The sequence below is a fragment of the Leptinotarsa decemlineata genome, unplaced genomic scaffold, assembly GCF_025532065.1.
Source record: "Leptinotarsa decemlineata unplaced genomic scaffold, Ldec_3_MD MMD2_P_RNA_scaffold_5, whole genome shotgun sequence".
NCBI lineage: Eukaryota > Metazoa > Arthropoda > Insecta > Coleoptera > Chrysomelidae > Leptinotarsa > Leptinotarsa decemlineata.
Window position 1 is genome coordinate 12,346,418 of NW_027412532.1, and position 144,179 is coordinate 12,490,596.

General features: G+C 34.0%; 1 long non-coding RNA gene across 1 annotated transcript; it reads left to right on the forward strand.

Moving 5' to 3' along the window:
• The first annotated feature begins 5,274 nt into the window (after window positions 1–5,274).
• LOC141479968 (uncharacterized) lies at window positions 5,275–66,117 on the forward strand. Its single transcript, XR_012464087.1, has 2 exons — window positions 5,275–5,610; window positions 65,606–66,117. It is a non-coding gene; the product is annotated as an uncharacterized lncRNA (long non-coding RNA).
• The last annotated feature ends 78,062 nt before the right edge of the window (window positions 66,118–144,179 follow it).

Genomic DNA, 144,179 nt, shown 5'->3' on the forward strand with positions numbered 1-144,179 from the left:
GTGATGGGTCAGTCACACCAGAGTCCTCAAATCTTCGTCATGGATGACTGTAGGTCGACCAGTTCGGGGCTAATCTTCGAGAATAAAGTCATCGGAACGAAATTTCAAATATCTATAATATTCAAACAAAAAAAATCAAAAATGAAAAGAAATGATGATGGAAAATAAAATGATGATAAAGAAAATGATTTTTTCTCATTTTTTGTTATAATTTCGATCATTTAACTTGAAGTTTTGGGTCCTAGTATTTTTATTATTTCATTGCATTATAGTCCCTATTAACATATGGTTTGATATTATACGACAACTCAGCTCATTTTGATAAAATATTTTTTTGCCGAAAAATTCATTAGATACATGGTAGGAGCCCTAACGAGGACTTCATTTAAAGGTTTATTTTCACAATTACAAATTCTTACATTGCCTTCACTGTAATTATGCAAATTACTGTAAATATAAAGAATAAATAATTCGACTCACAAATATTCAACTAAAAAGCGTGAAAATGTACATCAATCTTTCTCCAGACTAACGATTGGGCAAAACTGTCATATTGATCAAGGTATAAGGTGTTTCAGTCGTTGTAAGCAACTGTTTGGTCCAACCCACAAATTGAATATTACTGGAGTTTTTTTCCAGCACCAAGACGTTATTTTAACACCCCGACACGTGTTTCGATCACCAAGTGATCAACTTCAAGAAGAAGATCAAGTTTGATCTTCCTCTTGAAGTTAAAATAACGGTTTGGTGTTCGGAAAAAACTCCAGAATATTCATTACTAAACCAAAGGTTCCAAACAGTGCATCACAAGTACAATTTACAAATTGTCAAATCTAAACTGCTTCAAGAACGCTCTTCCCAAATACTTGGAAACAAACGTATTTTATTTTCCAGATAAATTTTTGATGTAAGTGTATGTATCATAAACGTACGTTAACCTGTTATGACTTGTCCAATAAGTATATATGATGTGTCTTTTATAAATTTGTATGGACTTCGGTGATGACTAATTTGATATGATTCAATTTGACTGTTCTATTCTCATAGATTTCAAATCTGATACCACATTTTTGGAAGTCTATACCTCCAAACATTGTTAACTAGACTGAACATACAAGACTCACTCATGAATATCTCATAGCTGGCCGTGATGAACCATTGTGCGAAATATGCGATAAAAGACTCTCTATTGAACAAATAATGGTTGAATATCCAATCGTTGAAACACTCAATCATGACATGCCAGACCAATTCAAACACATCCTAAAAAAATTTGCAATGTGAAATCTTGTGATGCACTGTTTGCAACCTTTAGTGGAGTATTGAATATTACTGGAGTTTTGTTCCAACACCAAACCGTTGTTTTAAAACCTCGACACGTGTTTCGATCACCAAGTGATGTTACAATGTTATTCTTATTTATACCATATTTATATCTTCTAGGTACTTGTGTCTTGAGTGTCTTAAATTAATTTCGCAATTTCACTAGTTCGGACTTCCATTGTCTATATAAAAATGATTTGAAATCCCTGAAACAACTAAAAAAGAAGATTTGAAATAACTGTAAATAACAATTATCAAATTATCTAAGGACAATTCGTTCAGACCAGTCTCAACTCCCTACACAGCAGGACTGACACCTATCAGAAAACAACTATTCCCCTGGCTAATACCACGAAGGGCATTGGATTATATCCGACAGGTGTCAGTGCAGGAATCTTCACAGAAGTTATTCCTGCATATGCTGTTGGCGATACAACTGCCGCAATAGATTTTCAATTATTGGAACACACTTGCAGACCGGTTTCGGGCTCGTCATAACAATTATATTAAGCAAAAAAACCTGAAATGAAATAATAGTGAAATAAAATACAAGTAAAAATAAAACAATTGAACAAAAATTATAAATAAAGAAATACAAACTGAAAATGAAGATAAAAATAAAAAAGTTAAGAGATACCAAGCCACGTTAGTTCACGACGTTTCGATTGTTAGTATCCACAATCGTCTTCGGGTGATGACTGGACTGATTCCTACAAGAGATGACTATTTATGGGTCGTTCGAGTACTTTCACTTATCCACGCTTTCAATTTTTTTCCGCTGCACTGGTTCAATGGGAGATGACCGTTTGGCGAGAGTTGGCCATTTTTCGCTTGATAATGGGTTTTCATATGTTGCGTATTTCTACCCTGGCTTGGCTGAATACGTTGTTGGACAACATGTGTGCGGCTTCCTTGAATTATCTCCTAAACCAATGTTCCTCTCTGTGTAAGATCTCAGCTTGGGCTCGATGTTGTGTTGATGGATCCAAACATGGTCTGCTATTCCTGATTTCCTGGTTTCCCCTCGCTGTGTGTGTTTTTTGTGCTCGATGATGCGAACATTCATTGGCCTCTTAGTTTCACCAATATAGGATTTTCCGCACTCACAGGGTATCCGGTAAATGCAATTCTTGGAATCGCAGTCCGCGTGAGTTTTCGTGAGGCTGCTACGGATAGTGTTACCGGATCTGAAGCAGATTCTGATATTGTACTTGAAACCAATTCTGATTATCCTCTCCGCTAAACCTCTGATGTAGGGAAATGCGAGCACTGGTTGTGACGGCTTCTCTTCCTTGCTAGGCTCTTGCTGTCTTTCAGCCAAAATTTTTTCTACCATCGCTTTGGAGTAGCCATTCCGTTGAAGATCATTTTAGATGATGTCTAGTTCCTTCTCGAGACCTTCTTTCGTGTTACAGAGCCCGAAAACATGGTCTAATAGAGTCTTGATGATTGTCGGTGGTTAGATTCGTGGTTCAGATACTGTCCCGTCTGAGTGGATTTTCGGTATACAGATGTTTCACACTTAGTATCGGTCCTCTTCACCAAAACGCCTAAGAAGGGCAATTGGTTGTGGATTTCCTTCTCCATTGTGAAAGTGATGGAAGGTCTCACGCTGTTGATGTGTTTCAGGAAGGCGTCTAGTTCAGTATTCTCATGGTTCCATATTATGAAGGTGTCAACATATCTCAATCAGACTCGAGGTTTCTTGTGAGCTTCTTCAATGGCCAGGGTTTCACAGAATTTCACAATATTGCCTTATCTACTAGTCTTAAATTAATTTTATAATGTGTCCTTATGTCATAGTCAGGTAAATCTAACAATTGAAATATTATAAACTATTTGAAATTAATTTCACATATTGCCTTATTTACTTGTCACTGAAGTCTATGGAATGGTTTTTTTGCAAAATATGATGGGCGACTGCTGATTTTTCAGGTCTACCATATTTTAAGTGTGCTAAGTGTTCCTTATATCTTATTTCAATAGATATTTTTGTCTGTCCATAATATTTTGAATCGCAATCTTAACATTTAATTTCGTAAAGTCTAGACCTTGTCTCGACAAAATCGAGAAATCGAAATTTCACTTTGTCTCGACTAAGTCGATAATTCGGAAAAGTCTGGAATTTACGAAATTAAATGTAAGGACTGCGATGCAAAATATTATGGACAGACAAAAAGATCTATTAAAACAAGATATAAGGAACACTAAGCACAATTGAAATATGGAAGACCTGAAAATTCAGAAATCGCCCATCATATTTTGCAACAGATCCATACCATAGACTTCAGTTCATTAAGATTAGTTAGACAAGTTAACAACAACAGGCATCTAGATGCTTATGAGAGTGTAGAAATAAGTAAACATAATAATATTACGAATAACGATGGTGGAACAATGCCTAATAGTATACTATATAACTTGTTGAAATAATATTTTAATAATTAGATTTACATAAGGACCCAGGTACCTAGAGCAGGTATCTATGGTACAAATAAGAATAGCTTTGTAAGTATGATTAGTTTGATCTTCCTCTTGAAGATGATCCCTTGGTAATCGGAACAAGTGTCGAGGTGTTAAAATAACGGTTTGGTGTTGGGAAAAAACTCCAGTAATATTCATATGAAATCTCTCATATCAGTTCGCACTAATATAAACGTAATACAGACAATATAAATTAGTGAAAAATGTGTTTGTGATGCGTCAACCTTCAGGTGTCAACATATCTCAATCAGACTCGAGGTTTCTTGTGAGCTTCTTCAATGGCCAGGGTTTCACAGAATTTCACAATATTGCCTTATCTACTAGTCTTAAATTAATTTTATAATGTGTCCTTATGTCATAGTCAGGTGAATCTAACAATTGAAATATTATAAACTATTTGAAATTAATTTCACATATTGCCTTATTTACTAGTCAGTGAAGTCTATGGAATGGTTTTTTTGCAAAATATGATGGGCGACTGCTGATTTTTCAGGTCTACCATATTTTAAGTGTGCTAAGTGTTCCTTATATCTTATTTCAATAGATATTTTTGTCTGTCCATAATATTTTGAATCGCAATCTTAACATTTAATTTCGTAAAGTCTAGACCTTGTCTCGACAAAATCGAGAAATCGAAATTTCACTTTGTCTCGACTAAGTCGAGAATTCGGAAAAGTCTGGAATTTACGAAATTAAATGTAAGGACTGCGATGCAAAATATTATGGACAGACAAAAAGATCTATTAAAACAAGATATAAGGAACACTAAGCACAATTGAAATATGGAAGACCTGAAAATTCAGAAATCGCCCATCATATTTTGCAACAGATCCATACCATAGACTTCAGTTCATTAAGATTAGTTAGACAAGTTAACAACAACAGGCATCTAGATGCTTATGAGAGTGTAGAAATAAGTAAACATAATAATATTACGAATAACGATGGTGGAACAATGCCTAATAGTATACTATATAACTTGTTGAAATAATATTTTAATAATTAGATTTACATAAGGACCCAGGTACCTAGAGCAGGTATCTATGGTACAAATAAGGATAGCTTTGTAAGTATGATTAGTTTGATCTTCCTCTTGAAGATGATCCCTTGGTAATCGGAACAAGTGTCGAGGTGTTAAAATAACGTTGGTGTTGGGAAAAAACTCCAGTAATATTCATATGAAATCTCTCATATCAGTTCGCACTAATATAAACGTAATACAGACAATATAAATTAGTGAAAAATGTGTTTGTGATGCGTCAACCGCTAAGTACCCGGGATGTTGCTGCGATTTTACTCTTTTGTAATTCAAAAAACAATAAATAAAATCATAATTTTTAGAAAATTTCCAGAAACGACGCGGTAACAAACGCTGGCCTAATTTATTTCCGATACGCCACTGTCTGTCAACACACATCACAGCATCCAGGTGGATATTATCCTTTAGTACACACAGTTGGCCAAGTATTCAGTAATGCTAAATGTGCGTGTGTGAATTCACATAAAAGAGTTCATAAGAAAGCATAATAGTATTTATTGAGAACGGATTTTTCGTTTTTGGAATGGTTTGTTGTTTTGCGGTTCAAAGAATTGTCTGAGGTATGAAACATTTTCGGTGGGTATCGCTTTTTTGCAGCAACAAAAAATTTGTCCAATTTAATACTCAGTCTGAAACATAAAATAGCAGTTTCATGCACAAAGTACGTCACGCAGAGAAATATATAATTTGAGAAAGAAGTTCGGTACATTCAGGAATCAGAACTTCCGATTCAGTTTTTAACAGTGCATGTGTAAAAAAATAAGGTATGCAATTCTTACGTATTCCTATTTATAACTTGATGAAACTTTTCCTAATGTTCCCGAATTTATTTTAGTACCTCTATCTGTAATTTTTGTAATCAACAACTACCGAAGATATATCGTTTTATATTTTCAAAATTTCATTATTTTTATTTATTTTATTGAACATTTTTTATACTCCTGTGTGTGACACAGTTCGACGGAACATTTGAGATCTCTAGAGAAGAAACGTTAGAGCTTTTGATAGAAAACCACTTTCCTGGAAGATAGACCTTCACTTTTTGAAAGCGCCAAACGCCAAAAAAAGAGCGATTGGAAAGTCGTTAAAAAGGTTATCACAGTACCGGCAGCTGAATGGGCCATCAAGTCGTTTCAGCCCTTCAAATCTCCTGGAGAGGGTGGTAAATTTCCAGCTCTTCTTCAAAACGGACTGGAAATAATTTTACCCATTCTCATAAAAATGTGTATAGCTAGTCTAGCATGGAACTATATACCACTTGGTTGGTTGGCAGCAAGGGTGGTACATATACCTGAAGTGGGACGGAAGGACCCACACCCCAAATCGGTGCCACCAATCAGCCTTACATCCTTCCTGTTGAAAGGACTTGAGAGGATACTGGACGGACACATCAGGAAGGTGACTGAATAACCACCAGTATGCATATCAAATCGGCAAATCGACAGATTCAGCATTAAACAATCTTGTAGAGAAAATTTCCCAATCTCTTGACAACAAGGAGATTGCGGTTGGTGTATTTCTCGATATTGGAGGAGCATTTGACAATGAATGAATCTATAAGATCAGCTCTGGATGGAAAAGGTATAGAATCGACCATAACGAGATGGATCCATGCCATGCTGGTAAACATAACTGCAACTACGACTCTTCAAGATGAAGCCATTAGGTCCAGGGTCACCGGGGGCTGCCCTCAAGGTGGGGTCCTATCTTCTCTTCTGTCGTCGCTCCTGATGGATAGTCAGCTGGACGCCTTCGTTAGAAGAGAAGTAGATCTCCAAACTCATGCAGATGACCTTGTCATCTTGGCAAGATCCACGTCGGAGAGGGTTGCTTGTAATATCATCCAAAGAACGTTGGACGTTGTTCACAGTCGGTGCCAGAGGGGGCAGATGTCTGTCAACCCCAGAAGGAGAAAGTTGAACGATTTAACGCCACTTTCCCTCAAGGGTGATGTCATTCCATTTGGAACGGAGGTGAAATATCTTGGCATTGTCTCCAAAAAAACTCACCAGGAACGCTCACTTGGAAAAAGTTTTACAAAATTCCAGACTGTCCCTATGGACATGTCGAAGGATTTGTGGTGAAACTTAGGATTTAGGTCCCAAACAAATCCATTGACATACTGCCTCCAACTGTCAACTACAATAACAATTGTATTCAAAAAACCCTGAAAAGGAATTACAATGAAATGAAAATTAGGCAAAAAATTGAAAAGTGAATAATTGAAAATGAAATAAAAATTGAAAATTAAAATATTTCAATCCAAGTTGCTTCACGACCTTTCAATTGCTAGTATCCACAATAACAGGTTTAGCGAGAGATGACCGTTTGGTGGGAGTTGACCTTTTTCCGCTTTATTATGGGATTCCATATGTTGCGTGTCTCTATGCCAGCTTGGCTGAATGTGTCGTTGGACAACATGTATGCAGCTTCTTTGAATTTTGTCCAAAACCAGTGTTCCTCCCAGTAGATGCTATTATTGGGAGCCGCGTGAGAGCTGACGCTTAGTCTTTCTGCCGTCACACAAACCGTTTGTGATAGGTCAGTCTCCCCCTGGGTTCTCAAAAACTCGTTCTGAATTACTGTTGGTGTATCACGATGGGGATCATCTTGAGACTAAAATCTCTTGGAAAAAAATGCGAATCAACGTCGAGGGTTGCCTTTTATATTTCGGGATTAGCGAACATAAACAAATAATAATCATCGAAAATCACTTTATTTTTTCTCAAAATATTCCCCATGAAAATCTATACACTTTTACATGCGTTTGAAGCAATTGTCGAAGCACTTTTGCTACTCTGATTGAGGTATCTTCAAATCATGCATTCTGAATGCAGCAACCGCTTCTTCAGGTGTCGAAAAACGTTGACCTCTCAGTTTGTTTTTTACATGCGGGAATAAAAAGAAGTCATTCGGTGCCAAGTCAGGACTATACGGCGGATGACTCATCAAATCGATGTTTTGTGTGCTCAAAAACGCAGTTGTTTGAGCCGATGTGTGAGAGCTCGCATTGTCGTGGTGAAGCGGTTGGTTTTCCTGATTTCTTGGAAGACAACTGGTAAATAAATGAATATGTACCACTCAGAATTGACTGTTTTGCGTTGTTCTAGTGGTACGGTTGCGATATGTCCAGTTTTTCCGAAAAAAACAGGCGATCATTTGCTTGGAAGTACTTCGTGCGCGAACAACTTTTCTTGGATTTGGCTCCATCTTGAAACACCCATACAGTCGACTGCTGTTTACTTTCGGGCTCATACGCATAAATCCACGATTCATCACCTGTCACGATGTCATGGACGTGTTTCGAAGCACCGTGATCGTATTTTTTGAGCATTTCCTTCGACCGAAAGACACGAGCCTTTTTTTTTGAGCGATTGACAAATTGTGTGGGATCCAACGCGAACACATTTTTTCGACAGTCAAATTTTTATGCAATATTGAATATATGCTGGTCCCACTACTGCCTAAGGTTGCCTTAATCTCACGATAGGTCACATGACGATTTTACAATATCAGTTCGCGCACAGCATCAATGGTTTTCGTAACAACAACTAATTTTGGACGACCTTCACGAAATTCGTCTTGGAGTGAATTATGACCATACCATCGATAAACACTGGTTCTTGATGGAGCGTCATCGCCAAAAATTGAATTAAGTTCATCCATGCACTGAGTAAATCCATGTCGAAAGTTGTAAAAAACTTTCACGATTTAATTCCATTTTTGGGCCGAGATAAATCTTTTAAGTTACTGTGAACAACACAAATAGCGTATGTCATAATGTTCTGAGTACGTATAAGCTCAAAAATATCCAACTTCACGATAGAGCTGTTAATTGCCAGATTGCAACTCTAGGGTTGCCAAATCCCGAAACATAAAAGGCAACCCACTACAGTAGAATACATATGTATTGATATATGGAGCTACAAAAAACATGCAACATTGAAACAGTCTACTATAAATAGGGTATCTATGCTAGAAAAAAAAGGGGATTGGAACCCACTGAAGTGATGTGCGTTTCGCTAACCAAGTTAGCATCATCAGGAGATGACTAAAATAATGACTCAATTTCAATCATCTCCTTCATCTTCAAAAAATACCGCATCAACTTCGCATGAACTAATTGTATTTTATCAACAATATGGATTATTTGTAGGAAATCGAAAATACTGCAAAAATTATCGATATCTAAGCTCTGAGTCAGCTGGATGAAGAATGTCTTTCTATTTGATATATAGGACATCCACATGTTTAACAATAAAATTAGCTGCAATAAATTACAGCAAATATCTCAAATGAAAAGAATCTCGCCACAGTCGTCAAATTTTGAAAATTGAAAACAATTGTTACCTTCAGACAATAACAATTTTCAATTGATTGTGACTTGAGGTGAAAAAAATGTGAGGACAAGTCTTCCCCAACGATAAGAAATATGAAACTAAAATGAATTGAAGAAAAAATCGAATTTCCTATTCAAAAACCAATACTCCGAAGAATTCTTCCCCCATATTTGATAACGATCGTCAGATAAAAAATAGGAAGAGAAGCGATCAAGTAAGAAGTATAATAAGAATGCCTCCATTGGGCACATATGGAATTACAGACCATTGTTAGGCAGAGACAACAGAACTCCAGGTGGGTCCTATCTATGTGCGATTCACTCTTGGTTGAGTCTCTATACAACGCAAATAAGAATACGGCAAACATTACTGAAGTTCCCATGCTTCGTCTCTTCAGATTGCAGCGCAGGTTTGGGGTGGAGACAGTACCAGGGCCGGACAAAACTTGTTCGTTTATCGGCCACTTCTTTCTGAATGTACAAGTGATCAAATAGTCGCTGGTACACGCAAGTTTTTAATATTTGGCTACTCAGAAAATTTATTTTAATCAATAACGTCCTATCTTTATAAATTACAATAACTTTTACAGAAAATTTGATACTCTATCTTCTTCCATTAGTAACATTAATACTAAAGTATTGACATCGTTTGTATTTAAGCTTTGTGTGACTCATCTAGAGATGAATTCCATTATATAAGATGATATAAAATGATTTGAAAATCCTGAAAAAATCAATAGAATCAAAAAGAATACTTATCTGAAAATAACAATTATATCGAACTTACAATAAAATTAAATACAAGCAACAATTGAAGATTGAACAATCAAAAAGAAGAAATGAAAATTAACAGATTTCAAACCAAGTTACTTCACGACGTTTCGATTGTTAGTATCCACAATCGTCTCTCGGTGATGACTTGACTCATTCCTCCAAAAAATGACTATTTATAGGTCATTCGAGTGCTTTCACCTATCCTTTTTTCCTCTTTCCGCATCACCGGTTCAGCAGGAGCTTACCGTTTGGCGGGAGTTCTAACAACTTGGCGGGAATTTACCGTTTTACACTTGATTATGAGTTTCCATATGTTGCGTATCTCTACACTAGCTTGGCTGAATGCGTTGTTGCACAACATTTATGCGGCTTCTTTGAATTTTCTCCTAAACCAATGTTCCTTCTTGAGGATGATTTCAGCTTGGGACCAATTGATGGTATGTTGATGAGTCCAAAACATGCTCTGCTATTCCCGATTTGCTGGTTTCTCCACACTGTGTGTGTTCCCTCTGCTCGGCAGTGTGGACTTTCAATGGCCTCTTAGTTTCACCGATGTAGGATTTTCCGCACTCGCCTGATTTTTGTGAGGCTGCTACAGATAGTGTTTCTGTATCTGAAGCAGGTTCTGATGTTATACTTGGACTCAATTCTTCTTATCCTTTCCGTCAATCCTCTAATGTAGGGAAGTGCAAGTACTGGTTGTGACGGCTTCTCTTCCTTGTGAGGCTTTTGCAGTCTTTTAGACAAGTCTATTCCACCTTCACTTTGGAGATCATTTTTGATGATGCCTAGTTCCTTCTCGAGACCTTCCTTCGTGTTACAAAGCCCGAAAGCACAATCTACTAGCTCTACTACCTCTACTATCTCTTTTAGTCGATTGATGGTGGTTGGATCCGTGGTTCAGATACTGTCCCATGTGAGTAGGTTTACGGTATAAAGATGTTTCCCATTTAGTGTCAGTCCTCTCCACCAATACGTCTTAGAACGGGAAAGCGGAAAGAGGGGATAGGTAAAAGCACACGAATGACCTATATATAGTCATCTCTTAATAGTCCATTCAATTTTATTGATTCTGTCAAGGATTTCAAATCATATCATCTTAGACAATGGAAGTCCGGACTAATGAAACTCACCATAAAACATTGTGAACCACCTTCAAATCATCTGAAGATGTTCAACAGAAGTACATTTCCACTTCGTTAGTATTCAATTTTGAAACATCTGTTTTCAATTCTAACTAGAAACACTGAACTAGCAAACATTCTGATTACAGTGAGTGATATAGTCCAAAAAAGGTGGAGTCAATTATTCATTTTCACTGCTCAAATTTCGTGATGGAATCGCTGATTACTTCATGATTCACAATAGGAATGAAAAGAAAAGTAAATGAGTCACCAACGCTATTTTACAAAGTTAATCATTTTGACAATAAGTACAGTCATCAAGGAGTTTGAAAACCGGTCCCTATTGCCAGATCACTGACATTGATAAACGTCATTATCTCAAGACAACAATTAATGACGTTTTTGATACTCGTACTCAAATCTAGATACCTAAGTATAACATTCTTGACTCATTGGCAATACTATCAAGTACTAAAAACAATCTTTACTATCAGTAATCCGACCTTATGATATTGAAATTACAGCTCATCTTTTCAATGCAAGGAATCCAGATTAAATGTTCCGATATCTGCAAAAAGGTCTAGGTTTCGAAATGGAAATTATGAACACATTTTATAAGTATCACTCTTTATATTGTCAAATAATGATTTCTTTGAATACCCGGCGGAACTGGGATCGTGAACTACAGGAGATACTCCATGTTCCTTTACCATATCTTTACATCAATACTATAACGATGTATCTATGGAAGGTAAGAACAAAATTGTCCCAACACTTTTGCGATACCATGAAGAGTTAGCATTAGTGTTTATAAAAGATCACCATCGATACAGTATCACACAAGTATTAGCAAACATTTTCGCTAAATTTGTGAAAACGGAGAAAATTGGTCATCGTTTATGGTGTAATACTTTTATTTGAAAGACCTCAGCCCAAACAATATAAAAACTGAACTGGATTCTACTCTGGGTGGGTTAGAACGAGGACGTAGGAGCTGCCAAGAGGATCATCACAGTGGTTGACCAAATGAGCTGACGACTCCAGAAACGGTGAAGAAAATCCACCAAGCGGTACTAAATGATCCTGGACTGAAAGTGCGCGATCTAGCAGACTCAGTGGGCATTTCAAAAAGTGTGGTACACCGTATATTATCTGAAAATTTGGACATGAGGAAGCTGTATAGAGTGTTTAGCGTGTTTAGAGTGTTCAGCGAAGCTTCTCAGCAACAAAGCAGAATCATGGATGAAACATGGGTCCTTTACTTCACAGCCGAGACAAAAGAACAATCAAAATGTGGACTGAAAAGAGGGAACTGGCTCTAAAAGAGGCGAAGACCGTTTCATATGCAGGCAAGGTCTATATGAGTAGTACTTTAGCTTGAATTTCACATATTGCTGAAGTCATTATTACTGATTGAAGTTTGAATAAGTTTTTGGAAAGTTCCTGAGATCAAAATATAGAATTTGGAAAAGACGCTATTGATATAACGACGAAATATTTTATTGAAATAGCAAAGTTTTCCATTAACCAGTTCCATTACGAACCACAAAGCTTAGAAATCGAAAACTACATGAATAAGGATAAACAAGGTATTACCTTCGAACATGCGATTCTCACAGTTGGAATCGAACCAACGTTTACATAGCGGCTATCTTGTGACCGTTGTTCAGGATAACGATTCTAGAAATACTGAGCGCGGGTACTTGTAACCAGTAGGCCCCTTCAAAAAACATGGATCCGATCCTGAACACAACAGATGAATTGACTATCGCTGGTGAATAAATAGGAGAAAATCAGGCATTCTTTCGTTTGGCCGAGTGGGAGGTACAGTGGCAGGGTTAAAAAGTCAGTACGTAAGGGGAGTAAACGTCACACTACGTCACACTACCGGGCGGATCGTCAACCTTACGAAACAAGACTTGTCCACTTTGGATATTGTCCACAATCGAGGGACATGATTTTTTCCTAGGAAAAATAATGCATTAAATGAGGAGGAAATATAAATTCAGTACCTCTGACAGAGGTGAAATTTTTTATTCGGGGTTTCAATATAAATTCAATATTCACTTCATGGATCGAAATGCTTAGTGCAAGGCGAATGATGATGGCGAAAACCTTTATTTTTGTTGGAGGTAAATGTATCCGTTAATTTAATTTTTTTTACTAACCATTGTTTGGTTAACTGAAACGGTTCCACTTGAAGATTGCAAAGTAATTTTACGAATTTTATATTTATTATCCGTAGTTTAAATTTTTCTTGATCAAAAATATATCTCATCTTAAAAACTTACACAAATTTATAATAAATCCTGATAAGTTTCTCATAATTTTTGTTTGTTTGTTTGCTTAGTATAAACAGTATAAAATGCACAGTGAATGATAAAGAATGGAAATGTGGCAATTGATAGAAATGCCAGGGTTTATAACGTTCACAAGAAGCTTCCGATTGGCAGAAAAGTAAGGTGAAATATCTGATTTATTTTATTTTAATTTCGATTACATATGAACGACGCCATAGAAAGGCCTTAGAAGGTTTAAGAAATAAAATTCACTGAATGCTAAGTTTCGAATCAGAATTTTATGAAATTGTAGGTTTCAATTCGAAATTCAACAAAGTTTTTTAAATTCGCATTTTGAACACGACTTTGCATTTGAAATTTCACTGAATTTCCATTCGGAATTGTATTGAACTCCAACGTTGTTGAACTCTGATTTTGAACTCGAAATTTTATTAAATTTCGACTGACTTTTAATTCGGAATTTTATTGGACTCCAATTTTTAATTTAGAATTGTTTTACATTACAACTTTATTAAACTCTAACTTTAAACACATAATTTTATAAAATTCCGATACTGAACACGGTAGTCTGTTAAATTCCGGGATTCAACTCGGAATTTTTTTAACTTCTGTCTCTGAATTCGGAATTTCATTAAATTTCGACTTCGACCTTGTAATTTTATCAAATTCAGACTTTCCCAAACTCCGACTCAGAACTCAGAATTTTGTTAAATTAAAATTAAATAAAATTTCATTGAATTTCATTTTTGAATTTAGATTCCAATTTTGTTGAACTCTGACTTTGAACTCGAAATTATATGAAATTCCTACACTGAACTCGGTATTTTGTTAAATTACGGATCTAAAATCGGGATTTTTTTTAATTCTGTCTCAGAATTCAGAATTTCACTAAATTCCGACTTTGAACTATAAATTTCATTAAATTCAGACACTGTTAAATTCTGACTTTGAATTTGAAATTTCATTACATTGAATTACAATTTTGAAATTTGAATTTTATTAAATTTCGATTTTGTTGAACTCTGAACTTCGAATTTGATAAAATTCCGACCTTGAACTCGGTATTTTGTTAAATTTCGAAATTTAACTAGGGATTTTTTAAAACTCTGACTCTGAATTCGGAATTTCATTAAACTCCTACTTCGAAATTGAAATTTTATCAAATTCCTGCTTTATCAAACTGTGACTCAGAACTAGGAATTTTGTTGAATTCCGACTTTGAATTCGAAAACTAATCAAATTTCGACTCTGTCAAACTCTGACTTTGAAGTTCGAATTTCATAAAATTCCAACACTAAACACGGTACTTTATTAAATTCCGGAATTCAACTCGGAATTTTTTCAACTCTTGTTTCTGAATTCGGAGTTTCATAAATTTCGACTTTGAATTTGTAATTTTATCAAATTCAGACTTTCTTCAACTATGACTCAGAACTCGGAACTTTGTTAAATTTCAACTTTGAATTTGAAATTTTATTGAATTCCAATTTTGAATGTAGAATTTTATTAAATTCCGATTTTATTAAACTCTGACTCTGAACTTGGAATTATATGAAAATCCTACATTGAACTCGATACTTTGTTAAATTAAAAAATCTGTTTCAAATCTGTTTTTCCGTTAATCAGCTGCCGCCCCCATACGAACGACAACTCTCAGAGGTTGAGAAACTTGTGCGAGCTAAGGACTAACGAGGTCTTACCTTTTAACGTGTGATTCCTAACACGATTACTGTGATTACTGAATTGAAATCAGGATTTGTTTTCAATTCTGTCTTTGAATTCAGAATTTCACCAAATTCTGACTTTGAACTATAAATTTCATCAAATGCAGACTTTGTTAAGTTCCGACTTTGAATTCGAAATTTCATTGAATTACAATTTTTTAATTGGAATTTCATTAAATTTCGATTTTGGTAAACTCTGACTTTGAACTTAGAATTTTTTAAATTCCAACATTGAACTCGGCATTTTGTTAAATTCCGGAATTGAACTAGGGATTTTTTTAAATTTTGACTCTGAATTCGAAATTTCATTAAATCCCGACTATGAACTTGAAATTTTATCAAACTCATGCTTCATCAAACTGTGACTTGTAACTCGGAACTGAAACTAATCAAATTCCGAGTTTGTCAAACTCTGACTTTGTACTTCAAATTTCATAAAATTCCAACATTGAACTCGGCATTTTGTTAAATTCCGGAATTGAGCTAGGAATTTTTTTAAATTCGGAATTTTATTGAATTCCGACTTTGAATTCGGAAACCAATCAAATTCCCACTCAGTCAAACTTTGACTTTGAACTCCGACTATCAATTTGGAATTTAATTAGATTCCGAAAATGAAATATGAGTTATAAATCGGAATTTAGTGTCTCTTTAATTCATCTGTGGCTCTTTTACGTCTTCGTCCATATGTGCTGGAATGTTGGAATATATGTGGTCTGATTGAAAATATCCAAATCCTCTCTTGATGTGTGTATCGATCTTTATTGTCAGAACATTACGAGGCACATAATGTACACAATACTCTTCTCACCTCACCTTTGTCGATTTTGATTAAATCCCCATTTATCTCGCATCTACCCCAGATAATCTTTTAATTAAGATTTTTTTAATTACCTTTCCTGCACTTCCGCACTGTGCACCAACTATAAGGATGTTCCTCTGTCGAGATGCAGCTGCTTCTGTTTACAGACATCAGAGAGTCGATCGCTAGCTACCCTTTTGCTTTCCCACGATCCAACCCTTGAAAAATATTTGTGCGTTGCCCCATTTTTACCAGAATCCTTCCGCAAGTATCTCCTCTCTTCCGCGTCTTACACCTTTCTCTGTCTCATTGTTCGACGGATTCCATACTTATTTACGAGTGAAAAGGGATTATGTTGCGAACACATGAACTGTAACAATTTCAATCGGGTTATTTGAGGGTTTTTCACGGAATCAGATGATTGATTTGACTATGTGTGAGAGAGTCATGGGAATGTTGGTAGATTGTTTTTTTAACGGCTTGGATCTCGCGTTCGATAGGACGGTTAAAATTTCTCACCTGAGAAAAGAAATCAATCGGTGATTTACGTGAATATACAGAATTACAAATTTTGGTTGACCATTTCGATTTTCAAAAAAAATTTACCCGAAAAAGCAAGCAATGACATAGTATCAAATTGGTAAAAATGAATCACTTTAGTTCTAAAATAAACCTTGACGGAAAAAAAGCAAAATGGTTAACAATGAATTAGGGAAGAAGCAACGTACACCAAAAATAATATCTCATTCAAACAAAATCATGAACTCATCTCAAATTCAGGTAAAGTTTCAGAATTGTTTACTGCACATTTCTCAAACTTCGCAAAAACTTCTAGATAGTTGGCCGAATTGGACACTTTTAAAAGGGAAATGTGCATTTTCGAAAAGTTACTGTAACTTTTTTCCTGTCGAAAATTTCTTATTTCTATGAAAACATTTTCAAAGCACTTTTTCACGTAGAAATCCAATGATGTAAAAAACTTATTTTTTCAAATGAAATATCAATAGACTGATGGAAAACTATTTTTATGAACACCCTGTATATTCCTGCATGTTTCAATAGAGCTTAAAATTACCTTTCCAAAATTGTAGCACACTTGACGTTTTGCTAGTCATCTTTGAAGTACAGAGCTTATAGTTTTTTTTATGTAGACTTTGAAATGCACACTTTGGTCAAGTATGTAGGTTTTGGACGATGCGGCGATAAAACAGCAAATTTCTAACAGGAAAAAAGGTACAGCAACTTTTGGAACCATATTCACAATAAAATTGAAAACAGATATGCCATTTCCATGTTTTGTGATCTCACTGAAGCCTTTGACTCTATATGCTCAGTGATCTTCTGATTTAACATTCAATTTTGGGGTTCCCTAGATTGGTTGAATAAAAGAAGCAGGTAGTTAAGTAATATACATATTATGGATACAGGTACGGACAAGAGATTCCGTGGACAAACAAAGCAACATATCTCGGGGTCATCCTAGACAAGAAGCTAACATTCCAGGAACACGTACAACAGAGAATTGGAATGGCCAAACAGGCCAGAAGACGCCTGGCGCCGATCATAGGAAGAAGTAGTAACATGGCACTGAAAGTCAAGCTACTGATGATCAGAACGATCCTAATGCCGATAATACTGTATGCATGCACTGCCTGGGGCCAGTGCGCGCAGACATACAGAAAGAAGATCCAAGCATTTATGAACACGAGCGTAAGGGCCGCCGTAAATGCACCGTATTACATCTCAAACAGATTCATATACAGAGATCTAGGACTGGACACGCAGTATGTGGACGTGTATATGAGAGAACACGCAGAAAGCACGTTCGATAGAATCAGATCGCACTTAAATCCAGCGTTTCGCGATCTACACGATGCGTTGAACATGGATGACCCCAGGTTCCGAGAAAGGGACAAACATCCAAGGCCGACCAAGCAAAATCAGAGACCGCCCCCACGAGTCGCCGTCAGGCGGCTCCGGCAAGTATAATATTTGAAATGTATTAACCATATATTCTCTTTCAGGAAAACCGCGATTCAATTTCAAAGTCACATTTCTCAGCTTCACTGGGAAACGCCCGACTATCACAACTCTGGCCGCCGTTAGTTTTGGGGGCCCCCATGCAAAAATTCAATTAGGAACACCGCGACAAACAAGAGCCAAATAAAATTTAAATCGAGAAGCTAGATAGGGAAATAAAAGCACCTAAAGGCTGGTTTCCAACCAAAAGAGGTTAGATATCAATCTTGCTGAAGTGCCAGCAGCTGGATTGAGGACCGTTTCCTTAAGAAACGGGGGTGGAAGGAAAGGGTCGCCAGGTCCAAACCTGCGGAAGCAATTCCGTAAGGAGGGAGCTTGCGACCTGGGCACACAACCCGGGAGGGGCATGGGGGGGGTGGATACAGGAGTAACGGCAGCAATGTGTATTTGTGTATCTTGGGATTCCCAGGGGTAAGTTTTCGAACCAATACTCTTCAAAGTATATGTTGAGGAATCTCCTTTTCGTATGGTAGAGGGGTGTATAACAATGTTTGCGAATGGCACCACCGTAACTATAGATGCCTAAAATGCATAGCAATTAGCCAGTGTCTTGAGTTCAGAGTTAAGTGCCTGGAGCCAAAGAAACAAGTCAATTCTATAATAAATGTATCTGAATCAGTTTCTGTAAGTTCTCAATTCGAAAAAATTATGCCAATTTGAACTATGGACAATTGACGAAAAACATTCCTTAAATATAGATGAATTGCTGAAAATATATTTCATGTATACATATATATGTACTTAGGCTTCTTACAGGGTACTCTGAATATTCCTAAATATTCATACAGATACCACAGTATCTGTGGTATCTGTATGAATATTTCCTAATTCAAATTGAATTGGCACACAATGTTTTAATCATTCCTAATGAATGGTTCCAACTCATTAGTATATAAAAGAAGCAATACTGTCTGACTGTAATTCAGTCAACAGACTGAATTACATTCTCTACAAATACTGTTACTATTTTTGGGAAAAAGCTTTTTTGTTTTCTATTTTCCCATGTTTACACAAAAATGTGAAAAACTTTTGAAGAAGGAAAGAGAACAATTGAGTTCAAAATAAACTTTTTACGAAGATTAGCAGATCATACATAGAAATTTGTGTCAAACACACCGCTAAGAGCGGTGCCTGTGCGAAATTTGTGATTCACATTGGATTTGAAACGCTAGAGATTGAATTTATTTGGAAAAACGTTCTCAGAAACTTCATTTCACCTAAATGCAGTCCTCCAAATGAAAGAGTTCTTGAAAAGTGAAGTTCGAGGTGTACAGAGTTGAACCTTTGAACGATGAGCGGCCACTTCCCGTGAAAGTATCTATGCAAGAGGGACAAATCTCTCTCTCTCTCTCTTCGATGTTCCAGACTATCAAGGTTGCAAATGATGTTCGCGTCTCCAATCAGGAGGATGACTTCTCTATGGATGGAATCCAGCAGCTTCAAGGTATGCTTAGGGGCCATACATGAGAACAATACTCCAAAGAAGATCTGATCTGAGCTTCATAAAGCATCAAAAGTTGCTGAGGTGCCAAGACATATTGGTGTCCATTTAACCCCCAACAAACTGACCTGTCATTATCATATACGGTTCGGAGACATTTATTTCTTCGAAGAAAACTGGTGCCTGGGTTTTTGTGGCATTGAACTGAACCTGGTTACTTTCACCCCAATTCGAAAATACTTCTAGATACTTATCAAGATATTCCACCTCCTGCTGCCGGTGAAATGTGCATCCACCGCCGATGTCCTGGGATCCAAATGAATTGACAAAACAAGAGTGCTGTCGTCAGCAAAGCAATATATTGGGTTCTTGTTTTCTTGCCAATAAGTCGTTGATATACAATAGAAAGAGAATTGGAGATAATATAATTCCCTGGGGAACACCAGCGTTGATAGTAAGAGTATTCGAGAGATATCCGTTGACCGCCATTTGCAGATATCATTCACAAGAACGCTCCACAAAGTAATACGTGAAAGAGTGCCTGCTCTCCCAAAAATTATTTTACCCAAAAATATTCCACTATCAATTCAAACTCTTACTGTTGTAATGGATTGATACAGCTCGTTGTTTATCTTTCAAAAAAGGCGAATACCAAAACAATATAATTTTGAAAATACAAAACGTAAGACCTCGTTAGTCCTTAGCTCGTACAAGTTTCGACTTCTGAGGGTTGTCGTTCGTACGTGTGCGACAGCTGGTTAACGCAAAAAACATATTTTTACACATATCTGAAACAAACATATATTTTACACAAAAATGCAATCTCCTATGAAAAACATAACTGAAGCAACTCTTTTTAATACGAACTTGAATGTCTTTCAGTGCCATTTCACAGGAATAAAAAAAGGATTGAACCTGTTTCGCACACCGCTTTATTAAAGGTTTTTAAATCAGAACACAGGAAATCCCTTCAAGGGAACTCAAAATTGCACCATTCACTCAGAACCGGTGTACGATTTCATTTCCTCTGAAAAAAAAAGCTTTTACGGAATGATGACGAAATGTTGGTTAGTGTTCGGTTTGCGTGGTGTAGATGGGAATGAAGCGGAGTGGGCGTTATAGATTCCCAGATACTTTTTATGCATGTGGAAATCGGGGTTGGTAATATATAATTTGAAAATATCTGTAAGGGGTGCCGTATCCTGTTCTAATGTGATTTGTATCACATTCTTGTCTCCCGAGTTCACGCCTTTAATATTATATTTCAAATGTCCACTGTTTTTGTTCAACATCAAAAGTCTCCAATCTTTCGAATAATATAATTACCAAGTCACGGTAAAGTGACAGTGAAGAATTCAGTATTTCTTGTTCTTCCGGAATTTTTGAAGAGTTGATGATTTTATAAAAAAAACTGACATGTGACATAATGCTCCTATAGGATGAATTATAATACGGAATAACCATATATGAGAAATTCAGAATTGAAAATCTTACGGGAATGTTGCTGAAGCAAAAAAAAACAGCTTTGAATTTTTGATAATCGTAAATAACAAACAATTTGTTATATTCATTCAAAGTTCATTGAACTGAAAATATACCCTATTTCAATTTAAACAACATTGCTATGGCTGGGATTTGATCAATGTCATTATGTCAATGTCATCGGATGCCCACCAGTGAGGATGACAGTGTTCCATGTAAGTTAAATTTTACCTCTTTCTTTCACTATACTGTATAGCAATCCTGTTAATGATATCCGATTAGATTCCATGAGGAACGTTTGGAATACAAACACACAAAAAGAAAAGTATTTTTCGTATATGGAGGTAGTTGTTTCGAGGGGGTTATTTCCAGTTTGTGTCCAGTTACTTCTTTGCACTTGTAGAGGGTTAATGTTTTGAAATTGATTTCTTTATTTCCCAAACAAATGCTTTCAAAAACAAAATAGTTGGTCAATAACAAAATAGGAATCTTGAGTTTTAACTTTCAATCGTGCTATTATATAATGAATGCGTCAATAACATGTCTATAACATGTAGGTATGTCAATAAGTATTCAACTGAAATAAAAAACATAGGAGGGAATTACCAACTTAAAACACCCAATTTGTTACATTCATTCAAAGTTCGTTAAATTCGGTGATTTTGTTGATAGAATTATAACAAATAACTGCTGAGAAAATTGGAAAGTTCATTATTTTTATGAAAAAAATATTGAAAAACTTTGCACATTAGTCGGTACATTTTTGTTTTTCAAAATTTTGTTATGGCCACGCATATTTTGCCGGTTTCTTCTATAAATATAAAACTGCAATTGAAAATTTTTAGATTTATAAAGAACATTTTGCATATTCATTTCAAATTTTTTAATTCTTTATATTTGGGTCTTGATTTTGCAAATATTTTAATAAGTACAACAGAAAATTTGTGATTTCCTTTTGGTTCATTGTTAGGTGTTATAAATGATATATTTTGAAATTAACGTCAGATTTGTCATAATTTTGACAATAGTAACCGCTTTTAGTAGTTCTACCATTATAGAATACTCCTAGTTTCTTTGGAGAAAGTGTTTTAGAATCAACGGATAATAATGTTTGATTAACCCTGTCTGCATATCTGTCTGTTCGACCGCCTCTCGATAAGTCTATCTTTCTCACTATTTTATGAGCTGTAATTTATTAATTTATTCAGTAATAAACAGGTAAACACCATACACCTGATTACATATTGCTCATATAACTAACTACAACTATGTACAGGTATTTAGTTATATAAGTAAATATATGTAATAAAAAGTGGAATTTTTATTTGAATCTGCCCAGTATTTTTCTACTCGAATTTTTGACTGACTCCACCTCTATCAAGTTTATTATATTGATGCTGATTAACGGAAAAACATATTTTAAACAGACAGACAGACAGACAGATTGAGGTGAAAAGTCAATTTACTGTCCGCAACTTTAAAATATATCGAATAAATCAAATTACAATTCCGCTTTCTGCTTCGATAAGTTTGCAGTGGATTAAAATGAACACCAATAAGTCTTGGCACAATCATGTCGCTGGAATTGCACAGGCTGCTTCTCAAAAGCTTGGAACACTGTTCCGAACCAGAAAACTGTGCACAACTCAGCAACTTTTGCTTTATAAAGCTCAGATCATACCTTCTTTGGAGTACTGTTCTCATGTATAGAGCTCTGCCCCCAAGCATACCCTGAAGTTGCTGGATTCCATCTAGAAAAGAGCCATTCGCCTGATTGGAGACGCGAACATCACGTGCAACCTTGATAGCTGGAACATCGAAGAAAGGTTGGAGATTGGTCCCTCTTCTATAGATACTTTCACGGGAAGTGTTCAAGTGACTTGGCATATTTGATTCCACTAAGAGCAGTACATGTTAGGAATACGTGACGTATTGTGGCTGCTCATCGTTTTGAGGTTCAACTCGGTACACTTCGAACATCACTGTTTGAGAACTCTTTCATCTGGAGAACTGCGTTGATGTGGAATGAACTTCCTGGGAAGGTTTTTCCAAATGGATTTAATCTCCAGCGATTCAAATCCATTATGAATCGATACTTTCGCACAGGCACAGCTCTGAGAGCGCCTTAAGGATTTTCCTGTAGTGCTTGTGTTTTGTCCGTAAAAAAACATTCTTTGGTTACGGTGAATGCATTAAGAAGAGATAATTGTTCCATTAATGTTTTATTGGAAGTTTATAAAAATTTCTGGAAAAGGAAGGTTTTGGCTTTCTGCTTCTTCATCTTTGTATAAAGATAGAGAGGAGGAAAGCGAAAAGCTTCCGTTCCCAAAAATTATTCTCTCTGGAAAATATACCCCTTTCAGGTTATCAAACATATTTTTCAAATCTATTTGTTTGAGCTATGACAAAGAGCTCTTATAAAGCTTTTTAGGTAGAATATTATCAATTTCTCCACCAATTTTTTTTCATTTGATGTGAATTTGTACAGATTAGCAAGCTAACTTAAGATAAATATTGTTCTCAATTTTTTAATTTCTCGGGGGATATTTCCGTTTTCAAGAATATATTATTTAGTATTAGTACCCTCTGCACGCCTCAATGTTACAGTGAATGCTAGTAACGCCACTGGTTCGCCTATGTTATAATTTCCTAAACGCTTATTCCAAATCCGCGCAAATACTACTGTCAGGAGATAGATATTCAGTCACAGGTATTTTATTGGATACAGATTGTGATAATGAGTTTTTTGTACAACTGTCATTAAAAGTGTCATTTTTAATGGTTGTCAAGAGTATTAAAAGATGATGTTTACAAAGTAGCGTGTTAAAAATATTCACTAGTGTTAAAAGTATTTCTAACACGATTAAATAGCAATAAACAAAACATATTTATTCAATTTTCTAGGAAGTTTTATTATGAATGATACATATAGATACAATTAATTCCTGTTACAAATGTATTATATACATTAATTACATTATTATTATTTATGAACATTACTATGATAAGTACAAATAGAGCAACTGCTAATATTAATACCTTGCGATGGTAAAAAGCCTTGTAATATATTTGAACTATCTAATGTTGACAATTTCATTGGCATTAACATTTAATTCTTGAAGTGAAGAGGACGATGCTGTTACGCTAGAGCTAGCAGTTGAGATCATCAATCAGCAATAGCCTTTTTATTAGAAATATATTGATCGATGTAATCCTCAGCTACTGTTGTAGACTTTCATTCTCTGTGCTCTCTAATATCCGTTATATTTGCTCCTGATTCTGCTAGCAAAGAAGCGGAAGACCTTCTGAAACAGTGACTTGTATATTCCTTTGGTTCCGGGAGGTTCAGAAACTCCGCAATGGTAGAGGGCATTTTCCCAAACGTGTTTTTATACCAACTGGGTTGGCATTGCATTTATAATTTGAGTATTTCAGAAAAAAACGTTGATGATTGAAAACAGATGGGCGTAATGCAACAATGCAAAAAGAACGACCCATTTTCTTTTTTGTATTTGGATTTGAACAACAATGATTTATATATTAATTTAATGGTGAATGGCACAGCTTTTCACCTGGCAGGCTCCATATATTCTGAAAATGGTAGCAACTTTCATCATCAAATATTTTTCATCTGGCGCCTCATTTATAAACCTCTGGACTTGTTCAAACGCAAGAGTTTTTAATTTTTTGGGATAATAACTTTCATTTTTTGGTTTTAAGATTGATATTACCTTGAAATATTTGATTGTATTAACACCATTTTTAACGAGCGCACTCGACTTTGTCATTGAAAACTTGCTGTACAAAGTTGACGAGTTCCATATTTTTGATTTCTCTTCTAGATAGGATAAGAAGACGGTTTCGCTGAAATTTCCTTCGATGTTTTTAAATCTACACCATCTAAGAAAATTAGAATATGCGATGTCGTACTTCTCAGCCGATTTTTTTGGTAACAATTCAAATGAAGCTCTTTCTGCTGCCTCTTCAATATCGTAAGGAATACACAATTCCTCACTATTATTCTTCATTATGCAAGACAAACACCAGCAAGAACTTTGAATGTGTGACTTTAAAGAAAACGCGAGAGCTCTAAACAATATTGTTTGTTGGTGATTCGGCGTCACCTGACATGGCCACTTCACAGCAAATGTGATAACATGAAAATGGTTAACTGACAAAAGCTGTCGAAATGTGTTTTTATAGAAATATTAAATTCATCTATTTTATTATGAAAACAGGAGAGTTGTACAAAAAACTTTGTATGATATTTCTGTTAAAAGTAAGTTTTATTTTGTTCGTAAAATTGCTCAACTCGCTACGCTCATTACGCAGCGTTTTATGAAATTGTTCGAAATCCATCTAGAACTTTTTCATACTTATATGTGACAAATTGAAAGGCAAAATCGAATGTCTTACAATTTGTAATATGCCTTAAGATTTCTCAAATATCGATCTTCAGTCATCTTGCTTCATCAACAAAAGTTAAACGAAGCAATGACGTATTTTCTCTCTAACATAAAAATTATCCATCGAACACGACCTGATTTTCATTTTTTCACACATTTGATTCATTTTTCACACAGCCACTTTCAGCCATTTTCTAAACTATCACTAATTCTATGATATACAAAATTCAACTGTATTTTGATGCCAAATTTGAGGAGCGCCATATAATGGTCGTTTATAGAAATGTAAAAGGTAACCGTCATCCCCTGATGACGACAACTTGGTTCATCAAACAGGATTATAGTTCTGATAAGGAAGAAATGTTTTTGTTGGATTTATCCCACTCTAGAGATTCCAATTGTACACATCAGAAGTAGATTTTTCAATGAAAGAGCAGGGATAAATTTTCAGAAACCCCATCTTCAAAGTAAAATTCTAAAAAGTTTATTGGACAGAAATGTTCCAAGTCCCATCTGACCCCAACATGTTAATTTACCTTGCGTTGTACATGCCGTCAAAAATAAAAACGACCACATCATCTCGATCAACACCATTTCGCGATATCATCAATAAAACGAAACCCCAACCTGACGTGTTCAACACGTAAATTGAATAAACGCATAAAAATTATCGTTGACAATCGCATTACAAGCCTTACTTCCCGTTCGAGCTACAAAATCTGATTTTATTATGCACCCCTGCTATTATACGGAATAACACCCAGTTTCCTGGAAATTGCACACTTAGGAGGGCTATTTATAGCCCCCGATATTCACAAGGGCGGCGCATCAATTAAAAGTGTGACAGGAAAGTTGAAAGAATTGCTCACTATGCCAATTGAAATAAATATTGTAATCCTAAAAACTAACTCCTTTTTCACTTTTTAACAATCCTCAACTTATAGCCTATAGTCAGTTCTAACATCGTTTACAGATAATTTTTATTATTTTTCTGCAATGGTACCTAATCTAATGTTTCAAAAGACTTGTTTCTCATTTTTCAGTTGTCTCCTTTGTCCTGGACCAAAATCTAGTGATGAAATATCTGGAGAACGTGTAGGCTACAGCTGGAAAAAACTGTTTTTGCTTATTCAGTATGAGCACCAAATTGTGAAAAAATGTGTAGTCTTACGGATGGTACACATTACATCCCTAGAAGAGAACTAACTTAACTAAAATCCACCACAAATACTGAATGTGATTTGACTCATTTGAAATTAGTCAGAATTCAAAACAGAAGATGAATCTGAAAAAGAACTAATTATATATCTGTTTAACTCACAACAACATTGACGAAAATCTTTGAAAATGTAGTGGAAGTCAGATCAATTTAAAAAAATACAGAATACCATCAGAGAAGCAATTTGGAAGTCGCCAAGGAAAATCAACCTCGGATGCGATTGTTAGTCTCACTAATAAAATGTATATTGCTATGAAAGCAGCAATTTGCATACTCAATCCAAGGCTTTTGACACACCAATGAATTATTATTGGAAACCTTGGGAAATGTTGGAATTCGAGAAGTAGCACTCAAAGTATTCATCAGCTATCTCACTGGCAGAAAACAATATGTAACAATTGAAGAAAGCAACGGCACCGATGCTAAAATTACATAGGGTTTACCACAAGGTACCGTCTTGGGACCACTACTCTCCAGCATATATTCAAATGATTTTTTCAATGTAGGATCCTTCGGTGCAATCAGCAATTTTGCAGATGATACAGTTTTATTTTATGAAGGAGATCGCTGAATAGAACACAAACAAAAGATCGAGGCCAATTTGGAAAATATCCGGAAATGGTTTCATAATAAATTTTTCACTGTCAATGTAGGAAAATCAAAATATATGCCCTTCGCCACATACAAAAAATCAAACACTTACGCATCAATAGAGATGCAGATATGTCAAGTTTTTTGACAGTTGTACAAAATAGTTTTTCTCGTGAAACGTTGATATCATCCAAACCGTTCATGTAAAACATTTGAGATGGCAACAAAATAATTTTTGGAAAAATCGCTCGGGAAAAAAGTGTTACATTTCGACCATCTTTTGTTTACGATTGTCATTGTCCATGCTGTTTTCATTGCCTAGAAACGGCGCTACTCAAAGACTGTGTTAATGGTTTATATATTTCGACTATCATAACATTCATCTTAACAAATAATCCCCGTCATATAATAATAACAATCTCAAGCAAACACCAAAAATTCCAGCCTACAATTTGGCACCAAACGGCTCATAATAATAAAATAAACATTTGCGGCTCTAAAACTAAAATCGAAAACTGAGTCTAATGGTCATTGCAGCCGGTACGTTTGAAGTCGAAGCAGAATTTCCGTTTATTGAGACGACTAAAGGGCTATAAGTGCCCCTAACTGAAAGTGTATATGCACTGCGATGAAAGCATAATTTTATTACTCTATAGAAATCCGGTATTTATAAAATCCCTAGCAATTACGAGATTATCTGGCTTTCTGGGAAAAATTATATGTCTTAAAACGTAAAAGAGACAATGGTCAAGCTTTTTACAAGCATACCAGTAAAAATCCAATATTTTCACCTTTTTATTTAGTTGTATTTGAACAATAAAAATGTAAAAAAGCTTTAGATTATATTTTTAATTTTCAGTAGAATATATATATTGAAGGCAGGATTAGCTCTACTGGCTAAGTGAAGTAATAAAGCAGGGAGTAAAATCGGATGTAGCAGTCAGAGGCAGAAACATTGTTAAATTCTTTTTATTTTTGTTCAAGCTTTCGAGGCGTTTATTGTCTCTTCATCAGGAACTCTACAATAATTATTGAATAAACAAAGGTATGGACAACTTGTTCATACTTACGAAAGTGAGGTTGAAAATGAAGTTTGCAAAAAAGTAACAAACAGCATCCTCATATTTGTATGTCAAAATTAAAATTGGTTGAAACATATAACTTTACGTATTACAACTATAAAATGATCCGTTTTATCTCTCAATTTAGATACTACAAAAAATCAAATGCGATTTATAATATTCCTTGTAACAATTGTAACTTGGATTATATTGGAACAACATCTAGAATTCTCAATAACTTCACATGAAAGTGATATAAAGCTTAATAAGAACTCATATGCATTAGCACAACATTCTATAGAAATAGGACATAAACAAAATTACTCTAATATCAAAGTTTTACATAAAGAAAGAAATATTTCCAAACGCCTTGAAATGTTTGAAATTAATAAGTCTTCTGATTGTATGAAAAGAAAACTGACATTGATAATCTCAGCAGTACCTATATACAGTAACTTACTGGAACTACACCAAAAACATAAAAATAATGAAAATGGTATCAACCTACTTTCTCTTTAGAGTCAAAGATTATTAAATCATCATGCCCATTGAAAAATGACATTTATGTGAAGGTATAACATTGTCAAATCAAAAATGTTATACAATGGCGAAAAAATCTGCAACTAAATAATTTATAGGCCCTGAAGAAGCTTCCCATTAGAAGCGAAAGCTTGGCAAAGTAAAGCAGAGTTTCGATTTTTTGACTGAGAGACCCCGTTATATCATTTTAATGTATACAGCGTGACTCACGGTCGATGGTAGGTTAGACGTTTCTGGAAAACGCAAAGCATGATTTTTCTGAAAATTTCACCTCTAACATTTCCTTACCTGTTCTATTGATCTAAAATATTTTCAGCATTACGGCGTTGCCACTTCTATCAAAAAGACCTAGCAATTATATTTTTTTAAATGGAACACCCCGTATATTAATACATTTTTGGAATCGCTCTAGTATTTAAATACTTTTTTGTTAATAATGTCCTATACCTATCTCTATCTGTTTTCGAGATAAAAATAAATTGTGCTAAATATGGTCCAAAACATAGCCTTAATTGAAATCAAGTACATCAGTAATCTCAATTCTTGAAAAGTTGATATTTTGATGATAGTTTGGACAAACTCGAAATATTCAAATAACACCAAGAAATCGACTCCATATTATACAGGGCGTGCTAAAATTACTATTATTTCCATTGTGCATAAAAGTAGTCGAAAGTTCATTTTTTCAAATAAAACCCCCTGTATATTACTCGATAAATTGAAAGATGGTGAAAAATGCTTCAAGATGATATACATGTCCCTATGCCTAAATCGTCAAGTTTTCTTAATAAAGCCGTTTTTGTGGAAAAATAGTTATTCACGTTTTACCTACAAGTGTTGAAAGTGGCATTTTATTTTGTGAGTGGGGATTATTGCAAAACGAGCGTCAGAAAGTGGAGCAAACTAAAATAGCAGAATAAAATCACTTTTAACAAATGTATCATACAAACTTTTTTGTATAACGTTACTGCTGATAATAAAAAAAATTATAGGGTCCATGGGATTTGAACACACGATCTTTGGATTACAAGGCATATGTTACAACTACATACGCCAACTCACGTTATTTTATGGAGGACTGAATACTACTTCGTCATCGTCAGTAACTTCACAGGGATTTAATATTACCAATAGCACGAACTGCATGTGTGAACTTTTCTAAATGATTTTTTGGTAGGTAAACTGATTGAAGTGTTTCTATCAAAGAGATTTTCAATAACAGTTGAACAAAAAATAATTTTTAAAGAATTTGATTTCTAGGTAGCCGTGGAAATATCAAGCTTATGACAGTTTGGTGACTTTTATAAGTAATTGATAAATGGTTATTGACGGTGTTTCAAAAAATCTCCAAAATTGAATGCAAATATTGATTATTCAAACGAAGTTCTTATGAAATTATTTATTATACACGGACAGTGTGATCAAATCATTGCCAGAACGTGTAGAACATTCAACCAAATGTATCCTGAATTAACACCAATGAACGAGAGGAAGTTTGTAAGATTACAAAATAATTTCCTTAAGTATGGCTCTATGTTAAAAGCGCCTTCAACATTACCGAAACCTGTTACTTCAAATGAGGACAATACTGTTAACGTTTTGGCATATTTTTATGCATATCCAGAAGCTTCCATTCGCAGTGCAGAAAAAGATTCAGGTGTATCACATGCTTCAGTACACCGAACTTTGAAAAATCACGGAATGCATCCGTATAAATTTACCAAAGTTCAAGTTCTGAAAGCAGAAGACTTCGAACGTAGAATGCATTTTTGTGAATCCCTTTTGATTCATACACAGGAAGATTGGGAATTTTTGTCAAAAATAATTTGGAGCGACGAATCAAAATTTACGAGGGATGGTATTTTCAATAGAAGGAATAAACATTTTTGGGCTGATCATAATCCTCATGTTACAAAAGAAATGGGTTTTCAAGAAAAATTTGACCTGAATATTTGCTGTATTCTGAAGAACAATAAAATTAGCTTTTTTATTTATGAAGACACACTGAATGCAGAGAAATATCTCCAAATATTAACTGTAACCGACTGTAACCGATTTTCTTGAAAATTTGCCTTTAGAGGAATATAGGAATTCGTGGTTTCAACTGGACGGAGCGCCAGCTTATTCCTCCCAGGAAGTTTCCAGGAAACTTGAAGAAATCCTCGACGATCGTTGGTTTAGGCGTTTAGGGCTGTGGGATTGGCCACCAAGATCACCTGATCTCACGCCACTTGACTTTTTTTATGGGGTGTTATAAAAGAAAGGGTATATAGTACTCCAGTACTCCAGCCTACCAAAGAAGAATTGCGACGGCGAATAGTGCGGAGTATTGAAGATCTGGATCCCCAGGAAATTGAAAAAGCAACCACAAGTCGCGTACAAAAAAACATTTTAAAGTGTTCAGAATGTAATGGACAATATTTTCAGCATTCATTGTGAAAATGTGATATTTTATTTACAATTTTGTTGTTTTGAATCATCCTATTCTGTTATTGTCTGTACTTTCACATGTTTTAGCCCACAAAACCTTACTTTTTACATAGAAATGACTGATTTTTGGTACAGTTGTTATCTGGAAAGTTTGAGCCATAGTTAAGGAAATTATTTTGTAACCTTACAAACTTATTCCTCTCGTTCATTGGTGTTAATTCGTGATACATTTGGTTGAATTTTTTACACGTTCTGACAATGATTTGATCACTTTGTTCATGTGTATATTAAATAATTTCATAAGAACTTCGTTTGAATAATCGATATTTGCATTCATTTTGGAAGATGATTCGAAATACCGTCGATAACTCTTTGTAAATTACTTATAAAAGTAACCGAACTGCTCTAAGCTCGATAATTCCACTGTAACCTAAATCCAAATTCTAAAAAAAGATAATGTTTCTAGAAGAAGCGACTTTATTGAGAAAACTTGACGATTTAGGTATAGGGACATGATATATCATCTTGAAGCATTTTTCACCATCTTTCAATTTATCGAGTAATATACAGGGGGTTTTATTTGAAAAAATGAACTTTTGACTACTTTTATGTACAATGGAAATAATAGTAATTTTAGCACGCTCTGTATGATATGGAGTCGATTTCTTGGTGTTATTTGAATATTTCGAGTTTGTCCAAACTATCATCAAAATATCAACTTTTCATGAATTGAGAGTACTGATGTACTTGATTTCAATTAAGGCTATGTTTTGGACCATATTTAGCACAATTTATTTTTTATCTCGAAAACAGATAGAGATAGGTATAGGACATTATTGACAAAAAAGTATTATAATACTAGAGCAATTCCAAAAATGTATTAATATACGGGGTGTTCCATTTGAAAAAATAAAGTTACTAGGACTTTTTGATGGAAGTGGCAATGCCGCAATGCTGAAAATATTTTAGATCGATAGAACAGGTACAGAAATGTGAGAGGTGAAATTTTCAGAAAAAGCATGCATTGCGTTTTCCAGAAACGTCTAACCTACCATCGACCGTGAGTCACGCTGTATATTATTATAAAATGTAAAAATTGAGTTATAATTAATTCTACAATTGTTTTTATTTTATGAAACGAAAAAAAAATTATTCGGCTTTTGTTGAGTTGAAATCCCTATAACTCAATATATAGAGATTTTTCTCAACAGCTCAGGTGGATTCAGGCTCAAACACAAATATTACTAGAAGAAACAATCTAAATTTCAGGTGTACCTGTAAATAAATTTTGGAAATACACAACTGACAATAGAAAAATGAAACAGTTTAATATAATGTAAAATCTAAATCCTAAATATAAATTAACTAGTGTGAACAGCAAATTACGCTAGATAATATTCTATGCTAAACCGAAATATGTAATATGAGTTTCAGAACGCACTATTAGTTTATGAAATGTCAGTTAATTCTATCCTAGACAATTTGTGTGGTTTTATGTTCGGTGGAAATTCATGAATGTAATTTTTGTTCAATTGTCCAGTGTTTCCTCTTGGACAAATTATTCATATATGCATATTTTTTTATATTCGATATGGAAAAATGTGAATTCCTGGTTTTCCTTCTGTATGTGTTTTGTGCAGTGAAAATTGTGTCTCCCCTGGATTCTCCTCTTGTCTGCTGGAAATTCTCCAAGTAATAATTTTTTGATATGTTCCTTGGTTGGAATTGGCTTATTCAGGTTAGTAGGTATTATTTAAAACTTCTTCCAAGTATTATTTTTCAATAAAATTATATTAATATCTACTAACTATTCTATTAATTTTAATTAAATTCTGGGAGCAAAAGATTTGGCGTGGCTTCTAGTTTCGTCACCTTCAGAAGAATCTTTTGTTGATGAAAAAGTTGAAAATCATCTACTTTCCTTAGTTACCAACCATCAATTTCTGTAACTTCAAATTTCTAACTTTGATATCTTAAAAACTATTTTCTCTACAAGTTTGCTACTCATTTCTAAATTTAGATAAATATTTTCTCAATATTTGTGTAAATACATATTAAACCTCACTTTTTTCGTTAGATTCATTTCATGCCCGTAACTAGGGAAACGGTTTACAACAATAATTTTCAAACTTTTCATCATTTCTAAATATTTACAACAATTTTATGATGTCTCTTTCAATTTTATTTACTTAACAGATATCCTATTATTTTCATTTAACATTAATTGACATCTTCTGCCGTTTTTCTATTTTGTAAAAATTATAAATTTTTATACAAATTTTGAATTTTGAATTTCTCGCTCCTTCGTTCTTGTTTTCATGTAATTTCGTGGTTTTATATGTCAAAGATGCTCGTACGATAAGGAATCCATGGATCCATTTTCATTACAAAATGTTAAACAGGTCATGAAATCGATTTCCATTTTGTACTTTCCAAGGGCTGTAACTTTTTTTCAGTGCACATTTGCATTAACTTTTTTGTTGCCGGCCATTACATTTGAAATTCAACATAAATTACATAAAAAATTCAACGAATTATCAATGTATTACCGCATTGTACTAAATTTGTCATGAATTTATGTCTCCTACTACTTGTGTAGTACAATGTTAAGTGTTATTCAGATTAATGCTGAAGAAGACGAGTGTTTCATTCCCAAGCGTCCATGTCCGACATTGTTGATGAGAGTGTTCTCAAAAATTTAAATTTTAGTGTTTCACGAATAATCACTAACATAGGCATACCTCACTAGGATTCATTTTTTCGATTAAATACTTCTTATAGTTATTCGCAAAAAACCGTCTGGAACTTTTGTTTCCACTATATTAAATAAAATTTGACGAAAATTAGTCAATCTATCCATTTGTGTTTCCAAGACGTATTTTCAATGGAACGTTTTCCACCCCCGAGAAGGGGCGGCAATCAACCCCTGCGTAAAAACAGCCCTCTGTAAAGGGACAACTTTGAAGTCTATTGGTGAATACCAATTGAATACTTGGTCAATACTTTTTAAGTTTATCGTGATCAGTCAGACAGAGAGACAGACCTATTTGATATTGGGAACAGGAAATGGTTGCAGAGTGCCAAATCTGGTGAATACGGTGGCTGATGCATGATTACGGTGTTGTTTTTTGCCAAAAAATTATGAACAAGCAATGCCGAGTGAATAGGTGCATTATCGTCATGCAAAAGCCGTGGTTTTTCCACAATACCGGACGTTTTCTTCGTATTGTTTCTCGTAAGCGGCACATAACTTCAACATTATGCTCCTTATTGCAATTTTGAACTTCATCGGGAGTCTCTGAACTTGCTATAAATTTAATTAAAAGCTATTTTAAAGATCGTTCACAGTTTGTAGAAACTTCGAAGGTAAAATCAAGCAGTGAATTTTTTTAAATTTGGAGTACCTCAAGGATCTATACTTGGACCCTTATTATTTTGCGTATACACTTGTGATCTAGTTTCTATTTTAGGACATTGTAATTCACATATGTATGCGGATGACACACAACTATATCTATCATTTATCTCTAATGACGTTGCTACTGCTAATCGAAAATTGAATGAAGATCTAGCTCGTATTATTTCAGCATCTGAAGCTTATAATCTCAAAATCAATTCAAACAAAACGAATCTGCTTTTTTTTGGTACTAATCGTAGCTTGGTGGGAAAATATATCAATATTGTTATTGATGATACAGTAATATGCCCCACAAACGTGGCAAAAAATTTAGGTATCGAAATGGACGTGAATTCAAGGTTTACAAAACATGTCACAAAATGTGTTCAAAGAAGTTACGTGAGTTTGAAAATGATTTATCCTCATCGTCATTTATTATCAATAAGTTTGAAAATAAAATTAAGGAATGCGCTTGTGTCATTTTGCATATTGTGGCTACCTCGGCTACCCTCTTCTATAAAATATTAATTAACAAGTGTCCATCATATTTCTATAACAAAATAAGATTTTGTAGCGATGTACATACTTTAAATTAGATGTTTAAAGGGTTACTTTCTCCTCCGCCCCATCGAACCACTCTATATCGATGATCCTTCGGTTATAATATATATAGTTTGTATAATACTCCACAGAAATATAAAGTTAGTTTCTTCATTTAAGTGCTGTTACAAAAAATATCTCATCGCTGCTCAATCAAGAAGGCATTGATTTCATAGATTTTATACTTCTGAAAAATTTTCAGTAATTCAGTAATAACATGTTTTCTCTACCTCTTCACTCTCTCTCTCCTTTGTTTTTACTCTAGTTTAGTTTTCATTAAGGCTAGAACTAAGATCAACAGTATCTTTCCGGTACATGTTGTACTTCTGAGTACTTGATTTCATATTTTAAACTAAATTTGATGCAAATTCTTTGATCCATGTTTTTCGACAGCAAAAAACCGCCAAACATAAAAAACACTCCTAACTTTTATGCCTCTCACCAATAAAATAAATATTCTAAACAGCTGGAACTGTGAATATACCAATCACTCGAATCATTGTTTATATGCCCTACTATAATTGTATTATGAAACTAACTGTTCTGAATACTCCTTATTTGTTCTGTGTTACGGGACAATAGTGAAATCAAATCAAAATGTACTTTATTGTCGAAGATGAAATCTCGTTGACACAGTGTTACTATTCTAAGAAATATTAGATATACAACTCAAAAGATATTGTCGAAGATAAAATATTATTGTCAAAGTGTTATTATTTTAAAGAACATAAGTTATAAAAATTGAAAGTAATATTTGAACATTTGGTGATTTCAGCATTTTGAGGTGAAAAAGTAGTCAGAAAGTAATAATATATATGTTATATATTGAAATCAATAATAATAATAATGAATGTTCTCATGCAACACATAAATGTAGGTATGAGAATATAAAAACTATAAAGCATAAAAAATATAAAAGTGAACGCATAGAAAATAACAGTAAGTATCAACTTCGTAAACATTTTCAACTATACAGTTCAGAGCTAACTGTAAACATCAAACAAAAAGTTAAAAAAGTCATATAGTTTAAATACCAGTAGGTACTGAAACACAATAATTAAAATTAATTGTTTATATAATTTAAATTTCTGTCTGAATAGAATTCGTCTAAAGAATAAAAGGACTTTGAAATCAGAAGCTTTTTTACAGACTATCTAAATTTAGTGGTACATGAGACCTCTCAATTTTTGATGATATTGGAATCGGTAAATCTATATTGAGCTTATTTCTGGTATTTCGTCGTGGTGAAATGAAAAATTTCCGTCCTGCATTTTTTTGCATCAGACATAACATTTCCAATATAAGTATGGAAGGCAAGGTCAAGATTTTATGGTTTCTGAATAAAGGTCGACAGAAATCCCTGAATCCAACTCTACACATATTTCTAATTCCTCTTTTTTGTAGTACAAACATCCTATCAAACATGTATTGGCAACACGTTCCCCAAAAACAGATACCGTATCTCAGATGGGAATCGATGAGAGCAAAGTACACATATTTTGCCATATTAGTGCCCAAATCATTTGTTGATACTCGAACTGCAAAGCATCCTGATGAAATTTTTTTACATAGGTTATTTATGTGACCTTCAAAATTCAAATTTTTATCAATTTGTAATCCCAGAAATTTTGCTGACATTTTTTTTTTTTTTTTTTTTTTTTTTTTTAATTTAAGTTGTTTATTGTCCCTTCAACCATTCAGGTTATTAGAGACGGCATATTACATGTCATAATAAATATAAAAATGTAAATAATATATACAGTTAATCTAATATAATCTAAATTTCATTGACTAAACCAATATCAGTTAGATAATCTATAAGCTGGGATGGATTGCAACCTTCCTTCAGGAGTTCGGCAAGAGTTGAAGGAAATCCAGTTTTCTATTAATTGAGTACCCAGGTAAATATCTACTGTGGAGCACTTGAGGGTGATGATGCTAGTTTTTGAGATATTAAATGACAAGAGATTAGCATCACACCAGTCTTTTATTTTTATAATATCCATGCAGTTCCCTTTCATTCTTGCAATGCCAAAATAATGTAGTGTCATCAGCGAATTGGGTTATTTCTGCGGTTATATTAATGCGCGCTAGGTCGTTAATATATAACAAGAGGAGAATTGGGCATAGAACCGATCCTTGTGGAACACCACAAGTCTGTCTGGATATGGGATATGTTGTCCGGGAGTTTGACTTTCTGAGTACGTTCTGACAGGTATGATCTGAACCACATCAAAGATATATCTCCAAAGCCGTACACTTCTAGTTTTTGCAGCAGAATTTCATGACCCACGCAATCGAAAGCTTTTGAAAGATCGCAAAAAACTGCCGATGCTATTTCACGATTATTTAAATTGAGATACACGTTTTCCAGTAGATGAAACATAGCATCTTCCGTGTTTTTCAAACTCTGAAACACAAACTGACTGCTGCTAATAATATTATGCTTATTCACAAACATCATAATTCTTTGTTTAACAAGTTTTTCTATGATTTTAGCAAGGGTAGGTAGCATAGAAATAGGCCTAAATATTATCAGGAACACATTTCTATTTTTAGCTTTTTAGCTTCTTGTATTCATTCATTATTTGAACGTATTTTATTGTTGAAAGAATTTTTATACTATTTTAATATTTTTTATATACCAGTTTTACCTTTCTGGGCCTGTATATATATTAAGATTTCATATTTTCAAATAAATAAATAAAATGAAAAATAAAAAAATCGCTAAACGAATGTATGTAGCCCGCGAAACTTGAACATCCACCTTATTTTTGAACTGACCTCCTACTGATACAATTGTAATGAATAGAAATCATTAAAAAAATTTGTTGCCTGTCTGTCTAAATAATCGAAGATATTTCTTCCTCATTTCAAAAATTCGCTTGGCTAGATAATAATTGATTTGATTTCAGACTCAAATTAAAATCAAAGAATTATCACCAATTGAAGAACCACCAAAAATCCATATTTCCCGCTTCCAACTTCCCACAGAGCCTGAAAGGAAGGTGCGAAGCGAATATTGAACATCCTCTTTCACCGTTAACCACTTCCTGTATGCCATCCACCAAAAAAATAATAAGAAGGGGTGAAAACGTGATCAAGCTAATACCCTCCAGTTTACGGCTTTCATTGAATTAAACAAAATGGGCGATTCGTTTTGGATCATAGCGAGCCGAGGGATGCAGTTGTCTCAAGTCAACAAACAAGACAAGTGAACATCTGCCCCGGGCGTGACTTGCAATATCTCATGAGATAGAGATGATCTGCCACACAAGATGAAAAGGAATTTCACTGCAGAGCGAAGGGACGACAGATAATATTTTGAAGTATTGATAATTGGCCCAGATATATAAAATGGGACAATCCAGTTGGAAAATTTTCAATTAACTAGTCTTGAGACTGAAAATATACAGTGTGTCGTAGTGTGTTGCACTTTTGTAGAAATACATTTGTTTAAATTTCGTAACTGTATGTCGTGTAAGTATTTGAAAGGATAATTCTTGGGATGATTCTGAAAAGAAAGCTTTCACAAATCAATATTTTAGAAGGTTTCGTTTATAAAGTAGTCATTTCTGGGTAAATGTAAGAGGTTTGGACTTCCGTTGTCTAAACAAGTATTAAACAGTTTTGATACCGACAATTATTCTTATTGCATTTTGTGAAAAATAAATATCCTTTCAGCAGAAGATTCAGTTATCCCAATTCAAAATTCCATATTATAAGTGACAGTTTATGGTCGCATTATACAAGTTTCAATTAATAAATCAATCAATACTTTATTGTCATAGAAAACATGGAATTCTTGTGGACAAAGCAATAGTAGGTATAAATAAAAACACTAAATACTAAAGGCTACAATTAGTCAGTCAACATATATGAAACAAGAAAACAAGTAAATCAAAGGGTTCTGGCACTTTTGTATAAAGGAGAATTGAGTTTGGAATCCTTAGCAATAACACCAATAATTTAATTAAAAGGTGTGTTTATTCTTTGAGTAAACCATTAGTAATTTTATTAATTTTGTGACTAGTTTTCAAAAACAATTCTACGGAAGAAATTGGAAACTATAGACTAATAAGCAAACTTTCTGTTATACCAAAATCATTTGAACAACTCTTAGTGACTACTATTTTTATTGTAAAAACTTAATAATTGAACAACGACACGGTTTTGTAGGTGGTAAATCAACAGTAACTAACTTATTACTACATATATCAAAACAATATTGTCGGTGCATTAGGACAACCTTAATCAAATTGACTCGGGTTATAACGACTTTAGTGAAGCTTTTGATAAAGTGAATCACAACTTATTAATCAGCAAGTTGTCCGCCTCTGGTTTCCGTTATGGTTAACAAACTGGCTAAATAGATATTTTTACAATAGACATCAGTTAGTTAAAATTAGGAATTATGTTTCCAATTCTGTCCTTGTCACATCAAGAGTTTCATAGAGATCACACTTGGGTCCCCTGCTGTTAAATATCTTTATCAAAAATTGTTAATTTCACCTTTTTGCTGATGCTTCAAATTATATACAAACATCTCAAAACCAATTGATTGTAACAAGCTACATTAAGACCTTAATTCCTTGCGAAAATGGTCTGAATCGAATGGTATGTTGTCAAATCCTGATAAATGTCAAAGTATAACTTTTAGTAGAGCAAATTCCATAATATAAAATGACTATGATATTGATAATAAGAACATCAAGAGAGTATCGGTTATTAAAGCCTTGAAGTATTATTTGATGAAAAACTTACATTTGTTCAGCATATAAATTCAGCTGTAAGCAATGACTTCCTAAAACTAGGTTTTGTTCTCAGAAATACAGAGAAATTGTCAATTCTTTCAACAAAAACAATATACATGTCACTCATATATTCTTGTCTCCAATATGCCTATCCTGGCTAGGGTCTTTATTACCAAATTCATATTCGTCATCTTGGCAGTGTACAACCGCACATTTGTGGTTTCAGTTGATAGATCTTGTGTTTACCTGTTGGTGGCTCCGTGCATTTGTATTTCTATCTTTTGGTAACCAAGTGTTGCCCATCCTTACACTTGGCTGCACCATACTGATGATGGGTCAAAAGCCCGAAACACGTGTCTATGGTTTGCCACTTTCTTGAGTGCTATGTTCGATATTAACTTCTGTTTCTATATCAAGACACTCAATAACTTTCATATTCATATATAACTTTCATATATATATATATATATATATATATATATATATATATATATATATATATATATATATATACAGAGTGACCCATTTGAAAGCGGGCCACCTCTCTAAAACTGTTATTTATTATCCGATTCAGAAGTTTTTTTTTTCAATAGATAGAGCGTCAATAGTTCTATTAGAGTGCTGTGAAGTCGAAATATAAATAAAATTTTCAAGGCCTACTTCGAATTTTTTTCAAGGTCAAAAATCCAAAAAACATACTAGCGATTTTTTTATATGAAATTTGACGACGCCACTGGATTTGTGATGCTTTCAAATGGTTGTGACTGAAATTTCAAGATGAAATATGTTTTTTTAACAGAAATATAGCATAAGTAAAATTTTTATCACTTTATCTAAATATTTCGAATTGTCGTCATATTAAATCACAATATTATTAATAATATCGTTTAAAATGCTCTTTCACGTCGTTAGCAGTCGAGCTTGTAAATAGCAGTTATTCAAAATGGTGTCAAATTATGTTTCTTTCAAACATAACTCCATAAAGTATAGAAGATAGTTATGTCCATCAAAACACTGCAGTTTTTTTGTCATCAGAGAAATGAAATATACATCTTTACATCAAATAGTAATCAATATTCAATAATCAATAATAACCAATACTGATGAAATAAATGAACTACAACAAAAAAATGGATTGAGATGAGAGTGCCCAGACATTAATTTCCGTACTTTGTAACTAATTTCCGATTTAATTCGATACGTTTATTCTACCATTTTCTAATGCTAACTAATCATAAGATTCGATCAAAATTCGATCATTGGTTTGGGGTAACATTTATGCAAGCCTGGTCTTATTCTTTCACGCAGTTCCTCTTTGGTGGTTGTCAGTTATTCCGAATATCTACATATCTTGGTTTCATTCAAACATGTTTGGGATGCCACATTTCGAAAATATTATTTTTATTAGAAGGCTTTGAAAGTTAAGTTGCCGTGGAGATGACAAGTCATTAAAATAAAAGACGAAAAGACACAAATTTGTCAGTATTAATAGTGAAGTTTATAACTCTTCAAGTACCTACACTAATAAAGAAGTATGGCAGATAATTTGACTTTGCAGGAGAAAATTGAAATAGTAAAACTTCGTGGTAACAACGACAGATCCGAAAGGGAAGTATGTAGAATTTTCAATAACATGCATCCGGAGCGTCGAAATATTAGCAGAGCTACAGTTGGAAGAGTAAACAAAATTTTCAATCAGTATGGAGCTGTTAGTAAACATATCCTGAAGAATATTAATACTGTACAAAGGCAGAGACGAAATAATTCTGAACGAATTCGAAATTATTTTAATAATAATCCGAAAACAAGTGTGAGAATTGCAAGTTTGGACATCAACTTACCGCGTGAAACAATAAGGAGAAATCTTAGGAAATATAATAATATGAAGCCCTTTAAACCAAAGTTTCTTCACACCTTAGAAGAAGGCGATAATGAAAAGAGGATGGAGTATAGTTTATGGGCTCAAGGAGAATATCTAAATAACAGGAATTTTCTGAAAAAAATTTTGTTCAGTGACGAGGCAACATTCACAACCAATGGAACAGTTAATTCTCAAAATTCAAGGTACTGGACGGAAGAAAATCCACATTGGATAATAAATTGCAGAAGACAGTACTCCCAAAAAATAAATGTTTGGTGCGGAATATTACATACCAGAATAATTGGCCCCTTTTTTTTTGAAAACAATGTGAATGGTCAAATTTTTTTGAATTTTTTGAAAAACGAGTTTTCCAACGCTATGGATGAACTTCCACTAGCAGAAGAGGCCCATATTCTATTTCAATTAGATGGCTGTTCCATCCACAATAGCAGGATTGTTAGAGATTGGCTGGAAGAAAATTTTCCTAATCGGTGGATAGGGCGAAATAGTTCACTGATTGAGTTTCCCCCCAGATCCCCGGACTTGACTCCACTTGATTTTTTTTTATGGGGCACCGTTAAGGAAAAAGTATACAAAACTCGCCCAACGAGCAAAGAGGAACTGCGTGAAAGAATAAGACAGGCTTGCAGAGATATCACCCCAAATCAATTATTGAATGTTTTGGTTAACATTAGAAAACGATATGATAAATGTATCGAATTGAATGGAGATTTGGTGGAACAGTCCAAAATTTAATGTGTGGGCATTGTCATGTTAATACATTCTTTTGTAGTGGTTCATTTATGGTTTTAATATTGATAATTATATTATGATATAAAGATGTGTATTTCTATTCTTTGACAACAAACTGCAGTGTGCTAATAAAGATAACTATATCGCACATAAAGTTGTTATGTTCTGAAGAAGTATTTCAAACCATATTATTTACAAAATTGTTATTTAATATACAACTATTTGAATTATTTTGACAGTGATTGGTATATTTTACTTATGCCATATTTCTGTTAAAAAACATTATTTTATCTTGAAATTTCAGTCACAACCATTTGAAAGCATCACAAATCCAGTGGCGTCGTCAAATTTCATATAAAAAAATCGCTAGTATGTTTTTTGGATTTTTGACCTTGAAAAAAATTCGAAGTAGGCCTTGAAAATTTTATTTATATTTCGACTTCACAGCACTCTAATAGAACTATTGACGCTCTATCTATTGAAAAAAAAAACTTCTGAATCGGATAATAAATAACAGTTTTAGAGAGGTGGCCCGCTTTCAAATGGGTCACTCTGTATATATATATATATATATATATATATATATATATATATATATATATATAAAAAGCAAAATGGATTAGCGGGGTCTCTCAGTCAAAAAATGAAAAATCAAATCTCTGTTCTACTTTGCCAAGCTTTCGCTTCTAATGGGAAGCTTCTTCAGGGCCTATAATTCATTGAGTTGTTGGTTTTTTGCCATCGAAAAACATTACAATTCATACTTACAGTAAAAATGAGTTAAAAACAATAAATTGAACATATAAACTGACGGAGAAGGTTGAACATGTATAAGATTTTTTGGTTTTGACAAATGTCATACCTTCACATAAATGTCATTTTTCAATGGGTATGATGATTTCATAATCTTTGACTTTAAGAAAGAGTTATTGGTTGATACAATTTTCATTATTATCATGTTTTTGATGTAGTTCCAGTAAGTTACTGTATATATTGCTGAGATTATCAATGTCAGTTTTCTTAACTACATCAAAAACATGATAATAATGAAAATTGTATCAATCAATAAAAATCCTACAAAAGTAGGATTAAACGAGTTTTGGAAACATATTCTGGATTTATACAGCTTTGAAAATTTATCTGAATGGTTAAGAAGTTGAAAAAGACTTATGTGATGCAAAAATAGTGTTTATTCAACTCAACCTTCAAAACAAAAATACAGTCTCTCATTTAAGCAGAAAGAGGTTCAAACAACTACTGACAAAAATTGTATGTGTACGTAAACAGTAAAAAATCAGTGCACATACGAACAGGATCTAACAAGTTTTGAAACCGTAGCATGCAATGAATAACATAATACTATGTTTACGAAGAATGTAGCTAGTTTTTGAAACGTACTATTTTTTTAATATCATAGTATTACTGGAAGTAATCAGATTTGGTCCACTACAATTATATAGGCGTGTGTCAAAGCTGTCAAAGAAGGTATTGTCGCCATTTGCTCAATTTTAGTGGAACATGGATCTAATTAGTTATGGAAACGCACACCTCATTTATATGTGCATTAAACCCGTGTAACATTTCATTTACTTTTCAAATACCCCTCGTAACACAAATCACTTGATGACCAGTCGTAATACCTAATTCGTAAACCTGTTATTTTTTGTTATACAAATCATCAAATGGTCAATTCAGAGGCAGGTCATATGGGTCAGGTGTAGGATTAAAGTGACCCATATGGGATGTGCGGATGTGCCAACCCATTCGCACCTGTACTTCCTGCCTGCCAAACCACCACCATCGAAAAGGGGCTGTTCGGCATATTTAAAATTCGAAGGCAGATGATAATTTGGATATCAATGTGGCAGAATATTACCTGATCTGGTATAGTTGTGCCATTATGAGGGATTGTTACTGAAAACAAAAAGGTTCTATTGTTTTGACTGAAAATATCTCCAGTCATCTTAGTCCCGAAGGAATCAGGGCAAGAGTAACGAAAACTATTCCACCTCAATTTTTTTATGCGATCCTCTTTAAATTCTACTGGTGACATAAATGCATGTTTGTTGCTCATAAAAGGTATAACCTTGTGCATGAGCAAGTTAAATAATCAATCAATGAACGTTGTTAAGTTGGAGATATAAAATGTGAAATGTAAACTTCAAAAATTGTTAAAATAAAAATTTAAAATGTATAAATGTTAAATAGTAATATCAAGAGACGCATACATATAAATTTTAAAATGTATAATTATGGAATGTTAATATGTAAAGATGTAAAAATATAAAATTTTAAATGTTAAACTGTAAAACATGTGTATGAAGGTAAACATGTGGAATTGAAGAAATATGAATGTGAAATTATATCTTGACCTAATAAGTACATATTATATAATATAAAAGAATGACTAAATATCTGTAAAGTATGCAATTAATATTATTTGAACCCCCGTACATCTCCTTTATGACTAATTGAACGACTTTGAACATAGAATAGTTTCTATAATTATATTTTGATTCCTTATACAATAGTTGAGAATATCCTGAATTGAGATTTGGAAAAATGTCATTGTGTATATCTGGTTATCAATTGTTCAATAGGTGTGCTCACCAGTATGCATCTCTTACCTTCGATTATTGCCGTCTCTGTCTGACTTATACGCTGTATTGACCTCTCTGTATCCTAAATCATTATTAATCATTGATCTTGAAAACTCTAGTAATATTCGAGAACAAAGTTATTATTAATTAAATTATCTACAATTTGTTTTGAATAAGTGTTTTAATTAATTTTACAAAAATTATTGAAGCTTGAAGCGAAACATGTAATGTGTGTGTGTGGTTTGAATTTTTTGGCTTTGGGACAACCAATTTAGCCAGAATCTATTTGAGAAGGAACATCGATTAGTAGTTCGAACATTGAAATTTTCTCTTTTTTTCAATTTTTTTCTTTTTGCATTTTCATTTCGGTTTATTTTTGTTTTTCTCTTTTCTTTTTAAATACGTTCTTTTTTCTTTTTGTTAATTTGTTTTTTATTTTTGTTTTATGCGTTTTTTTCTTAATTTTTTTCATTTTTCTTATATTGTTTTATATAGATTTTTCCAATTTCTATCTAACACGATTCAATTTCCCATTACATTTAAATATACTGTTAGCAGTACTATAACTATTTTTGCAATCATTCATTCATATTTTAATTTTGCATTTGATTGGATAATTGTATAATAATTTGAAAGGATCTGTAAAAAATTAAAAAATGAAAAAGTTAGCTGAAAAAATAACAAATGCAAGTAACAACCAAAAAATATAAAAAATGAAATATTAAGCTACAAAATTTGTATGATGGTGATACAAAATAAAAATTAATATGAAAGGTCACAACTCACTGTTAGTGAGGTTGGACGTGTCAAAAAGAATGTTACATTTGAACAATTGAAACATGTCAATACAATAAACAAGTCACTACATTAAAAGAGATTGACTCTTCACTGGATACAAAGAAGAATAATGAATTAAAATTTACTAAAAAAAATCGTTATTTGTTTTGAAATTATGGTTAACTGGTAAAAGCCATGTGATTAGAGAACAAAGAGAGAGACAAAAAACAAAAAACAATTGACAATGACATCTGTCATGTAATTCAGTTTGAAAAAGTGTGTTTGTTTGTCGATGATGAAACAATGGAACAAAAGAGAACTATTATGGTGCAAGTGTGATCAGAGACATCTGCTGCTCTTTAAGTAAGTCAATGAGAAAACCCAAAAATCAAATATGTTAATTAATTAACAACACCCTCATTAGTCCTGAGGAAAACAAGTGAAGAGGTGTTGTTAAATGAAGATGAAGCCCTGCCATAGGGAAGTTAGAAGTTTGTTAAAAAGGAAATAGTTAAAAATGTTATGAATTAAATTGATGAAAAACCAGAATTATTATTGGTTTTAGATTTTTGTCAATATCTAATAAAAAGACATAGATTTCACTGAGGTGATCAATGTCTGATCTTGTATTAAGGCATTTATTGGATTGTAATATAAATGACATTTTCAACAGAGCCAGAAAACGAAATTAGACAATTCTAGTTTTTAGCGAAAATATTTTTTTCAAGCCCAAAACATAAGCACTACAGGAAAATCCTTAAGGCGCTCTCAGAGCGGTGACTGTGCGAAAGTAGCGATTCATGTCTGATTTGAATCGTTGGAGCCTGAATCCATTTGGAAAAACGTTTTCAGGAAGTTTATGTGTCACATAAACGAAGTTCTCCAGATGAAAGAGTTCTTAAACAATGAAGTTCGAGGTGTAGGTACTAAGTTGAACCTCAAAACGATGAACAGCCACAGTCCGTCGCGTATTTCTGAAATGTACCGCTCTTGGTGGAATCAAATGTGTCAAGTCAGTCAAACACTTCCCGTGAAAGTATCTATAGAAGAGAGACAAATCCCCAACCTTTCTTTGATATTCCAAGCTATCAAGGTTGCATGTGATGTTCGCGTCTCCAATCAGGCGGCTGGCTCTTTTCTGGATGGAATCCAGCAACTTCAGGGTATTTTTGGGGGCAGAGCTCCATACATGAGAACAATACTTCAAAAAAGGTCTGATTTGAGCTTTATAAAGCATCAAACAGTTTTCTGGTTGGGAACAACGTCCTAAGCTTTTGAGAAGCAGCCTTTGCAATTCCACATGATTATGCCCAGACATATTGGTGTCTATTTCAGCCCCCAACAAACTTATCGAAGCAGAAAGCGGAATTTTCCGACGTGACATTATTATATTCGGTTCGGAGACATTTATCTTCTTGGATAAAACCGATGCCTGGATTTTTGTGGCATTGAATTGAACCTGGTTATTTTCACCCCAATTCGAAACCACTTCTAGATTCTCATTGAGATATGCAACCTCCTGCTGCCGGTGAAGATGTGTCTCCGTAGCCGATGTCCTGGAATCCAAATGGAATGACAAGTGTGCTGTCGTCAGCAAATCAATATATTGTTTTTTTTCAAAAAGTCGTTGATATATAATGAAAAGAGGGTTGTAGACAATATGGATCCCTGAGGAACACCAACGTTGATGATGAAAGTATACGAGAGATACCCATCGACGGCCACTTGCAATAAACGTTCTTTCAGGAAGCTGAAGAGCCACGAAAATGATCCAACAAGCCATAGCATCGAAGTTTGGCCAGTAAACCCTCATGCCACACACGGTCAAAGGCCTTGGAAATATCAAATGCTACAGCTCTTGATTCTCCATGTTTCTCGATTGTGTTATTCCAAAGTTGGGTGACACACCATAGAAGGTCGCCTATTGATCTTTGTTTTCGAATGCCATATTGATGATCGCTCAAGATGTTGAAGCCTTCCAAATATTTGAGGATACGGTGGTTCACGACTTTCTCCATGATTTTTGATATAACTAATAGCAAAGCGACTGCTCTATTTTAGAAGATTTTCCTTGTCTTTTGTGGGAATAGGCAGAACGCGAGCAATCTTCCAACAAGAAGGAAAAACCCCTTTCTTGTAAGATATGTTGAGAAGTCGGCAAAATATAGTGCGAGCTTTGGCGAATATTTTCGATTCGAAACAGATTATTCTAGTTCCCCAAAATAGGAAAATTCTGACCGATTTACTTGACCTTGTAGGTCTTACCATTTCCGAGATAACGATTGTGGTATCAGCTAAACAAAAGGTCTGTATATTCCCCATAAATTATATGTGTTGAATAATACATTTCATTTCTAAATTGTTGCAATCGAAAAAAATTTGAGCCGCAGCGTCGTCTTTATAATATCAAATTCCTGTAATCCTCTTTTGCAGAAATTTATCTTCTACTACTGGAGATATCCCGTGTGGGAGTTATAAGTGACCTGCCCTGTATATCTATAAAAAATGAATTTGGGACCTCATTTTCCAGACAACAAACTCAGTCCTATTGTTCCACTTGCACTTTTACGAAACTTGTTGCACTTCGAGAAGAAAACCGTCGCAACCAATTATATCGAAAGTCTCGAATTACCCTTCGAGAGAATCAAAACCCGAAGGATTAAAAATCACTACTTCTCAAATTACAAACAATGTAACAATAAAAACCCCGCCCACTTAAGACCACAACCCAGTATTTCCAATTCCGTTACATTCCCAAAAAGCTATAATTACAAATCAATACGTCTTCAAACCGAAATTAAATGATGAATGCTGGAGACCCCTTTGATTTGTTGGAGTTCCTGTGAATTTCCACTCTGCACCACACAATACCTCGCGTACATTTTATATTAAATAATCATACAGCGTACACTCCGCATCTGTGTATTTTATTTTCACCATAAACTTTTATTGAAAGTGTTTACAATTTTTTATTGACACATGCTCTCGAGGGTGAAGGGTTGCAAGACAGCCGTTGCTAAATAGAAACGTGTCTAATGGGGTTATTAAAGGATATTCGACTTGGGTCGGAGGATTTGGAAGTCATAAATTCAATATTTATTTTCTAATCCGAGTGTTCTATGGACGACGAATGGTTACGCGTCAAATTATGAGGATTCTTGCTTCTGAGAAAAGATCTTTTCAATATGTCAAAGCAAATGCATGGTTTTTGTCGAATTTAAACTTCTGGAAACACTAATTACTTAGGATAATTCAAGTTTTACTAATACTGTGACGAAACTTATGAATTACAAAACCTTTGGACACGTTAGTCTTAAGTAGTTTTACTCTTAGTTTCTTCAATTTTGTAATTTTTTTCAACTTCTCATTTTTGTAATTTCTTATTCAATAAATGAGTTATCTAAAAATTTAATAATAGCAATAATAATATACTTTTTCTACACCCGTACTCTAACAATACACTTATATGACCATAATCCGTTTCATAATGATATCCATTTTATGATACAGATTTTTCATAACGATACAGATTATCAACCAATAGAAACCCATAATTTTTCAATCAAGAATCCTGTTCCTTTGTTTGTCCTAGATTCTAACCTAAGTAACTAATTGCTTTATTTGTCAAAATCAGTTTTCATATTACCTACCTATATTATCAAAATGTCTGAAAACAGAGATATAGAAGGAATACCATCGACTCCAATATTTTTAAAAGATCAGATTAATTACAGTTGTTATATTCAATATAAATATAATTAGAATCTTTATAGTTTTCATATATCCATGATAATACCATTAAGTTTGTGTTTTTTTAAAAAAATATGAGTTAATTACTGTAAATGTGTTCAATACAAATATAATATTTACAGTTTTTCATTATTTATCGGGTTTAGAAAAAATAGCGTATGAAACTCTCATGTAATGGTTATTACATATATACCATATACCATACCATATATACCATATACATATACCATATACCATACAAAACTCGCCTTCGGCTCGTTTCGTATCCCGGTTAATGCTCGTGTCTTAATAACCATCATTACATGATCGTTGCATAATATTCTATTATTGTCATTAAGAATGAATCTTGTGGACAAAGCTCGTGAAAAATAAATACAAATGTAAATATACAAATATAAAATGTGAATATAAAAACACCTACAAAAAAGTAAAGTTAGAACATACACATAATCCGAAATTTTGTATCAACATGCTTGAGTACAGACTTGATTAAAAATATTATCAACACTTAAATAATAGACATATAAACATATATACTCATATATAATATTACATAAATAAACACACCCATTGCACCAGACAATCGAACATTTATATCCAAACAAAAACATAACTAAAAATCTTATATAACCTAAATTGAAATATGCACATTTTGTCACGTAAATTTATCATTACAGAACTCTTGTAAATCATAATAGGATCTATCAGCCAAAAATTTTGTTGCTATTATTCTAAACATTTTGCTGGTCAAATTTGCCTGTTTTATATCTGAGGGCAAGTGATTAAATATCTTGACCCCATTGTAATAAATAGAATTCCTGACCAAATTTGTTAAAGGAATTAGCAATTTCAACGCGGTGGAACGGGGGCTATAAGAATGGCATGAAGCCCTGAATGGGGATATATTTTTGTAAATGAGGCAAACCGATTCCAAAATGAACAAAGCAATCATTGTTGAAATCTTTTGCTCAACGAATTTGTGTCTGCACGAATCACGAGGTTTAATCTTATACATATACCTGATAGCCCGTTTCTGCATTACTAATACAGACAGAAGTGTTGATGAATTGCATACTACCCAAAACGGTATTCCATAACGTAGGTGGGATTCAACGAGGACGTAATACACCGTTCTGGCAGTTTTGATTCCCAAATTTATTGAAGTTACTCTCACTGCATAACATCCAGAACAAATTTTACTTTTGAGTTGTTTGATGTGTTCAATAAATTTGAGCTTATTGTCAATGTGGATACCTAGAAATTCAGATTGAGTCTCGTCTTTGATCACTATGTTATCGCCAAATGACAGGTCATCAAGAGTATATCTGAATGATAAAATGTTTGTTTTAGTGATATTGAAGAATAGCTACTTAGCATCACCCCACTTCTTGATTTTTTTATCAGTAGATATTGCATTGTGTGAATCATTTGTGTTTTTGTTGTTCCACAATATCGTCATGTCATCAGCGAAAAGAGTGAAATTTCCAGAAATGCTCAAATTTGCAATGGCATTGACATATAATAAGATGGGTCCTAAAACTGATCCTTGTGGAACACCACACAATTCCTTTTTCTTTTTTGAAAGTCCTGCCATATTGGTGAATTTTTCTTAGCAAGATCTTATGGTCAACGCCTTAGAAAGATCACATATATACAGTGTCACCATTAAAGTGCGCACCATATGGGAAACTTTTTTTTCGAAAAGTTTCAATGAAGTTTAACTTCGGCACTTGTTTGTGCTTTAAATTTAACTTAAATTGATGCGGCCAACTGCGACCCACTGACGTTCAGTGTTTGTCAAATTCAACTTTTTTTTTGAAAAAAATTGAAAAAGTGCATTTCTAGATCGAATTTAACAAAAAGTTACTTGAAAAAGTAGTGTCTACGGCAATTTTATGCAACTAGGATAAAGATAAAGTTTTGCTTATTTTTGACAGATATCCCCTTTATTTTAAAAAACAAGTTCGGTTAATTGTCATCAATTCATGTATACATAACAAACTCATCATGTAGTTCAACTTTTCTGATAAATTTTTACTTATACGGACATTTTTAGAGAGAAATTAAAAATGTGCTATAAAAATTTTAACATGACTGGTGCAAAGTTTCAATGGCTTGGCTATTTTCTCAAACAAACGTCAATACCTTCAATTTTGAAAAAGCAGACACAACTCAAAGACTGCAATAAGTATTAATAAAATTACTAGAGTTGAAATTACATTAAAATTTCAATATTCAGTATTTACAGATTATTTATAAACACTAACTAGGGCGGTAAGGATGCTTAATCACGTTGAATAAAATTTTTAAGTAGTTCTTGACAAACAAAATGCATGCTATGGTAGTGTCAAGTTGTTGATTCACTTGTCAAATTTTTAACAGTTATTGTTGCAATAATGTTGTCTCTTCAGGAAAGAATAAAAATAGTTTTAATATGTGGTGAAAATACACAATACCGGCAAGTAGGTAACATTTTTAATGAACGGCATCCAGGAAAAAATATTCAACATACTACTATGTCAAGGATAATGTCGAAATTCAGAGAAACAGGATCCGTAGCAAATCAATTTAAGAAAAAGCACACTCCAAGTAAATATGATGAGGAGGCCCAACTTAACATTTGTTTAAAAGTTATTGAACACAGGCACGAGCATAAACGATATTATAAAAAATACCGATTGTAAGAGAGAAAGTGTTGGAGAAATTTCATTAAAGAATAAATTTTGGCCTTACAAGCCAAAATTTATTAACACATTAAAAGAACGAAATTTTGATATCCGTTTGGGGTTTTCATTCTGGTTTCAAGGAGAGAGAGAAGAAAATGTAAAGTTTCCGTATAAAATTTTATGGACAGATGAGACAACGTTCTCTTCAAATGGAACGTTAAGTTCTCAAAATTGCCGATGGTGGGCCCAAGAAAATCCCAATTTCACAGTTGAATGTGGTAATCAGTATTCCTTTAAAGCTAATGTATAGTGTGGGATACTTAACGACCAAATAATTGGGCCATTTTTCTTTAGGGAAAATTCATCATGCGTCGGTTATCTCAACCTTTTGAGATAACCGATAACCGGTTAGTGAAGTTTTAGATAATATGCCTTCAAATATTAAATACGACCTATAGTATCAGCTTGATGGCGCACCAATACATCACACGGTTGCTGTACCTCCAACAAATGTTCAGAGGCAAAGTTTTTGGATGTAACTGGGAACATTATTGGCCACCTAGATCACCCGACTTGACGCCTTTAGACTTTTTCTTGTGGGGTTACCTGTAACAAAAAGTGTACCGAAGTAGACCATTTACTGACATACAACATCTGGAAAATACCATTCGCGAGTGCTGTGCAAATATAAATCCCCGATTTATTAAAAATGCAGTTACAGATGTCAGTAGAAGGACCATAATTTGTATTGAACGTGAAGGACGACATACTGAAATGTAGGCTATAAGTGTTTGACAACCGCATTTAGATCAATAAGTAATTTTTTGTACCCATTTGTATTTTCTATAATATTATTGTTGTTAAAAATTTATAATAATAATAATAGTTCTATCGAAATTATTTGCTTTTTTTTTAGTTGCCGAAATCAAAGGTTTGTTTAAGAAAATAGCCAAGTGATTGAAACTTTGCACCATTCATGTTGAAATTTTTATAGCAAATTTTTAATTTCTCTCAAAAATGTCCGTATGAGTAAAAATGTATCAGAAAAGTTAAAGTACATGATGAGTTTGTTATGTATACATGAATTGATGACAATTAACCGAACTTGTTATTACAAATAAAGGGGATATCTGTCAAAAATAAACAAAACGTTAACTTTATCCTAGTTGCATAAAATTTGGCATATGGAAATAAAATTGCCGTAGACACTACTTTTTCAAGTAACTTTTTGTTAAATTCGATCTAGAAGTGCACTTTTTCAATTTTTAAAAAAAAAAAAAAAAGTTGAATTTGACAAACACTGAACGTCAGTGGGTCGCAGTTGGCCGCATAATTTTAAGTTAAATTTAAAGCACAAACAAGTGCCGAAGTTAAACTTCATTGATACTTTTCGAAAAAAAAAAGTTTCCCACATATATATATATATATATATATATATATATATATATATATATATATATATATATATATATATATATATATATTCTCGTCTCATTTTATATTTTTTTTTCTTTTTTCATTAATTTTGTATTTTTTCTTTTTTTCTTTCCAACTTTCTGTTTTTCTTATCTTCACATCACACTATACAAACTGATTTCCATTCGTTTGAAACGTAACAGAACACTACTTATAAGCTACCTGGTAGTCCTGTTAGTTTTTTTTTTACAATATGTAGAGTATACATACTCACTGAAAATTCAAACTTCATTTTTAATTTTGTTTTCAATATATTCGAAAAGAATTCTAAGAAGATTTGTATTTTTTTTATTGACTAGAAGTTGCATGCATTTTAACGGGTTATCACAATCGTCCACAATCGTCTTCGGGTTATCACCCGAAGACGATTGTGGATACTAAAAATCGAAACGTCGTGAAGTAACTTGGCTTGGAATCTTTTAATTTAAAATTTTCATTTCTTGTTAATTATTTTTGATTTTCATCTCGTGTTAATAATTCAATTTTTGATTTTTGATTGTATTTCATTTCATTGTAATTTCAGTTTTTTTTGCTCGATATAATTGTTATTTTTCAGCTAATCTTTTTAATTTTTTATAAATTCTTTCAGGGATTTCAAATCAATTCATATCATATTAAACAATGAAACTAATGGAATTCACCACGAAACATTGTCAACCACCTTCAAACAAATAGAAGTTGCATATTGATGTAATGAAGTTTCTGTTAATTTCATATCCGTACCACGGAGACCTTTGCGGTATCTCTTGAATTATCCTATATCTCTGACCAGAAGTTGATCCAGATCATAATTTCTGCCAGTGATAAAATTTCTTTCCTGAACACTTTCGTGAGATCCGTGTATTGTTCCCACCTGCTTTCTTCGCCATTTTATCCACAATTTCATTTCCCTGAATTCCTGACCCTTGATCCATAGAATTTCTAGAGTTCTGTTACTCTTTAGAATCTCTCATTCAAATTAATTATACTCAAGAGAATGTGTGATAAATTGGTGTCCATTTGTAGATTTCTGAACTTATGTACAGCATTCTTGGTGTCTGTAAATATTATACATTTTTTTAACATTATCTTTGATATACTCAAGGGCTTTTTGAATAGCTATGATTTCCAAAGTATGTATCGATGTCTAAATGTTTCTGAATATTCGTTATTGGTCTAGTAAAAAGCAAAAGTACATTTATCCTCTATTAGTGAGCCATCTCTATATTGGATATTTGTTCTTTGAAGATATGTATGTAATGATCATAATCTTGCCAATGTCTGGGTTTTCTTGGCTTTGAAATGAACCTGTTTACTTTCACACCAATTCGAAATCAACTCTAGATCCTCATTAATATATACAACCTCCTGCTGCCGGTGAAGATGTGCATCTGGATCCGATATCCTGGAATCCAAATGGAATGACGAGACAAGTGTGCTGTCGTCAGCAGAGGTCTATATTAGATTCTTGTTTTTTTCCAATGAGTCGTTTGGAGGCAATATGGCTTCCTGGGAAACACCATCGTTGATGGTGAAAGTATTCTAGAGATATTCATCGACGACCACTTACAGGGAACGTTCCTTCAGAAAGCTGGAGAGCCATACACAAAAATGATCCAACAATCCATAGCATCAAACTTTGGCCATCAAAACCTCATGCCATGCATGGTCAAAGCCTCAGAAATATCAGTCGCAACAGCTCTTGACTCTCCATGTTTATCGATTACGTTATTTCAAATATGGGTGGCATCTATTGTAAGTCTATTGTAAGGTCGCCTGTTTGCGAAAGCCAAATTGATGAACGCTGAAGATAACAAAGCCTTCCAAATATTTAAGAGGATGATGCTGAATGACAGCAATCTTCCAACAAGAAGGAAAAACCCCTTTCTGCAAAATACTTGCGCTGTTCCAAAATTCGGCCGACTAGACGTTGTCGAAAAGTAATTTCCGGCATTGTAGATTCCACTGTGGGAATAATGGGTCATGCCTTTCCCAGAAAATCGACTGTGTTGTTGTGACCTAACTAGGCCAGTTAGAATATAAACAAAGCAAAGGTACCTTGTATAGCCACTTTGTTGACCTCACAGAAAGATAACCATTCTTATGTCAAGACATGACCAAATTGTATTCAAAACATTCAACTTTAAAAAGTGCGCAAATGAACTCGCACCAGTATTTTGCAGACTTCTCAACCTGTCTCACAAGAAAGGGGGTTTTCCTTCTTGTAGGAAGATTGCTTGCGTTCAGCCTATTCCCAAAAAGGGCAAGAAAACTCTTCCAAATAACTATAGTTTCTATCAGTGATATCAAAAATCATGGGGAAAGTCGTAAACCACCATATCCTCAAATTTTTGGAGGGATTCAACATCTTGAGCGATCATCAGTAAGGCATTCGGAAACAAAGATCAACAGGCGACCTTCTATCGTATGTCACACATTTTTGGAATAACGCAATCGAGAAATATGGAGAATCAAGAGTTGTTGCGCTTGATATTTCTAAGGCCTCTGACCATGTGTGGCATGAGGTTTTGCTGGCCAAACTTCGATCCTATGGCTTGTGGGAGCATTTCTGTGTATGGCTCTTCAGCTTCCTGAAAGAACGTTTCCTGCAAGTAGTCGACGATGCGATGGTTATCTCTCGATTATTTTGCCATCAACGCTAGTGTTCCCTAGGGATGCATATTGTCTCCAACCCTCCTTTTACTGTATATCAACGATTTATTGAAAAAAAAAACAAGAATCCAATATATTACTTTACTGTCGACAGCACACTTGTCTCGTCATTCCATTTGGATTCCAGGACACCGGCTACGCAGGCACATCTTCACCGGCAGCAGGAAGTTGCATATCTTAATGAGGATCTAGAAGTGATTTCGAATTGGGCTGGAAGTAACCAGGTTCAATTCAATGCCACAAAAACCCAGGCATCGGTTTTCTCCAAGAAGACTACATCAGTAGACTGACCAGACCAGAGGGCAAATGCCTATAAGCATGCTGCATGGTAAGAGGTACAACGAGGTAAACAAAGAGTTGGAAAACGACCCCATGATGGGAATGCCATCGGATGAGATGCTTTCCCAGTATAGCTTCGGAAAAAACTTCCAAACAATTATAACGGGCAGAGAGGCATGGAAGGGAGGACCTCCAATAAATGCAGAGATTGCCTGTTACACAGACGCCTCAAAAACTGAAGAAGGTGTAGGAGCAGGAATCTATATAACCAAACCAAAGAAAAAAGTCTCACTAAGCTCAGATGAAAAAGTGACGATTTTCCAGGCAGAAACGGCAGCAATACTTCATTGCGCAGAAGAGTTACTAAGGCAAGAGTTTAAGGAAAAGACTATTGCAATATACTCTGATAGCCAAGCAGCTCTAAAAACAATTAGCTCCATGCAGGTCAATTCCAAACTGGTCTGGAACTGCCTAGAAAAGCTACAAGAACTAGGAAGTCAAAACAAACTGTCATTAGCCTGGGTGCCAGGCCACACAGCATACAAGGGCAACGAAGAGGCTGATTCACTAGCACGAAAAATAGCACGATGCTTCCCCATTGCCCAGAACCATTTTGTCGTATAGCAAAAGCGCTGCGAAAAACTTGTAACATCAACTGGAAAGAAAAACAATCTCAAAAATGGTGGAATAAGGCGCCGGGTATGAGACAGGCCAAAGAGTTCAGTAAAGTGCCATCCCCAAAATTCACGGAGTACCTACTAAGTCTGAATAGGCGATCAACTAGAGTTCTGGTCGGGCTATTGACAGAACACTGTAGACTCAACAAACACATGAACAGCATCGGACTGGCAAACACAGCCCTATGCAGGCTTTGTCAAGAGGATGAGGAAACCTCCGTACACATACTATGCTATTGCGAAGGTCTGTCAAGGATAAGGTTTGCAACATTAGGAGAGGAAAAACCACAACCCTCTCAATATATGGGGAACTTGAGGTCTGGCCTATGGAGTCTAGTTACAAGGACGGGCCTAGACAAGGAACTGTAGCATACATGAGCAAACGCACAATAGACCTGCAAAGGTCGCAGGGTACTGGCTGTTCAGCACATAAGCCTCATATTAATCTAATCTAATCTAGACAATTCTGCTTTCCGCTTTGATAAGTATGTCCAATATGTCTTGGCACAATCATGTCGCTGAAATTGCATAGGCTGCTTCTCAAAAGCTTGGAACACTGTTCCGAACCAGAAAACTGTAACACCTCAGCATTTTTTGATGCTTTATGAAGGTCAGATCAGACCTTCTTTTGAGTATTGTTCTCATGTATGAAGCTCTGCCTCCAAACATACCCTGAAGGTGCTGGATTCCATCCAGAAAAGGGCCATCCGCCTGATTGGAGACGCGAACATCGCATGCAACCTTGACCGCCTGGAACTTCGAAGAAAGATTGGAATTTGTCTCTCTTCTACATATACTTTCACGGGACGTGTTCAAGTGACTTGGCACATTTGATTCCACCAAGAGCGGTACATATCCGAAATAAGCGACGGACTGTGGCTGCTTATCGTTTTCAGGTTCAACTTAGTACACCTCGAACTTCATTGTTTAACAACTCTTTCATCTGGAGAACTGCGTTTATGTGACACATAAACTTCCTGATAACGTTTTTCTAAATCGATTTAGTCTCCAACGATTCAAATCCAATGTGAATCACTACTTTCGCACAGGCACTGCTCTGAGAGCGCCTTAAGGCTTTCCTGTAGCGCTTTCGTTTTGTCCTTAAAAAAATCATCCCAGAAAAAATTGATCTTTAGAATTAAAATGTCTCAATATCTATGTAAGATGTCGTTAATGACGTTTCTTTTTTAAAAATATATAAAACTAGATCGTTTATATCCACTCGCATCCGAAAGAAATCTGTTGATGTTGATATTTTCTCAATGTTCTCACCGGTATTCGTTTATTTATTTATTTTGCTTCATTTCGAAATGACGGATTTCCATATGAGTATGCATTCATCTGAAAATTTATTCTACACTCCGCGCAAATATAAAGAATCAAGAAAACTCAATGTTAGGTAATGACTCAACTGAATACTTTTTGATGTCACTTCGATAATCGTCACAGAATGCATTCACCTCACGAAGGCGCTAACCTAACCATTACTCAAATCCCTCAACAATAATAAATAAGGAAACGATCTAATGACGCATAAATAACTTAACGCAAATAACTGAAAAGAACAAAAGCCGAAAATTACAAAGAGAAGTTGCATATCTGTGTAATATTTCAAAGCAGAATTGACAGGCACAATAGTTTCCCTCAAGATGCAGCTTTGAGACGTCAAGCTGAGTTCTTCAGTGTCGACCAGAAAAGTACTCGACGTGCCACAAAAACGTTCTTAGGAAGAATTTCAAGGGGTGCCGGCGATGTCCAGGGTGAGTTGAAGCATCTCGTGTGACGTTTGAACAGAGCCAGCACACCCCCCGTTGCCCGTTACAGTCTAACGACTTGCTGCTAATCAGATTGAATGATGATGTCTGCTGGTACAAGGTAATGTTGCGGATTTTACCGGAATTCATACGATTTTGCCAATTTTCGCGGAGGACATAACTACATAACTACGTAACTACAAAATCAGATATTGACTATGTTTGTTCTAACATGAAGGGTATCAAAGGCGACGTCATCAATACAGGCCTATCGGATCATGAAGCAGTAATGTTTTATTTACCTCAGATATTTGAAAAAAGTAGTAGGAAAAAATGTATGAGTAGGATATTTAGCAAGAAAAACTTTGATGAATTACAGAAGAATTGTAATACCTATGCTCGACTGGGATCAAGCAATGATATGCTTGATAGAAGCTTTCCTCTTAAGCTAATCAAGAAAAAAGCTAAAAAACCCTGGTTGACAAAGGGTATCAAAATCTTGGCAAAAAATCTACGATCCCTACATATGATTAGAAAATTTGCCAGTAAAAATGAAACCTTCATTTTTTTATAACAATTATAGGTCCATTTATAGAAAAACTTCGAAAACGGCTGAAAAGGTATACTATAGGAACAGAGTAGAGGCACAGGCAAAAAGAGAGCTGGAAAACAACACTGCTCCTGTGAAAACAAATTTAGAATGCAACGATATCAATGAATATTATTGCTCAGTTGCTGAAACTGTTTCTAAACAGATTATTTCCTCAAATGATCCACTGATTTATTTAAATCACATATCTGTTTGTGAATCATACCGTAGAGATGAAACAAATTTTTAATGAAATTAAAAATGAAAATGCATCTAGGTGGGATGACTTATCTATACAAATATTTTCACATCTCCCCGACTCAGCTATTATGGTACTAGTTGAATCAGTAAATGTTTCATTTGCAACAGGAGTTTTTCCAGCATGTTTATAAAACGCAATAAATTTCAATAAATAAGGGGGGTGATACTGATAATCCCGCAAATTTCAGACCAATTTCAATGTTACCCACACTTTCAAAAATAATAGAGAAACTCGTGAAAAAAAGAATAATGGCCTTTCTGAATAAGCATAACACTATTATTTCTATACAATTCGGATTTCAAAGAGAGAAAGGAACAAATGATGCAATTTTCAACCTTCTTCAAAACGTTTATCTGAATGATAGGGAAGTTGCAACAGCAGTTTTCTGTGATCTGACAAAGGCTTTCGACTGTGTTAACCACAAAATTCTGTTGCAAAAATTAGAGAAATATGGGTTTAGAGATGTAGTAATTCAGTGGTTTGAGTCTTATTTATCCGGACGGACTCAAAGCATATATCTTCAAGACAACTTATCACACAAATTAGAAATTGAATGGGGGTACCTCACAGATCAGTTCTGGGACCCACCCCTTTCTTGGTCTATATAAATGATCTAGCCTCAATTAATATTTCCGGAGAGTTCACTCAATTTGCAGATGACACCACAATATTTTGGCATGATAAAAATTGCACACAATTGCATCAAATGATTGAGAATGATATTAGTAAAGTTAAAGATTGGTATAATGATAATAGGTTGTCTTTCAATATACCAAAAACTAACATCCTCACTTTCAAGTGTAATCTCCAAGAACTTCATATAGGAAATCAGGTGATCAGTTATATGTCGGAAACAAAATTTCTGGATTCATATATAGATGATAAATTGAAATTCGAAAGTCACATTGAAAAACTCAGAAGAAAATTGGCATCAGGATGTTTCGCAGTAAGTACCATTTCATGGGAACTTAGTGTAGATATGGCAAAAAGTGTGTATTATACTTTAATCGATTCACATCTGAGATATGGAATCTGTTTTTGGGGATCATGTAGTCAATATGTTTTCAATATGATTTTTGTCTTACAAACACGAGCAGTAACGTATATGTGCAAAGCTGAATTCCGGGATTCTTGCAAGCCACTTTTTATAAAACATAAAATTTTAACACTACCTTGTATTTTTATCTTAGAATCAGTATGTCTCATGCATAGCAAATTTAAAAACGAAACTCATAATATGTCTCAATATAACACTAGACTAGCACTAAATATAACCTTACCAATTCCAACATCGACACAAATAAAAAATTCCATATTTTATAATGGTGAAAAATTGTTCAATCACCTACCAAATGAGATTAAAATTTTAGATAGCAAAAAACAATTCAAACGTACCGTAAAAAAACTTCTATTGACGAATGCTTTCTACTCGTTAGATGAATTCTACTGTATGAACTTTTAATGTGTGAAATTCGACTTCGTCTTCAAATCCTAGTATACATTATTATTCAATGTATTTCAGTGATAGTTATACATTATTTATATTTATATTGAACTTCATTTTATACTTACACCTGTTTGTTGTTAATATCCATACAAAGCAATTTTTCATTGTGACAATTTCAATATTTTATGTACATGCATTGAATAACTGCACATGTTTGTTGTTGATGTATTTTAGAGATATACAGAGTGGTCCAACGAAAAGTATGCACCTTGCTTTTCTCATTTTTTTGTAACTTAACGCAAAAATGCTCGGACAGGTCAATTTTGCTTTCGAGGGGGACATATTTTAGATGTATTTTTCTACAACTTCCTAGCGAGGGTGAGTAACAACCCTAAAATTTTAAATAGAAAGTGGGGTCGAGTGATATATCATTTGAAAGGGCACAAAATTATCTTTCCAATGATACCTAATTTGTTGTATTTCACTCAAACATGTAGATATTATGAAGAAAAACAACTACAACCCAGTACTTTGAAATGTGTAATTGACTTAGTAGAATCCTACTTCAGCAAGTACTGAAAATGTGACCAATTTGCTTCCATACAATAATACAGATTTTATTCAAATCTATTCCAAACATTCTGTAGCATATCAGGTGTTATACTTTTGCACTCTGCTGTAATTCGTTGGCGAAGATCTTCTATGGACTCGGGCTGCGTAGCGAAACATTTATTTTTCAAGTGTCCCCAAAGGAAAAAGTCTAAAGGCGATGAATCAGGTGACCTGGCAGGCCATTCGATGGGGCCTCTCCTTCCAATCCACCGTCCAGGAAACCAGTCATCTAAAAAATCTCTTACCGGAGCAACATAGTGAGGAGGTGCTCAATCTTGCTGGAAATGAAGCCGATCATCATTATGATTTTGGTCATTTTCAATTATTTCTGTTATGAGAGGATCAATTGTATCTTCAAGCATGTTCAGGTAGACCTCACCAGTTAAATTCCCAAGAATAAAAAGCGGCCCTACGGTATGACTACCTAATATGCCACACCAGACATTGATTTTTTGAGGATACTGGGTATGGATCTCTCGAAATAAATGTGGGTTACTGTCATCCCAGTAACGGCAATTATGCCTATTCATAGCTCCATTAAAAAAAATGTACTCTCATCGGAAAAGCTTGTGTTGAATGATAGGTGCGGATCATCAATTAGTAGCTGGCTCAGTTGTTCACAAAATTGCAGCCTTCTATCAGGATCATCTTCATTGAGTTCCTGTACTAATTTAATTTTGTACGGATGAAATTTATAGGTTTTTAATATCCGTATTAAGAACGAACGGGAGACACCTGCGGATGCAGCAAGCTGACGGGTACTTTCGGTATGATCCAATTCAACATGTCCCAAAACAGCGACTTTCACTGCTTCATTTCTGATTGGTTTCCATGGCTGGTGTTTCACATTACAGACAGATCCGGTATCGACAAACTTTTGGACTAACTTGGCAACGTACGAATCATTCACAGTTTTCCCGGGATGACTGTTATTAAAGAGGCGAGCAGTAAGTCTAGCACAACTATAATGTTGATAATGAAGTTTAACAATTTCAACTCGTTCAGGAATGGAATAAACCATTTTTACAGTAAAGTTGAAATAATTTCAAAAGCAACCGAACTGAATCGATGAACGTTTGCCTGAATTCTTTTTGTACACTCATCCGCTGTTGTTATTTAAACCAAAAAAACGCACGAGAGAAATTGAGGAATGTAGTAGCGACAAAAATGCCGTTTTTTCCGCATATTCATTATCACCAAAAATATCGAGTAAATGTTCTTGCTTTTTTTATAACTATTCAAGTAAATACAACAAAATAAGTATCATTGGAAAGAGAATATTATTGTATGGAAGCAAATGGGTCACATTTTCAGCACTTGCTGAAGTAGGATTCTACCAAGTCAATTACACATTTCAAAGTACTGGGTGTAGTTGTTTTTCTTCATAATACCTACATGTTTGGGTGAAATACAACAAATTAGGTATTATTGGAAAGATAATTTTGTGCCCTTTCAAATGATATATCACTCGACCCCACTTTCTATTCGAAATTTTTGGGTTGTTACTCACTCTCACTAGGGGGTTGTAGAAAAATACATCTAAAATGTGTCCCCCTCGAAAGCAAAATTGACCTGTCCAAGCATTTTTGCGTTAAGTTACAAAAAAGGACAATTACAAAAGATTGTGTATAGTAAATCATCGGGTGCTGGTTGCAATAAAGTTGTTATTGGATGTAATATGTAATATATTATTTTTCAACTCCCAACCCCACTGTTCTGGATCAATTTCTTTTCCTAGCCAGGTTTGTATTTGATAATAGAATAGATAAATATGCTGTTGAGCTGCTGAAGAAGTGGGTGGTAATAATTGAAATTTCACAGCTGTGCTTTGTCTTGTTAGTTTTGCAAAGCTGCGGTATCTGTATTTGTCAATTGAATTTTCTGATTTTGGAGCACCGTACATTGCTAATAGAAAATGTATTCCAGCATTGACAAGGGAATCTCGAGCGCAATTTTGTTGTTGAAATATTTCTGCTGAATTGTGTAAATCGGGTCTTTTTTCTAACATCTTCATGACTTTAATTTGTGTCACATCCGGTCATAGCATGTAGAAACAGAATATTTTTCTTGCACTGTGGATACTTGTTGAGGCTCTTAGTCGAGTATATTTTTGTTTCAACATTGTTTTTCCTTGGTTTCTTAAAAAAATGGATGTAGATTGATCAAGTATTTGTGTGCGTGCTATGAGAAGTACCAATAGATCTATGTCTTCGCCAACGATAATTGTAATATTATTTATTGATTTTTCCATTGCTGTTTCAACTATTGAGATGTCAGTATCATCACGTGATTGTCTTGTAGAAATAGCAACTTTTTCGAATATCTCAATGTTCAAGAGCACAAAACTACGAAAAAGCAATAGAGTTGACGCCTTATATGTATACAGTATACAATACTCTATGTGAGTGCATTCTAGTCGCTTTCTCAGCGCTCTAGTCCGAAAACGGTTGACTGACTTTACAGAAAAATGCAAGAGATATTTTTTGTAGATAATCGTATGAGGAATAATTTTTATAATGACCTTTATTGACCTCCGAGCCATAGGTAGCGAGATATTCGCGAAAAACTGATTTTCGTGACCTTTTGACCCTTATGACTTTTTTAGCCGGCACGATATCGATGTCGATTTTTCGCATAATGAAGGTGTATATCAAAATTCAGATCAGTAGGAATTTTTCCGCAGATTGAGGTTCAAAAAAACTAAAATGACTGGATTATAAGAATAACAAAGATAAACATTCAGTTTCAGAAAAATCGACAGTGTATAAATTATCATGTGGTTCATGTCCGATGTTTTATATAGGTCAAATTGGAAGAACGTTCAAAGCCCGCATGAAGAAACACAAATATATTTTCCAGAATGGAAATATAAATTCCACATATACCACTAATTATTCACAGAGGGTCATGAATTCAGCCATGAATACAAGCCCCTCCATTTCCAGAAGAGAGGTTTGAAACTTAACCTGTTGGAGAGTATGGAAATGAAAAAAATTCAAAAACAACCAATATCTTATGACCGATCAAAATAGTTAAGTATATTTACGGTACTTTCAAAAAGTGTATTGATATAGTGAATGAATTCATACCTGACTATTTCAGGTAGATTCATTCATTAGAAATTAGGCATGCGAGTAGGTAGGTAATAGGTTAGTGTATGAAATGGTTGTAATTTAGAAGTAACTTTTAGTTTTAATGTATTCCTGAGAAAGCTATTGTATAGCGAAACACGTGTCGCGGTTTTTGTTAAACACTTTATGGTGAAAATCATACAATAAATAAACTGTATTAATTAGTTTGAATTTTGTTATTTTTGAGCGAGATCAATCAAGCAATCAGCTCCTGTGGACTCGTGGTTATTTCATGTTGGTTTGATAAAGTCGATAAAATTTTGGGGTCTTATGATATCAGGTTGTTTAAAAAGTTTTGTCCCTTTTGATGCCATGTGCTTTGTCGCTCCATATCTCAATAAATATTCTTCTGGGTCATGATATATACTGATCGATAGACAATTGTGTACTCTGTACATTGATGCTGTTCATTTTTTCCGAATATAAATAAATTTTTTATCTCTTTTTAGCTTATTACTATATTTATGATGTCGTTGAGCGATTTTTGAACCAGAACGCTGCCGAAACACCCCGAAAAATAAACCAGGCATTTGGCAATGATAGTGATAATGAACGCACTATTCGACGTTGTTTTGAGGAATTTCAGCCTCGAAGATGAACCTCGATGAGTGGTCGACCTACAGTTATTCTGGACGACGACTTGAGGATCCTGGTGGAGACTGACCCTGTTACGTGATTTTTGGCTTTTCATAGTAAGCAATACAACAGTTTAGGTGTATGCACCGACTAATATCTCAGTTGAGTCGGGTGTGGATTTTATTATTATTATCAGACAAGAAAATGTATGAGAGGGCGCCAAGTGATTTACAACAAAATAAAACATACTCTTCTCTTGAAGCTGAAATCACTAAATCCAATTGGCTTACTTGCCAAAATATAGGTTAGCTTAGTTGAAATTAACAAAATAGATGAATGGTATAAATAGGTCTCTATAATAGCAGTAAATATATTATAATACAAATTATACAAAATTTAGAGGTAAAGGCAAATAAAAACTCTCGAGTGAACGGTACTAGAATAAAGTCTATAAAAATCAGTCTTTATCTTAAGGTGCGTATTCATCAAAAAAGCGAGCACGAGCGAGCATGAGCGAGCATTCGTGTATGTTTGCTTGTGTTCGCTCATGTTCGCTCGTGTTTACTCGACATATTGATGTCTCGTCCACACCAGAGCGAATATCTTCAAGTTCGTAGTCGTAGTTGATCCATCTACTTTGTGCGAGAACCTTTTGATGTACCGCATTCTTCTCGATCTTTTCTGAACGCGCACGCTCGCTAGCTGGTACTCACCAGACGATTATTGATGCAGAATGCTCGTTCACTCTTGTTCGCTCGTGCTCGGTTTTTTGGTGAATACGCACCTTTAGAACGCACCTTCTTATTAGTAAAACTAAATCAGGCTAAACACGTATATATAAATTCTTTAGGGCTTCAAGGAAAAAAATAATCGGCTTGTTCATGCACAGCAAGTGTTTTTCTTCTGTGCGCGCACTAGGCAAAAAAAAGGAACATCCACTAGGTGGTACTTATCACAATGTCCTTAAGCGAATCCAATCAGGACGCTTCATGAGATAGGGTAAGACTTCATCAGTTCTCGAATCAGCTGTCTTATGTTGGATCGAAAAAATAGTATCTAACCCTTTTATTAACTTGACAGCTACCACAAACTCCTATTCCTCGGAAGAATTGTAAATACAAGTCGCAACGGTATCATGAAACGCCTAAAAAGCCATTGAAAGTGTTACGGTCTGATCGAGACAAAACGTGGTATAAAACGGAATATAATTTTCGACAACTCACCTCATGTGCAAAAACCCGATGCAACCCTGAGACGTTGTTTAATATACCATAGACTTATCCTGCGATATCCAAAAAAATACTATAACCCAAAATGAAATTCGCCGGTTTGGAATGAAATAGTGAAGAATCCGAACGTTATAGGCACTATTCATCCAATCTATCCGAAATCTACAGTCATTGTTCCGTCGACCGAAACATACGATACGTTTTTCCCCGTAGATACTTTTTTTCAGACCCAGGCCACAATATTGAAATCGTTGATTTTAACCGGAGGATGAAATAATTGAATTAGCATGTGTGAGGATATTTAATATACCCACAGAGTGTTGTTTCGCGGCGCTACCCTAGTATTTTAAAACCTTTTAGCATTTTATTAAAAACACGTTACAAACTATCACAAACTGTAGGTACGTGGCGGTAGAACTCGGCGTCGGTTCTCATGCGGTTTTTGATGGTATAAAACGGATTGGAAAAATCAAGAAGCTCTAAAAGTCACAGAAATTGTTACGTTTCGAAATTTGTTCTTCTTTGCTTTTACGCAACTAAATCGATTATTTATTGGAGACGTTCACCATGGCTATTGCATGGTGGTTAGCGATTGATATGATCCACTATAACTTTCTGCAACCAGGCCAAACTGTCACAGCAGAGTCCTATTTTGAGGAAATCGAGGAAATGTACCGAATATTGCGTCGAATTGAAATTTCGAAACATTCATCGCTCCCAACTACATATGCAGTAGAATCTAGTTAACGCCTGCCAAAAAATAACTACTTCCCCGGCCAATATCACGCTGGATATTGAATAATATCCCATAGACATGCAAGGTATTCCTCGTTTATCCAGCAGCAGGACCATGCTGTAATTATCCGAGTAGATTACCTAAAAACAGGATTTGGGTATTTCCTCCCATCAGTACAGGAAATATTCGACCCAGACAGCACCTCATATTACTTTCGATAAATTACTTTGAATAAATTACTTTCGTAGAATCAATATATTTTTCTCTAAGAAACATGTTTGGCTCACCAGTAACTTGTTATATTCAACAATTTTGTCCATCGAAATAGAAAGCTAAGAATTTTATTTCGCAGTTTTCTTCTCAAAAGTTACTACATTTTCAAATTTCTTCGACAAAGTTGTCGAATTATCCAAAAATTCGATGCAGTACGAAGCATTATCAGCATTTTCTGATATCAGTTTGTTGCTAATTCGCCACTTTCTACATTTTTCTTCAAGATGGGGAGCCAGGGATCCATCTCCAAAAAATTGTTTGATATGCAGTTCTCTCCAGATATGAGAAAGTATGTTTTTAATTTGCGCCTCTTAGCATGTGGTTCATTGAGATCATTTCGATTTTATACAATTACACTCGATGGTCAGCAGGTAACGAAAACAATAGTAAATGCAAGTGCTACTATATTACTAGACACACTGTGTAAAAATAGGATTTCAACACGTAATCTGATGATTTTGATCCTGTTTAAAATTACCTATTTTTGATGTAAACTCAATATTAATTGACATGCATCATGGTTTATGCACGACAGGGCTCCAGCCTGCTTATTTCATTGTTCTTGCTTGTCAACATGTCGACATCACCTATTCTGATCGCTGAATTGGACGTGCACGACCGCAAAATTGGCCAGCTCGCTATCCTGATATGAATTGTCTAGATTTTCATTTATCGGGTGATATGAAGGCTCTTGCTAGTAAAACATCTGTGCTTGATATGGTGAATTACTTGAGGAATCGAATAATTGACAATTGCAATGTCATAAAAAATACTCCAGGTTTTTGGACGTGCCAGACAATTTGTGACGAATCGATCGCGGTTACGTATTTCATCAGAAGGTGGACGTTTTGCTCATTCACTTTGAGGTAGAAATTGTTTATTTTTGGTTTTTATTTTATGTTGACCATTGATAGTTTTAGAATTAATTTAACTGAATCAATTGTCTTCTCGAAAATGAAGGAAACACAATAGACCGAAAGATTGTTGGTATATTCAGTTGCTTGATCTATAAAGAATAAGGTAAATGTGGGTAAATGCAGATAAATCTAGGTGAATGTAGGTATATAATTCCCTAGTCAATGCTAGAATAAATTGACAAAATCTTTCCTGATTTAGATAAAAAATATAGGTAAATATAGGTGAATTATAGATAAATGGAGGTAAATAATTCACTAGTCAATGCTGGAATAAATTGACAAAATATTTTCTGATATAGGTAAATAATCTAGATAAATGTAGGTGAATGTAGGTGCATGTAGGTAAATATAGGTAAATAAATCTCTAGTTAATGCTAGAATAGATTGACAAAATCTTTTCCGATGTAGGTAAATAATGTAGATAAATGTAGGTGAATCATAGGTGAATGTAGATAAATAATTCGCTAGTCAATGCTAGAATAAATTAACAAAATCTTTTCTGATGAAGGTAAATAATATAGGTAAATATAGGTGAATTATAGGTGAATAATTTGCTAGTCAATGCTAGAATAAATTGACAAAATCTTTTCTGATGTAGGGAATGTAGGTAAATATAGGTAAATGTAGATAAATAAATCGCTAATCAATGTTAGAATAAATTGATAAAATATTTTTCGATCTAGGTAAATAATGTAGGTAAATGTATGTAAATGTAGGTAAATGTAGTTGAATAATTCGCTAGTCAATGCTAGAATAAATTGACAAAATCTTTTCCGATGTAGGTAAATAATGTAGGTGAATGTAGGTGAATGTAGTTGAATGTAGGTAAATGTATGTAAATGTAGGTAAATGTAGTTAAATAAATCGCCAGTCAATGCTAGAATAAATTGACAAAATCTTTTCCGATGTAGGTAAATAATGTAGGTAAATGTAGGTGAATGGAGTTGAATGTAGGTAAATGTAGTTAAATAATTCGCTAGTCAATGCTAGAATAAATTGACAGAATCTTTTCCAATGTTGGTAAATAAATCGCTAGTGAATGCTAGAATGAATTGACAAAATATTTTCTGATGTAGGTAAATAATGTAGGTAAATGTAGGTGAATGACGTTAAATGTAGGTAAATGTATGTAAATGTAGGTGAATGTAGTTAAATAATTCGCTAGTCAATGCTAGAATAAATTGACAAAATCTTTTCTGATAATTCTCAAACAAAACCAAATAGTTCAGGTGAACTGACATACAAAAATTATTATATCAAATTGAAACGCAAATAGTCATGATAGGAAGTTACCTACCACACACCATAATAAGGTGCGCATCAATCGCATATCTTGAGATATTTTTTTACATTCTCATAGTGAGAGAGCCCGATAACACGAACAGGATTCCATTGATCAGGTTTGGTATGTCGGATTGTCGGTGAATCACTGTTCGAGAAGTCTTCGCCCGCCCCGGGCTATGGGCCAAAAGTGACCTTCAAAAAATACATTGCCCGTTCTCGAAACAAAGAAGCCAGCTTGAGAGCTCCGTCGATGTTGGAGTTTTACTTTCTTCGAGGATTGCTAACGAAAGTGAAATGAATTTATTCGCACTACAAGTAGAAATAAATTATACATAACTATTTACTGAATATCATTATCACTCGTTATGTTATATGCTTGCTGTCGCGCTACATTCATGTAGCTGTACTAGTTGAATCAATTAAACTTATATATTATTATACACAAGAAGGAATAGGAAAAACAGACTCTCTTGGACGTCGCGATTTGAAATCAGGAACCCTTCTGAAGCGAGGACATACTTACTCATAATGCATGAACAACTAGCATGCTGTTCATATGAGAAATACAGCTTTTCGTGAACTTTTGTGTACAATATTTCTCATATAATCATCAATAAAACCGCCCGGTTCCGTATAGGTGCAATGTTGCGACTAAACATAAATTCGCTCACCAGAAATTTAAAGACATAAAGAAACAGTGACGAAACAATAATGTTGTTTTATGAACCCTCCTTCACCCCCCCGGCTGGCTCCCTAGTTGGAATATTCGAAAATATTTTCTTATTGTACATCCACAACATAAAACGAACCTACATACAAAATTTCAGCCTCCAAAAATATATCTGTACGGAGAAACAGTGATCAAGAGGTATTTTCATATGTAAACGCTCCCCTTTTACCCCCATGGGCGGTGCCCCTGTTAATAATTTTTTAGTGCACATCTCAGACCAAAGAAGCACCTGTATACCAAATTTTAGCTTCCTAGGACTCACCAGTACGGAGAAACAGAGATGAATGAGTGAGAATCTGAGAGAAATCTTGACTATTTAAATTTTAATCGGTTATTTTCAAATTGGTTTCGAGTGGTTATTTTTCTGCTAACCCCACTTTTCAGGGGGTATTAGAACAATATTTTTCTGTTGTTGAACTTGCAAGTAAACTCTTTAAATATCTTATTTTACTGCATCTTATGTTGAAGGTAACGAACTGAGTTGTATAGTCTTTTCATTGAAAAATATAATGACAATTTTAGTCACAAGTGATGAAACCAACAAATAGGTACTCGTCGGGGATTGAAGTTAATTTTTTTTCAGATTAAAATATAATGCGTCTTTGCTTGCAAATGGTCTAACAATAATTCACTGTGATCCCTGTCAAGTATCCATCAGCTGGTCTTATCATTCAGAATCATACTCTCAATTCATTATATCTTAAAAAACACTTAGGCTTTTGTTCTTTGAAGTCAACGGCTATCGCAGATCATTAAAGTTTTTAACAGTTGTGTTCAGTACAGAATATCGTTAATACTTTCAGTAAAATGTACTTCTTTTAGTGGTTCTTCATCCATGAAAATATTAGCCGTTGCACATAACTTCTGATACTTGTCAAAATCTTAAATACTTTAATGAAATTGTTTTTCATTTCATAATAAATAGCGGACGTTGTAATAGTAAATAGAGATGTAACATGATGTTTGCCGAATAAACTCGTTTGTGAGGTATAATTTTTGACTGGTTAAAAAATATTTTTCTATCATCTAGTACAAAAGCCCTCAATCCAATTAACACATACATCAATATCCTCTGCTATAACAACTACATTATAGAAGTTACTATGCAAGAATTAAATGATCTACATGACTTTTTGTTTTTGGTCAGTGTATTTTTCAGAGGAAACTAAGAAATTAATTTGTTATTTTGCTGTCACTCTAAAACTATAATATTTTTGTTCACATTTGTTGCAATGCACATATAACTTAGTTTGTACAACCACCAAAAACAAAAAAGTTTTCAAATATATTAATGAAATAACGCAGTAAGATGTATTTGCGTTTAAAAAACATTTAAAAATAGAATTAGGCCCCGGAAATGTAGAATGTGTTAAACCTAACAAAGATATTTTATCTGCTAGATCAGTTGCATAATAATCATTCTGACAAAATTAATCATTTATTTTGAAACATAACCAATAGGCTATACAAAAAGAGCCGAAACAGTGAACCAAAGCCGCCAACTTACTTGGACACTAATTTTTTTTCCTCCCATTCGCTGGCACCTTCATCTTTCTTCCCCAAACCAACTAAACTTCAAACTGCAATAACTTTGTATCCTCATTTTTTTTGCTTACAACGACTATAAGATTCTATGTGTTGTAATGTACAAAAAATAACACCAGTCTCAAAATCAAATAATAATGGACCTTCATATGTTTTCCCCCGACCTCTTCATATATTTTAACATTAGTTTTTTTCATCTGTTAAGTATAATTTCCGTACGCCAATGCAAGAGACAGATTAAAGCAAAAATCACTATTAGAAAAGTTGCTGAGGATGTCGGCATATCGATTGACGTCGCCTGAGCATCGCCTAGAAATTGTTGAATGACGTCAATGGCGATCCAGATTTGCTCAATAGGGTCATAACTGGTTACGGTATATAGTTATAACATGGAAACCAAAGTCCAGTAGCCCATTGGGGCTACTGAGGACGCCAAGTTCAATCATATGTAAAGGTTTTGTTCACTGTTTGCTTGGATTTCCGTGGCACAGGGCATCAGGAGTTCTTGCTATATGGTCGTACGGTCTATAGGGAATATTATTTTGAAGTTATGCGCCACTTGCAAATAGCAATACAAAGAAAATGTTCGGTTTTGTGGAAAAAGCATCACGAAAATAAATGCACCTGCCACAGCCACCGTATTCACCAGATTTGCTCCCCTGTGACTTTTCCTGTTCTAAAGATTGGAGAGACCCATGAAAGGACGGCGTTTTTCGACGACTCAGCTGATATAAACCGAAATGCTGATAGAGCTCAAGAACATACCAAAAAGTGCACATCAGAACTGCTTCGAGGATTAAAAAAAATACTGGCCCAAGTAAGTAAAAGTAAAGTAAAAATTCACCTAATTTTTTTAACAGAGTAGGTAGTATGCTAAACATATTTTCTCCTCAAAGTAAAACTGTTCCCACAACAAAATCTTCAACGGCCCTCGTACATACCACCTCTAGCAGACACATCTGACATAAGGAAAATAAGCGAGATCGGTCCCATTTTCGGTTCAACATCGTGCATCAAAGGGAAAAATAAAAACAAAACAATACACACAGAGATCCCAATGCGGCGTATATCGGCCCGCCGAGTTGCACAACCTGTTGCTCGACGACGGGGTTAAAAAATAAGCACACGATGATACACTTTTTTGCGGGAACGTGCCGTCGAAACACCACCCACCGTGTGTATGTGTGGCTTCGGAACCCTCCGAGGTGTAACCGCAACCCTTTTTACACGTTTGATGTGCGATTCGGGAATTATGCCAGTATGTGAACAGTTCGATTGTTTGTGATGATTGACTCGAATGAGGAGAGCCATATACGGGGTAACTCGAAAACAGCAGTTTTATCTACAATAATATCTCGGTAATTGCGTTTCCTCGAACGATCGGTAGACCTCTTGAATATTGAATAAAAACATAACTTCGTATTAATTTCATTTCGTTACTACATTTCATGAACCTATAACAGCGGTAGGGTGAACACCAATAGAGAGAACACATAATAGCCGGGATTTAGGAGTCTATTCTGATCATCATCATTACCACATTAATCACAATAAAAACTCAGCATACCGAACATATGGTTTCATTATAAGAAACTGTAAAAATTTCCATTTTTTAAGGACAAAACACAAGCACTACCGGAAAATCCTTAAAGAGCTCTCAGAGGGGTGCCTATGCGAAAGTAGCGATTCACATTGGATTTGAATCGCTGGAGATTAAATCCATTTGGAAAAAAGTTCTCAGGAAGTTTATTGCACATAAACGCAGTTCCACAGATGAAAGAGTTCTTGAAGAGTGAAGTTCGAGGTGCACTGTGTTAAACCTCAAAACGATGAGCAGCCACAGTCAGTCGCGTATTTCTGATATATACCGCTCTTGGTGGAATCAAATATGCCAAGTCATTTGACCACTTCCCGTGAAAATATCTAAAGAAGAGAGACAAATCTCCAACCTTTCTTCGATGTTCCAGGCTACCAAGGTTGCACATGATGTTCGCGTCTCCAATCAGGCGGATGGCTCTTTTCTGGTTGGAATCCAGAAACTTCAAGGTATATTTGGGGGCAGATCTCTATACATGAGAACAATACTCCAAAGAAGGTCTGATCTGATCTCTATAAAGTATCAAAAGTTGCTGAGGTGTGTAGTTTTCTGGTTCGAAACAGTGTTCCAAGCTTTTGACAAGTAGTCTTTGCAATTCCAGCGACATGATTGTGGCAAGACCTATTCGTGTCCATCTTAACCCCCTAATAAACTTACCAAAGCAGAAAGCGGAATTGTCTGACCTGACATTATTGTATCCGGTTCGGAGACATTTGTCTTCTTGGAGAAAAGCGATGCCTGGGTTTTTATGGCATTGAATTGAACCAGGTTACTTTCACCCCAATTCGAAACCACTTCTAGATCCTCATTAAGATATGCAACCTCCTGCTGCCGGTGAAGATGTGCCTCCATAGCCGATGTGCTGGAATCCAAAAGGAATGACGAGACGCTAACCTCTATGTATTTCAGTTTGGTGAGGCCAAAACTAGAATGTGGAATCCCGTAAACAATCAATATACATCTGCAGTTGATAGAGTATACAAAAAAAAATTCTGAAATTCCTCAGATTCAGAACCTATCCCCCAAGAAATTGTAATTACTCTGATCTACTTAATGGATTTCAATTGGTTGCATTGAAAAAACGAAGAAATCAGTCATCTGTTTCATTTTTATGTAAGTTGAATGGCAAAATAGACTGTTCTGCACTATTATCGGAAATTGTGCATTGTGCACAATACAACATTTTTTACACAAGAGGGCACAAACGAACTTGATGTTGGAGTCCCCAAATAACTTTATTTGCCGTAATGCAAACAAGCTCTCTAATATCGATATTTTTGGTGCTCAAGTGAAATCAAAAATAAATCTCGCGCCACACTATAGTCAATGAGTATAGAAACGTTCATAATCTTTTATTTTATGTTTCTTCTTTCACTTATGTTTTTTTTGATCGTGCATGAAATAGTATAAAATATTTATCCATCATGTATAGGTACTTTGGTTTGTGAATGGGAAACTATTGGGCAACAAACGCTATTAGTATTTTTTTTCTTTCGTGTAATTCAGTGTTCATATGAAAGCTGTTGTTTCGAGAAGGCTTTTTCCAGTTTGTATCTGAAAATAACTCCTACGCATGATTTACACATCTTTGTTTAGGAATTCATTCTGAAATTAACTGCTTTCTTTCTTTCCGTAGCCCAAAAGCTGTTTCACCAAAAACTTATATTGTGTTTTTTGAACCGATTTAGCGTAGCATATTCAGTTTGAAGAATATATAATATGTTTGTCACATCTGGCTATTAAAGCAACTTTCATACTTTTGTTCATTTAATCTTGAAATGAAACTCAAATCTCCGGGCTCGGCAAAAGCATGGCTATTTGAAATATCATTTGGAATGATATTTCAAATAGCTGCATTCATGGGCTGCATTTATCGCTCAACTCAAGTTATATTTCGGCTTTGAACACTTGGTGTTTTATTTTTTTCAAATATCATTATTGATGAATGAGGGGTTAATATACATAAATATTTCTGAATACTAAAAGTTCGAACAGTGCTAGTTAGAAATTACACTTCAAATAAGTAATTACATTTTGTAAACGAAATATTTCGACCCATTTGAATCCGACTCAAAATAGTATATTTCCATTTAGGCTGAGAGACTCTATACATCAAGATCATAATAGATTTGTCTGACAACTGAAGTGGCGATCTTCCGATAACTCTGCTTGGTAAGACGTTTTCGAAGAAGACTCTGCTGCCAGACACGGTAAAAAGCTTTGAATATGAAGTTCTTACAGCCACGTCATGTTTAGTTTATAATATTTAACGAAACTCATATGTTTGTCAATGAACGTAATTCATTTTGAATTCTAAAATACAATAAATAGTCTTCTAGAAAAACAGATATATAAAGAATCTTTCTGAAGCTACATTTGATGGGTAATTTATCGACTAAGTTCGAAATTTACGATGAAAAAAGTAAAAATTTTGTCTGTTGACGGATTAACAGAATTGAAAAGAGTCAACTGACACATTTTAAAAGTGCCAATCGAAAAATTTCGAGAGTGTCAGTTGACAAATTTTAAAATTTTCATTTTATCTATAGATTTCGAATTTTCTTACCCACTCTAAACAACTGACGATATATGAAGATCTCCACACTATCTTTTGTCCGAAATTCTCTGATTTTACTTCAACTAAATTCGTCTTGTTTCATCCTTCATATTTTAAGCCACATTGATAAAATTTTATAATTGACAGATTTTCAAGGCGTCAATTGAAATATTCGCAGTAACTATGTGTGACCTAAGCAAGGCGTTAGACTGTCTCACATGTAGTTCTCTTGCAGAAACTTGAATTCTACGGAATTCGAGATAGTACAATAAAATGTTCAAGTCATATCTCACAGACAACAAGTGTTTCTCTGCAATAAGGATAAATCTGGTTTTGAAGTGGTCAAATACGGAGTGCCTCAAGAGTCGGTCTTGGGACCTACTCTATTCATAATGTATGTAAGTGATATGTTGTATTATTTATAGTCTTCCTCAAGCATTTTGTTCGCTGACGATTTAACACTATACGAATCAAGTAATAATAAAGACTTCTCAGAGTATTCTATTATCTCAGTTGAACAGAAAGCTGATGTACAGTTTGTAGCAAATACTCTCAAGCAGAATCCTAATGAAAAACACAGGAAATTAGATTTTCGTGTAATCCTCTGAATCAAATGGGTGGAAAAGCCAAGATCCTATGGCTCACATAAGAACCGTCACGACCAGTTAGTTATACCTATAAACACAACTCAAAAAAGTAATAAGCTGTGTTGCTTTGAGAACAGCCTATTTGTCTCTATTTCATTCCCATATCTGTTATGGTATAAGGTTTGGGAGAACTACAGCGTGTCTTCGAAAATTTTCAAGTGTCAAAAAAAAAGCTTTAAGGAGAATTGCCACTGTTGGTTTTCGTGATTCTTGCAGAAATTTGTTCAGTGAATTGACAATGTTTTCAATTTTGGAAAATTTCAATCTATTTACATGACTACAACACAAGAATTGATACGGTATAGGCTTTCTATATCAGTTAGTAATTCCCTTGATTTTGAACTTGTTCAATAAACTACTAAATGGGGTGAAAAGTATGAGTCATAAAAAATTCAAACAACAATCGAATGGTTTTTCATTAGGAACTTTTTTTACACTGTTGACGAATATAAACTTTGCCACCTGTATTGCTACAACTATTATGTAGGAAAATTTTTTTTAAACTTCTAGTTTCTCGTCATATATCAGTTTTATGTAATTTTAAGGAATTATTCTTATATGTACCAATTTTATGATAGTCTTATTATGCTTGTGTTATCAAAAAAAAGTATATGTATTGTAACTGTATATGTTCATGTATTGTGATTTGCTGCAAATGTTTATTTATTTATTCAGATTTGGGATACATACAGGTATGAACCCAAAACAGTATCCACTGATACATATACATATCTCCAGTTTACAAAAATAAAGAAAAAATCCTTGAATTATTGATATTCCTAAATTTCATTACAGGTATAGATTACATGTGAAAAATTTGTTTTGTGTTAGTTTTAAAGTGGGATAAAGACATACAAGAAATTTTCATTTCGGGGCAGTATTTATTGAAACTATTGCTAAGCCTAGAAATAGAGCAGTTTTGATCCAAAATGATATGTTTGAAGCTTATTTTGAGAAATTGCCCATTTCTAGTGTTTCTGGATGGTAATTGGATAGATACTAAGTATAGTAGTTCTGGAGCATCATATACAGTAATTTCTAAGGATTTTAAACATAAAGACCAAATCAGAGATAATTCTTCGTTTTTCTGATAGTAAAATATTGAATGTTAATCTAGCTGAATGTGAATTACCAACGTTATAAACACCATGAATATTACTGGAGTTTTTTCCCAACACTAAACTGTTTAGTTCCTCTTGAAGATGGTCACGTGGTAATCGAAACACGTGCCAAGGTGTTAAAATAACGGTTTGGTGTTGGGAAAAAACTCCAGTAATATTCATTACTACACCAAAGGTTCCAAACAGTGCATCACAAGTTATAAACCCCATTTACCCTGAAGTTTAAAAATCTAATGAGTTTGTTTTGGATTCTCTCAAGTCTAACCTTATAGAGGTTATAGCCAGGACTCCAGATGAGCTTGGCAAAACTCAGTCTACTATATACATAAGCAAAATATAATGATTTGATAGTTTCTTACTTGTTAAAAGTTTTGCAAATACTACTAATGAATCCTATCATCTTGTTACATTCATTGTCGAAGATGACTCCTAAATCCTTAATATAGTTAATCTTGTCCTGATTTTTTTTCAAGTAAATTGTAGTCGAATTCAATCAAATATTGATTATTTGTAAATGAGATTGTCGTGCATTTATTCAAGTTGAGGAACAGTTGCAACATTGAGCGAATTGGTAAAGGTCAGATTGGACGTTTGAGCAGTCTTCCTTTGACTTTATTCTTGAAAATATATTCAGGTCGTCAGCGTACAACAATATTTTGGAAAATTTGAAGCATTTTTTTACGTCATTTATAAAGATTAAAAATAATAAAGGACCCAGGTGGAAGCCTTGTGGTACTCCCGATGTTACAGCAATGGGTGTGGATTTGAAACCATTTATTGTCACAATTTGTGATCTATTGAAGACATAGGAGGAGAACCACCGTAGTAGATCTCCATGTATACAGATCTCAGCAACATAACCTAGTTAGATGAAGTAAGTATCTATCTATTCGAAAAGTACCAGCTACAGATTTCTAATCTGTCGATTGATACATGTCAAATCTGACAGATTCATTTATATTTTGCAATATTAATAGTAGGATATTGTAGAAAGCTTATTTATTTTACTGAAAACTTTTTTGATAAAATAAGCGTGGGAATTGCACATTATTCATTGAAACATTTTATGGACTGTTTATCAAAACCGGATTCTTCATTTCGGTTTATGGTCTCATATATTTTTTATGGATCAAGAATGAAACGACTCGAATAAATACTCGAAGATAATTAAAATATTATTTTCAAAACGCTTATCGGGTTATATACCTTTCAACAATTGTTTTTAGGTTGCGAAAATTTTAGTTGAGTATAAATTCTCTCACAAATACGATAAAAATATATCACACATCTGAAGGTATGGTATATAGCAATTACATGTTTGTCAGTCACATCAAGCTTCCATTAGGAGTTTCCGGTGAAGCAATTTGTTACCTTCAACAATCTGAAAAATATAAAAACAAAACAAAATTCTAAATTCTGAAGAGAATTGTATTTCGAATAGCTCCTTAGAAATAGACCCTACTTGGCTATCCATCTTGAAGAAAAATTTGGATAGTGGCGAAATGGCAACAGACTGATATCAGAGAGCATCTTGTACATCGTTGTCAGTTGTCAATCAACAACATTGACATAATTTCATATTTCAAAACTCCTTTGACATCTGTCGAAGAAGTAAAGTAATAAATAATCAAAAAGGAATAACTGCCAATATATTCGATTTTTTCAAACGAAAAGAAAGATGAATGTGGAATTGAGATTCACTTTATATTTCATTTACTAATAGCAATCTGCCCCAGTATCGCACAGGTGCAATTTAATTCAAATCCAACTTCGAGATTCGAATAATTCAAAGAAAAATTGACATACTTATTCATTATCAACCTTCATTTTGAAACTATAGAGTCTTCCAATAAGGACTTCCGAACTTTGACATTTGATAACAGCCATCTTCTTTGATTGATGACTTGTTTATTTTGTGGAAATTCATGTTTACTGAGGATACACTACAAAAATACACTTTTGTCTATTTTCCACGATATTTCTTTATTGTTGACTAGTTTCGGCTATTACACCATTTTCAAAACCGTACGTCGACAAAACGCAAGATCTGCCGAAAACATAGCCGCTGTCTGTGAGAGTGTGCAGGTGAATCCGAGGCAGTCGATTTCGCGGCGCTCACAAGAACACAGCCTTTCGCAGACCAAACTTGGCGAATTTTGCGTGGTGACTTGGGCCTGCAAACGAACAAAATTCAAATGGCCCAGGAATTGAAAGTAACCGACCATAGACGACGTCTATTCTTTGATGGGGTCTGGAGCAATTGGCAACTAACCCAAATTTTCATCGAAAAATCATCTTTAGCAATAAAGCCCTTTTCTGGATAAATGGGTACGTGAATAAACATCTCGTTATTGATCTTACTGGACTACAGTAAAGCATTCGATTCATTGAATCCAGAAATACTTATATCTATGCTCAATTACATTAGCTTTTCTAAAACAGCCGTTGAGATGATGCAAGAATACTTCACAAATAGACATCAAACGGTGAAACTCGAAAGCGAACTATCTGAATCGGTGAGATTAATGCGCGGTGTTCTGCAAGGATCTATACTTGGACCCTTGCTTTTTAGTTTATATACCTGAAATATACTGACTAAGATCAATCTCTGTAAGTATCATGCTTACGCTGATGATACCCAACTTTATGTATCGTTTAAAGCAGAATTGCTGAATGAAGCTGTTGCTGACATCAATACTGAACTTCAAAATATTTACGATTCTTCTGTGAAACACGAACTGCAACTCAATCCTAATAAAACACAGGTTATTATGTTTGGTCCCAAGTTATTATGCTGAAGGTATTTACCTCAAGTAAATATTTCTCTGAATGGTATAACTCTAAATATAGTACCAGAGGCAACAAATCTTGGCTAGATATTGGATAATAATTTCAGATTCAAAGAGCAAGTTTCATTATATATCCAGAGAGCTTACGAGAACTTAAGATTAATTTACCCTCACCGAGCATACCTAAATACTCAGACAAAAATCAATTTATGCCAGACTCTCATCCTTTCACAGTTCACCTACTGTTCGCCTGTATATTATCCCTGTTTGGATAGTCTAGATTTATGCAGGATACAAAAAGTCCAAAATTCCTGTTCACGCTACATCTATGGCATCCGTAAGTTCCAGCATATCTCTCATAAGCTTTCTCAGTCGCATTGGCTGTCAATGAAGAATCGTTTCTTATTGCAATATCTAACCTTATTTCACAATATAATCATCAACAAATCAACGCATTATCTTTATGATAAAGTTCGATTTCGTGAAAATGAACATAAAGTGAATATCCGATACAAAAATGCAATAACTGCCCCCCACCACAGCACAGCACTGTTCGAGTGATCGTTCAGTTTTTCTATCTACACTCATTACAAAAGTCTTCCCACACATCTAAAAAAATTAAAACTGCTACTTTTCAAGTTTCAGGTTCGTAACTGGCTATATGAAAAACAGTTATCGTGCAACTTAAGTCTCGCATAAAATGCCAAATTCAAGTCATTCTGTAAACATTATGAATCACCCCTCTTTTATTCGGCGTGTTGCACACGCTTGTCTCCTGAATTCCTGAAGTGTGCGCTGGTCAGGCCCTATCCCCCGAAGCCCCGATACATTCGGGAGGGCGCGCCAGCATTATCAACCAATGACCACTCCCCACACCGTGGGGTAAGTGATCATTGGGTCCGAGAATCATGTGCCCTGAGCAAGCGCAGTGAGCCAAGAATGACAGCCTTCTGCATCTGTGCAGAATAATAAACAAAATATAAACAAAATTCTCGAATGTGGAACGATACCAATCCACATGAGATGCAAGAGCGTCCAATGCATTACAAAAAGCCACTTTTTGGTGTAGATTTTGGGTTGGGGCGTCATCGGTCCATAATTCTTTGAGAACGACGTTGGCCAGGCCATCACTGTCAACGGCGAGCACTATAGGTCGATGATTACAAACTTCTTTTGGCTTTGAACACCAACGACATGTGGTTTCAAGAAGACAGCGCCACGTGTCACACAGCTCATGCCACACTGGATATTCTGCGCGAGCGATTTGAGGGCATGGCCATCTCACGTGGAGGTGATGTGAAGTGGCCACCGAGATCGTACGATTTTACCCCGTTAGACTTTTTCTTGTGAGGTTTTCTCAAGTGCCCCAGGTGTATGGAAATAAGCCACAAACTACAGCAGTCCTCAAAGCCAACATAACCCCTGCCATCGGTTAAATTTGGTCTGACTTATGCGCCAGAGCCATGAAAAATTGGACATTTCGAATTCACTCCAACCAAAGAAACCATGGCAGACATTTGAGCGATGTTATATTCCACACATAATGACACCAATATGTCTTTCAAACAAATTGAAAATTTCGATGATATCTCAAGAACACTTTGTTTTATTTTAATTTAAAGGTAGAAAGCGCTTAATGAAATACCATATATCTAGTAAAATGAGGATTAATAGGAATATCATCATCTTTGAATTCTACAAATCTTTTGATTGACCAATTTGAACAAAATGGTGTTATTGTGATTTAAATTTAATGGTTATACCTTAAGCCTCGCGAACTTTTTTATGGGTAATGATAAGTAATATAAACATGTAGTATAATGAATTTCACTAGTTCGGACTTCCATTGTCTACTATATAAAATGATTTGAAATCCCTGAAACAACTAAAAAAGAAGAATTAAAAATGAAAAGCTGAAAATAAGAATTATATTAACCAAAATAAACCTGAAATTAAATAATAGTGAAATAAAATACAAGTAAAAAAAGAAAGAAAATAAAAATAAAAAGTGGAGCGATTCCAAGTAACGTTAGTTCACGACGTTTCGATTGTTAGTATCTACAATCGTCTTCGGGTGATGACTGGACTGATTCCTCCGAGAGATGACTATTTATAGGTCGTTCGAGTACTTTCACTTATCCCCGCTTTCCATTTTCCGCTTCACTGGTTCCGTGGGAGATGACCGTTTTGGCGGGAGTTGGCCATTTTTCGCTTGATGATGGGTTTCCATATGTTGTGTATTTCTACGCTGGCTTGGCTGAATACGTTGTTGGACAACATGTATGCGGCTTCCTTGAATTTTCTCCTAAACCAATGTTCCTCTCTGTGCAAGATCTCAGCTTGGGACCACTCGATGTTGTGTTGATGGGTCCAAACATGGTCTGCTATTCCTGATTTGCTGGTTTCCCCTCGCTCCCCTGGTTTGGAATCGCTCCAATTTTTATTTTTATTTTCTTTCTATTTTTACTTGTATTTTATTTCACTATTATTTCATTTCAGGTTTATTTTGGTTAATATAATTCTTATTTTCAGCTATTCATTTTTTATTATTCTTTTTTGGTTGTTTCAGGGATTTCAAATCATTTTATATAGAAGACAATGGAAGTCCGAACTAGTGAAATTCATCATGAAACATTGTCAATCACCTTCAAACAAATGTAGTATAATATTTAATTACGTATTATCATTATTTTAGCAGCGCACGTCAAATAATGACTTTCATAGACAAATTTTTGACACCGTATGTTTCATTATTGAATTTTTTGTATGAATTTCTATTGAGAAACAAAAAATAGCCCGTGTTATTCACCAGTAATTTAGCTGAAATAATTTTTAAAATTGGTTAGGTAGTTTTAATGAATCAAGAGTCCAAAGAGGAAATGCAGCTTCGTTTTTCGGTACTCTCCCTGATTCCAAAAACTTGATGAAATTTACTTGTTTCCTGAAAACCAATTTCATAAAGAAGAGAGAGGTAATAAGAAACCACTTTATGAAATTAAAATAGAAAAAGCAAATGGAAAAAATATTTTCTCCAGCAAAATTCTCAAATGGGTTTCAAAGATATTTCGGATTGTTCAGTGATAAATTCTACAGTCAAAACCTTTGGGTTAAATGGTTTAAAAAATATTGGTAACACCTGTTTCATGAACAGGGTAATTCAATCTTTATCAAATACGAGATGGTTATTGGAATATTTGAAAAAGGATGAATTCATGAAAGATATCAATACTAGTATGAAGGGTGTTTTAATCAAATCGTTTGCAGAAGTCATCAAAGAGTTGTGGTCAGAAGATTCATTTGATAAAGTAGTAAATACATGGGTAATTCCCATGAAGACGCCCAGGAGTTTCTTCGTTATCTTTTAGAAGAATTACATGGAGAGGTTAATATAATTAAAGAGAAATCTAAACCAATCTTAACGGAGATTGACGACAAATTGAGCGACAGCGGAAATACACAAGAGTCATGGCTCACATATTTGAGGATGCATAACTCTAAGATTGTAGTTAATTTCGTTGGCCAATTGAAATCCACGATGAAATGCACATACTGGGGATACTCTTCAGTAACATTTGATCCTTTCTGGGATTTGTCTCTCTCCATACCACAAATAACCGACCAATTGAGTTTGTGGCAATGCTTGGATTCGTTTACAAGAGAAGAAACTTTGGATGAAAATGAAAAACCGACGTGTTCGAAATGCAAGGAAAGGCCAAAAAGCACAAAGTCCCTATCAATCCACAAGTTTCCCTTTATTTTAGTAATACATTCAAAAAGATACTCTCCAACGGAAAGAAGAGGCAAATTAAATGATGTCATCGAATATTGCAGCAGAAAATGTGGCTACTCGTTATAACTTATATGCACTTTCAAATCACAGTGGGACATTATACAGCATACTGCAGACACCCATATACTGGCGCGTGGCACAAATGCAACGATTCACACGTGTCACCAATTTCACCAAAGTTGCTTGTGAGTGGAGAAGCATACGTCCTCTTTTATGTAAAGGATGGAACACAATCGCACCTTTAAGATAACCGAGGAAAAGTTTCTTTGTGCAATTATTATTTATTTTTTGTTAATTTCTTACGTTTTAATTTTATAATTACAAAAATCGAATATTTTTTCATTTTGAGTACTCTGACCAGCTGCTTGATAAAATTTGTTCTGGAAATTCTGTAATATTCATCACGAATAAATATTTTATCATGATTCTGCAACGTTACATGATTGACGGACTGCGAATAGTCATGATGCTCCAAAGGTGGCTCGAGGAGTTATTAACATTGACAACCCAGGACACGAGGCTAATAACCAATGTAGTTAATGCCGATGACACCATGAAAAAATATTATATCGTTACAATATCAGTTTAGACTGATTCAAATCAAATAAATGTCCAATTAGAAGTTTTAATATAGATAAATCTGGAAATATTCCAATCGTTATTTGTTCGTTACTTTTTCCAAATCTAGTTGAAAAACTGATTATTGTGGATGAACTCATGTGATTAAATATCTTCACCAATGGAAATACCTAAATTATGTTTAATAATTGTCCATATTCCCCACCTCACGTCAACTACTTCAAACACTATATAATCTTTTTTTTTCTTGTTTCAACAAGACAAAGTATCTAACAAGGCGTGATGCTCCTTGATATCTTTTAAATCACGAGGAAAGAAAATAAAAAATCGTGAATGAAAAATAAATCAGTCAAACAGTCAGTGTTGTACTGAAAAATATTGTTTAGGGTAGGTTAATTTACGGATTTTGTCAAAAAATCAGACTGCAATCTGTTTATTCTTTATATTTCTTCAGATGATATCAAGTTCATATAGATATGTTTCCCGTGTCAATTGTAAAAATGAAACAGATATGATCTGTATTGAAGATAAATAATTTCCGTAATAAATAACTGCAGAACCTATTTATCTCAAATTTATAAAGATAGAAGAAATGGTGGTTTGGTCAGCCAGACTGATAACACTAATATAGTAATAGAAAACAGATAAAATAAAATCTTGAAATAAGAAGAATTCAGAAAATCTACGTACGTCATACGAGAAAAAACTTGATCGATAACGATGCACAAAATCATTCTTAAAATAAATATGTAAAAGTAATTTTACTGTTTCAATTATTTCGTGGCTGCAGTTGAGTTGAATGCACTCTTTTTGGTCAGTATCTTTGTGATTTACTATTATTCTATATATTTTTTGTTCCGCAATTTTTCTTCAGTTTATTGTAAACCTCTTCAATATAACAGTGAAATCTGCATTACATTCATTATTATGTGAATTCATTACCAGCTCGTCCAACTCCTTCGGAGTAGTGTAAGTACAACCATGTACCGTGCATTCAACGGTTACACTTCCCTGGACATCAGGGAGGCCATGGACTTTCGAGTTTGGAGAGCCTACATGACAAGTGATACTGGATGCAGCCTATGAAGTAACCAGGAGTTTGAATCTCCCCTTTTTTGCATGGTCCGAGACCATGAGAAAAGCAGCGGCTGATGAACTCGGTTTAGTTTTTGACACTGAATGAGTTGATCACAACACTGTCACTTTGTTGGAACCCGTTCGGCCCACATAAAAACCGCAGAGATCACTATATACCTGTGGCAACACAAGGATGGGGTTTTCTCCAACAACATTGAGGACCTCGTAGACATTGAAGACCAAGGAGTAGATGTTTTCTTTGTCTACCGTATTCGCGTGATGAATAAAGAGGTTCCAGACACTCTTGTGCGGCCTCTCGACATAAAGTGTCCCTGATAGTGCTCTTGCACATAATTCGGCACTTCTACCGCGTTTACTACCCAGTTATTTTCCATCATTAAAGCAAGTTCAACAATTCAATTGTACAAATAATAGCAAAGGTACAGAAAGAAATGAATATGAATTTGTGATAATTATTTATAACTCACAAGTATGCACGAGATTTATTTTTTTAGCTCGCATATGCTACAATGTAATATGTCACATTTTATAGAGGGTTGATTCGCACTACTTACTGCACATAAAATTTATTGGAGTTTTCAACATTAACTTGGTTTGAGATCCTTTGCACAAAAAAGGGGTATTATTTCTAGATGTTGATTTTGCATTAAAGATATCTGTTGCAGAAAGTACTAACGGTTTGTCAACTTATTAATGTATGTGAAAATAAAACAGATGCATGTTTCCTTCTTTTTTTAAGATATAAAATCATTCAGTTCAATTGCGATCTCTCTGGGGATACACACCACTGATTCAAAAACTAAAGAAAGTTCTTTTTTCTGATATCTATCCTTATATTATGAAAGTGAAAGTTTGCAAAGATGGATGTATGTATGTATATTTGTGGCTATTTCACGCCTAAACGACTGAACGTATTTAGATGAAACTTTACATAAATACAGCTTTTACATCTATAATATAGTAAATCGAAAAAATTCTTGCCCCCTGAGAGCTATCTTGGCTGCCTATACTGTTGGAGTTACATGCAGATGATGTACCGTAAGATTGTTTATCTTAAAAAGTTATAAATAGTATATAAATTGGACACTTTTTTCACAATGCAAATTTTAGAATATCTGTCAAATTCTTACGAAAATTAATACAATTGTCGTTTCAAGTATTTAATATAGATAAACTTTGTCTTCTACACTGAGTTTGAAAGTTATCACGATAAGATTACCTTGACGTAACGCAGTAAGCCATTACTCGTCGCGTCTACTGTAAGACGACGGTGGACGATGCGCGGGGGTATATAGAGGGGCGGTCTAAGCAATGAAGCGCCATCGTCGAGAACGCGACCCGAAAGTGAGCAGGCGCGTGAGGGCAGATGTCGTTGACGGTTGTGTTACTTTTGCGAATTTCTGTATAGGTAATATAAATATTACCTATACAGGTAATTTAGTTTTTTTTCACATTTAGACTCGGAAGGTTGACAATTGAATTAATATGATTATATTGGATTGGATTGGATATTGTGTGGAAATTGGATTGAATTTTCTGCTAAATGACTATATTTTTCATTCGGAGATAATTGAATGTAGATTTTTTTTTCAACAGATTCAAACACATTCTTTTTGCGGCACCAATCATTTAAAGTATTTAATTGTTCTAGGTCAATCTTTCATATTATCTGCAAACATTAATCTATTGCGGTATAATTAAATTAAATTGTTTAATGTCTAAACAGGAATAAATCCCAATAACAAGACATATTTATATCATTAGCAAGCATATATATATATATATATATATATATATATATATATATATATATATATATGCTTGCTAATGATATAAATAATGATGTATATATATATATATACACATATATACATATACATATGAATACAATACTAATTCATCAACTAGAAAAGAGAGTAAATAGAAAAACAAAATGAAGGAAACATTTAGGAAACTTAAGCAAAACATTAAGTGAAATCTTGTGTGCAGCAAGCTAGGAAAGTAATTGAAAAAAATATAAGTCAGACGTAGAGCTAACAAGTAAAACCATAGTTCAGGTGTATTAGAAAAAAACATAATTCAACTGTATTACAATAGTAGTAATAAGCTCACATGGTAGAGTAACTTTCAAGTTAGGCTCATGTATTTTGACTGAGTGTAAAAGTTTCTTAACACGGTTCTTAACTTGACCAATAGGTTCATAATAAATGTCGAGATTTTCACAGAGTTGATTGTAGAGTTTGCTCATTGCAACAACTGGTGACTTGAATAATATGTTTTTTCTAGAATTTGGTAGATAAAAAGTCAGTTCATTTCTGAAATTAATTCGTGAAACATGAAAGTTGGAGTGGGAGAGTAGTTCAAGACAGTCAATCAGATTATTCACTAGTTTATAAACGAAATTTATAGAATAGTAGGTTCTTCGATTTTGAAGGGATAATAGATTAAATTTATTCAGTAGTGTTCTGTTGTCGAAGCCTTGTTCAGGGTAAACTCCTTCTAGCTTGTAAGTAATATATTTCATGAAACCTCTTTGTATGGACTTGATTTTGTTTATGTGGACATTGTATATGGGTGACCATATAAGGGAGGCATATTCCAGCCGAGATTTGACGTATGCATTCAAAAGAGTTGAAAAACTGTCTCTGCTACGAAAGTTCTTACAGTTACGATAGATGAGCCCTAACATTCATTTGCTGAGCATGTTATTGGGTCATAGTATATGGAGAAACTCAGTTTAGGGTCGAATGTGACACCAAGATCCCTTTGATGGGTGCTTATTTGAAGATGTGTGTTATTTATGCAGTAATCATGAGAAAAAACATTATGTTTGTGTTGAGAGGAAGATTATTTTCGGTACACCAAAGGTACAAAAAGGCAAGGTCTTTTTGTAACATCAGGCAGTCTTCCTCCGATGTAATGGGCCGAAAGATTTTCGAATCATCTGCAAAGAGATGAGATGTATAAATCATTTATGAATAGTAGAAAAAGTAATGGACCGAGATGAACTAAGGATTGAACTTAATTGTGTTGCTAGTGACACTGGAACTCCCATATGATAGAAAAACACCTTCAAATCTTAATTGTATATCACACAAAAAAATAAAATCGAGCCATGTCCTTTCACACGACACTGCTCATTTTTTATAATATTCGCTCTCGAACACGAAATAAATCAACATCCGGAGTTATTTCGACTTCGTGTTTGGTGTCTGGCATCCCCGGGGAGCAATGTCCCCCCAAAGCGGCGCTCATTCTACGACCGGACATAGCGGGCGGCAGAAGGTTAAAGCGGTCAGTGGTACAAAGTTTCGCAGAAAAGCCGCAAAATCAAATTATATGGCGCTCATTTCATTCATAATCAACATCAAACATGATGAGGCTCTTAGTTTAGATCCGCTGACCGAACAAGGGTAATCAGAAACTTTTTATGTATTTTTAAATCATTATTTTTACATTTATGAAGGGTGGAATGAAACACGGATTTTTGTACAATGATATATGATATTGTAGTGGTTCAACAATTTTTTGTTGATAATGATTTATTGCCCATTATTTGCCTAATCGATTTTGAACATACAATGAAACAAATGGGGGAATCTACATTGAAACCGAAAAAAATAGACTATAACTTGTGTGAAATTTGTAAATATGAAACAAATTTGAAATAGTATTAGGTTGTTTCAAAAGTTTTGTCATGTGTTTTTATAGCTCCATATCTCAATAAATATTTTTTCTACTGTGTCGTGGCGTATAATGATCGATAAATGTACTCTGTACATTGATGCTGTCCAATTTTTTTCGAATTTTATTTTTTGCCCCTTTTCAGCTCAATACTATACAGTGTGTGAAAGCCAAATGGAATACCGGCATTATTTTGGTTACTGTACATATTTAAAAAAAATCACGAAACACCTCAAATGTAAATTTTAACTTGACATTCTTCAACGTAAAACTGCCACCCCTACCTTCAACCCCCTTCAAATGACATACACAACCCCCAATTTTTCAAATAGAGCAACTGATAAAGGAAAGGTTACTTGTCTGATCTTGTTGGATTACAGCAAGGCATTTGATCCCATGGATCATGAGGTTTTCATTAGTAAATTAAAATTATTTGCATTCCATCCTGATTCAGTGAAACTATTGGAATGTTACCTGAAGGGAAGAACACAGAGAGTGCTTCATGACCTTGAATCCACAGAAACCCTTGCTTTGAGCCATGACGTTCCGCAAGAATCAATATTGGGCCCACTGTTATTTTCTTTGTACATCTCAGATTTTCATTCATTCGTCAAATTCTGCCGCATACACCATTACGCGGACGATACCCAGCTGTACTTATCTTTCAATGAAGTAAAACCCGATGTTACCGCTGCTTCAAATTCGGATCTGGATTACTTGATAAATGTATCTGCAGCACATAATCTGAAGTTGAACGCGAGTAAGTCCAGTGCATTGGTTTTCGGACCGAAGCTCGAACGTAATCTAGCCAGTACCTCAATCGACATCATTTTGGGTGGAGAAAAAATTCCCATAAATAATGAAACAGAAAATCTCGGACTCTGGTTAGACAATGAATTGAGGTTCACAAAACATGTCAATCAACTTTGCCGAGGTTCATATAATACACTCAAACAACTTTATTCAAGTAGACAATTCATGAGTTCCGCTCTGAAAATTCGTGTATATGAATCCCTCATATTATCGAAACTGGGTTACTGTGACTACATTTATGGACCCGCTGTTCTGAGTGTTGACAGTAGTCGACTTCAAAAAATACAGAACCCTTGTATTAGACTTTCCTTCGGAATACGCAAATATGAGAACATAAGTCATAAATATCGGGAAAGCGAAAACTGAAATTGTTAGATATGAGAAAATTGCATCTATTAAATACGACTCATAAAGTATTAAAATATAGAACACCAACATATCTATATAACAAACTAATTAAAATAGGGAATCTGAGTGATTATAACACTCCTAACTCGGGATTATTGCCAATGTACAAACATAAAACCTCCATTGTTCAGCGATCTTTCACGTACAACGCCTGTAAGTTCTATAATCAACTTACGCATGATTACAGTATACATATACTCTGATGAACTTCAAAAAAAAGTTGAAATCCCTAGTATCAGCTCAATATGATTAACAAATGTCAAACTCTGCATCTACAGAACGGAAAATAACCAGTCAATCACTTTATGAATTTAAGGTACTCATTAATTTGATAGATCTCAGACAGCAAAAATATTTTACAATGTAATAGAATTATACTCATCGTAGATATTATAGCTAATATAATTAAAAAAATTGTAAATTAATATTGTATTTCCATGGTTAAGTTGAAAAACACCCACGGGTGACACTTCGCCACTTTATCTTTGTGGAATACCTATTATTGTTATCTCTTTACATATGTGTTCAAAGATGAATAAAGACAATTTATTATTATTATTATTATTGTTTCAGGAGGACTTTCTTTCAGTTTGTATCTGAAAGTTATTTCTTTGCATGATCTACACATTCATGTATAAAGTTTCAAATTGATTACTTCCTTCCTTTCTTTGGAAGATTCTCTCATCCCTTTTTTTTGTATCAGATGGAGTAGTAGAAAGCCAAAAACTTTCTTTCCCAAAAAATTAATCACTCCTAAAAATATAACCCCTTCAATTCATATTGTTATAGGTTTGTGACATATCGTTTGAAAGGTCTCTTCATTCCCTATTGAAAAATGATAACGCATTCATGTTTATTGCAACAATTACGATAAAATAAATTAAAATCATGTGGTTACCGACAATTGGCAACATCCTAATCTCAAATAATAATAATAATAATAATAATAACGTCTTTATTATTTCCTCTTTTAATACATAAAAAAAAATCCTTCATAATATATTTAAGAAAATAAAGGGCGAAGTTCAACTCGGCAGCGGAGAGTGTTACTCTGTTGTTCTTCCACTTAACCCTGAAAAATATCTATGCGTACCTATTGAATGATACAAAAGAACAATGTATAAAAAAATATTGAAAAATGTCTATACAGTTTTTGGTGAAAGCGGCAGTTTTCAACCTTGTTATGTGAAAATAATGAATAAAAACCTACTGATAAGCCCTGAACAAAAGATTTTTAAGTTGGGTTTTGAAAGTTTGGATATTTTCTGTTTTGAAATTTGGTGGAAAGAGATTATATATCTTGCAAATCTGGTAACTAAACGATCTCCTGAAGAGTTCAGTTCTGAATGGGGCGGGGACAAAATTCCTCGATGTCTAATATTGACATTATGAACATCAGTGCGGAATGTTATTTTCTGATGAAGATAGGAAGGTCTTCCGGTAAGGATGATTTTATGAGAGAGATTTCCAGAATGTAGAAATCTTCTGTTTTCCATATTCAACCAACCCGTTTCACATATCTTGTTGGAAATTCTTTCTCGCTTCCTTATTCCATATATTAACCGAAGGCAAGAATTTTGTACCTTCTGAATTTTTTGTTTATATTGGCTGGTTAAATTTGGTCCATATACGGAGTTCGCATAATTGAAATTAGATAAAACCAAGGTCTCGCAGAGTAAGGATTTCAACCTAATAGGAAGACATTGACGTGCACCATATATAACTCGTAAGGATGAGTATGCTCTTTGCACTAACGCATTTACATGTTTCTCAAACCTCAGGTTGAAATCCAATAATACTCCTAGAACCTTGGTTTCGTCTACAATTTCGATATTTTCATTATTAATTTTGATATCTACTGAGTTTAGAACATCAACTCGCTTATTATTGGGTCCATATAAGATAGCCTTTGATTTTGTGGGGTTTAAAATCAGACAATGATCAATAGCATTTTTAACAAATATACCGAGTTCCCTATTGATTATCTCGCATGCGTCATTCGTTTTTTTGAGGCGGAAAATTTAAATAAATTTGGGTATCATCCGCATAACAATGAATATTGCATTGCCGAATACTTCTAAGAAGATTACCGGAGTAAAGAGCATACAGCACAGGACCTAATATTGAGCCTTGTGGTACCCCAGATGTGAGTGGAAGATAGTTAGACTCTATGTCGTCAATAGAGACTTTCTGGAATCTATTTCTCAAATAATTTTCTAATAAGCGAATAGCTGTACCCGAAAGCGCTATATATCTCAGAATACCAAGTAAAAATGTGTGATTAAAAGTATCAAACGCCCTACTGAAATCCAACAAAATGAGTATAGTATACCGTCCTTGGTCGGTTGCTCTTATGATATCATCAACAACGTGCAGGAGAGCGGTTGTGCAACTGTAACCTTTTCTGAACCCCGATTGAACAGATGGCAGTATATTGAAATCCGAAAGATGTTCTGTTAACTGCCTCTCCATCGCGCGCTCTAATATTTTTGACAAAGTAGGTAAGACACTGATAGCACGAAGATCTTCATATTCAACAGGGTTTGATTTTTTTGGCAGTACTTTAACCAGCGCTGTACCTCAAGTTGCCGGAAAAACACCCTCAAGGAGACAAGTGTTTATAATATGGGTGATATACTCAATTATATGTCAACAAATAAGCCATTTACTTCTTCAAAGTGGAATTCTGTATTCACGAGACGGTTGTGTCTGTAAAAACTCAATAGTTCTTCAGGTGGCTCCAAGTGTGGTGTTGAATTGATGAAGAAATCATTGATTTCCCTAGGGTTTTTCAGATTTTCTGGAAAACTGGTTGATTTTCCAGTAACAATATTGGTTTGTTTTAGAGTTTTCCACATATCCTTGAAATAAAACTGTCTTCTAACATTACTTCACATATAAGGTGTGACCGACCTAATTGCAAGCGTTATTCGTTCTTTTAAGTCATTCAAATCTGAAAGTTTATTTTGTACACATTTTTTACATATCCTCATAAAAATAAATTTAATGATGAAAGATCAGGTGATCGCGCTGCCTCCCTATCCACCGATTGGAAAATGTTGTTTTGAGGTATTGCCGGACATTAACTTGGTAATGTGGTGGTGCTCCATCCTGCTGAAATCATATTGTATTCACTGGAACTTGAAAGTTTCCTGGATCAGGATATAAATTTGCTAAACTTGGAATAACATAATTTTGAATTAGTGCCAAATAATTATCGCCATTCAAGTTCCCTCAATGAGAAAGGGTTTTCTACAATCGCTGCCCAAACATTAACCTTTTGAGGGTATTGCGTGTGTTCTTCTCTCATTCAGTGAGGATTTTCCGTTGACCAGTAGCTGATTAGCGTGACCGTTAAGAGACAAAGTACCCTAATCAGAAAATATAACGTCTTCTAATTGGATGATATTGTTATCCAACATGCCCATTATTTGCTCACAAAAATAAGTTCTTCTATCAAAATCGTCTTCCATGAGCTCCTGAGTAGGTATCATTTCATAGGGATGCATTTTATTTTCTTTTAATATGTTTACTATCGATGTATGGCTAACATTGAATGTAGTAGATGCCTGTCTACTCGATGTATGTAGGTTTTCCTCAAACTCAAGCATCATATCTAATTTGAGTTCATCACTTATTACATTGTGAGCTGCTTTTTCTATCTGCCCACATAACCAAGCACGCGAAACTGCTTCTCTATTTTGCTTATTTTTCTTTGAGATACGGGCGGTGAATTAGGAAATTTCTCATGAAATAGGCGAGTTACATTTTGTTGTGTTCGGGTTTTATCACCGTAACCAATCATTAGTAAAACTGTTATTTTATGCATTTCCGTTAAACTAACCACTTGTCAGACTTGAAGTTAACGAACTTTCAACTTGAATTAAAATACTAACAACTAATGTTGTAACATACAAAACAAGTTGACAAGGCGTTTTAAACTAACGTTGCCTTGGAAACTATTTACAGGTTTTTAAAGGCTACCATCTAAAAAGAACATTGCTATGATTTTTGCTTACTTTCTCATTATCAATACATCAACATGAAATAAGTTTCAAGTATATTGCAATAAGTTTTGAGTGTATTTAATCGAATTTCAGTAACCACAGGATTTTCATTCATTGTTGAGATAAACTTGAAAGCGATAACATTTTTGAATAGAGAATGAAGATACCTTTCAAACGATATATCACAAGCCTATACTCCCTATTAAAAAAATTGGGAGTTCTATCTGTCATTCGACAGAGGCTGAAGATAGTTGTTGACGTGTTTCGGAATTTTGTTAAAATATGTACCGTAACCGAAATCATGAATTTTTTTCATTTGGCCTTTACACACTGTATAATGATTTTAGTGTAATCTACGGATTGTGAATATTAGGCTTGTGCTGATTGGATTGACACTCGGCACCGAACAGAAACTAGGTTTTTTGTCAGACGACTATATTAGAGGTACTAGTTTACAATCAAAAAATTTCTTATAACATAAAAAGTACCTCTCTCTGCAATCTCAACAATATAATTAATCACAAAGCAATAACAATTGAAGAGTCGACTGGATAAAGGAGGTAAGTAACTTTTTGTCAAAATTCGACTCATCCCTATAGATAAAACGGGTAAGTGATAATTTTTCACTTAACTTCAACTTTGCAATGAAAATATAAAAAATGAAGAGAATTTGTACGTCAAAAAGGAGGTATGTGATATTTTCTAACACAAGTTTATAAATGAAAGAGGTATCCAACGCACTTGTCCCTTTTATTCACTGAAACTAGTAGATACCTCCTGTATCCATTAGATGTCACATTTTTACTCACACTTGTTTCCTTTATCCACTAAAATAACAGGTCAGTAGTTGAACGTCAAACAGTGCAAGTGTGTTTTCTTTTAATTTTGATTTGATAATAAAATCGCCTTTCATTAATACCTTGTTTTCGAAAAATAAATTGATTCTGCAGAAAGCAATAGAAATATTCAGGTCAACTAAAAATTAGGGTGATATTGGTGAAAATGGGAATTCAAAGGTTTACCAAAAATTCGTTAAAAAGCTTGGATAAAGAACAGCGTGATTTTACAAAACGAAAAGGTAAGTTTTTGAAAGTAGTGTACTATTATGTATTTTCATGCTAAATGTATTTTCATATATATATATATATATATATATATATATATATATATATATATATATATATATATATATATATATATATATATATACAGTGTGACCCATTTTTAATGGAAATACCCCCCCTAAAATTTGAAGTTGTAAACCGATTTTATTAATTTTTATTTTGAAATGTCAAGTACTAAAAGGTCTATCTTGGGACAAAATTTGAAATGTTCATTAAAGTTTCAGGGCATACTACGATATTTTTTCTTAGTCGAAAATCGGGATTTTTTATTAGCGATTTTTTTATTGAAAAAATCACTACGCCACTGGATTCAGAGTGCCTCTAAACAGTGTGACCAAAATTTCATGAAAAAATATTCATTATTAACAAAGTTATGACAGCTCAAAAATTCGAAAATTCATACAGCTAACAGTTACAAAAAACACCCTAAATCAACAAATATAGCCATGAGAATATTTTTTTTATGATTTCAACAATAAAGTGCCGTCAGATGAAAAAAAAACAAATAGCGTAAATATTACACAAAAAACAAATATGTGGATGAAAAATATTTCAGCAATACCAAGGTGACCAAAAAGGGAAAATAAAACCAAAGAAGACTGTGAATTCAGAAACGCTTTGTGAAAATAACTGCAAGAAAAATTGTAGTGATAAATTGAAACCAGAAAAAACATATTTACCAAATTTTTCATGTTGGATTAGAATTAAAAACATATCACTTTTTAAAAGTATCCCTTGTAAAGTACCTGGAAGGCCCCAGAAAAATGCTGCTCGTCACAAGTCTGCCTCTTTAATATCTATATAAAGTAATCATTAATAAAACAGAGGTGACATTATTCAAAAGAGCATCCTTTTCTTTGTATCAAATTGGCAAAAAAAAGGTAGAATATCTTCAAAAATGCATTAAAGAAGGTTTGCATGCGCCCAATAAACGAGCTAACAATTATAATGGGCCTCATAAGATACCAGATTATATATAACAATATGTGATGCAACATATCAGACTATTTCCAGCAACAAAGTCTCATTTCTCAAGAAAGAAAGATGTACAAATTGTACCAAGAAAAGTGTTTGAAAGAAAATAAAGATCCTCGTTTTAAAATAAAATATTGCAATATTTTGCACTGAATCGTGTGCAGGTCAAAATAAAAACTTTTGAATGATATGTTTATACAAGTACCTAATATTTAATGGCACAGTGAAAATTATTGACCATGAATTTCCTGAATTGGGCCACAGTTATTTAAATTCAGATCGCGATTTTGAGTGTATTGAAAAAGTTTCACGTCGCCATGAAAACATATACTTACCTGACGATTATCGAACTATAATAAGCCAATCAAGACATCACAGATATGCGTCAACTTAGAGGCTAAATTTTTCGATTTAGCCTCTAAGTTAAATTTAGTTTTTGGTAGAAAAAACACACTAAATGAAACCGTTCCATTTTGAGACGGATTAAAGTGGATAAGTGTCTGCAAATATGGATCATACTACCCATGTTTTTACTAAAGTTCATCTGGAAAACTTTTAGTATGAATACCCCCTTTTACAATTAAAGCAGATCTGTTTCGTGTAAAAATACTTAATGGATGAAAGAGGTAACTGCACCTTTTCTCAAAATTTGTTTTTTTTTTTGGAAATGTTATTAAATAATTTTAACTAATGTTAAAGAAAATGTTTCATCATAGCCCGAAAACGGTCAAAGTTTCAACAAAAACATAAAATCATTAAACGAGTACAAACAAAAAGGGTTTTTAAAAATTCAAATTGATTTTTCTCCATTTTAATATTTTGTCAGTTACCTCTTTCATCCACTCGACTCTTCAATTCATAAACTGGATTGTCCAGAGAAACAGTGTCAATCATGAATCAGATGTGGAAATTTTTCGACTGAAAAACTGAGATCACAGACGAATATGTGTTATAACTCTGTATTACAGTTTGACTAAATTTGTCCAGAATCACATTATAGAGTAGGATAACGACTTCAGTAATACCTTTGATTATTTTCACTGTAGCTGAAATTTTGCATTTGGCATTAAGAAAAACTTTAATAACTAGTAAGACCGTATAATTGTTTGGAACAGACATATGTTGCGCCAACCTTACACACGCATTTTCCATTATTTCCCCCGTTTCACATACATACTTGCTCCTTCCTGTCAGCTTTCACTAAAATAATTTATCTCTTTTCGAAACAGGCACGTGAAGGTCTGAAGAACGATTCGTCGGCTAACATCAGAGAATTTCACGTAGATATGCACAAATCTATAATCTTTGGACGAGTAAAAGCTTTCTGCAAAATGAATAGGGAAGAAAGCGATTACGATTGTTACGGTTAGTCATTGTTAAAAGTGCCGAAGTCAGTCGAAAATTTCGATTTGTGGCGATAGTTCTTCGATAATTGATTTCGTTATTCAAGAGAGTTGAAAGTGCTTCTACATTTTCATGCACTGAATGGTGCTCTTTAGATAAATCCAATTTGAGGTGATTCACAGAATCTATCGTGAATTCTTGATTGGGAGAAAGTATGATGCAGCGAAATTACTTGAGAAATTTTATTGACATTCAAAAATTCAGAAAAATTCTATAAAAATCCATTCAAAAATCATAATTTTAGTTAATTTCTGCATTATATAGAGTGGCCATAGAGAAATCCAAAAGGATGGCGATAATTTCAATAGAAAAGAAAGAACAATAAATATTAATAAAAGCTGACTACCTATCTTTAGAAGTACACGAACTTGAAGCGCCCAGTACGGAAATATTAGTTAATGCGTTAGATACAACTGGAACAAGAACCACACCAGCTTGGGTATTGCGACCGTTACCACATCGCCTTTGAAAATGTCTATCGCAGTAGTAGACGAAACGTCAGACATAAAAACCTGCAGACGGCCAGAAAACCCAGGAAATAGCCTTCATACAGTTATCTCCGGTCGTGAAAGTTTACATTCTTCGATCATTATATTTTAACATCGATTTCCATAAGGAAGTACTCCGTGGACGAACATCCGTCTTTTATGTGAATCATACTACTGAGAATAGCCAAAAACAACATTCACCTTCCGGTTACCTCATGATTCTCCTGATAATCACATAAAAACTCATTTAACGAAATTAATATATTCCAATTTTTACTTGAATATGCTGAATGATCAACCGTGGATATAATATTTTCAGAGCCCTATCAGGCTAGCATGGCGAATCCAGCAAAATTGTAAAACAAATACATTATTTGTAGCTGATTAGTTGCCAAAACAAAAATTTTGTTGCTAGGCCGGTCCCTAGAAATCGCAAATAATGCTATCGTGATATAGCATACGTATTAAAGAAACTAAGAACCATTCTATTCAAATTCAGAAAACTCAAAGAAAACATACCTGTGTGCCTGATGAGAATGTTACACCATGCATTAGTAGAAAGCCATCTACGCTACGGGATTCTAGCATGGGGTGGAGCTTTGAGGACGCACATAAACCAATTAGAAGTGATACAGAGGAGATTCATAAGGCTGATATACTCTAAAAACCTCAGATATCCTTCTAACAAACTTTATTCTGAATCACAGATCTTAGACCTGAGGCAGTTATACTTCTTCATCACAAGTATCAAATATCATACTTCAAAACACTCCAACCAACTCCCTGTTCATAACTATAACACACGAATCAAAAACTATTACAAACTTCCTTCTATGACTAAAACAACAACACAAAGATCGTTTTCTTACCTTGCACCAAAATGCTATAATCACATTCCGGAAGAGATTATATCTCTGAAGAGCACTAATATGTTCAAAAAACGACTGAAATGCTTCATAAATAGCAACCCGTGAAATGTGATAAGCGAATTGTTAGATAAATAATGCTCACAGTCGGTCTGAGTTTACCTAAATCATGCCTCCTACTTTTTTGTATCATTAATTAATTAATTATATATTATATTATATTGTTCATTGTCATATGTGTGTGTGTATATATGTGTATGTGGATGTATGTATATGCGTATATATGTGTATATGTATATATATATGTATGTGTATATGTATATATGTGTATATATATTGTCGAGTTATTCATTCATTTTATTCGTTTATTTATCTATATATTGTGGATTTATTTAGGTATTGTGTATTTATTTATGTATTGTGTATTTATTCATGTATTGTGTATTTATTCATGTTTTTATGATACTCGTGTATTTATCTATGTATTGTATATTTATTCATTCATTTATTCATGTTATACTAGGCGATATCACGCACAAGAAACATTTTTTTCGAAAATGTTTCTTTTGTGATGCCTTTGTTTGTTCACCCCTATTTTATAATATTTTTGTTGTTATCATTATGGTGAATAAACTCATTATTATTATATTATTATATAAAGGTAGCAAAGTAACCTTGGATATAGCAAACATTTTTAAATAATTTTTCCTGGAATTAAAGATGTTCTGAATTTGTTGCTCACCAAGAGTACACTTAAATACACCTTGAGTATCAGCAACAAAATAGTTGAAAGCCATTTCAACTATTGTGTTGAAAAAAACATTCCATTTTCGACGTACTTGCTATCTTGAATCATGTTTTCCTTAGAATTAAAAGTGTTTCAAATTCGTTTCTCACCAGGAGTATGCTCAAATACAACTTGAGTATCAGCAACAAAATAGTTGAAACCGATCGGTCGATTTTTAATTTTTTTTTTATTTTCCTCATTCTTGCTATCTTGAAACTGGTTTTCTTTGGAAAAAAAAGTGTTTCAAATATGTTGCTCATCAGGAGGGTACTCAAATACACCTTGAGTATCAGCAACAAAATAGTTGAAACAGATCGGCAGATTTTTAATTTTTTTTCATTTTCCACGTTCCTGCTATCTTGAAACTGGTTTTCTTTGAAATGAAAAGTGTTTCGAATTTGTTGCTCATCAGGAGAGTACTCAAATACATTCCGAGAACCAGCAACAAAATAGTTGGCCTTGATCGGTCGATTTTTAATATTATTTTAAATTCTCCCTGTTCTTGCTATCTTGAAACCGGTTTCTTCTGGAATACAGAGTATTCTGAATTTGTTGCTCACCAGGAGCATACTCAAATATACCTTGAGTATCAGCAACAAAATAGTTGATACTGAACGGCCTGTTTTCAATTTTTTTTCATTTTCCACGTTCTTGCTATCTTGAAACTGGTTTTCTTTGGAATGAGAAGTGTTTTGAACTTGTTGCTCATCAGGAGGTTACTCAAATACACTTCGAGAATCAGCAACAAAATAGTTGGCCTTGATCGGCCGATTCTTAATATTTTTTTAAATTCTCTCTATCCTTGCTATCTTGAAACCGTTATTTTCTGGAATACAAAGTATTCTTCATTTGTCGCTCATTAGAAGAATACTCAAATACCCCTGGAGGATGAGTAACAAAATAGTTGAAACCGATCGCCCGATTTTTATTTCTTTTTTTCATTTTCTTCGTAATTGTTATCATGAAACTGGTTTTCCCTGGAATCAAAGATGTTCTAAATTTGTTGCTTACCAAGAGGATACTTGAATACACCTGGAGAATCAGCAATAAAATAGTTGAAACCGATCGGCTGGTCACGCCTAAAGAAGTAAAACTTCTTTAGGCGTGACCAGGGATTAACTCTGATTTTTTTTCTGATAGAAGTTATGCTGGTCAGTTCGTCATCTTTTTAGATAGTTTCGTCTATTCAAAAATAGTTAACTGTATTAGCCATGAGTATTTGTAATGGACTCCGTGTCTCTTGACTTATAGGTGAATTAGAGGCAAAGATCATAAACAATCAAGGGATTATTCACTTTCTATTCCATAAAACGTATGAAACGTGAAGAACGAAGTTAATCAGGAGTTAACGGTTTTAATATAACAATTATTGTAAATTGTACGGTCATATTTTTTAGAAATTTTTAAATGTGTTGATTCATTTGTTATTACTTTTGTGATGCATTAATTTTCTGATGTCAGTGACATTTTTTCATTTTTAATAACAAGCGTATTTTGACAAGACAATATTCATTTGTATTTCAATTTCTATTTGAGTATATTCCTGGTGAGCAACAAAGTGAGAATACTCTGTATAAGCCAACTATTTTGTTGCTGATTCTCGGAGTGTATTTGAGTACCCTCCTGATGAGCAATAAATTTAAAACCCATTTCATTCCAAAGAACACTAGTTTCAAGATAGCAAGAATGAGGAAAATTTAAAAAAAATTAAAAATCGGTCGATCGGTTTCAACTATTTTGTTGCTGATACTCAAGTTGTGTTTGAGTATACTTCTGGTGAGCAATAAATTTTAAACACTTTTATTGCTAAGGAAAATCTGTTTCAAGATAGCAAGAACGTGGAAAATTAAAAAAAAAGTTGAAAATCGGCCGGTCGCTTTCAACTATTTTGTTGCTGATACTCAAGGTGTATTTAAGTTTTCTCTTGGTTAGCAATACATTTAGAACATCTTTATTTCCAGGACAAACCAGTTTCAAGATAGCAAGATCAGAAAAAATTAAAAAAAGTTATTTAAAAATTTTTCGCTATATCCAAGGTTTAGCAAGTGAATAGTAACTGAATCTTCTGTGAAGATCAAAGGAAAAGTATACAGTGTGTAACAACGAAAACTTAACAGAGCCGTTTTTTAATATAACCCCCTCGGAGGGGTGCGTCCGACGACCCTTATTTACATAGGGAAAGTAGGTCGAGTGGCACCTTGTTTTAAAGGTCTTTCGAATACCTTTACATCTCTGTTGAAAGAAAATTTTTGTAACGATTAGTTTTCGAGATAATTTGAAGATTTGAAGATATTTTTATTGAGTTCAACTCTTTTTAAAATAAATCAAATTGTTTTTAAGGTACAATTTACGTTCAAAACTTTCATAAAAAAAATTTTTGCTTTTTATGACAACCTGCTAATACGTGTTCATTTGATTTCGTAAAAGAGTAAGAATTATTTGTTTATTACGAGGAGATTTTTTCGGGGGATGGGGTTGGTTACTACCCTTACATTTTAGGTAAATTGAGTGGCACCTCCTTATGAAGGTTGCCTTTTGACGTGGATATTTTATGCTTCTGAAAAAAAAGTGAATCATACTAAAAACTTACCTACACAACGAATACAACCTGCTGATTTCCTTGAATGCTGATGACACAGAAAAGTTTAAAAAACTGTTTTAGGGTTAATAAATCCCAATAATTGTTTTTAAAGCACACACAAAAAAGTAACACCTAATAAGGGTAACTCACATAGGAAATTTAGAGTAAACGTTTAAAATGTGCGCCATTTTGCTCCATACAACAATAAAGATTTTGTTCGAATTTTGCTCTTACATTATTCAACATCTCAGGAGTTATAGCTCGGTATTCATCAATAATTCGATGACGTAATTTATCCAACTGGGCTGGCTGTGTAGCATAAACTTTAGACTTTAAATATCCACACAAAAAGTAGTCCAGTGGTGTTAAATCTGGTGATCGTACTGGCCATTCAATTGGACCTCTTCTGCCAATCCATTGTCCTTCAAAATGATTATTCAAAATATTTCGAACCTGCTGGGCATAATGGGGTGGTGCACCATCTTGTTGAAAATGGATAAATTCCTGTTCAATTATTTCAACTATACGAGGTTGTATTGCCTCTTCAAAAAGTTGTAAATAAGAATCACCAGTTAAATTTCCATCAATGAAAAATGAACCTACAATATGATTGCCTAATATTCCGGCCCAGACATTCAACTTTGGGGATGTTGGGTATGTATTTCTGCGTATTGTCTTGGGTTTTCATCCGACCAATAACGGCAATTGTGTCGGTTCACGCAACAATTTAAATAAAATGAGCTTTTGTCCGAAAAACAGATGTTATAAAGCAGCTCGGGATTTTGCATTAATCTCTCACTCATGTCCTCACAAAACTCCTGTCTTTGGTCAAAATCATCCTCATTGAGTTCATGAACAAGTTTAATTTTGTAAGGATGGAATTTGTGGATTTTAAGGATTCTCCATGCGCTCATATGGCTTATTCCGGCCATTGCTGATAAACCTCTGGTACTCAACCTGGGATTGGCGATGACTTGACCAATGACTCCAATCGCATTATCGTCATTCACTACCTTTCTCTGAACATTTCTTTTCTTATTTAAAACCGAACCTGTCTCCCTGAATTTTGTGACCAAATCCAGAACGTGATTTCTGCTTAGGTGTTTACCAGGGTTTTGCTCGTTAAGTAAAATTGATGTTCTATTAGCATTTTGATCGTTGCCAAAAAATAAAGCAATAACTGAAACCCTTTCAGCAGTAGTGTAATAACAATACACGACCCGTTTAAAAAAAACAATCGAACGATGTACTAATGAAAACTGGAAGAAGAGGAGTGGGTATTGATTTTAAAAAAGATATTTTATTTAACAAAAAACTGATAAGAAGAACTTTTTTATTTAGGCATACAAGTTGTGGTCTGTCTAATGTATTATTAACATGACAGTTTTAACTTCAAATTATCTCGAAAACTAATCGTTACAAAAATTTTCTTTCAACAGAGTTGTAAAGGTATTCGAAAGACCTTTAAAACAAGGTGCCACTCGACCTACTTTCCCTATCTAAATAAGGGTCGTCGGACGCACCCCTCCGAGGGGGTGCGTACTACAAAAAATCTGATTAGTCTGAAAGATGTCCCCCTTCAATTAGAAATCGACGTGTCCGAGCTTTTTTAAAAATCTCACTTTTTATATTCAAAAACGGCTGTGTTAAGTTTTCGTTGTTACACACTGTATATTTTATTGAGTTACTTTGCTACATTTATATCATGATAGCATTATTAGCGATTTCTAGGGATCGGCGCGAGCAACAAAATCGTTGTTTTGGCAACTAATTAGCAACAATGTATCTAAAAATTCATGAATTTTTTTCCAATTTTGCTGGATTCGCCTTGCTAGCCTGATAGGGCCTATTTTCAGAGATATATTTTGCCTGGAGATTGCAAATAAAGCAGAGTGCAAAGTCTCTCAAAGTTACGCTACTACTACTAGATGGGCTGACAGGTCTCGGGCCTAACACATGGACGGCGCTAGTCATATTGCATTCACCATTTTTCCAGTTAGTACTAACCTTCAAAAGCAAGCTGTTGAAATTTCATGAAATTCTACTTGAAAGTTTATGAGTTATTGTGCTAAGAGTGACACTACTTTTGTTATTTTCAAAACAATAGATCAAAAACAATTTCGTGTTTTAATTTTACACTGCTACTTAATGGGAAAAATTACCGTTCAAGCAAAGCAACAGCTTGAAAAGTGTTATAAAGGCTCCGCTCCATGAGAAACAACAATTAAACATTGGTTTACTGACTTCAAACGTGGTCGTAGAGACACCGATGATAAGAACGCAGTGGAAGTTCAAATGAGGCAGTAATTATCTTCAAAATCGGTTTTTCATTGTCAAACATAACTGAAAAATTTCAGATGAATTTCCAGCTAGGTTAGGTATTCCACAAGGATCAAATCTAGGACCACTTCTGTTCATAATTTTCATCAATGGTTTACCGTCAGTTCTGAAATATATATATTGTCTTCTTTTTACCGATGATTTTAAACTCTTCAAATCAGTCCAAACAGTCGAAGACTACACGTATCAGCAAAAGAATATTAATAACATTTCAGATTGGAGTTCGAAGAATAATTGTAAAAGTTTTATTGTATTGGCGCAACTCAGTACTCGCTTTACTCATCACGAGAGGATTTATCGCTGTTTCAACCAACCCTCTTTCATCCAATTAATGAAAGAACTCATTTGAAACTGCATGAAATATTTATTATGATGAAAACGAAAAAATTACGCTTAGGATAGTTTATAAAATAGTTGAGAAAGATACAAAGAATCACCAAAAAACTTACATTATACTGCTACTCAGCAGGAACTATGAAAAGGAGATGTGCTGCATTCTTAAAATGCTCTGGAACCGTTTCTGATGAGTGATCAATGAATACTGAATGAATTTATCAATACTTTCTGTTGATATTGATCTCCTCTAATACTTATAAAGATTCATATGCTGAGGTTGCAACTTTCCTCTGGTCACCTTACTAAGGTAAAATGCTTAATACGCATCCGTGCAACTTTGCGTATTTGGAGATGATACATTCTTATGAAACTGCAGCTGCATGAACAGGTGATGGAATTTGGTGAATAAGTAGAAAACATTCATCGTGAAAAGCTCGTCATGAAAAATTCATGTTTCCTAAATTATCGAATCCAATTTTTCTCGCAAGATTTTCAAGACAACTGTTTACTGATTAATTAGGGAGAACATGTTTCACAAAATCTGCTTCAGAATCATTTCTCAAGCTGCAATCGATCCTTCCAAGTGATGAAGGGTTTCGTAGGGGCTTGATCCGGCTCTTACTCCATGAAGTATTTTAATAGCCTGATTTTTTCAAATGAAAATATTGGCGGCCACTTTTTGGCTGGCCAACTGTCATCAATGTATTTTCCTATTCATAAATGTATATAAAAATTTGAGTTTGAATAACTACGCTATGAACGTAGTGATTTTGCGGCGAGATCCTGTACTATAAAGTCAATTTTGAAAAAAAACCTTTTCTTTTTTAGACCCTGGACTTTTCAGTCCAGGTGTATATCGACAGATGTCTCCACGGTACCGCTACTTGCTATGTATCGCCACCCAACCCACAAAAGTAGGAAACAAATTGTTCTTCCCTATTAAAAAAAACACTACATTCTTATCTTCTAACGCGTGAATCATCCAAATAAATATAACTTTGTAAACTGTCATGAACTGAGGAGTTTATTATGGCCTTGAATAGGGCCCTCCGAACACATTTTTTTAACACTAGCCATTCTAAAAGACTACGTCCGATAACTTTCATCCAACCACTTCTGAAGCAACCTGTCACTCACCTTCATGACTCACCTTGCCTGTACAAACTTATTTCTTCCATAAATAAACGTTGATGATTGATGGATACTGGAAAATTATGAATTTTCATGTGAATTTTGTCTGATATCCAGCCCAAGTCAAAATTTTAGCGTGGGCGAATTCCTAAGTTGAAACGATACATCCGCTTGAGAATAGCAGAAACGCCATTTATCTTCTGTTTACCTCACAATTCACCTTTTAATCACATAAACACTCATTTAACAAAATATCTTCCGATTGAAACTTGAATAAACCGAAGGATCAACCTCAGGTATCAACGGCTTACAATATGTAATAATTCAGAGGCTGGAATTTCAGCACACTTCGGGTCAGAATAAGGTGTCTATAGAGTGACCGCGGTCCGGAAGGACCCTCTTGAGGTTTTACAGATGATTATTAGTAGGTGTAAATGAGGTTGTATCCCGAGAGACACCTTTTCCTAATTATACCCCGGCGATTAATAATCATACTTCCGGAAAATATGCGGCCCGGGTTGCTTATACAAGGAAAGTTTCACTTGCCGCAAGATCTTAATAGAATATGTGGGAAAAGGTATGGAGAGTGAGCCGACTGAATAGCTTCGAGATGTCAACGGTTGCACTACAAAAGGCGGGGAAGAGGGATGAAGTACATCATGAGAGTACTCGATGTGAGTTTTTTGTCATGTCAAGCTGTAAAAGTAATAAATTCGTATTTTCAAAGTGTTTTGTGTTTTAGTATAAATTTAATAAGTGAACTTTCAGCCGTTATTTCCTCTGCTGGGTCTTTCTACATCTGTCAGAATTTTGAAAGCTTTTATGATACATTCGCAATCAAAACCAAATTGTAGTTGAAAATATTATGTATGTTATCAATTTCAATTAAGCAAAATCACAATTATCTAGATATTCCACTGAATAAGAAACACAGTGGTTATTTATTATCTGACAAAGATATGTACATCAATATCTCGATGAGAAAACATTAAATTTCCTTCACATTAATGAAATAAATAAAAACACTTTTTTTCTGTGACGGGAAAAAAGTTTGACAATTTTATCTCTGATGACAGGTAACAAAATGTCACTTTCTATGAAATTACTTTTTTCCCCGGGAAAAAAGTGAGTATATACAAATGAAGATTTTATCGAGCATTAGCATGATATAAATCAAAAATCATATATGATATATATATATATATATATATATATATATATATATATATATATATATATATTATATATATATATATATATATATATATATATATATATATATATATATATATATATTATATATATATATATATATATATATATATATATATATATATATATATATATATATATATCATATATGATATATATATATATATATATATATATATATATATATATATATATATTATATATATATATATATATATATATATATATATTTTGATTGATGCAACTAATTCTCCTTTATTTTGAGTATTTCAATATTGAATTCTACAAAACGGATTTGAAGCTTTATATCTTCGTTACCGCTTTTTTGTGTTAGAGGTTGCATTGTATTGTTTTTACTTTTTTTCCAACGTCCTTGCCCATGAGACAGTTGTTGGATTCAAAGTTAGCTTTAGAGGTCCATCTGCTCCCCCGCTAGGGGGAAGGCGGCCTCGCTGTTTTTGGGTGCCTCCTCCGTCAGGTCATTGACTATCATCTGTTCAGATGCTTCGACTTCCTTTCCGGGACCCATGGTGGCCTTGGGGTCAATATCCACTTCAGGTGGCTCGACTTCCAAGGACCTAGGGTCTTCAGAGGTACCCTCTGCTTCTTTCTTTGTTACCCTGATAGTCAGTGAGGTAAACATGTAGCTTGACCTCATCGACTTCTTCTTTAGGATAGCCATATTATCTTATCCGATCCCGAAGACGAAGAGGTGTCCTTGTGGGTTCATCTTAGCCTCATGTTGGAAAATACACCATCTTGCTACCGTCAGGGTTCTGCGCCTTCAGCTGACCCAGCACACTCTCCTTTTCACCGGATGTCGTCTTGTGGACGTCCTCCGGGATACAGAGTGTGGCTTTGGTAAGCTTTTTTTCCCTTGTATAATGAATAACTATTGTCTGAATTCCAGTAGTTATTTTATTTTCATGACCGGTTTCGGGTTTCATCTCATTATCAAATCAAAAAATCTGTTAAAATATATTTTTCCGTTAACCAGCTGTTGCTCCCCTACAAACGACAACTCTCAAAAGTCGAAACATCTGCGAGCTGAGGACTAACGAGGTCTTACCTTTCAACGTGTGATTCCTAACACGGGTTGGACGATATGAAGTGAAAATCGAACGTCCGGCCATGCGGCCGGAGTGAGTGAGTGAATCAAACCACCCACGTTAACCCACCAGGCTACTGTCCCATCACTAACTGATACATTTTTCAAATCTGAAAACGTGGTTAGATAGGGAGGTTGTAGCAAAGCTGGATGAGGAGGTAATGGAATGAATAGGGGTGCTAACTATAAAAATTCAACACTGGAGATTATTAAAATTACCGGGGTTGTCAAACTTATAAAGTCAACGATGGAGATCTACATAAATTTAGAAGTTTGACTGATGATGCTAACTAGTTTAGCAGAACTCGAGTTGAGACACTATTTTCGTTCTGGTTTGGAAAAAGTTTCGTGACAGACCATTTTGAACAAATATTTCTACATTTTTTTATTAACCCAAAACTTCAGGTTTCCAACTTCAAAACTGACGAAATTCAATACGATCTTTGAACTCTCATTTTTTCCCCTTGGGGGTTGAAATCACTGATTCCCTTCATTGATGCTTATTTACGCTATACAAAGAACCTACCTGCATATTTCAAGATTCTAGATTCAATAGCTTTGATAGAGTAACTTAAAAAATATGTCAACTGCACTAAGTGATGAATAGCTTCAAGAATCAAATTATGTTACCTATAAAGAAATATGCAAAAATAATACAGCGACGTCTGCCCTCACACGTCTGCCGGCGTTCGGGTAGCGTTCTTGGCGATGACGCTTCATTGCTTAGACCACGCCTCTACCCCGCGCATCGTCCCCCATTGTCTTATAGTATACGCGACGCGTAATGGAGTACTGCGTAGCGTCAAGTTAATCTTATCGTGATAACTTTTAAAGTATTCGTTCAAATTACTTAGTGTAAAAGAGGCGGGTTGGTTGTCCTTGTTCCTCTTTCACTGCCTGAACCACTGTGCATGCTGTTTTCAGCTAGTGGATTGACTTGGGATGTGGGGGTTAAGCAAACCGGCCATCGGATGCCTGCTTCCACGTAGCCCCGCTGAAAACGGGAATGACAGAATCGCTTGTGGTTCTGTTATTCCCTAACTGAATGGCATCCCAACGATGGCTTAATCTGCCAAGAGGATGAATGACAGTGAGCCCATCAGCTGTCTCTACGGAACCTTCGAGATACCGGGCGCCCTTTCGTCGTGGCATCGCCTTGTCACGGTAATGCGGGACTCTGACGTGATTGACCGTCTTTCCCTAGCTACTCGTGGGTCTTTTATGGACAGAGTAAACTTAAAAATTCTTTTTGACGCTGAGTCTATAGAGAAGATGGATGTTGACCTTACAACTCCAACTGACTTTCCTGTAAACTTAGATCAGGAGCGATTCTACAGAGGAGATGGATGTCGAGTTTACGACTCCAACTGACTTCCCTGTAAACTTAGATCAGGAGCGAGTCTAGAGAGGAGATGGATGTCGAGTTTACGACTGACCTCCCTGTAAATTTAGTTCAGGAGCGATTCTACAGAGGAGATGGATGTCGAGTTTACGTCTCCAACGGAGCTCTCTGTGAATTTAGTTCAAGAGCGAGTCTACAGAGGAGATGGATGTCGAGTTTACGACTCCAACTGACTTCACTGTAAATTTAGTTCACGAGCGAAAGCTGCGGCGTACGCAGAATCTGTCTCAGGTGGGGGAACTAACCTCCCATGAGCTGGTTAGCAAACGTTTGGGCTCAAGTGAGGTTTCACCAAAACCAGAGGCGAAAAAGCCCTGGTTTTGGTGAAACCTCCTCGTCAGGTGTAGCTGACGTGCAAAAAACCCTCATATGGGAAGGTGGTCGTGGGTATCAAGGTGGGAATCTTGCAACTTGACTATCCGACTACCTCATTAACAGAGCATATACTTTGTGCCTGCCCCGCTGGGGACCGAATCAGGTATTTTGAGTTCGACAGAGCCGTACTCTTACCATCTGACCTGAAAGACGACTCATCATATAAACTAATCAGCTTCGTTAAGAAGCTGGGTTTGTTTGGCCGAATGAGAATAAAAAAAATCCGTTTTTAAAATATGTTTTTCCGTTAATCAGCTGTCGCCTCCATACGAACGGCAACTCTCAGAAGTTGAGAAACGTGTGCGAGCTGAGGACTAACGAGGTCTTCCCTTTTAACGTGTGATTCCTAATAGCCACAATAAACCCTTGCAGGTTGCGGTGGAGGGTCGAATAGACCCACTCACTTTGGACCTAACGTAACCTAGTGTAAAAGACAAAGTTTTTCTATATTCAATACTTAAAACGACCATTGTATCAATATTTATAAGAATTTGACAGATACTCTAAAATATGCATTGTAAAAAGTATCCAATTCAAGTGTATTTATGGCTCAGATTTTTGCATATATTGGCTACCACATAAGAGGCAGATTTACGCCATGGCGGACTTTTATTGAGATTAAGATTTAAAATAAATATTTCTTCTACTGTGTCATGGGACACACTGATCGATGAAGAATTTTCTACTCTATGCATTGATGATGTTCATTATTTTACAAATTTTGAATTTTTGTCTTTTCTCAAGCCAATTATTCTCTACAAATTCAAATTGAACCAAAGCGCTGCCGAAAGAACTTGAAAAATTTACCAGGCATTTGACAATTATAGTGTTAATGAACAACTGTTCGACGTTGGTTTACGTAATTTTGTTTCGGAGATTTAAGCCTCGAAAATGAATTCGGAAGTGGTTGACCTACATTAATCCAGGACTAGGATTTGAAGACTCTAGTGGAGAACTGACCTATCACAAATGGTGCGCGGGATGGCGGTAGAACTGGAGGTTAGCTCCCATGCGGTTTTTGATGGTTTAAAACGTATTTTAAAGGTTAGAAAGCTTGAAGAGTGGGCACCCCACGATTTGAACGATCGAAAGAAATCACCACGTTTCGAGGTCTGCTCCTCTTTGCTTTTGCGCAACCAAAACGATCGTTTTATGTATCGGATTGTCACGTGTGACAACAGGACAACGGGAGACGTTCAGGATAGTGTTTGGACACCAATGAACCACCCAGGCGCTTCCCAAAGGCGAAAACCCACCAAAATATAGGTACCATTGTTACTGATGGTGGTCAGTGACTGGTGGAGTTCACCTTGACTTTCTGCAACCGGACCGAACCATCACAGCAGAGTCCTATTGTGAGGATTTCGACGAAATTTACCAAAAATTGCGTCAGCAGCAGCCGGCACTGATCCGAAGAGAAGAGATCCGATCCTGCTCCATGACAACGCTCGTCCCCACGTTTCACAAGAAAATTAAACGAATTGAGCGTCAAAGTTCTGCCTCTCTCACCATACTCCCCAGACCTCTCGCCAACCGACTACCATCTTTTCAAGCACATAGATAACTTTCTCAACGGTAGAACCTTCACCAATCAGGACCAGGGAAAAACGGCCTTCGTTGATTTCATCGAATCCCGAGCATGTAACTTTTTTGCTGACGGGATCAGTTGACTTGTGTTACGTCAGCAATACTGCACTACTTCAAATGACGCTTATTTCAATTGAATTAAATGAGTACTCACTGAGATATTACAGTTTAAAGTAGACTTGTAAAAACAGACAAACACTGATAACACTCGGGTAAACATATAAAGAACAAAAAAATCAAATAATGATGAGTACAATAAATCAAGTGTCTACCAGTTGACATGTAGATCAGAAAAAAACTTTTAGAAATCTGACAAGAATTTCAGACCACAAAAGAGGTGTTGAACTGAAGAAAACCACTTTCACATAGGCATGCCTCATTTCAGAGAACAACCACGATTTCGACGTGAATCACGACATATATTAATTACATACAGAAAATCAATGACAAAAATCAAACCTGCTGAAATCCCCGAAAATCATTGAACAAAAACAAACGAATTCCATGAAACCAAACGGCAAAAAGAAGTCAATCACTCACCGTTATCAAATTTGTTTATATATAAATTTACTAAAATTTATCGTTCCTCTTTGTTCCTGAAACGTACTTCTTATCTAGAATTGATTGTTATTGACCAAGTGTGAAAAACACTTATCGAGCACTCATTCATTCATCTTTATCTTCTTACTACATTGTTCTTTATTCTTTTTTCCCACGTGAATAAATGTTATTATTATTATAATTATAAATTGTTATACTATAGTATATGTTAGGAATTACAAGTTGAAAGGTAAGACCTCGTTGACCATTAGTCTGGGTCACACGATCCTTTTTTTGAAAATTTTGTCCAAAGGCACCGAAAATTATGATATATTTTTTACATTTTTTTTTAATATTTCTCTTTTTTACACAAAAAGTGATACATGGTTTTTGTTTTTCTGGTAGTATTTGAAAAAAATATATATCGTAAAAATTAATTCGTTTAAAAATTTGAGGTTTTTAGTTTATGTAAATTCAAAACTTGTAAAAATTAGTTAATTAAGTGAAGTATATCTAATAAAATAATTACGTGAAAAATTTTTTTCAAAGATTTTCATTCATTTAAGTGTCTAGAAGGTATGTGATTTTTTTTCTCAATAATGATATTTAATAGGTTAAAATAATTTTTATTGATCAAAGGTTCGTATTGGTCAGAGCGTGCGGGACGCGCATCGCCTCTAAATTAAAATCATAAATACTGGTTATAGAGTTCCGGGAGGTGTGACTTTTTTTTTTAGAAAATTCCCTCCTCTTTAACGATCTTTCTTCAAATTTCGGATATATTTAATATTTTCCGAGATATTTGCAAAAAACCAAACCCACCTTTTTTTTACTAAATTGTTCATAACCTTTGCAATTTTTTCGAGTTCCTCTTGAAATTTTTCAACAAACTGCTAGAGGTCATTCCGAATAGAATGAGCCCTGAATCATAATTTTCGGTGCCCTCGGACAAAAGTTCTAAAAAAAGAATCTTGTGACTCAAACTATTTAGCTCGCATAAGTTTCGACTTTTGAGAGTTGCCGTTCGTAGGGAGGCTGATTAACGAAAAAGCAGATTCCAACAGATTTTTAACAGATCTGAACAGTAACTACTTTTTCATGAAAAGCAACCCAACTAAATTACGCAGAGTTGACCATACAGTAGTTCTGACTGCCGAGTGTTATAAACACATGAGCTTCTTGTTTTCTAGTCAAACACTGAAACAGAAAGGACTCTCTAATTACTAAAATAAATAAAGAGTACCGTTGTACAGGATGTTCTGAATCATTCCCTTTTGGGAATTAGTAACAATCGACATCGAGCTAGCGAAATCAGGATATATTATAACAATTGTATTCGTATTATTTTTTATAGTTTTTTCACAAATAAACCATCAAAAAAAGTGTTTTCCTTTTTTTATCTGGCTGAAGAGATAATGATTTTTTTTGTTTTCCAGGCAACTGAAAGATTGATGATGAAATTCAGAACGAATCTATATTTCAATAGTTAAAGTATGTCTAACTTCAGGTAAACTAATCAATATCCATACATATTTTTTTCTCATCTTGCACGTCAACAAAAATTCAACTGCAGAACATAGTTGTGAATAATATTATAGAAGTGACCGATACTTGATGAAAATCCATTATGACGTATTCAAAAAGCATACTCTGATATAAGATTTCCACTTGAAAGTTCACAAAACCGCGACACGTGTTATGTGATTTCTTAAATCACCTTAATAGTTGATGTTTTAGGATCATTAATCTTAAACTTAATTGAAAAATGTTGAAATATTAGAAATCATTTTCAATTAATTGAATGAAAGCATTTTTGGCCTGTACCAGAATGGGAAAACTTTTTCTCAACGCGCGTTTCGCTAACTCAGTTAACATCATGAGATCCAAAACAAACACTTCTCCCAGACGCCAGGTCTGTAACACTCTCCTCGAAGCGCGTTTCATCAACCGTGTTGGCGTCTTCAGGAAATGAAGTAAAGGAAGATAATCAGATGCTCAAAATTGTTAAAGTTTCAAAAAAGTAAATATTAGTTTATGGTGAAAAATGAGAATCGAAACTTTCTTTGTTTTTTACCACTTTCATTTGTAACTAACGTTACTGCAGTTTCGTCCTATAAGGACATTTCCTGTTGTAACGTCAGTTACAAATAGAAGTGGTGAAAAACATAGATAATTTTAATTCTCATTTTTCATGATGAATTATTACGACGTAGTAACGGCTACATCCATTAATTTGTTAGTTTATGGATTTGGCAATAATATCACAATAAAAAATCTGCAAGACTTGATTTCATCATGGAAGTATAATCGAAAATTTCAAAGAACACATCAATTTTTATTTTTAGGGGGACTAATTCTGATATGGAGATCATACCCGAAACTTTACCCCCCTACGGTCAGCAACTACCCCCCTATTTTTTTTAAATGGCATGGATGGTCGAGTGATACATCATTTGAAAGTTCTTTTGTCCCTCTATTACATCTATATTTTTTTCGAAAATGGTTCATTGGTTCGTTATTGAGAAATTGAATGTTGAACGTTTTATTTAAGAAAAAAACAGAAAATTCGCTGTCGCTCATTTTATAGAGGAAAGCAACAAAAGTAATATCAATGGTAAAACAATCAACGGAGAAAGTGTTTAAAATAACCTCCATCTAGTTCCATACAACAGTCTACTTTTGAAAGCGTTCCTTACATTATTGAAGGTGTCCGGAGTCAGAAATCGGCATTCCCGAACAATTCTCTGTCCCAGGTCTTCTAGATTTGTAGAATTCATTTAATTAGTAGTGAAAGTTTTGAAATGTACGACACTGTGAGTTTTTTCTGCACTGGTAGTTTTTGTTGAATCTATTTGTCGCAGAATAGAAAGTAGATAGTTGGCCACTGTCACTTCTTCACGAATTATTATTCGGTCATCCTTGTTTATTCTACTGAAGAAAAAATAGGAATTTTTGCAACCTATTATCGAAATAATGAATATGCTAAAGCTGCTGCAAGAGTTTATCTTAATACGAATCATCATCCAGACCACAACGTAAGCCATCAATACGTTGAACAATTAATGGATAAGTTTCGAACTTCAGGTTCTGTTCACAACAGAAAACATGAAGTATCCCGTCCTGTCAGAAATGACGGAGTTGAAGTTGCAGTTTTAGGACATGTACAAACGGATAAACGACAATCTATCAGACAAACAGCTAGAGCGTCTGGTGTATCACCTACTAGTGTTTTTCGGATTTTGAAAGCCTACAAATTCAATCATTTGAAAATAAAGCTTGTTCAGGAATTAAACGAAGATGATCCTGATCGTCAACTTCAGTTTTGTGAAGAGTTCAGCAAGAAATTCACCAATAACCCAAACCCATTATACAATACATGTTTTTCAGATGAAAGTTCTTTCATGTTGAATGGTGAAGTGAATAGACATAATTGTCGTTACTGAAGCGATGTGAATCCTCATTTTGTGATGGAAACACATTCACAAACTCCACAAAAATTGAATGTCTAGGCCGGCATTCTTGGTAATCATATTGTTGGACCATTCTTCATTGAATGTAATCTCAATGTAGACACATAGTCAAATCTATTACAATACTGTGTAGATCCTATGATTTCACAAATTTCAGAAATTGATGACAATTTAGTAGAAAATTGAATAACATTCCAGCAGGATGGTGCACCCCCATATTTTGATGTTCGGGTGAGACAATTCTTGAACGAACGTTTTCCAATGTGTTTTATCGGCAGAAGGGGTCTAGTGGAGTGGCCGGCTAGATCACCTGATCTCACACCGATGGACTTCTTTCTGTGGGGACACCTAAAGTCGAAAGTGTAGTCTACTAAGCCTACAAATCTAGAAGACTTGCGACTGAGAATTGTTTGGGAATGCCGATTGCTTACTCCGGCACGAGAGTAGACTGTATTATTGTATGGAACTAGGTGAATGTCACCTCAAACAATTTGGATGCGATTTTAACTGATATATTGAATCATATCGAATATTTGTTAAAAACAGTTATGAAAATATGCTGGTGAAACTTCCCAGTACATTACTTTAATGTGAAAATAACAAGTTGTGTAATAAAACAGGATAAATAGCTCTTCCATTGGAAGTTATAGAATCAGTACAAATCTGTCTCGCCCCCCTGAGAATGACAACTATCAAAAGTCGAAACTTGTACGAGTTACGGACTAAAGAGGTCTTCCCTTTTAACGCGTGATTCCTAGCACGGATCTAGTTAGTGTACAAGAAATGATCTTGTGAATTTCAATAAAGATTGGCAAATCCCTTCCCATATCTTCCGTAGTTTCATACGTACTGTAAGGATAGGCAACACGGCTGCAAATTAAATCACAAATGTCTGGAATCATCAACAAAAGTCAATCTCATAGTTTGTTTTGGTTAGAAGATCTACGTGATATATTTCTTGAGACACTCGATAATTTCCATTTATGTATGATAACAAAAGTGGGATATGTGAAAATCCATTGTGAACTGATGGTGAAATCTGTGAAAATGCATTAATGTAATATAATAAATATGTGAATTTACGATATAGAATTACAGTATAAATTGTGAAAATACAGAGAAAAACTGGAATTTGCAGCGTTAATTTTCAAACTATGTATAAAAACTCATTTATAGCAAAGTAAGTTGTACCCAAATCGCATTACTTATTCACAGTTTAAAATAACATTTGGAAAATGTGCTCGAAATATCATTTGAAATGACATAATATACAATTCACTACAATTGCCACTCGACCTTGAAAATAAATCCATTTTTTCGAATCAAACTTTGTTATTTTTGAATAATACCAATCGAGCAACAAACAGTATCAAATAACGAAGTTTTCGTTAATAAATCGAGGTTAATCAATTGAATTTTGAGGTCTTGTATTACCTTTGAAAACCTGACGCGGCTAAATATATCACCGGTACGTCGTGTATTTTTTTTTTGATTTCATTGAAATTTAGAATAACGTTTCCATTCGAATTGAAAATGTCTTATTACGAATACGTTTCGATTATGATCTTGATATTTCTGTTGGTATTCAAAGTGGATTTTGAATTGAAGGATTATTGTCTTATTTTCGTGAGGTTATATGGGGTAATTGTGGCATCTTTTTTCATTCTCGTCTCTTTTGGTTCACGTCGACAATATTCATTCTCACAAGTAGGACGGTAGCCTGGTGAGTTGACGTGGGTGGTTTGTTCCACACACTCAATCGAACGTTGTGCGAACCGATAATTCGAACTGCAAGGCCGGACGATCGATTTTTATATCCTATCGTCCAACCCGTGATAGGAATCACATGTTGAAAGGTAAGACCTCATTAATCCTTAGCTCGCTCGTTTCGACTTATGAGAGTTGTCGTTCGTAGGAGGGCGGCAGCTGGTTATCGAAAAAACAGATTTTATCAGATTTTTTTTACAAGTAAAAGCCACATTGCTCAATCGTTGAATGATATACCATTAAGTTGTTCACATCAAATAATTATTATGAGTCGTCAGTTTTAGGTGAAATGATCCCTTTATCGTACGAAACTCGGACAAATTAATTTCTTTCTTGAAACAATTCTGTTTTTTCACAACGCTTTTCTATTTTAACCCAATTCCTTTATTCCGGTTGTGAGCAGGAAAGGGAATTGTATTTAATAACGTCATTATCTCTCCCTATTTTTCCTTATTTCGTTAGTGGTTACGAAGAAGAAATTATACTCCACTGTGAATAAGAATGGAGAACGACATTTCAGATGTTTTACTCGCTTTTTGTACGTTACAAAAAACGCGTTCATTGCCTAAAAAGTATTGCTGACTTCCAACTACTCAGAAAAACAACTTCTGTGCAGAAATTCGACGAATTCCAACTCACTCAGTTACTTACACGACATAGAACATAGAACAAATGGAAAGCTTTATTATATCATCAGAAAATACAAGTATTTCACTGTTTTCAGTATTTAAGAATGCAAATTCATGAAATAATTATAGACGTTTAAAATGAAAGGGTTATATTTTTGGGTATGACAAATGTTTGGGAAAGAAAGTTTTTGGCTTTCTACTACTCCATCTTGTGTGTACAGAAAACTATACACACCTTAGCAACTTTTGATGCTTCATAAAGCGCAGATCAGACCTTCTTTGGCGTATGGTTCTCACGTATGGAGCTCCACCCCTAAGCATACCCTGAAGTTGCTGGATTCCATCCAGAAAAGAGGCATCTGCCTGATTGGAGACACGAACATATCTTGCAACCATGATAGTCTGGAACATCGAAGAAAGGTTAACGATATGTCTCTCTTTTACAGATACTTCGACGAGGTGTTCAAGTGACTTGGCACATTCAATTCCACCAGAAGCAACACATATCAGAAATACGCAATGGACTGTGGCTGCTCATTGTTTTGAGGTTCAACTCAATACACCTCGAACTTCACTGTTAAAGAACTCTTCCATTTGGAGAACTGCGTTTATATGGAATTAATTTTCTGAGAACGTTTTTCCAAATGAATTTGATCTCCTAAGATTCAAATTCAACGCGAATCGCTACTTTCGCACAGGCACCGCTCTTAGAGCGCTTTTAGGATTTTCCTGTTGTGCTTATGATTTGTCCTCAAAAGAAATACAACAGGTATACACATATGCATCACCTATGAATGCCAGTATATTATAGGCAAACATTTTTATACTTTGCACCCGAAGTAATATTTTATGAATTGGGTTAACTTTTGTTGGTAAATAAATGAGTTCAGTAGAATGACAATTTTAGTTTAGGATCCGTCAGTGTTCGAAACAGTCGAATGCAGCACATTCTCTTTGAGCTATTATTGCTTTCTAGGAATTGAATTGTCCATTTTCGAAAGATGTATTATGACAGTTCAAGAAGAACTACCGAATATCCAGCCGAATTTGTCGAATTTATAGCGTTCAATTCTCGGTAAAGAACATCACAAAAACCGCATCGTTCATAAAACAAGAAAAAAGTCGTAAAAACGTCGAACATGTTTGAGGAATTTGATTCGAAATCGACTCTTATGAAATCGGAATGATTTTAATAATTTTTAATTGGCAAATTCGTCTTTGATCCGATGCCGTCGATCAATGTTAATTATGTGTTGAAAGTCGAGCAGCTGACTTTATCGCTAATGATTTGAATAGCTTCAGAATCCACAGTTTCAGTGCCAGTTTTTTATTGGGAGCCTTTTCTTAATCCGATACAACTAGTAATCTAGTCAAAATAATCTTTTCTACTCACGATACTTTGCATAAAGGTGAAAATTGGCATACGACTTGAATACAATAATGTTGAAAACAAAATATCAAAAATCCCCACTTCGCTCATGTATGATAAAAAAATTATTAAGGGGCAAAAGTCGACAATATCGACAATATAAAATAGCGTAATCACTATATGACCAAAATATCTATAAGATATTTATTAAAAATGAACCTAATTGTTTCTTCACGAGACTTCAAAATAGGTTTTTCTGGAATAACTTGGAAATGCGGCAATGGAAATTTGAAAACAAAAATTGGAATTGAATGACGCATTCATATACTGGGTGTTCCATTTAAAAAAATATAACTTTGGTTGGCTACGTTGGCTAGTATTTATCGATATGACTGCGAAAAAAAAAATTGAGCAATTCGAAAAATTGTTTTCCCTAATAGCAATGGACCGAGGGAATCTTGTTGACTCACCCTGTATGTTTAACTGTCTACTGATTGAGAGGTTGATAGATGTTTCTCGAAGTTATAAGAACCGTTGAAATTAGTACATGATAGCAGATTTATGATATTACTTTCACTTATTTTGAATGATTATGATAAATAGCATTCATTCACATTTAATATATTTGTGGGTTCCTGTTCTAGGATTAGGCTTCTTCAGGAAAGGGTTGGTATTACATAATTTTAGAGTTTTTGGGTTCACAAGGTTTATCTGGTAGAAGGAATATTTTTAAAAGAAGGTTGCACTTCTTAGCTTTTCGAATTCATATGAATTTCACAACACCGTCTACGAGAAAGTCTATTGTAAAAGTATCATTCAGGTTCTTGAACAAATATAGTCATTTTGAAATGAAGTTTTGGGAAAATTGACCGTATGAAAAATAAAATGGAAGTGGTAAGAGAATGAAGGCCCGCAGTAGTTTTATTTTGTAACTTTTTATTATCAGAAGTTCATTCCTGAAATAGGCACCTTTTTGTCTTTCAATTAACCGTATCCTCGAAAATGGACCAAAGCGCCAAGTTTTAACTTCAAATTCGTGACCACCGTACCTACAGAGATACGTAGGTTTTTTTTTAACTAAAACGAGCCTTTGAAACGAATATTCACCGAAAAAAGAAATTAGTTTGGATTGTTGTTATCAAAGTGAACATTTTGCATTTCTCTTGCTTCATGAAGATGGATAACATTTCAATTTGTTGATATTGAAAAATACAAGAGGAGAGAATAATATAGCTGACTATGTTTTGAAACAAAACAGAACTGAGTTTGACTCCCGAAAAAGCACTACAGACAAAAAGAAAAAACTAATTTTGAATCTTACCTGTCTCTCTTTTCTTGGCTACCACAATTCAGTATCTGTAAACCATTATTTTATAATTTAATTCTACTTCATTCGAGATAATATTACCTAAACATACTGGCTAATCTCCCTCTTCAAAATACTAGGTAAATTTCACTACACGTAACACATATATTTAACACACATATTTAACTTACACAACTCGCACTGAAACACAGATAACTCGCGTTCACAGTCATTCGAAAGAAAAACGCGAACTTGTTAGGAAAATTTCAATCCATAACACTTATTTTATCATAAACCAGGCGACTCCAACCATCTTCAATCTACCATATCTATTAGTTGGAAGAAATTGCATGTACCTACTGACGAAAAAGTGTATGGTTTTTTGTTTCTCAGATCGAGGCAACTTTGACAAAAAGTTAAATGCGCAACCGTACCATTCTTGTCCATTTGATGACTAATAAAGTGACAGAATTCATACGGCACGTTCCTATTTTGAATTTAGGAGTACTGGGAGTGTAGTGTTGATAAAACATCGTCAATAAATATACAAGCACTACGTAAAAGTTGAATTTGAAAATCACAACACGGGTGTTATTTTGCATGTAAATACTGATCATGAACAATGGAAAATAACATATCATGAGTAATGGAAAAAATTTGCTTGTGTATTTTTAGATCTTGCTAAAGCATTCGACACGGTCTTCCATTCACAACTATTATACATTTTATAGGATTTGGGTTTTTGTGAAGTAGCCAGAAAGTTAATGGAAACTTATCTGAGTGACAGGTAACAGCAGGTATTACTCAATGGTAGTTTGGGTACGGAATGCAAAGTACCGCAAGGTACTGTTCCGGGCCCAATACTCTTTGTACTTTATATAAATGAATATTAACCTGTCTGGGGAAGTTATCAGTTTCGCAGATGATACCGCCATAGTATTCGAATCTGGAAACTGGGACAATATAAAAACTAATATTCAGATTGATTTGAAGCTTATCAAAAACTGGTTCAATTATTGACAATTTCGAAAAAAAACATTTTGTATGCCCTTCTCATGTTATGATTACACCAATCCTTCATTCGGCGACCTCAAAATCAGCAATAATTTAAAAATTAACCAGACTGAATCTATAATATATTTAGGAGTAACCATAGATGAACATTCAAGATGCAAGATGGAACACACACATATTGAGACAAAGCAATACTTTGAGAAGTATCTTATACAGATTCAAGTACCTACATCACCAAATTCCTCGAAGAAAAACATCTCAGAATGTTTTATCACGCGTTGGTTGAATCCAGGTAAAGTGCTCTCAAAGAGCACATAAAAAGTTGGAAATTCTACAAAAAACCTTTCTGAAAATATTACTAAACGAATCCTTTCGATATTCATCTGATTTATTATACTCCGAATCTAGAATCCTTGACATTCTCCAGCATTATTTCTTTCTTGCATCCTGCTTTGAGTTCAAACGAAAATCTAATCTTCGGAGACTTGAACATTGTTACGAATCAATTATTTCACCGCTAGCTTCAAAATCTATAGGATAACGATGCCAGAGCTAGTGCCAAAAGTTTTCAATTTCATTCCTGTTGAAATAGAAGAAACTTATTCTTATAGAGGATTCAAACCCTAATCTGAACGATCGATTTTCACCTGTCCTAAAACTGCTACCTCCACTGCTTCATTTCTTACTGGGTTTTCAATTTGACGTGTTTATAATAACAATATTCAATTATTTCTACCCTATCGTGAATAGAATAAACCATTTTTTATTTCACTCATTAATGTACCTGACGTACTACTGTCAAAAAACTGACATAAATAAGCACTGAAACAAAAGGTTTTTTATTATACCAATTCATAGGCGTAGTGAGTCAGTTGTTATTCCAAAGGTACGAATGTCATCAAATAACTTCAGAAATGCTCAAAAACGTCAGACGGCGTTTCGAGAATAACTTATACTCATTTATGGCAGTTCATGGCGAACACTTTGAGCATCTACTGTGATTTGAAGTAGTTTACGATGATTGGATTATGTAATTTTTTCAATTGTTGTTCACATTACCTTTCAAATAAAATGTGAATTGAAAAACGAAACAGTTGTTTTTCCTGCAATAGAGCGCCAAAATGAAAAGTTAAGTAGCGAACACTCACATGTCTGAATTCCTTATGGAATTACCTTTTCAATGCTGTGTCACATTTAGTACTTTCCCTAATCAAATTGTATGAGTGACAGTTGAGGTAACGATAGGATTTGTCCCCCTTGGATTTAAAATTGACGTATATTTGCATTATGTTCACAACACATGTGTTTTCAAGAATTCGTTTTCGGTGTCGGGTTAAATAGAACCATAATTACAAATTTCGTCCGCCATTTTGGTGCCACCAACTTGATTTTTTGCATTGAAAAACAAGACCACAATTGGAAATCTTGTCCGCCATTGTGAAGCCGCCATCTTGTTTTTCCCCTAGAAAAACTCCATAATGCATGGTCACCGAATTTATGTCAAATTAACTTGCGAATGAAGTAACATAATTTGGAATATGGAACAGTTTTTTTCCCATAAGAAGGAGCCAAAATCGAAAGTTAGGTAGCTAAAATTGACATGGCTGAATTCCTTATGAAATAACCTTTTTAACGATGTGTCACACTTACTACTTTCCTTATTCAAATTGTTTGGGTGATAGTAACCGAGAGGTGGGGGAAGAGGTATGACAGTTGAGGTTATGATAGGAAGATGTCCCCCTTGGTTTACAAATCGACGTGTTTTTGCATTTTTTTTTTCAGAACACATGTGTTTTGAAGATATTCGATCTGTTTCGTTTTCGGTGCCTCACCCTGTATTTTCCTGTATTTTTATGTTGAGAAAATTGTGTGTTGAATTACTTGTTTATTTTTTGGTTTTCAGTATTTTATGAAGTGACCACTGTTTTAGTAGCATATCAGACATGCTTATACAGTGTGTGCGAATTCAAACCGCAATATCCTGTTATTTTGGAACCAACCCATGAACCGATTTCGAGCTCTATTCAAAGATGTTGATAGATATGGATTTTTTTTATTTTCAAGGCCTACTATGACTTGCTCAATGGGTTGAAATTTCTAAAAGGGAAATTAGGCATTTTTTTATCAAAAAATTGGATAACCTATTCCATTTTTGCATACTTCAAACCTCTGTTTACCAAGTTTCAGCCCAATATATCATACAGTGCGTTAGTTATATGATGACAAATTCCAAAATTCATGATTTTTTGGCTGAACCTGTATAACAAACTGTACGCTTCAAAGGAAAGGTGAAGTAACCATTATAATAAGAAACACATGAAATACTCAAATACGAAGTTTTATCGCCGTTATACAGATAAATGTCCCAAAAATCAATAGTTGAAATTGTTTTATCCAAATCGTTTGATTTTTTGGTATAATAAATAATCAATCAACGATTGTGAAAATACCCGTTTATAAGCTTTTTTTAATCATTTGTCTCAACCCGGTGACAGATTTTGGCAAAATTCTCATAATTTCATTTCATACGGCATATTCATATGATTAGATCAGTAAGCCAGGCAGTGTTTTTCATAGCAGGCTTTGAAATTGAGTTGTCTCTTATTTTGTTGGTATAATTTTGACAGTTAGGTATTCTCAAACGCTTTTCACAAGTATTTGGTGAAGAGAGTTATAAAAGGGTTTTGGGAGTTTTGAAAATGGTAAATCTCAACTTAGTCGAGAGAATTGAGATTGTGCGTTTAATTGGTAATAATGCTCGATCAACCAGGGTGGCCGCAGAAGAATTTGAAAGAAGACATCCAGATCGTGAACCAATTCACCATACAACCGTCTCTAGGATCAGTAAGTTATTTAATAGAACCGAGACAGTAAATGAAACATAGTATGTACCGAGACAAAGAGGGAATATAGAGATAGACGGACAAATTCTACAGTATGTTCAAGAAAACCCTAAAAATAGCTTGCGGCAGATTTCACGAGATTTACACTGTAGTATATCTCAAATACGTACATGTTTGAAAAAAAAAATAACGTTATTTGCTTCAAATCGAAAATCATGCACACGTTCGATGAGGAATGAAAGTTGGAATTCTTTTTATTCTGCCAAGATGAATATTTGAAGAATAATAACTTTTCTCTTCACCGATGCGGCGACCACTAACGGTACAGTGTCCACTCAGAATTCCAGGTACTGGGCAAGGGAGAATCCACACTGGATGATAAAAACAAAAAGACAATATTCACAAAAAATCAATGTCTGGGTAGAAATATTCAAAAAATACTGAACCTATTATACGGTGGAGGATTTTATAATTTTTTGACAACGAAATTCTTGGATTTCATGGAAGAACTAAACATTGAATAATTCAGATATGTTATATTTCAGCTAGACAGTGCCTCCATTCACGATGTGATTGCTGTGTGGCAATATCATGATGAAAAATTTCAAGAAAGATGGATTGGAAGGAACAGCCCTTTTATTTGTTAGCCCCTTCGATCACCAGACCTGAAAGGAAATGTTTATAGAAATTGACCACGAAATTTGAATGAATTGAAGAAGACGATAAAGCAAAAGTGTGGTGAAATAACACCAGGCCAATTGAGGAAGATCCTCCAGAATTTGTAACTATGCAACTCCGTAGCCAAGTATGCGAAATATTGTTTCATTGAATATTTTTTGAAAAGTTCATAGACTTTGATAAAGGGTCAGTCAAAAAAACATGGATTGTAAAATTGGTCATCATTCAAAATCGGTTCATGGGTTCCAAAATAACAGGATGTTGTGGTTTCAAATCGCACACAGTGTATATTAAAAAATTGAAATTTGAAGGTGGAAATATATTTTCACTATTTACACAAACACCACAGACAGTCTTCGACTTTGTGAATATGTGTTATGTAACAATTTTTTCTATCAATAAACTTATTATTATTATTATCACAATAGTTCCTCAAGTTTAACTGAGAAGAAGAAATATTAGTTTTGCAAATAGTCAATTTAAATTTGTATTTATAAGACCTCTGTTAGGATACAGATTTCTGAGAATATTCAATCAAGTTCTCATTATTAACAGTATCAAAACAGTTTTTTTTGTAGATAATTACATGATCTACAATTTTCATATGGCATACTTTTTCGATAACATTCACCGTTAACGAGAAACATGCAAAAACCGATATTTTGGCACTTTGACTTTCAATAAACTTTTTAGCTGATTTGGTATCGTTGGAGACTTTGGATATTTTATTTATAACAGTTCATTAAACATCTACCAGTTTTCATCTCTATGCAAATTATTGTTAAAGCTTACCTTTATTTCGTTTAGTTTGACTGGATTATAGACATGTTCCTTCAATATATCATTGGAATGAAACCTGATCCTTTGGTATGAATCTTTCTGTTTCCCACTAGTTGTTCAGACAGTTGAATATTTATTGATTTTAAAAAAATGTCGACATTTTTTATTTTATATTTTCTCTTTCTTCAGATGGCGGAAAATACTGGATATTGTATACTAAATTCTTCACATACATTACATGAATCATGTGAAGTTAGTATAGTGATATCATACAAACTAGTAGCCCTACTGCCCTTAATAAGTCTTTAAGAACCATTTCATTTCATTTTATAACCCTCTACATTTTCCAATAATGGAGCAGTGTTTTTACAATTTCAAATGAAAATTTTCTGAAAATGATTGATGATGTACTTAGAAGCGTCATTTGAATATTTTTTTAACATTATTTTAAATTAAAAATACTTTTTGTCAACATTACAAATCAGTTCTTTTTCCAGACCAAATTTGATTTCAGCTAATCTCTTCCTAGGAAAGGAATGAAAAACATACAAGACTATATTTCGCTTTTTTTTTACGGAAACGTTGTTTTGTTTTTTCTTCTAGCAAATTACGACTCTGATTAATGCATACAAAATATATTATTTCAAGATCGTAACTAGGCTATTATATAGGCTTTACTTTGTATTTAGTACTTAAATTATATATTTCAAGATAAATCAAACTGAACTGTAAAATATGTCGTGTGGATGTCTTTCCTTACTTTGACTTCGTGCATGTTTCAATATTTTTCATTTTTTTTATAAATATTAAACTCTTACTATTATTGAAAATCAACTTCGTGGATATCCGCTAGAAGAACGGTGAAATTAATTTCGAAACATTCAGATACTTACTTCAAAATTCCTTCTTAATCAAATATCAATGAAGGCATTCTGCCAATTGATTTTTTGAAAACTCTTTTGATACCCTTAAATAATTTTTAAAAAAATATGTTCACTTTTTGATAAATATTTTGAAATCCAATATTTTTTCAAATACTTTTTTTGTGAAGGAGTAACTCTTAATCTTTGGTTGGTTTTCAACACTCGCCAAGCTATTTTCAGTTTGTGAGTTTTATTTTTTTGAAAAGATCTTCTTCAAAACAGAATATTCTCAAGTGTAATGAAGGGCAGAATAAATAGATCATACCGTAAAGTTATTGCTTCAGGAAAAAAAGTCTAATAAATAAATAACACATCATATTTACGAATTTTGCCTTTCAAATAATGTGAAATTAATACAATCGAAAGAAAATTTCATTTTTCATACGGAACGCCGTTTTACTTTTCATTGTCACAAATATTCATTCCTCAATTTATTCAACTAACAATTTATTTGTTTGAATTTAATTGATTCATGCATTTGTTGGACATATTGAAAACGATTCTTCGCAAAATTTGTTCTATTTTAAATGACACTTGATTTAAAATGTTACATGAAGGAAAATATTGTTTCAGAGTATTGGAAAATAGAACGCCAATTTACTATATGTATATTATGCTGAAAAATAATCTATATACATATAGCTCAACTCAGCAATTAACAAACATTTTTATTCAACAGTCAATGGAATGTATTATTCGAGTAAATTCAACAAACGTTTCAATTCCGCATTTAATTTTGACATTTGAATAAAATGTTAGTTATTTATATGACTGTTGAATTATAATGAAACTTTAAATTCACTTTCTAAAAGTACGTTTGGGAATAAAATTTCAATGAATATATTTGAATTACTGTCAAAGTTTTTCCATGAAACATTGTTGGTAATAAAAATAGACTTTCATATACCTGAAAATATAGCAAATTAACTTTCCATATCTAATATTTTTCTATGAATAAGATTGTTATATTTCAATTTCATTGAAAGTGTTGAATATTTTCAACATTCACTTAAATTCATTCAATTTGAAATTTGGTTACAACTTTTGTGCAAAACATTCTCAAAGTATCATTTTATTTTATCAATCTTTTTAAAAAGCTAATTTCTGACAAAGAATTAAATTTTTTGATGATTTAAAAAGTTTGTTGTATTTGAAAGATACATTTAAAACGATTGTTGATAATTTTCATTCGGCGCTGGTATCGAGCGGATTTATCAAGAACTTCGAGTTACATATGGCAACATGCTAGTTCATTTATAGTACGACAAAACGCCGTTCAACCGTGACGCCGAATGAAAATTATCACCAATCAATTTAATTCATGTATCAATGAAATTCAACAAACAAAATAATTCAGCTCATTTCAAAGGAATATTAATAAAAAGTGAAACGGCGTGGCACGCCCTTTTACTTTCTATTGGTATTTTGTAAAAATGAATTGTTTTGATTGTTGCTTTTAGGCGATACATGAATTAAATTGATTGTTGATAATTTTCATTCAGCGCAGCGGACGGAATATTGTGTTACTATCACTAGACTATCATGTTGCCAGATTTAAAAATTCCGCTTCTGCAAGAATCCTCTCGACGCTAGCGCCGAATCGTTTTAATTCATGTAACTATAATTATCAACAAACAATTTTATTCATGTTTTACAGAAATTGTAGTAAATTTTTCGATAGTTACAAAAAAAGTATATATGACAAACATTTACTTCCAAAAATTTCAAACAATGAATCTATATTATAACTGTTCTCCACTTTTCATCAAACAAATTAATTAATGTAATATTTTAAATCAAGTGTCATTCAAAATAGAACGAAATTTGCGAACAATCGTTTTTAATGTGTCGAACAAATGCATGAATCAATTAAATTCAAACAAATAAATTTTTAGTTGAATAAATTGGGGAATGAATATTTGTGACAATAAAAAGGAAAACGGTGTTCCATACTATAGTATGATTTTTGCGAGGTTTTGAAATCGGAAAGGAATAACTTTTCGAATCGCCTTGAAAAAGGTTTAGTCTATGAATTATGCTCCCCATTAATTTCATCTTATTAGATATGAAATACTTACTTACTGACTATTCGTTACTTTTTATCTGAATTTATAGTACGCAGTACTTTTTTGTGGTAAGCTTCTCAATTTTCCTAATAGGTAGTATGTCTTTATTTTGAAACTAATTTATATTATCTCTGATGTCATTTTCATTCAAGAGTCTCTAAAGGTATGTCGCGGTTGAATTATTTGAGAAAAATTTCTGAAATATCTCACATTACATTATATTACATAATATAAAACGAAGAAACCGTGTTTTCTAACCATATTTGTTGTTCTAATGACTTACTCAAAATTTCTAAATCATTTATTAAAACTTCTGCATCCACTGAAGTTGTCATCAGTTTACCTTTCCTAGGAACACGAAACTGATTTTAGTTATAAAAGTAACCAACTTATTACTAGCATCCGAAATTCAGACTTCTCCCAGGAGAAGAGCCCGAACTTTTCAAAACGAATAGTAGTTTCTACCCTCAATAAGCGACCTTGAAGCAAGATGTTCTTCAGGGTTGCAACAGCTAACAGTGTATTCGGTGAATGACAAAGACCGAACACTTCACACAATAGATCTGAAAAAGATAAAAGGTAATTTTGGAATTTTCACGGTATAGCTTGCTATAAAGACTAAACTAGAAAGCAACTAGGAGTTCAGTTCTTAAAATTGATATAATATTTTATCTTGATGCCGTGAGACTCGGTTGTCAAGGGATTTTTGGTCATTAATAATGAGCGTAGAATAACGATTGTACTCTTTCCGAATATAATGACTAGAATTATCATAGTATCAGATTCATGAGAGATTACGGAGGTATCTGTCTCTGATTTGATTAAAAGTTATGCTAAGAATAACTAGTCAACATGTTTGTCTGTTCCCCAAAATTTAAATTGGTTCTATCGGAAAGAATATCTATCATCTTGCAAAAAATTTATCTTTGCCAATGCTACAATTTGAAACACTTGATTGTGTATTTGAGTTCTTTGAAGAAATAAGAATAATGCGAGAAAACTGGGTAATGAATCAGATATAGAATTTCTAATTGAAGGCATAGAATTTGTACCTAAACTTAACTATGCAAGAGGTTCTTGGATTGTTAAGTAGTTACCTAAGTTGTTTCTCAAAAGAGTATAAAAAACATGAAATGAATTCTCATAATATATAATATCGAAATGAGTCAAACTTGAAAAATCATTCCATCCCAGTAGTGTTACACTTTACTGTGTTCGAGGTTAAAAAAGCTAACGAATCTTTCTTTACTTTCAAAGCAACTGATTATTCAGTTACAATTAATAGATAATAATCCTAAGATTTTTTTAGGCTTAGTTTTATCATCTTATCACACATACAATAAATGATAATGTGATATGAGTTGTTGAAGTTGACATGTTGACATTAAAGAGAAGTTCACACTTTTTGCGGATGACACCACGATCCTTTAGCGTGGGACAAATGAAGATAATCTCAGAGACATCATAACTCTGGATCTCTATAGGGTTAAACAATGGTGCGATTCAAACTCCTTATGTTCGAACACAAATAAAACAAACATAGTTTGCTTCAAACTCAATTTTGACGACTTACTTATAGAAAATCACGCTATAGTTAACAAAACTCACACAAAATGTTTAGGGGTATTTATAGATGATAAATCAAAAATTGATGAGCATATAACAAATTTATGCAAAAAAATTGCATCTGGCTGCTATGCAGTTCATGTTGTTTCTAACGAACTCAATCAATCCTCAGCCAGAATTGTGTTTTTTCCTTGATAGAGGACTCGTGATCAGTCAGAAAATTCTTACTGTACCTTGTTTATTCCTTTTAGAAACCGTTTGCCTAATCAACAAAAAACACTCCAACTCAGCAGTAAATAATGACAGACGTCACCACACGAGAGGAAGTTGGAATTCACCCTTGCCAATCCCAAAATCAGGAATTACAAAATTTTCTTTAATATGTGAGACCAAGAAAATATACAACCACCTTCCAATGTTCTATATAGCAAATTTTAAAAAAATCAGAAAATTAGTTGAAGTACTTCTGCAAAAAGCCTACTATGACCTAAAAGAATATTACGATAATATATTTAAACTCTTAGTATTTCAGATGCTTACATATCTGAAATGATTTATTTATTTATCATCAGTAATAGTTTATATATTGTTTATTCATGTGTACTTATTTGTATATATACATTTTTAACCCTATAATGATTCCTCACTGTATATCATAATTTTAATATTTTTTGAAAAACTTTAACATTGTTGACTTCATAAAGTTTCTCTAGCTTTGTCAATAAGTATTTCTTGGACAATGAAGCATGATTGATTGACTTTTGTCTGACTCTTCATAAAGTTCATGTAATCAAAATTGGAAATTATTAAAATACATTGTTACTGGATATTTTCCTAAAGTGTTGTATTGTGCTAAGTAAATACAAACTGTTTCTGTTATCTTTTTCTGTCATATTTTGTTACCTATACATATAATCAGATCTACTTGAAAATGAACAAAACAACGATGAAAATAAAATAAAAACAACAATAAAAATTAATTGGCGCTCCGGGGCGACTTCATTGATTCCAGTGGCGGATTTGCTTTTTCAGCTGCAGGAAAACCCGGAAAAACCTGCAGCACCACATCATCTGAAGATCTTGATCTAACAATGTCCTCTCTCTTATAAAACAAAATGTAGGGTGTCTCCAGAATCTCCAATAAATTCAATGCCTCGCCAGAACACTTCGTGACACGACTTGAAAATGTATATTATTTTATAGTTTATAGTTTTATATGACTAAGTAGCAATAGCTAATATTTGTAATTTTGTTTGTTCGTTTTTTTATTTAATTATTTTAACCAAGCTTTGTCAATAAGATATGAATCTTCAGGTAATAAAGCATATTTTGACCTTGACTTTGATATAAAAGGACAGCAATGGTCCAAAAATAGAGCCTTGAAGTATACTGCATGTCGAAAGTTTCCCATTCACACAAATATATTTTATTTCTATTAAGTGATTACGACTTGATTGTCAATCCTTTGACACTAAAATTCTACAGTGAAAGCATTCAACAACGAAGTTCATATTATGCTCTTCAATGTCAAATTTATTCACCACGAATCAATCCAACAACATGTTCAACCTGTTTTTTCTCAAAACGGGAATATTTGATTTGCTTTAATATTTTCAAAAAAGGTAACGTTGAATGCTAACTTCAATAAATATACTGAGATGGAGCCTTATTTGCACTAAATATTGAGATGGAGCTTTCTTTTCATTTCAACTTTGCCCTACTACAGGAACTTATTTATTTTTAATAAAATAGCTGAAGAGCTCCTTTAGTTTCGCAATAAATCCGCGGATGAAAATAGCTTTGAGCAACCTTGTCAATACAGGATGATTTCAAAACCAAATTTGATGCTTTGTAAAGGTTTCTAAACCTACACATTACTGCTGGTGATGAAGTTTATACTGAACCCATAATTTTTTCTCAACCATCAAACAACATCGATTTCAAACTCCAAAAGTACCTATATTTTAGTTTTGTTCTACGAGTTTCCTTTCATGGACATACCCTACTTATAGATGAACCAAAGAGTGGCCAGGGATTGCCGTCAAGAACTGAACTCTTCGACTAAAAGAGATTGACTCTATTCTCGGTGCCAGGATACTTAGGCATTACAGGCAACGAAAAAGCTGGTGAGTATGGTAGACAAGAATCGGAAGCTCCATACATCGGCCCTCAACCTACTGTGAGGCTACAAACATCTATGGTACGGAACCATATCAATAAATAGGACAATGGGAAACATTACAAGTACGAGAAAGTACACCCAGAATCCTCATTTCATCAGGATCCACTCAAAGACAGGAGTCTCCAAACAAAAAATCTGGAATATAGTAAATTATGTTCGATCATTCAATTGCTGATACTCTTGCTCTATATTTTTCAACTATTGCAAATAGTTTGATCAATACGTATTTCTCCCTCAAATCCTTCAAGGACGATACATTTAACTGATACACATTTCTCCTTCACATCCTCCAAGGGCAATAACGATGCTGATGCCTTTGATTTTACAAAATTTTTATTTTCAATATGGTTATTCCAAGTTAGGTTTTGGTCGATGTATCTACTGTTTTGTACTCTTAAGATATCAATATGGTTATTCCAACTTAGTTTTGAGTCGATTCACACAATGTAAAACTTTCAGTTCTCTCAAGTATCTTCCGTAAGTATCTTTTCGAAAGCGTATTATACTAATCGAACACAAATCTAGGCCATATTTATAGCAAAACGTATCGGCAATAAAGCATGTTGTCATTTAGTGTGAAATAGAATTACATTTTCGTATGGAATTCGGGACTTTTCACTATCAAGTATGAATACTAAAAACAAGTTTCATCTCTCTAAGAGCGATGGTAATTCACTGGGTTTTTCTACAAATGCATCATTTTTCAAATGAGTTACTATGCTTTGGTACCTACCTTGATCTCGTAGAAATCTCGTAGAAACTATAAGGTGATTCAGTCGAAGTACCCAGAAAAGAATGGCTCATCTTCAAGCGACTTTCAATATTCTAGACTAATCTGGACTGTCGGATTCCTGAACGAATTCTTGCTTCAGATAATTCGATAAAGATATGCTTGAATCACTTTCTAACCAGTCATAAGACTTTTTTCAGACATAATCCAACAATCTCATAGTGCGTTTGGCGCATTCGAGCTCAATGAAGTGAGTAAAAGTTGCTTAATGTGTACAAATTTCTAGTTCAAAATAGTGTTCTTTCTGAGAATCCATCTTGATATTTCAGCTTCCAGATTATGACAAGGCATCTTATTATTTGATTCGAAATAAGAAATCGCACGATGAATCAGTGGAAATGTCTTACATGTGACTGTTGGATTCTGTCATATTTATCTTCATATAATTTTCTTTACCTTCATTAAGTTTTGACCAACATATATTGAAGTGAAATCTTTATTTATTTATATTTGAATTCACTGCGTTACTATCACTTGATTCTGAAATTGCCTTCAAGTTTTTGTTAAACTCCAAAATCTCTTATTGTCGGTAAAAAAGTTCAATTTCAGTTTTGATATCTAAATTAAAAGCTACATAAATTTGATGGCATTAACGAAGTATCTGAATTAAGGTGTTTTCCCAATTAGTTATTGATGATATGTCTGTTGAATCTGTATTTGCAGATGGAAAGCTATGAAAAATAAATGAGGTTATATTGTATAAAAAGTCTTTTGTGAAGGAAATTACAGTGTTATCGATTCTTTTTGATATTTTCACCTTCATACAACAAATTACTGATAAATAGATGAATTTTCTTTGTGAAAATTACATTTAATTTGAGAACTGAAAAGTTTGCTTGAAAATGAAAAAACCCAAGAAAGGCCGAAAAAGTATATGCTTATTCATCCCTAATAAAGTGTTTTGACTTGCAAAGGGTTTGTTGATCGACTATACATATTGAAGCAAAAGTTAACTTTTGTGAAATCTTGCCACAGAAATACACTTTGCTGAGTTTCAACTTACAGATCAGATTTTCTGAAAAACTCCTCAGTAATTAAAATTTTCTCTCTAGCTTTCGTTTTAATGTTCCAACTGAAAGATTTGTAATATGTTTGATATATTATGCAACAAATTACAATTCACTTGATGAACACAAAACAAGTTAAATTACTTTTCACTTTGTGGATAAACTGGCAGAATTCATTGAATTATTTCAAGAGCTTTCAAGAAAGTTTGTCGGTCCTTTCTTCAACAAATATATCTTTCGAAGACTATACTTACCGACATGCAAAGGTGCTTATTAATTAAAAACTATCACGAATGCTCCGACATTCCTTTAGTTCGGGATGTTATTATTTTATAGAGCAACAGGTTCTGTCCAATGTGGCGCTAGATACGTCACACTACGGATGTTGAAATAACATCAGGGGGTGTTCCAGTGGCGGCACGGAATCCACGTTCTAAGGGTGATGCGTTGCAAAATAGGGACGTACAGATAGGTAATTTTTTTTATTCTAGAGTCCATGACATGATTCTTACTTGTTAAGATATTGAATGAAATAATGTTGGTAAATTTTATTTGAAATTGCTTTTGCTAGTTCAAAATGAATAACTTGTGTACCAAAGAATCTTAAATGTGAATTGAAAGTTTCTGTTTGTTCAATGATAAACTAGCAAAATAGATGTAATTTTCCTTCGACCAATTTCTGAATTGTGAACCAAAGTGTAATATCATAAAGTCATACGTGCACTTGATATATTTCAAGATAAGTTCAGGTCTGTTTTTCGTAACAGAAACTAGGCCACTTTCTCTCATGAAAATATAACTAAATCAGACAAATGTTCTGTAATATTTTGAAATAGAGAAATTTCGTTACTTTGGGATGACAATAATGTTAAAGTTGATTTGAGGTAAAGCTGGAATGTATCAGATTTTGACACCTTTTGTCTGTGTTATTATTTTCATTGCCACTCGCCATTTGGAGTAAACAATTGGAATTGATTCAAAAGAATTTTTCCATAAACAGAGAAACCTCTGTCCTAAATGAATTATCCTATGTGTTGCATAATCAAGAAATCAGTGGTCATTTGGACACGATATAAGATCATTGGGACCCAAAAAGGTTCATCTTAGGGAAAAGTATCATTTCAACTCAATCGAGATTACTGGCATGACATCTCTTTCTACGAAGCTGCCATCTACGGGTTAAACAAAAAACATCAACATCAATCGCCGAAAAATATTCGTCTTCTGTCTTTCACTTTGCAGCATTCACTGCAAGGCAGCTAGATGGACTTGAGGTGGCGCTGTTGCTCTGCTGAACCACTGAACTGTTCTAAAAAGCAAGCCCACAACACCACTGATGAGACATCGTAGGTCAAAACAGCGCTCTCTAGTGTTGGATTTATCCAGATCATTATGAATACATTCTGTGCCTATAATTATTATGATTGAAATAATGAAGATTATCAAGAGTTTGGAATTTATCTCTTCTTCAGTATGGCATGTATCTCAAATATTTTTTGAAATCCATCTAACTGATGTTAGGTTACAAGAAATCAAATTCGCCACTCGTCACGTTCTTTACATATTGATAACTCCTCAAATATCTTCATTACGAAGGTCTTTCAGAAGTAACCAAGTTAATCATTTCATTTTACAGGTGATAAGTGCAATACAGATAAAAATTATTAACAATAAGGTACCCAACTAGCAATTTTATATTTCATAATGTTTGTGATAACGTTTCGGAGAAACAAATCATAAAACTATTTCTTCCAGAAATGTTTCAAAAGTGTTTATAAAACAGCTATAAATAGAAAATTGGCACCGTTTCATAAAACATTATAGTCTTTAATAATGTATTGTAACGCCTTTTGCAACACTCTTATTGTAACGCCATTTCTGTAACACTTTTAAAAAGTAGTTTCGTAAAGAATCTTGTAAAATAATTGAAATACAAAATTCATAAGAGTTTTTTTTAGTAATTCCAAGTAAGCGTTATAAAATATAATGCAGCGATATAATAAGCGATAACGATAACATAAAAATTTGATCAAAATGTTTTCTTAAAGGCGCATTTTGTATTGGACACTAGGAAAATATAATATATATATCACCAACTGAAAACTAACAAATAGAAAGGTTGGGGCCATTTTAATAATTTCACTTTTGTACGTATAAAACCGGTAAAGACATTGTTTGTGGTTCAAAGATTGATATTTTAACTGCGAATGAAATTTTATTGGCAAATTAACTCAGTTTGTTCTAAATAATATAGTCTTATAAAGGCTGAATTTCGAAGTAGTTTTGTACTAGTGATTTGACTGTATATAAACATGGTGCTCCACTCAAATCGACGGTTTTTGGCAAGAACAGAATTGGAGCACTAGGTTACATGGGTCTTCGTCTAAAACTTTTCTTAATTTTTTTCCAATGACCAATAATACACGACGTTATTAGGTATATGGTTATTGCGACGCTAGTCAAATAAAACTTGATAGTTCATACTTCATTACACGACCTCTGAAATCAATGTCAGCTGGTTCTTCTTAAGTGATGCATTTTATTATTGGCGACAGCAAATATATATAAGCGAAAGCAATTTGATTTTATAATAGTTATTTCGTTGTTTTGGAATCATACCATATACCATACCATACTATGAAATAGTTGGGAAATTATCGTTGAAGTGACAATATGGTAAAGAAAACAAATTTGTGTTTGGAAACCATTCCAATAAAATAAATTCATTAAAGCTACAGGAAGCAGTTATAAAATAATCTTGAAATAGTTTTACAACCTCACAGAAAAGTGCTGTGAAACTTCTACAAAATAATTTACTTCTATAGGAAAATATGTTTTATAACTTAGTTTCTGTGATAATTTCCTGACTATTTTATAATTTATTTATAATTTAATTTTATAAACGTTTCTATGATGAATTTATAAAACACTTTTATTGCCTACAACTCTATTTTATTCACGGCTCGTGTAATATAATTTATAAGTATTTTGGAAGTAATTATAAAATACCAACAAAATAAAACTGTTGCAGGACCATAGAGTTATAAAACAATTTTGCTGGTAGGGTACTGTAGGTGCTCAAGTCGACAAAATGGGAATTTGGTTAAAACGGAAAAAATAGGTCGTGTTATTATCAAATGAATACCAACATGTCTTGGCACAATCATGTCGCTGGAATTGCAAAGGCTGCTTCTCAAAAGCTTGGAACACTGTTCCGAGCCAGAGAACTGTACACACCTCAGCAACTTTTGATGCTTTATAAAGCTCAGATTAGACCTTCTTTGGAGTATTGTTCTCATGTATGGAGCTCTGCCTCCAACCATACCCTGAAGTTGCTGGATTCCATCCAGAAAAGAGCCGTCCACCTGATTGAAGACGATAACATCACGTGCAATCTCGATAGCCTGCGACATGTAAGTTACTTTTTTTACAATTGAGCACCTACATTAAGAGAGCTCTCTATATTTTCCTCGAGATAAAAGTGAAACTTGTAGAAATTGATGCGTTTCCCATAGTGAAAACTCAATTTGTCATTACAAATTGAGTTTTCACTATGGAGTAATTCATTAATTACTCCATTGCTGAAATGAGTTTACTATCCTTTAAAAATTTTCATAACAAATCTGATAGTGGTTTTTTGGAAACCCAGTAGAAATATTGTTTTTCACTCTCCCCAGAATTGTAGAGTAATTCCATATTATTATTATCTCATTTGTTTCAAATAAAACAGTTGAACAGATGATTTTTCATTCACTTCATAACTTTCTAAATTTGAATGCAGTGGTCAAACATTTGAGAAAAATAGGTATTTTACTCAAGAAAATATCAACCTTCAGCAGACAACAAATGCAAAAAAATATTTTGTATGGAACCGAAGTAAATGATGTGAATGTATAAATATTTTGAATAAAATGTAAGACGAAAAACGATACTGATGACAACGAATTGGAAATTTCTTTCTCAATTGCATTCAATGACATCTCGAGATATTTCAAAACATCAAAATTTAGTTCGAAAAATATGTGAAATCAAATAGTTGGTTTATCACAAATTCCCAAAATTTATACGATAAGTCATCAATTGCTTCCAACTTGGCATCTAAGAACTTTCGTTTAATCTCCAAACCATTCAGTATCCAGTTTCAGATTGAGGGCTAGGCTATACCCTTTGGCAAAAATCTCGAAAGCAATACGACATTTTAATCTCAGATGTGGTTTGTATGATGAAAAAAAGTTGTAGTTATATGTGTACCTGTGAAGATAACTATTTACTTGAAGTCTTCGGACTAGCTTTCACTGTGGACCTTATGATTTCCTTCTGAATAAGAACTATTTTATTGATATGAACTGAATTGTTCCAAAACATATCAGACCATTTGTAAATAGGGACTGAACAAGTTCATAATAGACTAGCTTCAATCTGTTTGAAATCTGTTTAAAATATGTTTCTGAATATACTTTCTTTGTAGCTGCCTAATTAGAAAGCACACAATGCTCAATTTTTCATGAAAGGGTATCGATGTGTTTCTCGCCTGTCATATGGTCCATGATAAGTCCAAGAAATTTGATAGAATTCACTTATTCAATGCTTGTGTAATTGATTTTTATCAAGTAGCTAATATCATTGTTCCTATTTTGCTTTGAAAATGCCATAAAAAATTTTCAAATACATTTACTGAGAGTCCATTACAAAGACCATTTATAAAATTAATTTGCGGTGACACTCGCCCTCGCTATCACATTCCCTATGTTACTTTCTGAGACCACAGTATCTGTATCATCAGTATACATAAATATTTCTTTTGCGTTAGGAATAGTTGGTTGCTGATAGATCACTTTCTCAAGCCTGACTAGAGGATATTTTTGAGTTCCAATCAATTTTATTCTTTAGAAACATTTCCCATGAACTTCATTTGGAAGGTATGCTTGCTTTTTGGATATTGATCGAAGCCACGACAGTTTTTGCAGCATTTTCTGGGATTTGACTGAAATAATCTAAAACCTTTTCTTGCTGGACGTATTGCGGTCAAAAAAGAAATGATCTGCTCTTGTGAATATGATGAAGTAGTTACATTTTTAATTTCTTCTTTTGGTAAATTTTAGACAATTTTAGTGTTCTCTGATAATTTCTTCGACTGCTTCTACCTCTTACCTCGTTGTGTTTTTACAATGACAACGATACTGTTATTTTTTTGAAAGCATTTAATATGTTTTCAACTGAAAATACATTTTTTCAACGGTTCTCTTTTAGTGGAGCATATTCATGATCTCAAAGTACTTGCATGGTGATTACAAATGATTTTCTGAATGAATTAAGGGGAGGTGATATCCACCCCCTAATTTCTTGGTGGTTGCGCCTCTGACTTACCGCTCCAAGGTGGTTGCAGAGGCGGGACGGAGATGGACGAAGTGCATCCATCTCCTAGTCGTAACAACTGCACAAAACCAGCTTTCAAATTTAGAGATTTACAAACTGTACTAGTCGTCTCGAAAATATTCGGGATAATAAAAAATTCGGATAAACTTAGAAAGGACGATGTAAGAAGGGCCCTCTTTGGCGTTATTTAGATGTTTATTCATTTGTTTAGTTTTTCGTTTTAGCAATCACATGATGAATTTCGTGGCTGGTACTTTTCAGGAAGGATGGAATTGAATCATATACGAGGTGGATTGAAAATATCCTTCACATTAATAAAAATTACAGTTTGCCTTTTTTGCGGTATAAAACAATAGTATATAATCATAGTATAAATAATGACACTTCGTAATTCAATTATTTGAGGCAGATGGCAAAAATACTTGCAAAGAAAGCAATAAAATAAAAATTCACCAAGTTTTTTTATTTATCGTTAAAAACTTTCAAAAAACCCAATGTTATTTCCATTTTGAAAAAGTATTTTGTTTCCTATTGAAATATAATATATGTATTATATGTATAATGTTCATGACAAAAAATAATTCAAAATCTCAATATCTACCTTTTTTTGATTACAATCTGAAAAATTATAATGGAGAACAGGTGTAAAACGGACAAACTTTTTAGTTCACCCCGATAAATTACTATAAGTATTTTTCACAAAGAAAATTTTGCTGTTTATCAGTAACTTGTCGTGTTCAATGATTTTGCCTATCAAAATAAGAGCTGAGGAATAATACAATACTTATCTTAACTTTTGTTTGAAGGTGATTGACAATGTTTCATGATGAATTTCAATGGTTCGGACTTCCATTGTCTAATATATAAAATGATTTGAAATCCCTTAAACAATTCGAAAAGAGGAATTAAAAATGAATAGCTGAAAATAACAATTATATCAAACAAAAATAACCTGAAATGAAATAATAGTGAAATAAACTACAAACAAAAATAAAACGATTGAAAAAAAACATGAAAATAAAGGAATAAAATGAAAATAAAAATAAAAAGTTGAGAGATTCCAAGCCACGTTAGTTCACGACGTTTCGATTGTTAGTATCTACAATCATCGGGTATCAGTCATCACCCGAATTTTTCTCCTTCTCCATTGTGAAAGTGATGGAAGGTCTCACGCTGTTGATGTGTTTCAGGAAGGCATCTAGTTAAAAAAAAAATGGAAAGCAGAGATAAGTGAAAGTACTCGAACGACCCTTAAATAGTTATCTCTCGAAGGAATCAGTCCAGTCATCACAAGAATACGATTGTAGATACTAACAATCGAAACGTCGTGAACTTACTTGGCTTGGAATCTTTTAACTTTTTATTTTCATTTTATTTCTTCATTTTTATTTTTATTTTTTGTTCAATCCTTCTATTTTTACTTGTATTTTATTTCACTATTATTTCATTTTAGGTTATTCTTACTTAATATAATTGTTATTTTCAGCTATTCGTTTTTAAATCCTCTTTTTCAGTTGTTTCAGGGATTTCAAATCATTTTATATATTAGACAATAGACAATAGACAAACTAATGAAACTTATCTTAACGTTTCAGATGCCAAAATCTGCTTCCGTCTCCAGAAATGAACAAAATTCAAATATATTTGCAGTTATTCTTTTGCTTGTTGCTGTTTTTTTTTATTTTTCTTTGTGAAAAATACTTTGATTTCACGCAGCAACTTATGGAGGTGAAAATACCCAAAAAAGGTTGATAAAAAACTGATTTTCCTCCACAAAAAATTCCTTTCGTTCGATACCCAACATCTAATTCTACTCGAGGAAATTTGGTAATTTTACATAGTCACTATAATCAACATGGTATTTTCACATAATTCACTCTAATTTCACGATGTATTTTCACACATGTATTATCAAACATAATTTTCCATTTAGTATATCCTTCAATTTCTAGTAAAGTACTTCTTTTAGTTCGATAAAAATGGAATAATTATATCAACGCACATTTCAAAAAATCTTCATCAGAAGAATATTGCAAGTAATCTGCTGATAACGGGAATCATCGACTTAATGTTGATGATAGACACTACCTTGCACTGACGAGTGGCCAAACAGCCCGAAACCGGTCTGCAAGTGTGTTCCCATAATTGAAACTCGATTGTGGCAGTTGCATCGCCAACAGCATATGCAGGAATAACTTCAGTGAAGAAACCTGCACTGAATATAATCCAACGCCCTTCGTGGTATTAGCCAGGAGAGTAGTTGTTTTCTGATAGGTGTCAGTCTATTTACCTACAGTGTAGGTAATTTGAAACTTGCCTGAATGAATTGTTATTATAATGATAATTTTATTCACTTTCTGATTAAGGTATCAATACAATTAATTTAGACAATATATGAATAATACGAAACAATAACTTACGAAGTAGTAAACTGCTTGTGTGCTTGCTGTAATTTGATTTACAGCCTGTCTCCAGGAATGCCTACTCAATTTGTGAAAAACAATTTCAAAAAATTAACTCTATACAAACTGTGTAGATCATGCAAAGAAGTAACTTTCAGACACAAACTGGGAGAAAAGCTCTCTGAACAGCTTTCATATAAACATTGAATTACACGAAAA